At 43.4% G+C, this 144,079-nt stretch overlaps 9 protein-coding genes and 2 pseudogenes across 11 annotated transcripts; 9 read left to right on the forward strand and 2 right to left on the reverse strand.

Annotated features, from left to right (window-relative positions):
- Positions 1–1,035: 1,035 nt before the first annotated feature.
- On the forward strand, positions 1,036–2,028 carry Or2t44 (olfactory receptor family 2 subfamily T member 44). Its single transcript, NM_001000956.1, is given in 1 exon segment — positions 1,036–2,028. A coding segment is annotated over 1 exon segment (993 nt).
- A 5,202-nt stretch (positions 2,029–7,230) lies between these two features.
- Cfap144 (cilia and flagella associated protein 144) lies at positions 7,231–17,169 on the reverse strand. Its single transcript, NM_001398580.1, has 4 exons — positions 16,974–17,169; positions 14,328–14,387; positions 10,900–11,003; positions 7,231–7,427 (listed from the first exon to the last, which is right to left on the reverse strand). The coding sequence occupies exons 1-4, from the start codon at positions 17,110–17,112 to the stop codon at positions 7,317–7,319; spliced, it is 414 nt and encodes a 137-aa protein (NP_001385509.1). The 5' UTR covers positions 17,113–17,169; the 3' UTR covers positions 7,231–7,316.
- A 3,027-nt stretch (positions 17,170–20,196) lies between these two features.
- Positions 20,197–21,123, reverse strand: Or5af1b (olfactory receptor family 5 subfamily AF member 1B). Its single transcript, NM_001000526.1, has one exon. It carries the CDS (start codon positions 21,121–21,123, stop codon positions 20,197–20,199), a length of 927 nt encoding a protein of 308 aa, NP_001000526.1.
- Positions 21,124–44,935: 23,812 nt separating this feature from the next.
- Positions 44,936–45,862, forward strand: Or5af1 (olfactory receptor family 5 subfamily AF member 1). Its single transcript, NM_001000021.1, is given in 1 exon segment — positions 44,936–45,862. A coding segment is annotated over 1 exon segment (927 nt).
- A 13,938-nt stretch (positions 45,863–59,800) lies between these two features.
- On the forward strand, positions 59,801–60,727 carry Or5af1c (olfactory receptor family 5 subfamily AF member 1C). Its single transcript, NM_001000770.1, is given in 1 exon segment — positions 59,801–60,727. A coding segment is annotated over 1 exon segment (927 nt).
- Positions 60,728–75,183: 14,456 nt separating this feature from the next.
- On the forward strand, positions 75,184–76,110 carry Or9e1 (olfactory receptor family 9 subfamily E member 1). The gene is given in 1 exon segment (NM_001000769.1): positions 75,184–76,110. A coding segment is annotated over 1 exon segment (927 nt).
- A 5,546-nt stretch (positions 76,111–81,656) lies between these two features.
- Positions 81,657–82,225, forward strand: Cfl2-ps1 (cofilin-2, pseudogene 1; annotated as a pseudogene).
- Positions 82,226–82,230: 5 nt separating this feature from the next.
- On the forward strand, positions 82,231–83,482 carry LOC148002887 (glyceraldehyde-3-phosphate dehydrogenase pseudogene; annotated as a pseudogene).
- A 2,970-nt stretch (positions 83,483–86,452) lies between these two features.
- Or9e1b (olfactory receptor family 9 subfamily E member 1B) lies at positions 86,453–87,379 on the forward strand. Its single transcript, NM_001000022.1, is given in 1 exon segment — positions 86,453–87,379. A coding segment is annotated over 1 exon segment (927 nt).
- Positions 87,380–96,542: 9,163 nt separating this feature from the next.
- Zfpl (Zinc finger protein like) lies at positions 96,543–112,908 on the forward strand. Of its 2 annotated transcripts, XM_087574545.1 has the most exons (6): positions 96,544–96,640; positions 98,027–98,083; positions 103,293–103,419; positions 106,737–106,829; positions 108,833–110,041; positions 111,018–112,621. In XM_087574545.1, the coding sequence occupies exons 2-6, from the start codon at positions 98,048–98,050 to the stop codon at positions 111,209–111,211; spliced, it is 1,659 nt and encodes a 552-aa protein (XP_087430671.1). In that variant the 5' UTR covers positions 96,544–96,640; positions 98,027–98,047; the 3' UTR covers positions 111,212–112,621.
- An 8,608-nt stretch (positions 112,909–121,516) lies between these two features.
- On the forward strand, positions 121,517–140,699 carry LOC134480797 (zinc finger protein 717-like). Of its 2 annotated transcripts, XM_087574970.1 has the most exons (6): positions 121,517–121,610; positions 123,129–123,344; positions 129,411–129,537; positions 133,022–133,114; positions 134,213–134,280; positions 140,530–140,699. In XM_087574970.1, the coding sequence occupies exons 2-6, from the start codon at positions 123,330–123,332 to the stop codon at positions 140,575–140,577; spliced, it is 351 nt and encodes a 116-aa protein (XP_087431096.1). In that variant the 5' UTR covers positions 121,517–121,610; positions 123,129–123,329; the 3' UTR covers positions 140,578–140,699. The 2 variants fall into 2 exon arrangements, with proteins under 2 accessions (XP_087431096.1, XP_087431095.1); XM_087574969.1 differs by lacking the exon at positions 140,530–140,699 and having other exon boundaries at positions 134,213–138,583.
- The last annotated feature ends 3,380 nt before the right edge of the window (positions 140,700–144,079 follow it).

Here is a 144,079-nt window from a genome sequence, read left to right on the forward strand (position 1 = left end):
AGAAGAGGAAGGGGTGGTCTGGTATGGAAAAAATACTTTGGAACAGATTTTTAAAGTGTTCTTTTAGCATTTCAGCTCCACTCTGATGAAACACCCAAGAGAGGTATTGCCTTTTGAAGTGTCAGCTTCTGTAAACAGAACCTAGGGAGCTCCCACCCAGGGTGAGTTTAGCCTCTGTCCTCAGATTCTGTCTTTTCTGTTTCTAGATCTAAGAGCAAATATCCTTTGGTTTGGCCAGAGCTTTGATATTCAGTGTTAGAGGGAATTATGTGAAATTCTGTTTTCAAGAAACTTTGGCAGGATCAAGAATGTGGTTTGGGTAGAATTTTAGCATGCCATCGACAAAGCAGTGTGTTCAATCCCAGCATTGCATGAACCAGATATGCTATACGTGGTCTCCATGTTATAGATCCCTGCTACCTCAGCTATCAGGAGGAAGAGCCAGTGAGCTCAGAAGTTCCTAGGGCATTTTCTACTATATGGGAAACTTGAGGTCCACCTGCGATACAGGAAACCTTGACTCAATAAACAAAAATTTGGATATATTATAAATGTGTCGGGCTGGAGAGATGGCTCAGCCGTTAAAGGCTAGGCTCACAACCAAAATATAAATGTGTCACCTACATTAGCAAATCCCTGAGTTATATTTTAAAAACATTAATTTATTAAGCACCTAAGATTTGATTATGCCAAATATAATCTAAAAGAGAATATAAATGACAACTTGTTCTCAAACATTTATGTAGATATCAGGCAATGGAAGGTTATGAGTCAGTTGCAACCCATAGATAATTTGATTTGTCATACCAGTTCACTCACTGACCTGGTGAGATGTTTGTCAGGGAAATCTTGCAAAGGAGGAAAATTGATGTTAGTTTTTGGCCATGAGACATTTTGCAAACATGGGTGAAGAATTTGAAGTGGGTTTCAGCGTTTCTCAGAGGCAACCATCTGGGCATGTGTACTTCACACAGCATCACAGGTGATGAGACTCCTCTGTCCCTTCTTTCTCAGTGTTACTAACTGCTTGTAATCATGGACAAGGGTAATGCCACAACAGGCTTCATTCTCTTAGGACTCTTTGACCACACGAGAGCCCACCTGTTCCTCTTTGTGCTGGTTCTGACTGTGGCCTTTAACTCTGTGGTAGGCAATGCCCTCCTGCTTCTCCTGATTAACCAGGACCGCCGGCTTCACACACCCATGTACTTTCTCCTGAGCCAACTCTCCCTCATGGACATGATGCTGGTCTCCATCGTAGTGCCCCAAATGGCAGCTGGTTATTTAATGGGCAAGAATTATATCTCTGCAGCTGGCTGTGGCTTCCAGATCTTCTTCTTCCTCACTCTGGGAGGTGGAGAGTGCTTCCTCTTAGCAGCCATGTCCTATGACCGCTATGTGGCCATATGCCACCCATTGCGCTATCCGGTTCTCATGAGCTGGCAGTTATGTCTGAGACTAACCTTGGGGTCTTGGCTCCTGGGAGCAGCTGATGGAGCCATGCAGGCTGCCGCCACGATGAGCTTCCAGTTTTGCAGCCGGCATGAAATAGATCACTTCTTCTGTGAGGCCCCTGTGTTATTGCACCTGGCTTGTGGAAACACATCAGCATTTGAGTTTGTCATGTACATTTGCTGTGTGTTGATGCTTCTGATCCCCTTCTCCCTCATCCTGGCGTCCTATGGTCTCATCTTGACCGCCGTCCTCCGAATGCGGTCCACAGAAGCCCGCAAGAAGGCCTTCGCCACCTGCTCCTCGCACTTGACAGTGGTTGGCCTCTTTTATGGAGCCGCTGCATTCAGCTACATGAGGCCCGCATCCGCCAGGTCTGCGAACCACGATAAAGTGGTGTCAGCATTCTATACTATCGTCACCCCCATGCTGAACCCCCTCATCTACAGTCTTCGGAACAGCGAGGTCAAGGGCAGCCTGAGGAAGTGCCTGGCCCGTTGTTCTGCCCTAAGGAGTAAGGATACCTTGGTTGGATTGGACCTTGCTGGTGCTACAAAGGAGAAAGGTATACAGTAGCGCCTTCAACACAAAGGTTATGTCGCGGGATGCCCAGTGGATACCTAAAGCCACTAAGAATTTCAAACTCTTGTTCAGTTTCTTCTGTTCTACCTTAACATTTCTATCCTGTGACTGGAACTCAGGGAGCCTGAGGAGCCTCGTCAAAAGAAGTCCTGTGTTTCTTCGTCATTCCTCTCAGTTTCATGGACACGTTTGTTCTTACCGTGGGAATTAGCAAACCCAGCAGAGTAATAGTGGAAAACTTCTGTAGCTTAACTTAGTATTTTACATCTTGTCTTTAACATAACAATTTCAGTATCACGACTTCTGCACTTTGGGGCATTACTGAATGAAATTAAGAACATTAGAACTGAGGTGGCTCCTATGTGACAAGCGGATGGGTAGCACATACTGGGTGGATACGTGGGCCAGGGGCAGGTGCCAGGACTGTGATGAATCTCAACAGGCTGCTCAGAAAGCACCACTGTAGAGGACGAGTTGACTATTTCTGGAACATTTTTTCAGTTGTTAGTTGTCTTCAGGTGAGCATGGAAGGCGACGCCGCAACTAAGGGGTGTGTGTGCACCTGTGCCTGCGTCTCGGTATTTTCTGCTTTACTCTGAGGTTTTGATTAAACTACATGCTGGCAGCTAATTGTGGAGCCACCTTCTCATTTCCAACTGAAATCTCAAAAAACTGAAAAATCACAAATTCTGGGTGAAAAGTTCTCACACCTCCCCATACAAGAATGTTTTGACCAACAGCAAGGAATGAAGCAACCTTGAGGACTAAGTGCCACTTTGTTTCAAGTTGGAGTGACTGAAGCACAGCTTTCAAGCTGGAGGGTACTCACAGCAAGCCTTCTATTCCAGCCAATTCTACAGACCTTTCCCCTTTTACCTGTTACCAAAGATGCAGAATTCAAAACTGGTCAGACCTCCTTTGAGCCCCTTTCTAGTGAAAGTCTGTCCATGGAGTCAAACACCAGACTAATTCCACTCCCATCCTATCCTGTCTCATTGCTAAACAACACTGGCACTCACTTTTTTATGGTGAGAGTGTGTGTGTGTCTGTCTGTCTGTTACCTTTGTGAAGAATTTCTGTATTTTTACACACTCCAGTATCTATTTTTTTTAACTGACAATAATACACTAGTATTTCAAAAACCACCATTTGTTCCCTACTTTGTGAAGGACATGTGGATGACTGTCAACCTTTTTTTTTTTTAATTACATGCTTCTGCTTCGCTTGGTGGATGATGATGACCCTTTTATCAGATCGATTTCGAATTCCCACAAGCAGTTCACACAGGGTGCAGCTGCCCCGTGTTTCACCAACCTTCTCTCCTCAGGAAGTCTCCTGAGTGTGGCCGTACCTTGTTCTGTTGCCTGTGTGGAGTTTCCTGGTGGCTGTTGATGCTCAGTGTTTCTATCGTGACCTACTGCTAGGTGAGATGTCTTCTTTTCTTAACTTTGTATTTCAGTCTTGGAAAATAAAAAATTTAAAAAGTTATTGCTGTTACCACAGCAAACAGCTTGTGGCTCACTCACATGTACATGTATTGGGATTTGAAGATAAAACTGTACGTTAGAGCGTTTGTAGTCAATGTCTGCAGACTTTTTTCTTAGTGTGTACTTGGGTTCCATTTTAAACTCTTCCTCTTTACTTGGAGCAATGGACCTTGGCAGTTGGTTGAGCTGTATTACAACATCCATTTTAATTCCACTGAGGTATTCAGACCCTGAAAAACCTGACACTTGGGAACAACATTTCAGGTGAAGGGTGAAAGTAGTATATAAAACATAAAGCTTTAGGCAGTAGAGCACACATCCCCTCAGCTCCTGAGTAGGAATAAGCCTACGGCAATTTCAGGCCATAAATTTGGAACATTTTAAAGCATCCTACAAGCAATTATTAATATATTAATGCATTCTAAATATTTATAAATACACTCTGTTTCCCACAGACAAGGCAAACACAAAAGCAACTCTGAGCAAATGCTTCAGGATGAGATGATTGATCCTTTTATCCCTTTACTTTTGTTGATTCTCTTCTCATCTGGAGCCCTTCTCCCACACACTCCCTTTTCTCACACCACATTAATGAAGTCCTGCACATCTCACAGAGCGTCCCAAGCAGGGTCCACGCGGGATGAACCAGAAGGCATGATGTGATCCAGCTCAGCAGGTCCTGCAGTGGTTTTGGAAAGTCTTCAAACATGGACATGAATGCAGGACTCTGATGCAGCTCAAGCCATTTGTGCTGTAAACTCGGTGTTTCATGCAACACTGGTGCACCTGCTGAGATGATAACCACCACACTCAGTTGTTACATTATCTTTAGGATACATTCAGTACATGAATGTATCCTTTAGCCGGGATGGAATAGGAACTTTAAACTTGTCATAAAATAACTAATAAGTTTACAGTCATAACAGCCTTTAATTTACTTCTTGCTTCTGTGTTGCATTTGTTGGCTTTGGGATCTTATTTCCCCTTCCACTGATGACTAATGTCCATAGCCAGGTGTGATGTAAATCGTCACTGTGGAAAGGAAGACAGATTATTCGGGCAAAGTGGATTGGGTTTTTTTTCTTCCTTATCCTTTCTCTTTGTTGCTGTTTCTGGTTTTGGTTTGTTGTTGTTTTGAACTTGAACTCCTGATTTGCCTGCCTCTGGCTGCTGAATGTTAAAGGCCAAGTCCTGGGGAGAGATACCAAGTGCTCTGGGATGCCCTGCAGACCCAGTCCTGAGCCAAAGCAGGAAACACACATGAATCAGCGTCTCTTCTATGCAGTGATTTACAGAAGGTCGGCCATCTTGACAACCCCTTTTCTTCCTCGCCTCCCTTTCTTGTTGTACAGCAGAGGTCTTCACGTGGAGCCTCTTTTGACATTTTCTGGTTCCTGTTAGTTCATCAGTATCACTTCCTCTTACACTCTGTCTTCAGATGAGGCAGATGAATCTCTGTTAAGTTCAAGGCCTGCCTGATCCGTATAACAGGTTCCAGGCCACAATAGGACTCAATCTCAAAATAATAATTAGTAAGGAAACCTCACTGTATGTACTCTTAATGTGTGGTATTATGTTATACAAGGACATTTTCACCCAAGTATATGCTGTGCTTTGAGCAAATCCCCCTCCATATTCCTTTCTCTGCCCTTTCTCACTTCTCCTCATATCAGTGAGCCCCTCGTGTTTCCCTGAACAAATTCACTTGTACGTACATAATTATCTCTTTAAAATCTGGAAGTGTCACACAATAAAAATATACATTTGTCTTTCTGAGTATGGTTTAATTCACTAATATGATTATTTCTGATTTTATTCATTTCCATGGAAACATTCTTTTTTCTTTATGACTGACAGACTCTCATGTGTGTCAACCACATTCCTCCTGTCCGTTGCTCTGATGGTGGACACTGAGGTTGGTTCCACAGTTTGTTCATGGTGAAAAGTGCTGCAGTAAGCATTGAGATACTGACTTGGAATCCTTTGGGCTCCAGCTCTGTTCTCGGTTTCTTTAGTTCTGGCTATCTTGATTTTCACAGCAGCCAAGATTAGTGTCCACCCTCACCAGCATTTGCTTTTGTTTCTTGAACGTGACCATTGCACCTGGGGTAAGATGGAATCCCTGTGTGGTTCAGATTTGCTCCTCTCTGGTGGCTAGTGACGCTGAGCATTTTCATGCATTGCTAACCATGTTGGCTCATCTTTTTGAGAACCGCCCACTTCTCCGGGGCTATTTGTCGATTGGATTGTTTGAGATCTTTCTTAACTTTCTGAACTACTGGTGTCTTCTAGATACTAATCATCTGCCAGGTATACAGATGACAGCGATTCTGTGTGGGCCAGCTCTTCAGTTAACTGATTCATTTGCTTTACAAAATTCCACTTGTCAGTTGTTAACAGTTCTCCATGTGTGCAGTATGCAGTTTAACTGTCAGCCTGACACAATCTAGAATCTCCTGAGAGTCTTAATGATAGGTTATGGATCAGGTTGCTGTATTGGCCTGTCTGTGGGGATTGTATTGATTGTTAATGTGGGGTGATCCACCCTGAATTTGGGGATAGCACCATTTCATGGCCAAACTGAGTAGCAAGCAGGAGCAGAAGTGCATGTATACGGTAAAAGGGCTAAGGAAAAATACATTGACTTTTACTTGACCCTGATACCAGGGCCAAGAAAAGAACCCTGACCCTGATCTTCAAGATCAGACCACAGAATCCCTCCAAATCCTAGGCCACCCTGGAGAGCTCCACCACCATCCTCAAGAAACCCTATATAAACCCTGCCTTCTGCTGAGTTACCCAGTGTCTTGCAGGAGCAGAAGCAGTCACCCTTTTGGGTTTTTCCCTCCCAATAAATCTATTGTGTGAGGTTTGTTTGCAGTGTGACTTCATGGTATACCTTGCATCCTGAATGCCAGGATACTTCTCAGAGCAGAGCTGTTACACTTGCACTGAGACCACCTTCCCTGCAGAGCAGAAATGTTGCATTGAAGAGCCCTTCCCTGCCTAGCAGAGCTGTAGCACTTCTAGCAGGTTTCTCTCTGCTCTTGACTGAGGGTCAGATGTGACTAGCTGCTTGGGTTCTTGCCTTGACTTCCCTGAACTGATGAGACTAGTCCAAGTAAACCTGCACTCCACTATGCAGACTTTTGTCAGGTGTTTATCATGACAACAGAAACGAAATTGAAACACAGTAATAAACTTCAGCCTAATTTGGTATGCAACACACTTCTGTCTCAGTCTCTCTATCTCTCTCTGTCTCTCTCTCCTATTTCTCTCTCCATCTTTGTCCCTCTTTGTGTGTTTCTCTCCCCTCCTCTCTCTCTCTCTCTCTCTCTCTCTCTCTCTCTCTCTCTCTCTCTCTCTCTCTCTCTCTCTCTCTCTCTCTCCTGAGTTCTGGGATTAAAGGTGTTTGCCACCACCACCCATATCTTGTTTGTTTGTTCAATTTGTTTTGTTCTGTTTGAGCTCTTCTCTCACAGCAAGTATCTGAGCTTCAGTCCATCACCAGTGGTCAGTCAGCTGTTCAAACCATTACAAATAAGATGGACACAGGTTATAATCAATCAGGTTGTCTCTTTACCTCACTTCCCTTCTCTGTGGGGCCTCCTTTACCCTCTGCCTATGTGATGTTGCAAGGCTCCTGATTCGTTTTTCCCCAGACACTGCCTGGCCTAAATCATGTTAGGATCTATGAAAGAGTCTTCTGTAATGTTTAACAGAAGTGGCATTTATTTCTTTGGGCAACACATGCATTGGGAACTCAGTGTGCAGGTCCATGCCACCAAGAGAACATTACTTCTGGTGATCGTCTTCTCCCAAGCTCCACAGTTTAGCTTTGTACAGAGTGATGTCATGGTAGACTCTGAAGTGGTTCAACCTGCGGTCCTGACGATCTGGGTTGATCTAAAGGAGAGAAGGCAGGATCAGGAAGAAGTCTATCAGAGAGGGAGCAGAGAGGGTTTAAATGGTATAGAGCTGGGTTTGAATCAGGCCCATTCTCTTGTGAAACAGGGATTTTCGTGCTAAACCTGTGGCCTGGAGATTTGAACATTCACATCAAAAACCCTAAAACTGAAGAGCGATATACTATCAAAGCTGAGGCAGCCCCCTCACCACTGCCTGAAGGAGGTCTTGCCTAAGGATTCACCATCACTGGAAAGTAGATCATAGAGGAGATTGTGTGTGTGTGTGTGTGTGTGTGTGTGTGTGTGTGTGTGTCTGTGTGTCTGTGTGTCTGTGTGTCTGTGTGTCTGTGTGTGTCTGTGTGTGTGTATGCGCCAAGCTACTAGGACAGCACCTAGCATGAGCTACATAATGAAAGTTTGAGCTTGCTGAAGGCATCTGGAGCTAAAGTGAGTACTCTGACATGTAAATCTTCTAGGAGCTACACTGCTGAGAGATGCTCACAGAATCATGAGTTCCCAAATGATCCCATTCTGAAGTTGAGGTCACTGCCTGAACAGAAAGAGGTTCTGAGGGGAGATTCAGTGTTCTAAATAGTGGCCAGTCAAGCTTCTTCTGTCCCAAACTGTGTCACTCTGAACACCAGATTAATGCCTTTCATGACACCACAGGCGTGGATCTAATAGGTTTGAAGGGGGTTGCAGTTGGATAGGAAGTGTCCCCTCTGAAATGCTTAGCCCATAGAGTGGCATTATTAGGTGTGGCCTTGTTGGAGGAAGTGTGTCCCTGTGGTTGTGAGCAATAAGACCCTTCTTCTAAGCACATGAGAGACAGTCTTTTCTTACTGGTCTTCAGAGGTAGATGTAGAACTCTCAGCTCCTCCTGAACCACGCCTGCCTGGACACTGCTATGCTCCAGCCTTGATGATAATGAACTGAACCTCTGAACCTCTAAGCCATCCCCAATTAAATGTTGTCCTTATAAGAGTTGCCTTGGTCATAGTGTCTGTTCACAGCAGTGAAACCCTAAGACACCCATCCAAGCATTTGTCAAACAAGAGCCTTTGGGAGAGAGCATGGGGCTCTGACTGCAGTAATCAACTGATGGATACAAACAAGTAAGCCACTGAGAGGTGGTAAACTGAGGCTTGGACGAGGGAGTCAGTCACTGGGGTATGTCCTCGGGGCCTAGAGCTTGCTGTGGTCCCTTCCTGTAATACTGTTTGTACTTCCTGACAGCCATGAGGATCAGAAGAGTCTGTCAGGGAGAGAACAGACCCAGGTTTGCATGATGCAGAGCTGAGTCTGAACCAGGCCTCCTCCTGCCATGGTGTTCTTTCTCCCTTACCCCAGGCCCAGGATCAATGAAAACAAGCCACCATGGATTGAACCTCTGAGACTCAGGGCCAAAATATGTCCTTACTCCATGAAGTTGTCTCATGTGTTGTCATGGTGATGAAGCACATCTTGGGGTGTACTTCCTTTATACATCAACAGTGTCATCTGATGGCATTGTCCCAAGATCATGGTGATGAGCAGAAAGGATTAGTTGCAGATATCTTGCAACAGTGTTTTATCTGCAAGACCTAGAAGGATCTGAGCAGGGTAGGCCTGACTGGCCCAGCCTACCAGGTGGTCAAAGACACGTTTCAACTAGATACTTTGAATACAAAGGATCTAGATTTTACTTTTAAAAAATAAAAAAAAGAGGGTAAGATGCTTCAGACCTGCCAGGGGCCTCTATGGGACCTGCCTTCTGACTCGACTCCAAGAGCCATGAATTTCCTGTTTTCTTCTCCTCTGTCTTTCAGATGCTGGCCAGAGCCTCAGCCTGCTTTCTCTGGTACTTTGACTCTTTTCACTCTTTCTTTAAAAGTCCCTTCCCACCACAGGGCTACTTATACTATGCAAATTGGCTGGCTATTTTCCTCTCTCTCTCTCTCTCTCTCTCTCTCTCTCTCTCTCTCTCTCTCTCTCTCTCTCAAAGAACCATCAAAGAATCTACAATAAACTTCTCTCTAAAACTCACAAAAAGGGGAGTGGGGAGGAATGCTAGGTTAAATAATTGTGCTTTCTAACAATTCTCTGTATTGGTACATTATCTAATTAACCTAATGTCTACCTTTGCCACAATTTTCTTTCCTTCAAACCTTTCTCCTGGTGTGGAGATGATCCAGCAATCAAATGTTTATGCTAGCCTGCTCTCTTTCTAATTAGGTCTGCCTCTTTGAACTCCCATATCCATCCCTGTCTTATCCAGTTCTGGCAAAAGTCTTGCTAAATCCGCTACCACCCACAGTGGCATGTTCCACCAGAGCTCACTGTCTCCACCCTCCCACATGAGAAGTATGATCACCTTTTGTGCCTTCAGCATGGAACCTCTTAGGTTAGATGATCCTAAGTTCCCCTCATCCCCCAGCTTCCATTAGCAATCTCTATCTGTTGACCCCGTGTCTCACCCTTGTCTCAGGCTCTCACTTGTCCACACTGCCTCCACAGTCCAGCCCATTTATGTCCACCGCAAAGCCCAGTCTTGGGCTAGAACCCACAGCAACATTTCCCCTATCCAAATAATATCTTCTCTACATTTTTTTAAACAACCCCTCAAGAGCTGACTCTTTAATCCATTTTCAGCAACGTCATTGATAATACCTTCTTTTTCACCCTTCCCTCATCCAAGAGGTTTGCTCTTCCACTCCTTGCCCTTTTGTTCTGAATGGACTTTGCTTTTCCAGCTCTCTTGTTATCCCCTTCTCTCCACTTTAAGCTCACCCTTCAGTGTGTAAGTTCTAAAGTTCTGCTGATATCTTTCTCCCATTTCCTCAAGGGTTCACTCTCCCAGACAGTTCTGTATATCTGAAGAGGAGCTATGGTAGAAGCTCATATCTGAAGGTGAGCAATGGCAAAGACTGGACTGAGTCTCTTATTGAAATCCCTGTGAGAAGGCTCTGCAGCAGCCCCACCTATTGGAGTTGTTTATTGGATGAGAAGCCTTGCCCCTTGCATAGGATGAAGACACATTAAATGCAGAGGGCTTTTAGGAGAAAGGGATGCTTGAAAATATCTCAGTAGGCAAAGAGAATGGGTATTAAGCCAAGAAACCAGGATCACCACCTGACTTAGGGCTCAGCAGTGCTCTGGGACCTTTCTTCTGATTGTCCCCATCCATGTTATAGTGCCCCACCCCGGGTCTATTGAAAAGGGTCTATGTGCCAGGCACGGCCCTAGGTACCTTACAAATATTGCCTTCTTTCTTGTGTTCAAAAACCCTATGAGATAGATTCTATGGGATTTCCATCTCATAACAATGACTCTCAGTCACAAAGCAACTTAGTGACTTGCCCAAGGCTACACAGCTAGGAAATGTAACCCAGAATTCAAACCCAGGTGAAACTGCCTCCCCTGTCCTCTTGGCTACCATTGTCATTGTTGTTATGCTCCCAGGTACCATTTTGTGAAGGAGCCATGCTCACCAAGGGATGTGGGTCCCATCCAATTTCTTGGGCTTCGGTCTGTGTCTCTGAATATTTCTTTTTTGGACCCTGTGCAGCATGGTGAACGAGGTTCAGGAACTTAGCTAGGAAATAAGAAACAATGAAAAAGGAATCAGAAACTCCTACTGCCCATGATAAACCTAAGGATGTCAGAGGGGCATGCATACCTGAGGTGATAACCAACAGCTCTGCCCTTGATCTTAAGGCCTGTTCAACGAGAAGGAAATCAGATCTGCTACTGGAAACCTAGACAACACCCTGGGCTAGTGAAGTCTTGAATGGTGGAGAAGCTTCTTCAACTACCAATTTACTAAAGCAACACAATTCCTAACCACATTCTAACTTTAGTTTTATGCCCACAGAGAAGTATAGTTCTCAGACCTCATCAAGGAAACTCTTCTTTGAAACAGAAGGAGAGCACTGCAGACAACACAACTGTTCAAGCTACAGAGAACAAGATTGTGTAGTGGTCACTCCCAGTGGATACGTCTACAACACAATTCATGCACCTAAGGCTCAGAAATCATTGAGGAACGGTGGTAGATGTATTTTAAGAGCCAGAGAACCAATAAGGCTGCTGTGAAACTGTGTATCCTAGAAATGCCAGAGAAGCTACACCCATGAAATCCTACGAACACACTTGCCAAAACAAGACATGAAAAAGGACAGCTCTAATGTGTGTGCTGACATGCAAGGAAAGGTAAAAGCTCATGAGACCTTAACCAAACTTGACAAAAAAAAAAAAACTACAGGTAACTAAGGAGTCTGAGATCAGGAGAAATGGTCTAGCCCAGGAGAAGAGCCCTCCAACTGGTCATCCAATACTAAGAGGGCAGCCCTGACATCATATAATACAAGTAACATGATTCAGACTGAGCAGGGGGTGTGTGTACAACAATGTTTAAAGAAAAAGTTTAAGGATTTGAGAAAAAAGTGAGGTGATTCATGGGAGAGACGGTTGAGGGAGCAAAGGAGGAAATGATACAGTTATATGGTAATTTCAAAAAAGTTTTAAAATTATTTTAAAGACATCACAGCCTTGGACCAAAATATGTTCTTATCATTGACCTAGTCATGAGCTCCCCTAAAGAAAATACAATGGCCCCCAAGGCTGGCCCAGGCCCTGAGATGTGGAAATCTGGTTTTCTGTCTTTTAATTACTTTGTCGAGCTGGATACTGGGTCCTGGGCCATAACCTTGGGCAAGACAGACATGAGCCCTGCTTTCCTATGGCTTGGGATCTAGATGGAGAACAAAGGACACAATATTTAGGCATACATATAAACCTTCTGAAGAGTCAGCCATATTTTAGAGAAAAGAGCAGGTACTACAGTGCCTCCATTTCATACAAAGAAACAAGTCACAAAGCATCTCAGTAACTTAATGTCACACACCTAGTGAGAGAAGGGGGACTCTCGATGTTGAGCAGAGAACAGCCCTGGGACAAGAGAGATGGAAAGCCCACTGTAAGCAACAAAGACAAGGGCCACTCTATACAGAGTTTTCAGACCATGCTGCTTTCTGTGCTTTTCACAAACCATGAAATGTCCTTACACAGGCTTCCCCCAGGAGGCTCTGTCTCTGCCTGGAGTCTCTGAGAACTCTTCCCAGAATGCCCCTGCCTGACAGAAGTACCAGTCTGTGACATTAGCTCACTCATCCCATTCCCTGAGGCTTCCCCAGGTATGTACAAGTCTACTTCCTTCTCCTTCATAATGAGGGCCTCCTCCTAGCCCCATTCTCTTAAATGGTAATTATAAAAAGAACCACCAACAATTACTGACCACCACATCCCGCACCCCATCCTGAGTACATGCATTATTTTGCCGACACTTCATAAAAACGCTTTCTTTGTTTCAGAAAGGTTTATAGAAAAGCCCTAGGACAAACTAGTTGTCATAGGTTACATGTCAATTTGACACAGCCTAGAGACATCTGAGAGGAAAGCACAGACTGAAGAATTGCCTAGATCAGGTAGGCCTGTGGGCATGTCAATGAGGTAGCTGTCTTGACTGATAATTGATACAGGTGTGTTCAGCCCACTGTGGGCAGCACCAACACTACACAGGAGGTCCTGAGCTGCACAAGCTGGCTGAGCATAAGCTTGTAGACAAGTGAACCAGAAACTGAACTACCAACCAGTCTTTTTCATGACTTCTGCATCAAGCTTGTATGAGTCCCTTCCCTGACTTGTCTCAGGGGAACAAGACCTGGAAATCTAAGATGAAATAAGCCCAGATTGCTTTTGGTCAGAGTGTTTTACACAGCAACAGAGTAAAACTAAAGCACTTTCCCAAAGTCAACTGCTTGGTGGGTGGTGGGATTGAAATTTAAAACCAGTTAATGTGATTTCAGGGTATTGGATGGGTGGGTGGGTGGATGGATGGATGGATGGGTGGATGGGTAGATGGGTAGATGAGTTAATAAGATGGATGGATGGATGGATGGATGGATGGATGGATGGATGGATGGATGGGTGGATGGATGGATGGATGGATGGATGGGTGGATGGGTGGATGGATGGATGGATGGATGGATGGATGGATGGATGGGTGGATGGATGGATGGGTGGATGGGTAGATGAGTTAATAAGATGGATGGGTGGATGGATGAACAGATGGATAGATGGGTGGATGGGTAGATGGGTTGATAAGGTGGATGGGTGGATGGATGGATGGATGGATGGATGGATGGATGGATGGATGGGTAGATGGGTGGATGGGTGGATGGGTTGATAAGGTGGATGGATGGATGGATGGATGGATGGATGGATGGATGGATGGATGGATGGGTGGATGGATGGGTGGATGGGTGGATGGGTAGATGAGTTGATAAGATGGATGGGTGGATGGATGAACAGATGGATGGATGGGTGGATGGGTGGGTGGATGGGTAGATGGGTTGATAAGATGGATGGGTGGATGGATGAACGGGTGGATGGATGAACGGATGGATGGATGGGTGGATGGGTGGGTGGATGGGTAGATGGGTTGATAAGATGGATGGGTGGATGGGTGGGTGGATGGGTAGATGGGTTGATAAGATGGATGGGTGGATGGGTGGGTGGATGGGTGGATGGGTAGATGAGTTAATAAGATGGATGGGTGGATGGGTGGATGAATGAACGGATGGATGGATGGGTGGATGGGTAGATCGGTTGATAAGATGGATGGGTGGATGGGTGGATGGATGAATGAATGGTTAGAGGATTGGAAACATTATTGTTGGCTTCATGCTTAATAACATGGCATTGTGGCTGAATAAGTCAGTATTCTGTGACTTTGGTTAAATCCAGCTTCAGAGGACCCCCATACTTGTCCCTGAGGTGGCAGAACCATGAGAGGTGTCACCAGCCTGCCTGCCCCTCTGTGCTCTGAACCTTGGGTGTTCTCAAGCCCAGTACCTACCATCTTCTGGCTCCTCCAAGTTATCATGCCAAGACATGGGCTTCCGAGTGATTGTGTGAACTAGAAAAAAAAAAGAAAAACAAGCAGCACAATTCACATTAGCAGATGACACCTGTCCTAAACTCACCCACAGCCAGGTCTCCCCGCTTAGCATTCACCGAGGACACATGCCAATAACTGTGCTAGACACTAAGGAGCAAGGCCTTACAGCAAGCATGTCACTCTGGTAGTCTAGCCAGAAGTGTCTATTGGACCTGAAATGACCAAAATGAGGCACAGCTAACAGTCAGTTTGTGCCCACAGAGACACTCTCCAAGTGTCCCAGGTGGATATTGGCTTCAGGTTTCCAGCATGGAAACCCGTTCTCTGGACCAGTGCTGCCTGGCAGACAAGCAAATATGCCTGAAGGGCAATTCCCATGAACCAGACAGGGATGGACACACAGAAGGCCATCGATAAGAGGAATGGAGTCTATATCTTCCAATTCTTGGTATTGATGGGAACACGGCAGACAGGGCTGTGAGAAAGACGGGAATGCTCTCCCTGCTGTCGAAGCCTTCCTGCTATGTGTGGCGACAGACAGCACACCAACACGGGATAACATATGAGGGAGAGCCCAAGGGCAAGCCACACACTTAGAGGTGATGGCATCCCAAGGAGAAGCTTGTGAGTCCTGAATGAAGGAGTTGTGGTCCATCGTGTGGGGACATGTGGGAAGAAGAGTGACAGCCAGAAGTCAGAAGTGTCAAAGGGGGTGCTTAAGCATAGGCAGCTGGTGAAGAGCAACAGGAATGAGCAAGGGGATGGGAACCAGTTTGTCTCTGACCTTGTTGGCCATTTTCATCCGAGACACACACCCAGACACTTCCGAAATGTATTTGGGTCGGGATATTAGCAAAGCCCTTGTGGTGGAGAGCAAGCACCAACGCACTGTACTGAAGTCTCATTTTATTCCAGTGGACCCAGGGAGTCTGGGCCAGGAGACAGCAGTGTCCAAGAAAGCCTGAATGTGGCCTTCAGGAGTCATTTTAAGTCTTAGAATGAGCAATGCGTAAACAGAACTGTAGAATAATTTCCTCCTGACTTTACTGATCAGGAATCCTGGTGAAAACTCGGTTTCAGAGAGCAAAATGAAGTCTCCACACTTTCTGCAGACAGCCAGGCTGCTGTGCACTTGTGGCTAAGGAGGTGCTGACATCGGGGACAAGGAGAGCATAAGTGTAGGGGACAGTATGACACATTCAGGAAATCTATTTCTACAGAAATGAAGGGAGGAAGGAGTGTGTGTGTGTGTGTGTGTGTGTGTGTGTGTGTGTGTGTGTGTGTCAGTCTACTACAGAGCAAAGTGGGTACTGAGGCTTTATTGGAGGATCTTGGGTAAGGATAGGATGGATGGGGCTACATATGGGGGTTCAGAATGGATGGAGCTGGATAGGTACCAGAGTCAGATCCAGTGGAACCTCAGAGGCTGGTGGGTTGAAATTGTAGCTCAGAAACTGCAGGGAGCAACTAAAATGTTTACAAAGGGATTCGTCCACTCTGGTCTTTTAACATATGTAGCAAAGAAAAGAAAAGAAAAGAAAAGAGAAGAGAAGAGAAGAGAAGAGAAGAGAAGAGAAGAGAGAAAGAAAGAAAGAAAGAAAGAGACAAACAAAGAAACAAAGAAACAAAGAAAGAAACAAAGAGAGAAACAAAGGGAGAAACAAAGAAAGAAACAAAGAAAGAAACAAAGAAAGAAACAAAGAAAAACAAAGAAACAAAGAAACAAAGAAAGAGGGTTGGGGGAGGTTGCTACTTGGAGGAGAGTAGCTTGGAGTCTCTCAGACTACCTCAAACCCTCCTGGGGTTTCAGGCACCATAGCTGCCTACTCAGACTCTCTATTAGAGAGTGAATGGCCTAATTCGTAGAGGGGCTGTGTATACATTCTGACCTTTCACTGAGCTTCGCAGATGTTAATTGGGAGAACTGGGGCGGGGGTGAGGGGGTGACCAGTGTGTTCAGTGAGGCGGAGCAGTGTGAGGGTAACTGCTTAACTAGTGGAGCAGGATACTTGAACCAGGCCAGCAGAGCAGCAGAGCAGCAGAGGATGGGAAAGATTCACCCAGAAGGCACCCATAAGCTGCTTCCGGAGGGCTGTTGGGAGGTGGTGGGACACATGGGTCTGTTTCAGGCCCAGAAGCGTTTTCAAAGAACCTCATGAAGTCACAGAGGGGGGAGAATATGGGAGGCCAGGAGGAGGGGTGGGTTTACTGGGGTCGGGGTGATGGTAGAGTATCAAGCTCTACCCCTGGTAGCCTACCATGTCTAAGTCTTAAGGAGGTCTGTTACAAAAAGTCAAAGCAATAGCAAACCATATAAGGACAAAACCCCTTGGCTGTATTAAAAAGAGACAAAACTATTAACAAAAGCAAACATAAAAACCCTGTACAGTTAATTATTTGAGAAGTAAAACTACCCCATAAGTCATTTATCTTTATTCTACATCTAAAATGTTTAGTTCTGGATGCATTTTAATGCTTCTATTGTGCCTGGGGTGACCTGGGGAGAGATCCCCTCAAAGCTCAACTGTCTGAACTCTAAAGAGATGATTAGAGACAGAGAATGCTTGCTCTCCCACCCCTCCCAACCCTCTTGGGCCTGCTCACCCTTGCGCAGGGGATTCACGTGATACTGCGTGTACAGCTTCTGTGTCCGGAACTCTTTGAGAAATAGTTCCCGCATGATCTGATTCTGGTGAACTTCATCCTGATTCATCTTCTGCCCCAAACGTCCTGCCATGGTCATTCTCTTGCTCGGAGAAGTCAAGCTACCTGACCCTTTCCTTGCCAAGAGAAAGGTCGCTGTCTACTGTTTCCAGGCAACGGGTGTTCCTCGAGTTCAGGCCGCAGCGTCCTTTCTGTCTCTAGGCAACAGCGCCTAGCCTCTGCAGCACCACCCTCTCTGGCAGCCTTTCCCTGGCTTCTGTCCACTCCACCCCTCCCAGTTCTCAGGCTCCTGGTGTCTGATTAGGCCTCCACCAATGTCCTCGGACCCAAATTCAGTCTCTGGATCTAGAGTTGCCCCTGTGCCCTGCTAGGAAAGGACTGCTGTTCTTTGTACCACCCAGGAAGAAGAGACTGAAAAGTGCGGGGCTAGTCACTTCCTAAAGATGATTTGGGGGGAGGGGGAGGAGCCAGAGCCGATAGTTTTGAAAGTAGGTGCGCAGAATTAAAATAAACAAAAACCACCTCTAACATATGCGCGCACGTGCACGCACGCACACACGCACACACGCACACACGCACACACGCACACACGCACACACGCACGCACGCACTGTTCGAGGAGGGGGTACAGGGAAACAGTAAACCAATCTGGCTGGTGCAAAGAAACAAACAGGACCACTGTCCTTTCTAATCTACAGCAGGGAAAGAAAATACCCTGGCTCTGGTGAGCAGCTAAACAAAGATACTACATCTTGTGATCGTTTACTCGTTCACTCATCCATACATTCATGACCCAGAATGTTCGATGTGTGATAGAGAATATTGCACAAGTTAGGTGTGTGGCCACTGCTGCCCAAACCTCGACATCTACTGAGGACTTCATCATTTTTTCCTCTTGGCTTTTCTCCTCAGCCTGAAGGGTTCTTTGCCTCTTGTCTGCAGAGCCTTTCTACCCCACATTTTTGTGAGCTCACATGCAATCACCATTCAAAAGCCTTACCAAGTTGTAGAGTCTCTGTTGACGCTCTACTGCAAACCTAGTTACTTCAGGAAAGGTACTTGTTTATGCCTAAGCTACCTAGGGTGTAATACATTCCCCCCACCCCCACCCCTTGCATTCCCAGTTTCTGATACCCCCACCCCCACCCCCTGCATTCCCAGTTCCCAGCACAGTAGAGGCAGGTATGTGTTTTGTGGCTGGTTGGTTATCTGTAGTTTTGTTTCCTTACATCATTATATGGTCCTTTAAAAACATTCACATGACTGTATCACACTGAATTAAGTAGACAATACAGTCTGGTCAATGTGACCCATGCCTGGCCCCTGTGTCCCAAGCAAGACTAGAAACAGCCTCTTGGAGTCTTTACTGACTTCCTGAAAGTAAGAAGAAATAAGCCAAGCCTTCAAAGCCACATGGTTTGTTTGAGAATAATTTATAGAATTTTGCTTGTACTCCATCCATAAAGTGTCGTTTAGCCTAAGCTATTAGTCTAACATCTGGGGCCCTCCATACAGGGCTGGAGGAAGGAATGAATCCTGGACTAAGGAGAGATGGCAGTTAAAGCACAATGAGATGTCTAGAGCATGGGGGGTGAAGACTGCTATTTAGATCTAAGTAGAGGAAGTGAATGTTTAAACTTCATCAGCATGGGGCAAAATCCGAGGATGGTTCAAGTGTCTGGAGGAGTAGAAAAACAATTTGACATCAAAGGGACAGTTTGAGTAATAAACTATGTTGCTTATACGATAACCAGTGCCAGGGGACCTTCCCCACTGAGATTCCAAGCTAACAGGGCAGTCAACCTGCAGAGGTGACAAGGAGTCAGAAAGAGGAGAGAGAAGAGAGGCCATGGTATTCAGGGGAGTCGCTCAGCTCCAACTGACTAGCAACCAGGTGCTTTATTTCTACAGGTTTTACAGATCAAAGACTAACGATTATCCAGGTGCTACAGATTTTTCAATTGATTCTTTTCATTACAAGTCCAGGGTTACAAGTTCAGTTATAATTAGAAAATACAAACAGAACAGATTTTGTTTTTATTATTAGCCCTATAACTCCAATTTAAAGAATCTAAAGAATGCTACCCCCCCCCAGAGCAAACACAAACACTACATGACAACCTGCTTTTAGGCTGGCAACCTTTGTAGTTTTAAAGCACTCCAGACAAACAGAAAATACCTGAACTGGTCTCCTTATGAATAGCTAATACTAACACTTCAATTCTTTTAGTACAAATTCCATCATCTACACTATAAAGTAGGAAAAGTTTGTTTCAGTCAACCTATCTTATTTATTGAATTCTATTCTTCCAGGGGTATATACCCTGTATGACCCCCCCCCATCTTCACATTTTCAGAGAGCTCCAAGCCTATACTGAAAAGAGACCTTGAATCTGTAACCTATTCCCTGGGCCAGAGTTTGTCAGTTGTGTCTGTTTACCCTGCACCAATTATGCTGCTAGAGTTTGCTCAGGGACAGCTACCCCAAGCAGATTCCTGGAATAATGGCCTCATCTAGTTATGTGCTGATCTGTGCTTAACAAACTCCAGAGCATAAGGTGGACTTCGAAATAGTGGCCAGATGAGTTAATTTTAGGATTTTCCTAAAGAGACGAGGACGCAGTTTTTCTCGGGAAAAGACATAAACTGAATCATAATGCAGAAACTCCCCAGGAACACAACACCCAGAGACCAAAACCCAAAAGTTGGAGATAAAAGGACAGTGTAGCAATCCACTCTGCATTGCTGGAACCGTATCAGGTTGCTGTGCTGGCTTCAAGACTCTTGACTTTTCCAGGGAATGTGGCTGTGCCAGTCCAGGAAAAATGAAGTTTTTAAAAGTAATGGAAATTCATATTCGTGGCCTTTACACCAGGCTGATGACAAAGACCTGAGATTCCTGTCTCCTGTGATGAGTATAGCTCCAGAAACAATTCCACAATGATATTAGGGGGAGGATTTGTTTGCTTGGTTCTTATTTTTTATATGAACAAGTGTTTTGCCTACATGTATGTAGTGTGGGGGCTGGGGAGGCTCCTACTGGTCCTTTAGTTTGATCAACAATGCTAAGTGACATAGAGAGAGAAAGTTTGAAGGGATAAATTATCTGGTTACATTCTTAGCCATCAGACCCTAAGAGCTACACACTATAGTCTTCAAGGACTCAGTACTTCCTCCCACAATAAAGTTTCTGTAGAGCAAACTTCATATCTTTGTTCCTCAGACAATAGACAACTGGATTCAAAGATGGTGTGACTACAGAGTAGAAAATGGATGCCAGGCGACCCAGGGTTGGGGAGTAGTGAGAGGCAGGCCTCAGGTACACAAAGCTTCCAGTTCCATAAAACAAGATGACCGTGGTCAGGTGAGAGGAGCAAGTAGAAAAGGCTTTCCACCTGCCATCCACTGAGGGGATGCGAAGAACTGTGGCCACAATGCCAATATAGGAGACCACTGTGAGGGCCAAGGAACTCATGACAACACAGCTGCTAACAGCAAAGCCCACGTCCTCCGTGAGATGGTAATCAGTACAGGAGAGTCTCATGATTGCAGGCATGTCACAGAAGAAGTGTTCAACAACATTGGGTCCACAGTAGGGGAGGGAGAAAGTGTTGGAAGTATGGAAGGCTGAGTAGATGGCCCCACTCACCCAGGCAGTGACCACTAACGCATGACAATATTTCTGGCTCATGATGGTTCCATAGAGCAGTGGTCTGAGGATGGCCAGGCACCGGTCATAAGCCATGGCTGTGAGCAGGAAGCATTCAGTACATGCAAATGTAAAAATTATGTAAAGTTGTGCTACACACTCGAGATAGGAGACGACCCCTGAGCCTGTGAAGGATATAGCCACTGCCTTGGGGATGGTGGCTGAGGTGTAGCACATGTCCAGGAAAGACAAGTTCTTCAGGAAGAAGTACATGGGAGAGTGGAGCCTACTGTCTCTCCTCACAGCCATGATGATGGAGAAGTTCCCCAGGAGGCCAAATGTGTAAACAAGCAAGAAAAATGGGATGACCACCAATCTCAGCTGTGGGACATCGGAGAAGCCCCTGAGGATGAAGTGGGTCACTGTTGTGTGGTTGGACATGGCTGCTCAGATTGTGTTTAGATGCAGTGCCACACGGCTGAGGGAGGGGACAGGAATAACAGACAGGGTCAGAACATGTGTGTGCTGATCCATGTTGACTACAGGGGCATGGCTTTTATCAGACAACTAAGACAATGAGGCAGCCTATCTAAATGGCAGTTCAAAGAGTGGAGGAACAGGAAAGGGAGAGGAAGAAGAAAAGGAAGAGAGGAAATAGAGAGGGGAGAAAGAAGACACACCTGCCAAAGTTGTCTTGCTTTTAAATTCCCCATGGAGTCAAGCGAGAAGCAGTTCCGTGTGCGTACTTCCTATGTACCGAAGCAAATCAACTCTTATGGGCATTTCAACATTTAGAGGGTTTTTAATTGTAATCACTAACACATGTCCTACAGATTTCTGAGTCTCCTCTTTTTTAGTCTGCTGTTAATTTACCTCGCACACACCTTCTCAGTATAGATTCCATTCATTTTTCTTGAGAGTCTTTTTTAAGTTTAAAAATAATTCTACCAACACCGGACCATTGTCCTCTACTAGGGAACACATTTAATGTTAAGCACTTGAGTTTCAGGTTTGTCTAAATCCCTGTTCCTAGAGACCGTGACTTCATTTATTTACTTTCCTGCTGTTTTCTCCTCTGCAAATGCATTCCCGGAAGCAGGTCCTCTTTCCCTGTGTGCAGAGATGGTCAGTGTGTGATGGTGAGCCCTCGCTGGATAATTAGTGATTAGACAAACCAAAGCAGTTATCTGTGGTCTCCCTCAGACATCAGCCTGGAAACCTAGCTCTGAGCCAGAGCTCTCTATGGAGTCAACTAAGAAAGAGAGCTGAAGTGTATGGACAAACATAAACCCCCAACCCTCACTGGATGCCAAACAAGCAGCCTGCTGACTAGGATTGGTAGAATATGTTGCATCCACGGAGTGTCTTCTGCTCTGCCCTTCCCTGGTTCACCAGCAGCTCCATCAGTCACAGGCAGCTTAGCAGGAGGACCAAGGTTCCCACTCTTGCCATGTATTGCCAACTCTTGACTTCACTCCTATTTGGTTGAAACCGTCCTGATCACTCCCACGTCCGCTGGGAGCAGGCAATGCAGTCATGGGGGCTGATGGAGGCACTGGCTGTGGTCTGGGTGTGTATCAGCGCCTGGGCAGCTGGGGGAGCCATGTGGGGAGTTTCTCTTAGAAGTGACAAATGTGCACAGTGCTTGGAAAAGGGAAAGTTTGGAGAAAGTACGGTGGCTGGTGTGTTCTGGGTGGGAGAGAAGGTCTTACCTGGAATTCCTGGTACAGCTTGGCAGATGTCCCTTATCACATGTAAGGAGAACACGTGAAGGAGCTGGGTGATGGAGTGGGTACGAATGACCTGGTGAAAACTCCAAGTCCCCTGAAGTTTTGAAAACATCACAAAAATAAAACACAGCTATATTCACCTGGCACAGAATTGAGAAAGTTCCGTGTGTCTGGTGGGCATGGACACACAGTGCTGGCCTTTACGACTCCCATGATCCCTCAGTCTTGCACGTTTGCCTTCAGAGCCAGTGCATAAGGAAGTGACTTACAGCAGTGCAAGGTTCTGCCGCCAGATAAAAATGCAGCTCGGCCCTTGATCCACACTACAACAGCTTCTGGGCACTAACCCTGGGGAAGCACTTTCACCAGTGAATTTGCTTTGAGGAGCAGGGAACCCCTTGGCTTGAGCTTTGGTCTCATTATATTGCTTGGATTTGCCCAAGGTGATGCCTCCAGTGAGTCAGGATTTCCCTGAGGATGCTTTTCCCATTCCTCCAGTGCTGGAGGCTTCTCTGTGGTGATGCTGATCACTCTTACAGCCTGAACGCCAACCTGCCTTAAAGTGAACTCTGTCAAACTAGTCCATTATCTCTCAGTTCAACCTCCTTCAGGTTCTCGAGACGAGAGCCAAGTAAAGCCAGATTCTTTATCACTGGAACGGTCCTATCCCAGTTCCTGATAGCCATTGTCCCCTATGAAATCCCACGACCTGAGCCTCCACTGTCATTTCCCAGGCTTCTTTTGTTGCAAAATCTGGCTATAACCCTCAGTGGCTTTTTCAGCCCAAACTTCCAAATTCTACATTCCAAGAAACAGTTCTTCCAAAGGCTCAGAAGCTAGATCTACATAGTCTGAGTTATCCCAACAGTGGCCACGCTTTTCCAAACCAACTTGCCCTCATTGTGTTCCCTGCTGCTGTGACAAACACAGGAGAAAGGGTTTCTTTTAAGACCAACGTTCCAGGGTAGAGTTCACCGCCATGGAGGAATCACAGGGGTTAGCCTATGCCAATCAGACATTAAAACCAACTATCACAAACACCAAGGAAAATATGGGGGCATTTAACTCAGGACAGGTTGTGAAGATGGCTGTAAGAGCATTGGAAGAGACAGCAAACAAAATAGCTTGAACAGATAAAACTTCACTATAACCATAGACGTGATTCAAAAGTAGTTGACAAGAAAATGGCTTCCTATGTACAATTAAAAAGTACAAGGTTTTCCTTTGCTTTGGCTGCCATGGACTAAGCAGGACCCTAGCACACTGAGGGGAGCTCAAGCAAGAGCCATGAAAGCCTCTGCTGCACTCTAAGATCTCACCAAACTGAGGACCAGGACGGCCTGAGAAACAAAGGGCAAGGGCTGGGCGTTGGTACTGGAATCGCCCACAGCCTTGTGTGCTACACCAGAGCTCTGAGCACCATGTGCTACCACCACTTAGTGCTTTGAATAGGAAGTGGTTGCTGTGTCTCTGCTTATTCCTGAAGTTCGCTTCCTGGTGGAAAAGGGGCTCATCTTAAGCAGATACTTAATGTCTTCAAGCTCAGCTAATGTTTGTTTATTAATGTTAAAACAGCAAATTTTATAGCATCAAAATGTATGAGGTACAAACAAAATAGTTTGATCTTTTTCTGTTTTATCACGACATAGCTATGCACTAAAAAGATAAAGGCAAGTTGTACTTAGTGAGTACAGAATCGTTGCAATTCCAGTACTCAGCACCATTTTATTAAGTATGAGTGCGAGTAAAAATAACTAGTAAGAAAGGCTATCAGCAGCTTCGGTAACTGCAAATGGCCCTTGAATTTGCTAATACAAAGTTGACCCTGACTCCAGACCAAAATGTTTAAAAAATAATAAATTGATTTTACTGTTTCCTTTTTGATGAAGGTTTTAAACATCCTCGAGCCAGGTTACAGTGAGGACTTTTTATGCAAACCCACATGTCACACAGAGATAAAGACACTGGATCAGTATAACTGACTCTAGCCCCCTAAGCAGGAGAGATAAAGGCCAGGCACTTCCCTCAGTCCAGGGCACAGAACCACAACACCCTGAAGGCTGAGTGATATTCTTAGCTCAGGAAGTGGAGCCTCCTGTAGTACTTTCTGTGGCAGCCTGGGTGCCTGGCTCACCCGGGCACACATTTCCAGAATCAACTTCCTTATTCAGATGTCTGCTGTTGAGCCTTGGTTCCCCCTGGCTCATTGTCTGGATTCCTAATGGGTAGTTTTTAAAGGCAGATTTCGATACATAGTTTACTTTCATCTTCCAAGAGTTTGAATCTTAGTTCCTGAAAGCTAGGAGGTAGCTTAGACTCTAACCAAGAAAGAAGAGACAATGAAATACGGTGTTGAACCCGAGGGTCAATCATCCCTAACTCAAGTACTGCTGATCCTCAACAGCAATCTCTCGAGAACTGGAAGCCACCATCCCCTACTCCAGTAATTTGACTGGCTTCTCTGAATTCCACAGATATTACATGACTTCGCTGATTACAATTCTATTATCAAACATTTTCAAGTTGTGTGCTCAGAGAAAGTGGAATTCTGGACATAGAGGCACTGACAGCCTGAGAGGGATGGTAGGATTCATGATGGGGTGAGTGAAGATGTACATGAGGCTGAAGTTATCTGGGAAATGTGTGTGCTCAGGAGCAATAACGGACAGCCCAAGACACTCGTGAAATTCGAGAGTTTGATCTACATAACCTTGTACTTGTCCCATTCTACTGTAAACTTTTCTTGATAGTTAATGTTTTATTAGGAAGCTGTTTTCATTACTGTATTATGTCTGTCACCAAAACAATTGACTCTTGGGAAGAAGTTTTAGAGGCTGGAGCCTACCAGCAGGGCAGGGCAGGGTAGGGCAGTTCACACCATTGCAGACATCTACCAAGACAGAGACAAACAGGACACATAAATATTTTATACTATTTTGTAGAAATATAATTCTAATTATGTTATAATGTTTTAGAAAAATTGACTTTGGGTTTAAATGTCAGATTTTCTTCTCTGCGTAAGTCCTAGAGCTTGAAGTAAAGTGTTTTTTAGTATATTGCTAGAAGATTATGTTTGAAATAAAAACGAAATAGACGCGATAATGAAATTACTTCCAATAGAAATCAAATTGTGAACGTTTCTTTCAAACGTTCTGTGCTATTTAAGCAACCTGTGTGTCTTAAAGACACAGCATTCAAAGACAAACGATTTGCTTCTGTCTTTAAAAACTGTAAATTACGGAATTTCCTACTCTTACAATGGGGCTGTGTTGAGATGAACATGTCATACTATGGAAGCTCTTAAAGATGTTTATGTGTGCGTGTGTATTGTGTGAATGTGTGTGCCACTTCTTGCTCCTCAGGCTAGGTGCCTGAAAAGGACAGAAGACGGTATTTCTTTTTTTTCCTATCCCCCTTCCTATGGATAAGCATTTATATATAAAATGATTGATAGATAGATAGATAGATAGATAGATAGATAGATAGATAGATAGATAGATAGATCAGAGAAGGCTTTTGAAAGTTGCTGCAGCTCTAGTTTGAAAAACAGTAATGTGGGAGCCATCTCTTGCTGACTTTAAATCTGCATTGGTCTCAACCCACTCTCCTTATCTCTCTGGAGAGATCTCTCAGCAGTTAAGAGTTCTTGCTGCTTTCTGGGAAACCTGAGTTGAATTCCCAGCACCCATATCAGTCAGTTCACAATGGTTGCCACGCCAGCTCCAGGGTAACCACTGCCCTCTTCTGGCCCCTGCAGGACACCTACACAGAGGTGCCATGCATACATTTACACTCCGACAGACACACATTTGTACAGATAAACAAAAATCTTAAAGTTCACAGCTTATGACGTGTTCGTGTCAATGCAACCATATTTTAAGTTAAAACACTAGTAATTTATAGTTTTTAAAGATGGGAACAAAAATGTGTGTCCTCGAATGCAGAAGGTTTTAAGACACAGCTTGCTCAAGACAAAGAATGTTTGAAAGAGATTTTTGCAATCCAGTTTCCATCCAAAGTGATTTCATTTTCACTTTTATTTAGCTTCTCTTTCCAGTAAAATTTTAGAGCGTTATACCCAAAGTATTTTACTTTATGACTTCTGAAGAGAAAGAATTTGATTTTAAACTGACAAGTTCATCTTCTGAAAACATAGGAGTGTTCTCTGTATCTCAGACTTGGTAGACATCCTGATGGAACAAGAAAGGTGGTAGGAGCCAGGGTGGGTAGTTAGCTGAGGGTCTTAAAGCCCACTCCCACAGTGACACACCTACTCCAATAGGGTCACACCTTCTAATAGTGCTACTCCAAGGCGAGCATATACAAGCCATAATATCCACTCCCTGGCCCCCATAGGCTTGTTCAAACATACGCGTCTATGGGGGCCATATCTAAACATAACATAATTCAAAATACATTTAATCCAACTTCAAAAGTCCCCATCGTCTCAACAACGTTAAAAGTTCAAAGTTCAAAGTCTCTTCTGAGATTCACCCAATCACTTAACTGTATTTCCAAAGCAAGACAGGAAAGCAGCTGGGCAAACTCCAAACTCTGCGTCTCCATGTCTGACGTCAAAGTGGCCTTCAGATCTCCAGCTCCTTTTTCATCTTTGCTGACTGCAACTACATTCTTTTCCTGGACTGGGTCCATTTCCTGTGAGCAGCATTGACTTTGGTATCTCGAACATCTTGGGGTCTCCAAGGCAGCTTCAATGTTACAGCTTCTTGTTCCAATGTCTGGGATCCACACATGATCTTCTGGGCTCCTCATAAGGGTTGGCATCACTTCTCCAGCTCTGTCCTCTGTAGCACTCTAGGCTCTGGCTCACTCCACTCCACTGCTGTTGCTGTTCTTGGTGGTCATCCCATGGTATTGCCATCTCCCATATACTGGGGTCTTCTACTGCAACCAAGCTTCACCAATAGCCTCATAGGCTCTCTTCATGGTGCCAAGCCTCAAATGCTTTGCATGACCCCTTCAGACCTGGGCCATCAACTACAACTGAGGCTGCACCTTCACCAATGGCCTTCCATGGCCTCCCACAGTGCCAAGTCTCAGCTGTTCTTCATGACCCTTTGATACCATCAAAAGCAGCACCACCTGGGTGACTCTTACACATTACCAAGTACAGCTGCAGCACAAGATACAACCTTGGCTATCTCTGGAACACAGCTTCTTTGTGCTCTCAGAAAACACTTCCTAGAAGATTTCACCTCAGAGATGCTGGTCTCTTCTTAATCACTGCTAATTTCTTAGCTCCAGCTGACCAGTACCAATAGTCCCATTAGTCCCTTCTATTTTTTCCCTCTAAAGCTAGAGCTACATGACTGAAGCTACCATGTTCTGCTGCTTTCTGCAGTTGAAACATAGGCTCCCCTTAGTTTATTACTAGCTTTCTGTTTTCTGACTCCCTCTCTGCCTAAGCTTGGCTTTCCTGGAACTTGCTTTGTAAATGGACCTTGAACTCAGAGCTCTACATAGCCCTGTCTCCTGTAATGCTGGGATGAAAGGCATGTGGCACCATGCCTGGGTTTAAGCTTTTCTTCACCTAAAACCTGCTTTTTCCCACTCTGGCTTGAACTCGGAGATCTGCTTGGCTTTATCTCCTGGGATTAAAGGTGGGTACCACCATATCTGGACCTAAATTTAGTTGGGTAGGATCTTGTCCCCAGATCCCTTCATCTGTTCTCTCCTAGAACGTAGGATTCAGTTCCATTTCACTTCCTGGTGCCTCTTAAATACTCAAACCATATGTTTTATATGCTTACTACGCTTATTCAAAATGCTGTTCATGAGACTTAACAAGAGAACAAAGTCTCTGCTGGGCTTTTCTGAGGCTTCCTTTGTCAATGCAATTAATGTAAATCTCTTCATCAGCCTCAGGGAGACTCTTTAGACAAAGGCAAAAAGCAGCCATATTCTTTGCCAAAATTCCACCAAAACAGTCTCTATGCCACATAATGAAATTCTCCTCTGAAACCTCTTGAGCCAGGTCTGCACAGTTTAAATCACTCTCAGCAACAAAGTCTTCCATATTCCTACTAGGATGGCCCATTCAGCCCCATTTGAAGCATTCCACTGCTTTCCAAATCCAAAATCCCCAAATCCACATTGTTCTGAGCAAAAGCATGATCAGGCCTATCACAGCAATACCCTACCTACTCCCAGTACCAACTTCTGTCTTAGTTAAGGTTTTACTGCTGTGAGCTGACACCATGACCAAGGCGACTCTTATAAGGGACAGCATTTAACTGGGGCTGGCTTACAGGTTCAGAGGTTCCAGTCCATTATCATCAAGGTGGGAGCATCCAGGCAGGCATGGTGCAGGAGGAGCTGAGAGTTCTACATCTTCATCTGAAGGCTGCTAGCAGAGTACTCACTTCCAGGCAGCTAGGATGAGGGTCTTAAAAGTCCACACTCACAGTAACACACCTACTCCAACAAGGCCACACCTACTCCCACAAGGCCACACCTTCTAATAGTGCCACTCCCTGGGCCAAGCATATACAAACCATAACTTCATGCCTGCCTAAATGTTGACATGCTTCCTGCCATGATGATAATGGACTGAACCTCTGAACCTGTAAGTCAGCCCCAATTAAATATTGTTTTTTATGAGTTGCCATGGTTATGATGTCTTCTTCAAAGCAAGAAAATCCTAAGACAAATAACTTTTGTGGAAGATACATCATGCTAATTGTCCTATTTTGCAGGTCAAACAAAGTGCCTCAGAAGTTCCCAGAGTTCACTTGAGTGAAATGAACCAGACACCTCAAGACAAACACCACACATTCTCACATACTTGTGGAAACGGATAAGGCAGACTTACAAAAGTACAAGTGGAGTACAGGTCACTAGAAGGAGAAGTATGAAAAGAGGAGAACAGAAGTAAGTTCAGAGTATCTTCTGTGGTCTAGGAAGGATGCTAAGAGGCGATGGCAGAGGCGTCAAGGAGCGTATATAGACTTGACCAATTCATGACAGATACACATGAAGATGTCAGTAAATCCCATTAATTTATACAATATTATAATAAAGGTTAATTCAAAAACTCAAAAACTGCCTAGGTTTTCTTCTCCTTATAAACAAACCCATTTTAAAAATCATTGAAAACCATTCTGAGAACAACTGAAAGAACAGGTCAGATCATCTGACCCAAAACAGCCTCTCTGTTTGTGGCTTGAATAAAAATGGCTCCCATAGACTCGTAGCCAGTGGCGCTCTAAGGAAGTGTGGCTTTGTTGGAGGAAGTGTGTTACAGGCTTTGAGGTCGCAGATGCTCAAGCCAGCCCCAGTGTCTCAATGCCTTCCTGCTGCCTGCTGATCCAGATGTAGAGCTCTCAGGACAAGACTGCCTTGGTGCTGCCACGCTGCCCACCATGGCAACAATGGACTAAACCTCTGAACTGTAAGGCAGCCCCAAAGGAATGTTTCCTTGTAAGAGTTGCCATGGTCACGATGTCTGCTCACAGCAAGAGAAACCCTAACTAAGACAGCTTCCCTAGAAGTGATCAGGTTTACAGGGAGTGACTAGTGGCTGTACATTTAAAAATGGGCAAAGCTGATCAGTGCCAACGTTTAAAAAGTCTTAGGATGAACAAGACATATTAAGATTCCTTAGGCTCGTATAGGAATATGTCCATCAAAGACCACTGAGAAGTTGTTGCTCAGAGGCCCTGGTTTCATCCAAATACAATCTTTCTAAGACATAATATATTGACATGCCAAACCAACACCTGAGAAACTGCAGTTTATCTCTTGATTTTAGTATAATTTCTGGATATATATATATATATCTTAAAAATACTTTTACCTCCCTTAAATGATCAGCTCTCTTCTCTATAAACTAGTCTTTTTGTTTCTTGAGTCTCTTGCAAGCTTGTGTCTTACCCTGTAATTTCTTACGTCTAAGTACCTTTGTTTTACCCGTTCTGTTCATTGTTGTATCTGTAGATGTGCTTACTACAAAAGCCTTAAGTCGCCCGTGAGGCTTGCTTATTTTACTTCATTGGTTTTTGTGGGAGGTAGATGGGAAGTTGTGTTTTGAGTTCTGATGTGTGTGTGTAACTGTCAGAGTTAACTGTATATGGAAAGCTTCCTGCCTGCTGGGCACTTTCAGCACTGAGCAGCCCTGGCTGTGAGTTAAGGATGAGGGCAGAGGGTGTGCTGACAGCAGGCAGGAGGAAGCTTGTACCCCCAGAAGCACAGGATTTTGAAATCTGATTAATGACCAATGTCCACAGCAAAGCCTGTACATGAAAATCATGCTGTGGAAATGGTTCCTATAGTGATCTTTTAAAGGAGAGCCTTTTCCAATTCAATTCATTCTTCTAAAGCAGAGTCACCTTGCTGAGGAAGCAGGGTTCTGCCAGCTTATTCAGCTCTAGTTTTACAAAATGCGTCAAATCTGCTGGGGCCTCCCTTTCTTGGTGCGTCCCTCCCAAAGACGTTCTGGGACACTGGTTTCAACCCCAGGGTGACACTCACTCTTTAGTCTCTTAATTTCCCTGGAGTTCCCAACTTTCATCAGAAGTCTGCCTACGGCTGTAACTCACAAGACTCACCAAGGAACTCGGGAAACTCGTCCCAGGAGGTTGTCATCTTGTTAGCTTAATGAGTCCCATGACTACTGTCCAGATAATGCATTTACAAAAAGTTTTCCTACATCCCAAAGCTCACCTCATTATTGCAGCCATTAAAGCCTCTGTCTGTTCCCTCATTCTTATGTGGTGCTTTGACTCTGCAGGGAGAGTGGGGACCGCAAGCTGGCTGTCTATAGGAAAGTCCTCTACGCGATTCCAGCGCTTGAATAACACAGCAATATCAAACATATTCCTAAATCTTCCCAAAGGGACTGTGGGCATCAGTCAGTGACTTTGCTGATTTTACTTAGAATTTTCAGATTGACCTTTACCTGCTCAACGTCAGTGTCTACTAAGACAGACAAAGAAGGATGGCTATAATAAAGACAATTCAAAAGTTTACATTTTTTCATAAAGTACCTGATGGTATCAAGGCACATCTAAGGTAACAGAGGTCACACCCCAAACAACCCATAGGAAAGTCACTATGACAAAGATACAAGGCAGCTCTAAGAAGAAGGATTAAAAATGGAAGTCTCAGCTGTCACATTGGTGGAGCCAAATTCACTCATGATGTCATGTTCATGAATCTTGTTCTCAAGGCTGGCCAGGACTATACAGTGAGACCTGGTCTTGCAAAAGCATAAATAGATAGATAAATAGATACATATAAATACATACACACAAACATACATAAGTACATACATACATATATACATAGATAGATTACATACAAAGATACATATCTAGATACGTACATACATACAAAGATAGATACATACATACATACGAATATACATACATACATACGTACATACATACATACATACATACAAAGATACATAGATAGATAGATAGTGAGGTAGATAGATTACATACATACAAAGACACATAGATAGATACATACATACATACAAAGATAGATAGATACATACATACATACGAAGATACATACATAATACACACATACATACAAAGATACAATACATATATACATACATACAAAGATACATATATACATACATACTCTTCTCATGACACTTTCATATATATAACCTTTGTCAGATGAATAGGCTAATATTATCTAAAATATTTGGATATTAATTTTATTCTGTCCCTTAAGTATTTGATTGTTTGTTAGTTGGTTAAAAAAAAACTATATGAGGCTGGAGAAACAGCTCAGAGATTCACTTGTTGCGCTTGCCTTCCCCCGGTAGTTCACGCCAGTTCCAGAGGATCTGATGCCCTCTTCTGGCCTTTTAGGGTACTACATGTACATGGTGCACAGGCAAAACATATATACATAAATGTAAAATCAATGTGACTTTTTAAAAACTATGCATTCTAGATACATACATATACGTTTATATGGCATACAATTTGTGGCTCCAAAACACTCACATTGTGGAATAGCTAGAACAAACTTTGGGCATTTTTACTTCCATTTTCATTTCTCTGGGGGAAAAAATGTGCTCAACCACTTTAGAATATAGACTCTAACTATAGTTGTCTTGTTATACGTATGTGTGTGTCTGTGCGGGGTATATGCACACAAGTACAGTACCCTTGGAGGCCAGAAGGTGTCTGATGCCCTAGAACTGAGTTACAGTCAGTTATGGGTCCCTTCATCAATTTTGGCACCCAAAATCTGGTCCGCTGTAACATCAGTACATCTTAACTGAGGCCGAGTCATCTCTCCAGCCCTAACTAAAGCTGCATACTTTTGACAGACATTTCCCTTTCTCCTCTAGTCCTTGGGTTTTGTTTTGTTTTGTTTTTTCCTTATTTTATGCATTCAACATCCAACTTTTTATTGGGTATTTTTTAATTTGCATTTCAAATGTTATCCCCTTTCCCAGTTTCCCATCCATAAACCCCCGTCCCATTCCCCCTCTCCCTGCTTCTATGGGAATGTTCCCCCTCCCACTTATCCACCTACCGCTTCCCACCTTCCCTTACATTTCCTTACAAAGGACCCTTGGCAGGACCAAGGGCTTCTCCTCCCATTGGTGCCTGACAAGGCCATCTTCTGCTACATACACAGCTGGAGCCTTGGGTCTGTCCATGTGTACTCTTTGGAGGGTGGTTTAGTCCCTGGGAGCTCTGGTTGGTTGGTATTGTTGTTCTTCTGGGGTTGCAAGCCCCTTCAGCTCCTTCATTCCTTTCTCTAACTCCCCCAATGGGGACCCGTTCTCAGTTCAATGATTGCCTGCGAGCATCTGCCTCTGTATTTGTCAGGCTCTGGCAGAGCCTCTCAGGAGACAGCTGTATCAGGCTCCTGTCAGCATGCACTTCTTGGCATAAACAATATTGTCTGGATTGGTGGCTGTATGTGTATGGGCTGGATCCCCAAGTGGGGCAGTCTCTGGATGGCCTTTCCTTCAGTCTCTGCTCCAAACTTTGTCTCCATATTTTCTTTTTTTTTTTTCTTTCTTTCTTTTTTTGGAGCTGAGACTGAACCCAGGGCCTTGCACTTTCTAGGCAAGCGCTCTACCACTGAGCTAAATCCCCAACCCCTCCATATTTTCTTCTATTAGTATTTTTGTTCCTCCTTCTAAGAATGACTGAAGCATCCATGCTTTGGTCGTCCTTCTTCTTAAGTTTCATGTGGTCTGTGGATTGTATCTTGGGTAATCTGAGCTTTGGGGCTAATATCCACTTATCAGTGTGTGCATACCATGTGTGGTTTTCTTTTCTTTTCTTTTTTTTTTTGTGATTGGGTTACCTCACTCAACATCCAACTTCTTTAGATGCCCAATAAAGTAAGAAAATGTGGCATCTTTCTGTTGCTTGAAATAATAATGTCCTTTAGTTTCATTTATGCTATTCCTAATGATAAATCGGGATGTAAAGAATACCATAGAAGTTATTGTTTATTATACTTTTTACCCGTTCATGCATTGGGGGAACTCAGCTTGGTCCTATGTTTCAGCTATTGTGAATAATTTTGCAATGGATGCAAGGTATAGGTATTTCTCTTTGGTGTGCTGATGTCACTTCTCTACAGGAACATAACCTGTCATAGCTTTCAGTCCTGTGGAATAAGAGACCACATGCTAACTTTCCTTTTAACCTTGCAAGCAGCCCCCAGTCTGTTTTCTTAAGGTCTGTTCTAATTTGCAGTCAATTATCATGTACTCTTTTTCTCCAGATAGTCATTTTTCTCAGGGATTAAATTAATGAGTATTTGAATCTAAGGAATATTTGTCACTGAGGAAATAATATCCTCGTGTCAAAGGAGGAGGAGGAGGCGGAGGAGGAGGAGGAGGAGGAGGAGGAGGAGGCAGAGGAGGAGGAGGAGGAGGAGGAGAAAGTGCTGGTGGTGGTGGTGATGGCAATGGTAGTGTCGGATCATTCTGTCCTTGAACTCCTGATTCTCCAGCATCTATGTGGTGGAAGCAGGAGATTCAGGAGTTCAAGGTCATCCTCAGGTACACAGTTTGAGTCTAGCCTGAGCTACATGAGATTGAAAAAAGAAAAAGAGAATTTAGTGGGCATATATCTCTGTGCTGAAAACCATCAATATTAATTTTCAAGAGAAAAGGTTTTGGCTGCTTACAGCTGTGATTAACATTGAAAATACCTATTAACATAATAATTAAACCATATAAAATTGTATGTTAATACAAGAAATATAAAAAGTGTCCTTGTAAAATTTTTATTCAAAATTGTCTTATTTTTAAAATAGATTACATTGAAATGTAAGTTTTGATTTTTTATTTGTTTTTATGGGATTTTTTTAATTGTTGTTTTTTGTTTTGTTTTTGTTTTTCAAGACAGGGTTTCTTTGCTTATCCCTGGAACTCACTCCATAGACCAGGCTAACCTCATACCCATAAAGATCTACCTGCTTCTGCCTCCTGAGTGCTGGGATCAAAGGTGTCATCACTACCTGGCTTAATTGTACCCTTTTTTTTATTTAAGATTTTGTTGTTGTTTGAGAATTTTCTACATGAACGCTCACCATGTTTTCATATCTGCACCCCCTCCCCCTCTCCAGTTCCTTCCGAGGCTTCCCTTATTTAGGCAACCATATTACTGAAGCCATGGCCTGGGTCTCCATCCCAGAAGCTGACCCCGCCCCTCCCCCGTGCTTTCCCTTGACTCTTGTGTGCAGGGCCATGTTGTGGATGGTTCAGTTGGAGCTGGCACCACGTGGTCAGTTATCCTCTGCATTTTAGTCAGTTGTGGCTTTCTGTAGTGGTCTTCATACACAGTAAGGAGCTTCTTTGATGAAAAGTGAGAGCTACACTCATCTAAGGGTTTAGGAAGTGTCAGTACTGGGGTCTCTCTAGCATGTGAGATCTGTCCAGTCATGGGGCTTGGCTAGGTGTACCGCACCATACAGGAACCCACTCCCACTAAGCAGGCTTGAAGTCCAGCTAGACAGATGTTGGCTACTGAATTGAACTGTAATCCTAGATGTTTATACTTTTCTGAAAATGAGCTTGCTTAAATTGTCTTCAAGCGTTCCTCAAATCCCCCACACATCTTCAATTATCAACTACCAAATATTCGCTCACAGTTCAGTGTAATCTAGATCCAAATAATGAACTCTGTATGATAGTGCAGTCTAGTAGTTTCCATAATTGTATTGAATTATATTAAGAAAAATAAAATGGTATTTATTTACAGAGTATTATATTCTTGAGTTTCATTCCCTCTTCGACTAAGGAGAAAGTTAATGTGTTTTGAGTTTTTCTGGTTGATACTGGCCCAGTGCAAGCTAAAAGTTCAAGATTTTAAAAACAAAACAGCAACAAAAACTGCCTACCTACTCAGTATTCATGAATGTCTCTTCTTGGCTGACTCGGTTGCTCCATACCTTTCTGACCTTTGCAGACGGTCCTGTCATTGTGGACTATGGGATTTCTGGTGCTTCCTGCTGACTGATTAACTCATGATAGGCATTCTCTGTTGGCCTTTACTCTGGTGAATCTCAGAGATTTCAGATAGTACTATTTTGACTCACACCATCTCTCTGCCAAATGTCTTGTTTTCATTTTGCTAAAGTGAAGCAGAACTCATTTTATTATGCTTTGAAGATACGGTGTCTTTTAAATATTGAAGGTTTGTGGCAGGCCTGCATTGGGCAAGCCCATTGATGCCCTGTCCCCAGATCCAATGAGAACACACATTTTAGCAGTGAAATGGCTTGATTAAAATGTATCTTTATATCACATGCCAAATAGATTATGGTAGCATTTAAGTACAACTTCCATATGTACTGGGAAGGCAGAAAATGCTGGAGCTGGCTGCGTTGTATTCTGTGCTTTGCTGAAGGGGTCTAGAACTCAGCTTGCATTCCGAAGCATGTGTATACATTCTTGAAACTCACAAGCATGCTTTATGAGTATGAGCCAAAATACTTTCTCACTCTTAAGATGTCGCAGGCCTCCACTTGGGGTCATTATTCAAGCCTTCTTGGTATTGTCTTTCATTGGAAGCCCTGGTCTATCATGTTCCATTAGTTTGAGATGCCATTATCCTTTGGATCTTCATATCCCCTTGTGTCTTAGTTTCTGGGTGCTCTTGGAGACACGCAGACCCTATGGCTTTTAGAGGTGTTCTTTGGGGAAAGACACTTATAGTTTAGTCTAGTCTATGACTCTGGAAGGTCCATGTGGAGATGATATGAGACAACCAAAGGTGCCATGACCTCTCTGGCTCACTGTACTGATGCCTTTGCTCTGGTTTTAGATGAGAGAACCTGCTGGACCCCATTATTTAGTGAGACCCCAGGCTGAACTAGGTACACATCAGGTAGAACTATTGACTGAGACTGAGGTCCACTGGACAGGAGTACTGGCTAGTTTTGTGTGTCAACTTGACACAAGCTGGAGTTATCACAGAAAAGGAGTCTCAGTTGAGGAAATGCCTTCATGAGACCCAGCTGTAAGGCATTTTCTCAACTAGTGATCAAGGGGGAAGACCCAACCCATTGTGGGTGATGCCGTCCCTGGGCTGGTCAGTCTTGGCTTCAATAAGAAAGCAAGCTGAGCAAGCCAGGGGAAGTAAGCCAGTAAGAAACATCTCTCCATGGCCTCTGCATCAGCTCCTGCTTCCTGACCTGCTTGAGTTCCAGTCCTGACTTCCTTTGGTGATGAACAGCAATGTGGAAGTGTAAGCTGAATAAACCCTTTTCTCCCCAGCTTGCTTCTTGGTCATGATGTTTGTGCAGGAATAGAAACCCTAAGACAACATCCACTCCGGTCAGGCAGCTTTCATATTGGCATGTAAATTGGGCACAGATGTTAGGTGTGGAGTCAGTCACTGATGAAGCAATTCTCATTAGACCCCGTTAAAATTTGCTCATATCCATCAAGTCCAGGTCCTGCCTTCTCTGAGTGAAGGTGGTACTCCTGCCTGGATGTGGCTTTTAGACACTGAATCAAGCAGAGCCGCTGCCCAAGTTCCCAGGTCAAAGTCAGGTCACAGGGCTTCTCTGAAGTGCTCAGACAGGGAACGACCTGTGAGTATCGGCATACACTAGCAAACCTTCATTTAAACCATGCCATCTGTGCATCTATAAGGCAAGACAAGGCTTTGGTTGAACAAATGTTTGGGGTCACAGACCACAGTAGCAGATACAAGGGTGTACTGGGCTTGGTTGTTGTTTCTAAGAACCCTAAGAACCTGGACAAAGAAAATGAGGAGTTCAGGGCATTTAATTTAATGTTTGTGGTCTGCATAGCATACAGATATTTGTGTCCTAAAATAAATGTCTGTCTCACAAACCCAAGCCTGAAGATTTTGAAAGTCAAACCATACTTTTAATGTACCAACTATTATTTTCATGTGGCCTCAGGAAACCTTTTGTTTTAAGTCTCTGAAGTAACCCATAGGGACCCTGAGAAATGTTAGTCCATGGGACCTGGAAGGAAACAAACATATTCCCAGAGCCAGCTCCCTAGACAGCTCAAAGCACGCTCTCTCCTTTCCCAGACAGACTGGCAAATGAATCGTTTCACAATATTTAAGATGTGCAAAGGCAATCAGACAGCTTCATCCATCCAACCTCCAAGTCCTCGCTAATGCAGCTGACTTACAGCCTGAGAGACGGTCCTGCTGTCCATCTCCCCACTTGATGACCTCTGGACAGAGAAAGTGAGCATCATTCCACCAGGTGAGAGCCGAGTGAGATTAAACAGGACAAAAATCTCCTCTGCCTAATTGGTAGATGTGAATTAAACAATCTGTATTTCTTTAAGGAGATGTGAAAAGTCTACAAGTGAGGGGGAAATTATTAAAAAGTTGAGCATTTTTTTCTATCACAACCCCCCTGAGTATAATTTTACCACTGCCTCTTAGTATATACCATCAAATGGGCACAAGACAAGACACATGCGTGATGCTTAGCCGTCTTGGTTATAAATTGGAATAACAATTTCCGTGAAGTTCTGTTTGTAAAGTTCTCCAAGTGTTTTCCATCTGCCACAGAATGCTGACAATCGCCTGAGGGTACAAGGCTGTCAGCATAGCTGCTTCTGAGGAAGAGGCAGGAACATTGCAAGTTTAAGGCCTTCTTGACCAGAAAGTAGACTCAGAGACACTTAACTAATGACTAACTCAGTAAGACTTTATCTTAAGGCATCGTCTCAAGAGTACTGCTAGATGTCACTGGTTTGCCCCCAGAGTTGGCAGGAATCATGAGTTGTGTTCTATAGTGCAGGGCAGCAGAAGAAGGACACGGCCTCCTGTGCATCTCACAGACCAAGTAGGGCTGGGACTGATTCTGCTGCCATAGGGGAAACTTGTCTCCAAAAAACCAATTGACAGAGGAAAGATTAGACAAATGTATTAAGCAGGTACAACACAACAGGCACTTTTGGAAACTGTCAGGTTCTCACAGGATTCTGCTAAGGGAGGAAGCTTCACATTCAAGTTAGACATGGATTCCTGAGGACTGGGTCACTGGGTAGCTGATGTTGCGCTGTATGGACAGTGTCTCACTAGACTGGGTCGACATTCAGTCTCTGTGGAGATGACTGGAAGCATGAAGGAGAAAGCAGTTTGTCTTTCCTTGGAAGGCTGAGGTGGCAACAGCATGAGAACCAGGCCTTTGTGTGTGAAGAGCAGGAGTCGGGGCATCACAGGAGACAAGATAAGGAAGAACTCAGACAAGGCGATCATAGACGACTCCAGTGGGGCCCAATCATGAGAGGAACAAAACCTCTACTCTGCTTGAGCTCAGGCAGCCCACTTGAGCCTCTCAAGCACCCAGAAATACTCTAAACAAAAAGCCCAAAAATATTTGGTACCAGGATTTGAGCTCTTCTCCTCTGACTTAACTTTGTTCTTTTTTGAAATGTAAGTTCAAGAGAAAGGAAAACCTAGAGGTAGAGAGAATGAGTATGTGTGTGTGCTTGTGTCTATACATGCACACACACACACACACACACACACACACACACACACACAGCATGTATATATTGCTGGGGGTATTCAACAGAATGCTTCTCTGTTCAATCCTGGCTGTCCTGGAACTCACTCTGTAGATCAGGATGGCCTCAAACTCAGAAGTCTGCCTGCCGCTGCCTCCCAAGTAATGGGATGAAATGTGTGCACCACCCCAGGCTTTAAGTTATATTTTGATGAATGTTTTTCATGAATCTTTAACTACAGAAGCAACACACACCCTTTTGAAATTATATCAACATCGAAACGCTAATGCAAATGAGTCTGCTATTGAGGTTTGATACATACACTCATGGACCAGTGCAAACGGCATAGCTCTAGGAAGACATTAGAGAAAGCGTGAGGAAACTGGGTTGAGGCCAATGAAGACTTAGACTCTGCAAGAAAAGACTTTGATTTTCAAAGTTGAGCTGCAAGATATGACTCCTTTGATTTATATATGTGTACGGGTGCCTCACCCTATTCTGGGAGCACCTTTTGCTACTTGCCTATATGTTTTCAAAATGACATGGGCTCTGTATGAGCAATGTCTGGCAAGCTGCACAGTAACCTGCAGAAGGCACGGTCACTTAGGAAATGTGATCCTTATCACAACACCAAGTACTGAGCAGATTCTCACGCTTGATGGTGTGATAACTGGTTGTCAGCTCATCTGGATTTAGAGTCTCCTAGGAGACTGGGAGCAAAGAGCCCGGCAGTCCACTTTTCTCTGCCTCTGGGTCTGCCCTTGATGTTAGCTGCTCCATCCTACCACGCCTTGACCATGTTGATGGACTGACTGTATCTTCTAAATTTTAAAACTCTCAGGCATTTTGGTGAGAGATGTGATTCAGCACACAACAGACTTTTCCAATAAACCATTCAGCATAAATACCCTTGTTTACACTCTCAATAAAGAACTAGTTGGAGGAAAAGCACAAGGTTGTATAGAGTGAGTTCTCCAACTTCACGAGTGTCTGGGGACCATCCTTCATTGTTCCAGAGCACACAGCCTCCAGACAGCCTCATCCTCCTGCACGTGTCTTCTGTCAGTATCTCCATGAGGTCTGTCATCACTCTCAGCCAGTTGGTACAGCCAAAGGCCAGAATTCCTTTCTCTAAAGTCTAACTATCTAAGGGCTGATAATAAAGTTGCAGTAAATTAAGCCATGTAATATCCATGGACTTCAAAAACACCAGTTCCATCCCTAGAGTGGAAGAGAGTGGCTTCCACTCTAGAGAGAAGGCCTGTTGAAGACAGAGTGCAGACCACCACTTGAGCAAGCCAGGACTGGCTCTGTGAGCTAACGCTGTCTTTTGTTGTCTCCTAACCTTGGCCCTGAGTCTAAGCTTCTCTCATAGCTTCCAGGATCTAAAACCACAAACTCATCGAAATTGAAAATGATATACACAATCAAACAGACCTGCTCTTTGAAATGTATCTTTTAGGAATGAAGATAATGAGCCAACCTTGGGGAAATTAAGACCCAAACACACCAGAGCTCTGAGTAATAAAGCTGAGGTGATCAGAGCCTCAGGCTGCCACAGAAAACATAACAGGGAAATATTCCTCAGTTTATATCAGCTGTCAATGGCCTGATGCCATTGGTTGAGAGAAAAGGCAGGTCCCCACTACTCCTGCATACAGGACGTGATATTTAATCTCACTTGTTCAGATCCAGAATTACCTAGAAGATAAATGACTAGGCATACTCATGAGGGATTACACAGACTAAGGCTAGCCTCTGAGGATGTCTAGGGGGGGAACTGTCTTGCTTGAGTTAACTGATGTGTGAAGCAGAACCACTCTGGGCAGGGGCTCTGAACTGTATAAAAAGGAGAAAGTAGGCTGAGAATAGGCATTAATTTCTCTCTTCCTCACTGCAGATATGACCAACTGCATTATTGACTTTGAACTCAATTATGTAGTTAATACTTTTTGAAAACAGGCCCTCATGTATCCCAAGTATAATCAAACTCTCTAGATGGCCAAACGATCTTAAAACTCTGGCTTCCTGCTTCCACCTCCTGAACAGGAGGATCACAGACCTATCTTAGCTTTAATTTTTGATCAGTCATAACTGAATGGGTTTATGTGATAGCCCCGTGCCTGAGCACACTGTAAAACGATCATTTAAGCTAATAATCATTGGCCACCTTGCCTACTTACCATTTCAATTACAAAACAGATGAATGCAGAATCCTTAGGAAGCTAGGAATAGAACAATCCCAGGATCCAGTAACCCCAACCCTGAGTTCATACCCAAAGGGATTTAAATCCATAATTGAAGGGACATTTGCATTATCATGTCCCCTGAAGCACTACTAGAAATAGCTGAGACACAGAAATGAACAAAGCATCCATCAATGCAGGATGTGGTGGCATGCACACAGGGGATGCTGAGGAGTACAGGGAGTCTGTTCTCTGGCAACAAGGAGGGTGAGTCTGGATGTCATACTACAATGAGATGGGACCAAAAGATAATTCTACTACGGCTTTCAGTGAGACATCACTCTATTCACTTAGAGATTAATAATGGAAAGGCTTTTAATAATAGTGAGCTGCCACTCGGGTTTGTGTGACCACTCTAGCTAGTGTGACCCTTCTCCCTAGAGTGACCCCTCTGCCTACCGTGACTACTCTGGATAGTGTGAACACTATGCCTAGAGTGACCACTCTGGCTAGTGCCAATAAGGCAAACAGTCCAGAACAGAAACCTTCCATAGTTTATACAGGTTAATAGTATTACATTATACTTACACTACATTATAGTCTTACATACACTTTTATCACTCAGTTGCTTTAGGGTCCCACCCAGTTACACTTTGAGTATTAAACATGTTTTACAGAAAGAGAAACTACACTTTTGGTCATTTGTGGAAAACTGTGGAGATTTACCATTAAAGATACAATGTAAAGATGTTGTCATAGTTATCTTGGTATTTAATTTTGCTGCACTGACAAAGACATTCTTAGAAGAACAGAGTTTCAAAGCATAGAAAGTATAAGTCCCATAAGCCCAGATGTAACGTATTGTAATTGTTCCCTCTTTTTCACAAATAACATTAGTAAATATCTTCAACATTAATTCCACCTTCTAACAAAATCCACATTCTAGTCATACCAGATTCTGACAGCCATGCAGACAAACCAGCCAAGATCTGGCCTTGGTCTCTTCCAAAGTCAAAGGTGGTATCTGGTGCCAGGGATTATGATGTCATCTTAGGAAGAGGAGCCTGGGAATATGGAGGAGGGAGTAAAGGGGAGGTGGTATGTGACACACAGCCACCATGGGCTTGCCTCAGTCAAAGTGACAAGCATATTCACCTAACCCTTGACGGAAGAGTCTTTCAGGTTGTAGCCTCATGGCTCCTCAGGCAGTGTCCTCCTGGTGCTAATTCTCTTCCACATGAACACCCACTTTCTCAGCTCTGCCTTCTGGAAGTATAATTATGTTGTTTTTATTTCTGAGGTTTTTATACAACTGTATAAAATGTGGAGTTTTTACCAGGACCTCTGCACCCACTTCTTCTCAAAACACCTTCAGGTGTTCTCCTTACATTTGATGAGACGTATCTGCTAAGCTGTGTCAGGAATCCCAGGCACTGCCAAACTCACTTCTCTTCCACCCAGAACACACCAGCCATTGTACTTTCTGCAAATTTTGCCTTTTCCAAGAACTGTGCACATTTGCCTTTTCTAAGGGGAATCCCCACAGGCTCCCCCAGCTGCCCAGATGCTGATACAGCACCCAGGTTGCAGCCAGTGCCTATATCAGCCGCCATGACTGCATTGCCTGCTCCCAGTTGACTTGGAGGTCAGTCATCAGGACAGCCTTGGCCAAACAGAAGTACAGTCAAGGGTTGGCAATATATGACAGGAATGGGAGCCTTGGTTCTCTGTTAGGCTGCCTGTGGCTGATGTCTTCTGCTGATGAACCAAGAAAAGGGCAGAGCAGAAGACAGACACTCCACAGATGTAACATAATCAAAACTTAACCAAACTTAATCAGCAGGCTGAATGGTTGACATCTACTGAGGGTTATGTTTGTCCATACACTTGAGCTTTAGCTCTCTCTTTTTCCTGTCTCTCTCTTTGTCCCTCTCTGTGTCTCTGTCTCTGTCTGTCTCTGTCTGTCTCTCTGTCTCTGTCTCTCTCTCTGTGTCTCTGTGTCTTTGTCTCTCTTTCTGTCTCTCTGTGTCTCTGTCTATCTCTGTTTCTCTCTGTCTCTCTATGCCTCTATATGTATCTCTCTCTCAATTGACTCCACAGAGACCTCTGTCTCAGAGCTAGGCTGATGTCTGAGGGAGACCACAGGTATTTGGTTTGTCTAATGATTAATTGTCCAGCGAGGACTCAACATTTGATACTGACCATCTCTACAGGCAAAGAACGCAGATAGCTTGTCCCTGCTTCTATGAACGCATTTGCAGAGGGAAAAACACCAGGAGAATAAATAAATAAAGTCAAGGTCTCTAGAAACAAAGATTTATAAAAACCTAGAACTATAGTGTTTGCCATTAAATGTGTTCATTCAATAGAAGACATTTTCACTTGGGTGCGGATGTTGTGTTTTCTGTTAAGATTTAAAGAAAAGTTCTCAAAAAAGCAGTAGTCTACAGAAGGACAGAAGAATCTGGGTGGAAATTAGCAATACAAAGAAAATTAAAAGACTCGTAAAATATAAATCAAAACCTTAAAATGGGGTATATTAAAAATTAAAAACAAAATTTAGAAACTGATTTAAAGAAAGTTCAAGTAATGTTGAAAATATCCACAAGAATTGAACTGCTTCAATGTGTAGAGAATCAAATATCAAAGGGCAGGCCAGTTGCACAGCAAGTAAAAATGTCGGCTAGGAAAAGTGTCAATCTGAGTGTGGACCCCAGAATCGACATGGGTGAAAAAGAAAACTACTATTGCAAGTTGTTTCTTGGACTCCATACCTATATTGTGGCTAGTGCACACATGAACACACACACACACACACACACACACACACACACAGAGAGAGAGGGGGGGGGGGAGACAGAGAGAGAGAGAGAGAAAGACAGAGACAGACAGAGAGATAGACAGACAGAAAAAGAGAGAGAGAGAAAGAGAGAGAGAGAGAGAGACTCAACTACATACATATATACACATAAAGGTAAAAAAAATTTAAATGAATACAGGAGACTGCTTCTCACCCAGAATCCATGCAAAACGTAAGAGCAAAAGAACTTTGACGGATGCCTCCTCTCCCCCTTCCTGCTCCCCATTCGTCTTTCTCATGCGATCCTTTCTCCTTTGTCCCTCTTGTTTTATCCTCTCTCCCTGCCTATATTCATTCACCCCACCTGCTCCTTCCTCATTGATTACCCCTCCTCTCCACTAAATCATCAATATGCCATGTAGATTGTCTGCTTCATTGTCTTAGCTGTCTGATAAAAGCCAGGCCTCCATAGTCAACAAGGACATGCACACATGAGCTGAGCCTGTCTGTTATTCCTGTCCCCTCCCTCAGCCGTGTGGCACTGCATCTGAACACAATCTGAGCAGCCATGTCCAACCACACAACAGTGACCCACTTCATCCTCAGGGGCTTCTCCGATGTCCCACAGCTGAGATTGGTGGTCATCCCATTTTTCTTGCTTGTTTACACATTTGGCCTCCTGGGGAACCTCTCCATCATCATGGCTGTGAGGAGAGACAGTAGGCTCCACTCTCCCATGTACTTCTTCCTGAAGAACTTGTCTTTCCTGGACATGTGCTACACCTCAGCCACCATCCCCAAGGCAGTGGCTATATCCTTCACAGGCTCAGGGGTCGTCTCCTATCTCGAGTGTGTAGCACAGCTTTACATAATTTTTACATTCTCTTCTGCTGAGTGCTTCCTGCTCACAGCCATGGCTTATGACCGGTGCCTGGCCATCCTCAGACCACTGCTCTATGGAACCATCATGAGTCAGAAATATTGTTATGCATTGGTCGTCACTGCCTGGGTGAGTGGAGCCATCTACTCAGCCTTCCATACTTTCAACACTTTCTCCCTCCCCTACTGTGGACCCAATGTTGTTGAACACTTCTTCTGTGACATGCCCCCAGTCATGAGACTCTCCTGCACTGATTACCATGTCACTGAGGAGGTGGGCTTTGCTGTTAGCAGCTGTGTTGTCATGAGCTCCTTCGCCCTCACAGTGGTCTCCTATATTGGCATTGTGGCCACAGTTCTTCGTATCCCCTCAGTGGATGGCAGGTGGAAAGCCTTTTCTACTTGCTCCTCTCACCTGACCACGGTCATCTTGTTTTATGGAACTGGAAGCTTTGTGTACCTGAGGCCTGCCTCTCAATACTCCCCATTGCTGGGTCGCCTGGCATCCATTTTCTACTCTGTAGTCACACCATCTTTGAATCCAGTTGTCTATTGTCTGAAGAACAAAGATATGAAGTTTGCGCTACAGAAACTTTACTGTGGAAGGAAGTACTGAGTCCTTGACGAGTACAGTGTGTGGCTTGGATGGTTGTTGGAGCCAAGGGTTTCACCTTTCCCTTCCTGTGACACTGGACATTGCTGATGTAACCAGTTCCAGAACACAATGGAAGCCATCACAGCCTTTGCAGTGACCTTTTAGTTCCAGGGCATTCTATACCTTCTTCTGGCCTCCACCAGCACCCAGACCCATGTGCATTTACCTACATGTAGATACCCACATAAATTGTAACATTTAAAAAAATAAAGTGTCTAAGGATGTTCTTAAAAAGAACAAAACTGGGATTGGGGATTTAGCTCAGTGGTAGAGCACTTGCCTAGCAAGCGCAAGGCCCTGGGTTCAGTCCCCAGCTCCGAAAGAAAGAAAAGAGAAAAAAGAAAAAAGAAAAAAGAAAAACAAAGAACAAAACTTAGTAACTTAAATCAAGTGAAAAACTTATACCTAGGTAAATTTTTGAGATAAAAGGACCAGCAGTAAAAACTTGTCTGCCACCAGAGACCTCTGATCTGTCTGTATTCAGCTGATGAAGCTGCTTGCTGGTTGCTGTTCAACTGACCCTGCTTACTAATTATCCAGTCTTATACCACAGGGGAGCCTACACAGTCATTCACTCTCCTTCTCATCTCTGTTTGCAGAACACAGACTTATACACAAGGAGATGGCCAGCCAGCTGGGGCTGTTTGAGTCCCTCTTCCCAGCCTCTGGAGCTATGGCAGAACTGCCAGGAGCACTGTGTGGACTGACAGGAGCACTGTGTGGACTGACAGGAGCACTGTGTGAACTGTCAGGAGCACTGTGTGGACTGTCAGGAGCACTGTGTGTGTTGAGTGACTGGGAAGTACCCGTGGGGAACAGACTTGCTCTCCTTAATCACATCCTGTATCTCTGCTTCTCTTTTGCTGTGAATACTGTTTTCCTGTTGGATTTCCGCTGGATGTCTTCCATGGTCCATAAGAGGGAGTTTCCCATGTCAGGGCTAAGCCTCATCACCACAATTCTCAGATGTGCCGTATGGGTTTTGCATGCCTCAGGAACAACCATTCTCACTGCCAATGTCACTGTCTCCCTACAGGCTCCGCAATGTGATGTTTTTCTCTACAGATCATTGTCTCCTGACTCAGGGCTTAGCCTTTATGTGTATGTATTTATAAATGGAGTCTGTCCCTCTGTTTTCAGTGAAATTCTTAAGTTCCTGTCTAATTAAAAATTCAGTCAAATCAGTTCATGGGAAATGTGGCCTCAGCGCAATCTGGCCAGGATTGTTGTTTTTCTGCTGTTCTCTGTTTGATTCTCTTTAACTTATGTATATTTTGTGTGTATGGGTGTTTTGCCTCTGTATGTGTCCATGCACCATTTTCTGCCTCGGGTCCGTGGAGCATCAGGTCCTGGAGCTGCAGTTACAGTGGTTGTGAGGCACTAAGAGCTGCAAATCAATCAATCTCCTTTGGGAGAGCAGCTGATGCTCTCACCCATCTCCCTGGGCTCCTGTTTCTCATTATAAGACAGGCCCTCGAGTAGCCCAGTAGCCTCAAACTCAGAATGTCATCAAGAATCAACTTGAACTCAGTTTTTCTGCCTCAGATTCCAAAGTGTGGGTTTATTAGGAGAACTCACAAGAGTTTCCTGTTCAGTTAGAAGTCTGGGTCCTGATCCTTAATTAGTTACAATCATGGCACCCCAGCTAAATGTCTGGGGATATGTATTAAATTTTGTTTCTCAAAATTGACATTAATGTTGGATATTTTACTATGAATCTCAGGTCAAACATCTAAAATATAACATTTAAAATAAATGAAAATTAACTTTCTTCTCATAAGAGATGTGACCATGATTTGTGCTTTTAAACATTCATACTGTTTAGACATCTCCCTCTCTGGAATTATCATCAAGTTATTGAGAAATAAATATGTTTTCCCATGTTGTCAATGTGACAGAATCAAATATACATGGAGAATGTGAAGGAACACAATGTATTATTAGTACTTCCTGGTCGATAAAGTTTTCTCTAATGCTGGAGGAAGTAGGGTGGGTATTCTCTTCTGTGTCTGCATTACATGAAAAGTGGTGCTACAGTGTCATTTTTACATTGGCATATGTTTTTTATAAAGAAGCTTTTGGAAAACTGAAGAACATATGCTGGAGCTCTTAAAATAAGAATAACTGATATGCTAAAAGAAAAAAATGAAAGCAAAAATGTAAGTCAGAAAAAGAAGTTAAAAATCATCATGAAACATTTACAAATGTGATAGTTAAATCTAATTCTGTCAATAATTATTTTGAGTATAAAATATCAAAATAGACTACTGAAAGACAGTGTAGCCATGCCTATTGTCTCATGCCCTTAATCCCAGCATTTTGTTGGCAAGAACAGGGAGACATCTATGAATTTGAGATTAGCTTGTTCTCCATAGTAAGTTCTAGGCCACACATGGCTATACAGTAAGACCCTACCTTAAAAAACTATAGATTAGTTTTTTTCAAAGATGCAACTATATTCTATCTGTCCGTTTAAATAAATATATAGACACACACACACAAACTAAAAGTTCAGAAATTGAAGAATGTGGAGGCTAGCCAGATGACTGAGATGGTAAAGGCCTGTATCCACACATACACACTCACAGAGGTATGAACACACATGCACTTATAATTTCACACCACACACACACACACACACACACACACACACACACACACCACACACACAGAACAGAAACACATTGAGACACTATCAGCTTTACTTTTCCAGAAAAAAAATAGAAGGCTACAGCTGTCCCTGTGCTCATTCCTGATGTCACCTGTTGTCTTTTTTTTTGTTTGTGTGGTATGGATGAACGCATTAATTTAGACTCCTTGTTTATTAATTCACTGCCCCAGAAGCAAATATTGTCTGACCTTATCCTTTGCTACTCAACACTTAAAGAACTGTATCTCAGGTAGACATACAAACTTTCTACCTCAGATAAGTGACAAAAATCATGTTTTTACTAGCCTAATACTGTGCTCTTCCCTTGGAGAAATGCCCCCCATTCAAGGATACATGTGGTATCACAATTTCATGAATGGATAAGGTGGTTGGGATTCATGCAGGTTGGTTAGTTTGTGAACCCATGTGACATGACCCTGAAACAAAGATGTATTTTGAGCCTTCTTTCTGTACCGCCCATCCTACCCTTACCAGGCTTGAGTACAGCTCCTTGCATTCCCACTGAACCCTGTCGCACGGGGTTCTAGGTGATTTGAGAATCTAAGGATGGTGCTCAGAGCCTGGAGTGCATTACAGAACCACACAGGAACTGTGCCTGGCCCGGCACCAAGGCTCGAACAGTAGAAATAATCTGTTCCATGGGGAAACATCTGTCACTCTGAGAGAAAGTTCTGTACAGCCACATCTTCGCTCACTAGTGGTTTAGTTAATTAGTACTGCTATGAAGGACACCATGCCCATGGCAACTCTTTTAGAGGAACATTTAATCAAGGCCCCTTACAGCTTTCAGAAGCTTAGCCCATTATCATCGTGGTGAGAAGCATGGCGGCACGCAGGCAGACACGGTGCTTGAGAAGGAGCTGAGTGTGTTCTACATTTGATCCACAGGCAGGAAAAGGAGACTGCCACACGAGACCTAGCTTGGGCAGAGGAAACCTCCAAGCCCTCCTCCACAGTGACGCACTTCCTCCAACAAGGCCACACCTACTCCAGTAAGGCCTCAACTGTGCCACTCCCTATGGCCAAAAAGTCACACACATGAGTCTATGGAGGCCATTCTTGTTCATCCCACTCCAACTAGAAGCACTGTCTTCAAACAGGACAGGGTTCAGCAGCAGGTAAGCTCCCTCTAATGTCCTGATCTTGAGACGTTGCTGATAAAGGGGTGACCAACAAGCGCCTGTGAGTGTGGGCTGAATGAATGTTTAACTTTATTTATTTGGAACTGAATCTAAATCTACCCTTTCTCCTATCTTACTCTTTTGGTCTCATACATACTTATTTCACTTTATAAAAATGAACAGGATCCCAGCTCCCACACGGCAGACCACAACCATCTAATAAGACTGATGTATCTTCTCACCTCCACAGGCTTATGCACATACATGGGGTGCATACACATACAATGAAATACTTTTTGAACAATTTTTATAATGAGGAAAGACATGTTGCCTACATGTAAGCTGAAAATGGTTGCAGAACATAGACATGTCTTATGAAAACACTAGGAGTTTTCTTTATCCAGTGTTGGTTATTCTCCTCACGTGTGGGGCCTGTTTACTCACTACACTTCTCTGAAATGTGAGATGTCTCTCCATTCAGACCTGACAACTTACAGGATAGGTTATGTATTGATTGACATATGACAAGGCTGGGCACTATCCTCATTCCAAGCATCTTGGGACAGTTTCGGAAATCTTTCAGCTATAAATACAGACAATGTTAATGAATCTCACATGCAAAATGTCAGTCAAAGAAACCATGTCAAAAAGTCAATCAGAGCAGATGGGTAACTGGCTGCCTGCTTGGAAGACTCCATCCAGCCCTCCATGGAGGTTTGTGGATTGGGAGGAGGATGAAAGACACCTGAGCTGATGCTCATGCTTTGTTTGGCCACAGCTTTGTTTACATGAGCTTTACGCAACAAAACTTCACAAAGCTTTAGACTTCAGGTTTGCACGTGTTTCCTTTTGTGTTTATGTTTCCACAGTGGCCTCGGCATATGGGCATTAACACACATACAGACACACAAATACATACAAACACACACAAATACACACATACACACACATTCATATACATATATACAAACAAACAAACACACACACACACACACACACACACACACACACACCTACCACTTATTTAGGTTGATTTATTTACCTTTAGACAGGAACCTGCTGCAGACCACAGGCTGGCCTCACAGTTATAATTCCCCTCCCAGCCTCATCAATTCTGGGCTAGATTTTCTGTTCCAAAATCTAGATGTATTGTGAGGTATGATAGATTTCGTTGTAAGTGAAAAAGAATGAGCTGCAGGCCTCAGGTGAGCATTTACGGCATACACTAGCAAACCCATCATTTAAACCATGCCATCTGTGCATATCTGTAAGGTAAGACAAGGCTTTGGTTGAACAAATGTTTGGGGTCACAGATCACAGTAGCAGATACAAGGTTGTACTGGACTCGGTTGTTGTTTCTAAGAACCGTAAGAACCTAGACAAAGAAAATGAGGAGTTCAGGGCATTTAATTTAATGTTTGTGGTCTGCATAGTATACAGATATTTGTGTCCTAAAATAAATGTCAGCCTGTGCCCAGAGCTGACCTGGTCCAACAGCTCTCTGTACTTAGATTCTGGGGGTAGAGAGAGTGTGACTCTTAGAAGTGCAGACAATTCTGAGAGCTCAGGAGAGACCACGATTTCTGCTCTCATACCTGGCCCAAGCGGAACCAACCTGGGGTGCTCTAGACACAGGAATCCAGGAGCAGTCAAAGACAGCATCATTCCATTCTCTGCCTGCACCCAAAGCTGAAAGCCAATTGCCAAAGGCACTGACACACCTGAGAGCAGAAGTAAGACCACCACTTCTGCTCCAAGGGACCTGCCTGCAGCCCTCATTACACAGAAACCCAGGAGTAGTCTAGGACAGGATCCTTCTGGTTTCTGCCTGCGCCCAGAGCTGACTCTGTGACACAGCTCTCTGTACCTAGATCCTGCTGGGAGAAAGCCAGACTCCAGGAGTGCTGACACACAGGCTTACAGGAGGGTCAAACCACTGTCAGAGGCAGCCAGACAAGCTACATCAGAGATAACCAGATGGCAAGAGGAAAGCACAGGAACCTAAGCAACAGAAACCAGGACTACATGGTATCCTCAGAACCCAGTCTCCCACCACAGCAAATACTGGAACACACCTGTAAAGCAAGATTTGGATTTAAATTCACGTCTCATGATGATGACAGAGGACTTTAGGAAGGACACAAATAACTCCCTTAAAGAAATACAGGATGGGGGTTGGGGATTTAGCTCAGTGGTAGAGCGTTTGCTTAGCAAGCGCAAGGCCCTGGGTTCAATCCCCAGCTCCAGAAAAAAAAAAGAAAAAATATATTAAAAAAAGAAATACAGGACGACACAGGTAAACAAGTAGAAGCCCTTAAAGAGGAAACACAAAAATCCCTTAATAAATTACAGGAAAACACAACGAAACAGGTAAAGGAATTGAACAAAGCCATCTAGGATCTAAAAAGAAAATAGAAACACAAAAGAAATCACAAGAGACAACCCTGGAGATAGAAAACCTAGGAAAGAGATCAGGAGTCATAGATGTAAGCATCACCAACATACTACAAGAGATAGAAGAGAGAATCTAAGGGGCAGAAGATAAAATAGAAAACATTGGCACAAGCATCAAAGAAAATATAAAATGCAAAAAGCTCCTAACCCAAACATCCAGGAAATACAGGACACAATGAAAAGATCAACCGTAAGGATAATAGATATTGAAGAGAGCAAGGATTCCCAACATAAAGGCCAGTAAATATCTTCAAAAAATTATAGAAGAAAACATCCCTAACCTAAAGAAAAAGATGCCCATGAACATAAATAAGTCTGAAGAACTCCAAATAGACTGGACCAGAAAAGAAATTGGTCCCATCACATAATAGTCAACACACAAAATGAACAAAACAAAGAAAGAATATTAAAAGCAGTAAGAGAAAAATGTCAAGTAACATATAAAGGGAGACCTACCAGAATTATACCAGACTTCTCATGAGAGACTATGAATGCCGGAAGATCCTCTACAGATGTCATACAGACCCTAAGAGAACACAAATGTCAGCCCAGGCTACTACATCCAGCAAAACTAAATTAATATAGATGGAGAGACCAAAATATTCCATGACAAAACCAAATTTACATATTTTGAAAAATCTAGCCCTACAAAGTATAATAGATGGACAACTCCAACAAAAGGAAGGAAACTACATCATAGAAAAAGCAAGAAATTAATCTGAATGCAACAAGTCCAAAGGAAGAGAGCCACACAAACATAATTCTACCTCTAACAACAAAAATAACAGGAAAAAATCAATCAATGTTCCTTAATATCTCTTAACATCAATGGACTCAATTCCCCAATAAAAAGACATAGACTAACTGACTGGATACTTAAGGAGGACCCAGCATTTTCCTGCATACAGGAAACACACCTCAGTGACAAAGACAGATACTACCTCAGAGTAAAAGGCTGGAAAACCAATTCCCAAGCAAATGATCCCAAGACACAATGTGGAGTAGCAATTCTAATATCAAATAAAATTGACTTTCAACCAAAAGTCATTAAAAAAGATAAGGAAGGACACTGCATACCTATAAAAGGAAAACTCATCAAGATGAACTCTCAATCCTGAATATCTATGCTTCAAATGCAAATGCACCTACATCCATAAAAGAAACCTTACTAAAGCTCAAGGCACATATTGCACCTCACACAATAATAGTGGGAGACTTCAACACCCACTCTCATCAATGAACAGATCATGGAAACAGAAACTAAACAGAGACACAGAAAAAGCAGCAGAAGTTTTGAGCAAAGTGGATTTAACAGTTATCTATAGAACACTTCATCCTAAAACAAAAGAAACACCTTCTTCTCTACACCTCATGGTACCGTCTCCAAAACTGACCACGTAATCCATCACAAAATGAGCCTCAACAGATAAAAGAATATTGAAATAATCCTATGCATCCTATCAGATCACCACAGACTAAGGCTGGTCTTCAATAACAAAAGCAACAGAAAGCCCTCGTACACATGGAAGTTGAACAACACTCTACTCAATGATAATGGGTCAAGGAAGAAATAAAGAATTTGAAAACTGTTTTAGAATCTAATGAAAATGAAGGCACAACACACCCAAATGTATGAGATGCAATGAAAGCAGTGCTAAGCAGAAAACTGATAGCTCTGAGTGCCTCCAAAAAGAAACTGAAGAGAACATACACTAGCAACTTGACAGCACACTTAAAAACTCTAGAAAAAATGAAATAAATACACCCAAAAGGAATAGACAGAAGAAAATTATCAAACTCAGAGCTGAAATCAACCAAGTAGAAACAAAAAGAACTATACAAAGAATCAATAAAACCAGGAGCTGGTTCTTTGAGAAAATTGAAAAGACAGATAAAACCTTAGCCAGACTAACCGGAGGGCAGAGAGACAGTATCCAAATTAACAAAATCAAAAATGAAAAGAGAGACATAACAACAGAATCAGAGGAAATTCAAAAGTCATCAGATCCTACTACAAAAGCCCATGTTCAACAAAACTGGAAAATCTGGATGAAATGAATAATTTTCTAGACAAATACCAGGTACCAAATTTAAATCAGGATCACATAAACCATTTAAACAGTCCCATAACTCGTAAAGAATAGGAGTCATTAAAAGTCTCCCAACCAGGAATTAGAGAAAGGATTGAAAGAACGAAAGGGGCTCGCAAACCCATAAGAACAACAATACCAACCAATGAGAGTTTCCAGGGACTAAACCACTACCCAAAGACTATACATGGACTGACCCATGGCTCCAACTGCATATGTAGCAAAGGATGGCCTTTCTGGGCACCAGTGGAAGGAAAAACCCTTGGTCCTGCCAAGGTTGGGTCCCCAGAGTAGGGGGTTGGGGGGCATTAAGGGAGGGTGAATGGGAAGGGGAACATCCTTATCAAAGGGGAGGGAAGAGGTTAGGGGGTTTATGGACAGGAAACAGGGAAAGAGAATAACATGTGATATGTAAATAAGAAATGCCCAATAAGGAAGGAAGGAAGGAAGGAAGGAAGGAAGGAAGGAAGGAAGGAAGGAAGGAAGAAAAGAACCAGAAAAAAAGTCTCCCAACCAAAAAAGCCCAACACCAAATGGGTTTAGTGGAAAATTCCATCAGACCTTCATAGAAGAAATAGTACCAATACTGTCCAAACTATTCCACAAAATAGACACAGAAGGGACATTACCCAATTCCTTCTGTAAAGGCAAAATTACACTGATACCTAAACCCCACAAAGATAAAGCAAAGAAAGAAAACTTCAGTTCAATTCCCGTTATGAATATCCACACAAAGACACTCAATAAAATTCTTCCAAACTGAATCCAAGAACACATCAAAATGACCATCCATCATGATCAAGTAGGCTTCACACAGGGATGCAGGGATGGTACAACATACAAAAATCCATCAATATAATCCACTATATAAACAAACTAAAAAAAAGTACATGATCATCTCATTAGATGCTGAGAAAGCATTTGACAAAATTCAACACCTCTTCGTGTTGAAAGTCTAAGAAAGATCAGAAATTCAAGGCCCAGACCTAAACATAGAAAAAGCACTATACAGCAAATCAGTAGTCAACATCAAAATAAATGGAGAAAAACTTTAAGCAATTTCTCTAAAATCGAGGACTTGAAAAAGTTGTCCACTCCCTCACTACTTATTCAGTATAGCTCTGGAAGCCCTAGCCAGAGCAATCAGACAACAAAAGGAGGTCAAAGGGATACAAATTGGAAAGGAAGAAGTCAAAATATCACTATTTGCAGATGATATGATAGTATATATAAGTGACTCCAAAATTTCCACTAGAGAACTCCTAAACCTGATAAACAACTTCAGCAAAGTGGCTGGATATAAAATTAACTCAAACAAATCAGTAGCCTTCTACTCAAAGGATAAACAGTTGAGAAAGAAATTAGGTAAACAATACTATAGTCACAAATAACATGAAATACCTCAGTGTGACTTTGACCAAACAAGTGAAAGATCTATATGACAAGAACTTCAAGTCTCTGAAGAAAGAAATCAAAGATCTCAGAAGATGGAAAGATCTCCCCTGCTCATGGTTTGGCAGGATTAATATTGTAAAATGGCCATCTTGCCAAAAGCAATCAACAGATTCAATGTGATCCCCATCAAAATTCCAACTGATAGAGTTAGGAAGACCAATCTGCAAATTCATTTGGAATAACAAAAAATCCAGGATAGCGAAAACTGTTCTCAACAATAAAAGAAATTCAGGGGCAATTGCCATCTCTGACCTCAAGCTTTATTACAGACCAATAGTGAGTAAAAAGAAATCCTGTATGGTATTAGTACAGAGACAGGCAGATAGTTCAATGGAATTTTTTTGAAAATTCAGAAATAACCACACACGCCTATGTTACTTGATCTTTGACAATGAAGCTAAAACCAACCAGTGGAAAAAAGATAGCATTTTCAACAAATGTCACAGGTTCAACTGGAGGTCAGCATGTAGAAGAATACAAATAGATCCATTCTTATCTCCCTGTACAAAGCTCAAGTCCAAGTGGATCAAGAACCTCCACATAAAACCAGATACACTCAAACTAATAGAAGAAAAAGTGGTGAAGAACCTCAAACACGTGGGCACTGGGGAAAATTTCCTGAACAGAACAGCAATGACTTATGCTCTAAGAATAAGAATTGACAAATGGGACCTCAAAAAATTGCAAAGCTTCTATAAGGCAAAGGACACTGTCATTAGGACAAAACAGCAACCAACAGATTGGAAAAAGATCTTTACCAATGCTACATCCGATAGAGGGCTAATAAACAAAATATACAAAGAACACAAGTTAGACTCCAGAGAATCAAATAACCCTATTAAAAACGGGGTACACAATTAAATAAAAAAATTCTCAGCTGAGGAATGTCGAATTGCAGAGAAGTACCTAAAGAAATGTTCAACATACTTAGTCATCAGGGAAATGGAAATTAAAATAACCCTGAGATTCTACCTCACACCAGTCAGAATGGCTAAGATAAAAAACACAGGTGATAACAGATGCTGGTGTGGATGTGGAAAAAGAGGAACACTCTTCCATTGTGGGTAAGATTGCAACCTGGTACAACCACTCTGAAAATCAGTCTGAAGGTTCCTCAGGATATTGGACATAGTACTATCTGAAGACCCAGCTATATCACTCCTGGGCATATACCCAAAAGTTGTTCTAACATATAACAAGGACATGGGCTCCACTATGTTCATAGCAGCCTTGTTTATAATAGCCAGAAGCTGGAAAGAACACATATATTCTTCAAAAGAGGATGGATACAGAAAATGTGGTACATCTACACAATAGAGTACTAGTCAGATTTTAAAAACAATTATTTCATGAAAGTCATAGGCAAATGGATGGAACTAGGAAATATCATCCTGAGTGACATAACCCAATCACAAAAAAAATCCACACATGGTATGCACTCACTGATAAGTGGATATTAATGCAAAAGCTTGGATTAACCAAGATACAATCCACAGACCACATGAAGCTCAAGAAGAAGGATGACCAAAATGCGAATGCTTAAGTCCTTCTTAGAATAGGGAACAAAATTATTCATAGGAGGAAATATGGAGACAAAGTTTGGAGCAGAGACTAAAGAAATAGCCATTCAGAGCCTTCCCCACATGGGCATCTAGCCCATATACATACAGTCACCAAACCCAGACAATATTGCTGATGCCAAGAAGTATATGCTGACAGGAAACAGATATAGCTGTCTCCTGAGAGGCTCTGCATGACTAATACAGAGGTGAATGCTCACAGCCAAACATTGAACTAAGAATGGGGTCCCAATTGGAGGAATGAGCGAAAGGATTGAAGTAGCTGAAGGGCTTTGCAATCCCATAACAATAATAATACCAACCAACCAGAGCTCCCAAGGTCTAAACCACCATCCAAAGAATACACATAGACAGACCCATGGCTCCTGCTGCATATGTAGAAGACGATGGCCTTGTTAAGCACCAAAGGGAGGAGAAGCCCTTGCTCCTGCCAAGGCTGGACCCCTCAGTGTAGGGAAATGTCAGGGCAGGTGGGGGGCAAGAAGAGTTGGGTGGTTTGGTGTGGAAAAGGAGATAATATTTGAAAGGTAAATAAAAAATATCCAATAAAAATGTAAACAATTAAAGCCTTTGAAAACATCAAATAAATAAATAAATAAACGTCGCACAGATTCAACCTGAGATTTTGGAAATCAAACAATAGTTTTAATGTACCAATTATTATTATCATGGGGCCTCAGTACACATGCTGTTTTGAGTTCTCTGATATAACCCATAGGGACCCTGAAAAGTGTTAGTCCAAGGGACCTGACAGGAACCAAACATATTCCCAGATCCAGCTCCCCAGATAGATCAAAGCACACTCACTCCTTTCCCAGACGGACTGGCAGTGAATCATTTCACAATATTTAAGACATGCAAAGGGAATCAGACAGCTGCATACATCCTACTTTCAGCAAGTCCATGCCTGGGCAGCTGAATTACTGCCTGAGAGACAATCCTGCTGTCCGTCTTGCCACTTGATGACGTCTGGACAGAGAAAGTGTGCATCATTCTACCAGGTGAGAGCTGAGTGAGATAAAACAGGACAAAAATCTCCTCTGCCTAATTGTTAGACGTGAATCAGACAGCCTGTATTTCTTACAGGAGAGGAGAAAGTCTACAAGTGAGGAGGGAAATTACAAAAAAAAAAACAGAGCATTTTTTTCTATCACATCTCCTCCAAGTAGAATTTCACCACTGCCTCTTAGTATATACCATCAAATGGACACAAAAAAGACACATGTGTGATGATTAGCCATCTCGGTTATAGATTGGAATAACAATTCCTGTAAAGTTCTGTTTGTAAAGTTGTCCGAGTGTCTTCCGGCTAGCTCAAAATGCTGACAGTGACCTGAAGGTACAAGACTGTCAGTCTAGCTGCTTCTTAGGCAGATGCAGGGCCATGGCAGGTTTAAGGCCTTTTTGAGCAGAGAGTAGACTCAGAGATTCTTAACTAATGACTAACTCAGTAAGACTTTATCTTAAGCCATCTGCTCATCTTTACTCCTAGATGTCAGTGGTTGGCCCCTGGAGGTTGCAGGAATCATGAGCTGCTTCCTCTGGTGCAGGGCAGCAGAAGAAGGACACAGCCTCCTGTGCATCTCATAGACCAAGTAGGGCTGGGACTGATTCTGCTGCCATAGGGGAAACTTGTCTCCAAAAACCCATTGGCAGAGAAAAGAATAGACAAATGTATTAAGCAGGTACAACACAACAGGCACTTTTGGAAACTGTCAGGATCTCACAGGATTCTGCTAAGGGAGGAAGCTTCACATTCAAGTTAGACATGGATTCCTGAGGACTGGGTCACTGGGTAGCTGGTGCTGCGCTGTATGGACAGTGTCTCACTAGATTGGGTCGACATTCAGTCTCTGTGGAGATGACTGGAAGCATGAAGGAGAAAGCAGTTTGTCTTTCCTTGGAAGGCTGAGGTGGTAACAGCATGAGAACCAGGCCTTTGTGTGTGAAGAGCAGGAGTCAGGGCACCACAGAGACAAGATGATGAGTAAGAACTCAGACAAGGCGTCATGGACGACTCCAGTGAGGCCACCCATGGAGGAAAAGAACTCTACTCCACTTGAGCTCAGGCAACACCCTCAACCCTGTCGAGCACCCAGAAATACCCTAAACAAAAAGCACAAAAACACTTGGTGCCATGATATGACCTCTTCCCCTCTTGATTAATTATGTTATATTTTGAAACCTAAAATCAAGATAGAGAAAGACAGAGAGAGAGAGAGAGAGAGAGAGAGAGAGAAACAGATAGATATTGATAAACCCAGACAGAGTCTCAACAACATACATATCTGTATGTTTGCACTTACACATTTACTTTCACACCTCCTGCTCCTCCCTCACCCAATCTCTTTCTTAACCATTTAATCATAATACCACTACAATAGGCTGATGCATTACCTTGCTTGTCTAATAAAAGCCATGCAGTCATAGTCAACATGGACCTGCACATACAGGTGCTGAGCCTGTCTGTTATTCCTGTCCCCTCCCTCAGCTGTGTGGCACTGCATCTGAACACAATCTGAGCAGCCATGTCCAACCACACAACAGTGACCCACTTCATCCTCAGGGGCTTCTCCGATGTTCCACAGCTGAGATTGGTGGTCATCCCATTTTTCTTGATCACCTACACATTTGGCCTGCTGGGGAACTTCTCCATCATCATGGCTGTGAGGAGAGACAGTAGGCTCCACTCTCCCATGTACTTCTTCCTGAAGAACTTGTCTTTCCTGGACATGTGCTACACCTCAGCCACCATCCCCAAGGCAGTAGCTATATCCTTCACAGGCTCAGGGGTCATCTCCTATCTCGAGTGTGTAGCTCAACTTTACATGTTTATCACACTCTGTGCTACTGAATGCTTTCTGCTCACAACCATGGCTTATGACCGGTGCCTGGCCATCTTCAGACCACTGCTCTATGGAACCATCATGAGTCAGAAATATTGTCATGCGTTAGTGGTCACTGCCTGGGTGAGTGGGTCCATCTACTCAGCCTATCATACATTCAACACTTTCTCCCTCCCCTACTGTGGACCCAATGTTGTTGAACACTTCTTCTGTGACATCCCCCAAGTTATGAGACTCTCCTGTACTGATTAACATCTCACTGAGGAGGTGGGCTTTGCTGTCAGTAGTTCTGTTGTCATGAGTTCCTTCGCCCTCACAGTGGTCTCCTATATTGGCATTGTGGCCACAGTACTTCGCATCCCCTCAGTGGACGGCAGGTGGAAAGCCTTTTCTACTTGCTCCTCTCACCTGACCACGGTCATCTTGTTTTATGGAACTGGAAGCTTTGTGTACCTGAGGCCTGCCTCTCACTACTCCCCAACCCTGGGTCGCCTGGCATCCATTTTCTACTCTGTAGTCACACCATCTTTGAATCCAGTTGTCTATTGTCTGAGGAACAAAGATATGAAGTTTGCTCTACAGAAACTTTATTGTGGGAGGAAGTACTGAGTCCTTGAAGACTACAGTGTGTGGCTCTGATGGTTGCTGTTAGAGTCAACCACACACACACACACACCTTTTCCTTCCTATGACACTTGACATTTCTGATGAAACCAGTTCCAGAACATGCCAGAAGCCACCATAGTCCCGGCAGTGACCTTTTATCTCCAGAGCATTCAATACCCTTTACTGACCTCCATGGGCACCCAGACCCATGTGCATTTACCTACATGAAGATACCACAGAAATAGTAACATTCAAAATACAATGTGTCTCAGGATTATCTAAAAGACACAAAACTGAATGACTTACATCAAGTGAAAATGTTATGCCTAGGTAAATTCTTTAGATAGAGAGACCAGCAAACAAAAAACAATTGTCTGCCACCAGAGACCTCTGGTCTGTCTGTATTCCGCTGATGAAGCTGCTTGCTGGTTGGTGTTCAACTGATCCTGCTTTCTAATTATCCAGTCTTATACCACAGGGGGGCCTACACAGTCATTCACTCTCCTTCTCACTCTGTTTGCAGAACATGGATTTATGCACAAGGAGATGGCCAGCCAGCTGGAACTGTTTGAGTCCCTCTTCCCAGCCTCTGGAGCTATGGCAGAACTGCCAGGAGCACTGTGTGGACTGACAGGAGCACTGTGTGGACTGACAGGAGCACTGTGTGAACTGTCAGGAGCACTGTGTGGACTGTCAGGAGCACTGTGTGTGTTGAGTGACTGGAAAGTACCCGTGGGGAACAGACTTGCTCTCCTTAATCACATCCTGTATCTCTGCCTCTCTTTTGCTGTGAATACCGTTTTCCTGTTGGATTTCCGCTGGATGTCTTCCACAGTCCATAAGAGGGAGTTTCCCATGTCAGGGCTAAGCCTCGTCACCACAATTCTCAGATGTGCCGTATGGGTTTTGCATGCCTCAGGAACAACCGTTCTCACTGCCAATGTCACTGTCTCCCTACAGGCTCTGCAATGTGATGTTTTTCCCCACAGATCTTTGTCTCCTGACTCAGGGCTTTGCCTTTATGTGTATGTATTTACAGTTGGAGTCTGTCCCTCTGTTTTCAGTGAAATTCTTAAGTTCCTTTCTAATTAAAAATTCTCTCAAATCAGTTCATGGGAAAAGTGGCCTCATCACAAATATTGCCAGGATTGTTATTTTCCTGCTGTGCTCTGTTTGATTCTCTTTAACTTATGTATATTTTATGTGTATGGGTGATTTGCCTCTGTATGTGTCCATGCACCATTTTCTGCCTCGGGTCCATGGAGCATCAGGTCCTGGAGCTGCAGTTACAGTGGTTGTGAGGCACTAAGAGCTGCAAATCAATCAATCTCCTTTGGGAGAGCAGCTGATGCTCTCACCCATCTCCCTGGGCTCCTGTTTCTCATTATAAGACAGGCCCTCGAGTAGCCCAGTAGCCTCAAACTCAGAATGTAGTCAAGAATCAACTTGAACTCTTTTCTGCCTCAGCTTTCCAAGTGAGGGGATTATTGGGAGGAGTGACAAGAGTTTCCTGTTCAGTTAGAAGTCTGGGTCCTGATTCTTAATTCGTAACAATCATGGCACCCCAGCTCAGTGTCTATGAGTAGGTGTTAAATTTTGTGTCTCAAAACTGGCATTACTGTTGGACACTATAAATTCAAGTCAAACATCTAAAATATAACATTTAAAATAAATGAAAATTAACTTTCTTCTCATAAGAGATGTGACCATGATTTGTGCTTTTAAACATTCATACTGTTTGGACCTTTCCCTCTCTTAGATTACCATCAGGTTATACAGAAATAAATGTTTATCCATGTAGTCAATATGACAGAATCAAATATACAAGTAGAATATAAAGGCACACAATATATTTTTAGTGCTTCCTGGTGGATAAAGTTTACTCTAATGCTGGAGGAAGTAGGATGGGTATTCTCTGATGTGTCTGCATTACATGAAAAGTGGTGCTACAGTGTCATTTTTAAATTGGCATAAGCTTTTTTTTAAAGAAGCATTTGGAAAACTCAAGAACATATGCTGGAGCTTTTAAAATAAGTATAACTGATATGGTAAAAGAGAAATATGAAAGCAAAAATGGAAGACAGAAAGAGAAGTGGAAAATCATCATGAAACATTTACATATGTGATATTTAAATCTAATTCTGTCAATAATGATTTTGAACATAAATTATCAAAATAGACTATTAAAAGACAGTGTAGCCATGCCTATTGTCTCATGCCTTTAATTCCAGCATAATGTTGGCAAGAACAGGGAGACATCTATGAATTTGAGATTAGCTTGTTCTTCATAGTAAGTTCTAGGCCATCCATTGGTATACAGTAAGACCCTGCCTTAAAAAAATGATAGATTAGTTTTTTCTATCTATCCATTTAAAAATATATAGATACATGCAAACTAAAAGTTCAGAAATTGAGGAATGTGGGGAATAGCAAGATGACTGAGATGGTAAAGGCCTCTATCCACAGATACACAGTCACACAGATGCAAACACGCATACACTCATATGTGCACACAACACACAAACACACACACACACACACACACACACGAAACAAAACCAGAACAGTGACACATTGAGACACTATTAGCATTGCTTTTCAAAAAAAAAAAAAACATAGAAGGCTATAAATGTCCCCATGCTAGTTTCTGATGTCACCTGTTATCCTTCCTTTTCTTCCTGTGTGGTATGGGTGCGCACATTAATTTAGACTCCTTGCTTATTAATTCACTGCCCCAGAAGCAAACATTGTCTGACTTTAACTTTTGCTACTCAACACTTAAAGAACTGTATCTAAGGTAGACACAAACTATTTACCTCAAATAAGTCACAAGAAACATTGTTTTCACTAACATACTCACTGTGCTCTTCCCTTGGAGAAATATTCCCCACCATTCAAGGATACATTTTGTATCACAGTTTCATGAATGGATAAGATGGTTGGGATTCATGCGGGTTGTTTGGTTCATAGACCCATGTGACACGACACAGAAACAAAGATGTATTTTGAGTATTCTTTCTCTTCCTTCCCTCTTACTCTTCCCAGGCTTGGGTATAGCTCCTCATCTTCCCATTGAACCTTGTGACACAGGGCTCTAGGTGCTCTGATAATCTAAGAATGGTGCTCAGAACCTGAAGTGCATCGCAGAAGCCCACAACGACTGTGTCTGGTTTTGCCCCAAACACAAGAAATAGTCTGTTCCACGTGGAAACATCTGTCGCTCTGAGAGAAAGTTCTGCAGAGCTACATCTTCACCCACCAGTGTTTTAGTTAGGGTTTCTATTGCTATGAAGAGACACCATGACCATGGCCACTCTTTTAGAGGAATACATTTAATTGTGGCTCACCTACAGCTTTCAGAACCTTAGTCCATTATCATCGTGGTGAGAAGCATGGCGGCACGCAGGCAGACATGGTGCTTGAGAAGGAGCTGAGTGTACTCTACATTTGATCCACAGGCAGGAAAAGGAGACTGCCACACGAGACCTAGCTTGAGCAGAGGAGACCTTAAAGCCCTCCTCCACAGTGACACACTTCCTCCAACAAGGCTACACCTACTCCAATAAGGCCCCAATAATGCCACTCCTGATGGCCAAGCATTCACACACATGAGTCTATGGACGCCATTCTTGTTGGTCCCACTCCAACTAGAAATGCTGTCTTCAAACAGTACAGGGGTCAGCAAAAGGTAGGCTCCTTCCAATGTCCTAATCTTGGTATGTCACTGATGAGGTTGTGACCAAAAAGCACCTGTGAGTGAGGTCTGAATGAATGTTTAACTTTATTCATGTAGAACTAAAACTAAATTTACCCTTTCTCCTATCTTACTCTTTTGGTCACATATATAATTATTTCACTTTATAAAAATGAAGAGGTCCCCAGCTCCCACATGGCAGACCACAAGCATCTAATAAGGCTGATGCATCTTCTCACCTCCACAGGCTTATGCTCATACATGGTGTACATACACATACAATTAAATAATTTTTAAACAACTTTCAAAATTAGGCAAGACATGTTGCCTACATGTAAGATGAACATGGTTGCATGCCTTATGAAAACACTGGGCCTGAACATCTTTATCCAGTGTTGGCTGTTCTCTTCAGACGTGAGGCATATTTACTCCCTACACTTCTCAGAAATGTTACAAATCTCCCCCCATCCAGACATGAAAACTGAAAGGATTTGTTTTGTTTGATTGACATATGGCAAACCCTGGGTATCATCTTCATTCCAAGCATCTTGGGACTGTGTTGGAAATCTGTTGGCTGAAAATTCCTACATTTCATGCCTGGGCTCTTTCTTTAAAGTACTGTGTGGTTTTAGTTAAAAAAGTACCATATCATATTTTCTCATGATATAAAACCACTATAACTAAAACCAATTGATGGGGTAGGAATGCTAAGGAAAGGGTTTTTACATGGAGAAAATAAAATTGGACACTTGACCTAACCTGCATTCAAAAAATCATCCTGAAAGAATTGTAGTGTTATAGGCCTCCAAACCGTAAACATATTGGACAAAAATATACAGAAAACCTCAGGGGTTTGGGGCTAGGACTGATCAATCCAGGCCAAATCACAGAAACCTAAGCAAACAAGGTGAAGTAGGATTATAGCAAAACAAGAATACCCCACACAGTGAAGGAGGGAATCAAGCCAATGATCAAAAGGGGGAAAATATTTGCAAGTTTTAATTTGAAAAGAAACACTGTTAAAGTCTGTCCCTAGCGCTGATTCAAGGGTGTTTCCTTATTTATTTGGTATGTGTATGTCTTTTGACAAATATCAGTTCAGGTACTTACGCCATACTTGTAAATTTTTTATCTCATTGCTATAGATTGAGTCCCTTATGTATCTGCATATTTATGAATATGCACTTCAAAAAATGGACATACATAAAGATATATATGAGAAACATAAACACTGTGAATGAATCTCTCATGCAAAATGCCAGTCAAAGAAGCCATGTCAAAAAGTCAATCAGAGCAGATGGGTAACTATGGCTGCCTGCTTGGAAGACTCCATCCAGCCCTCCATGGAGGTTTGTGGATGGGGAGGAGGATGAAAGACACCTGAGCTGATGCTTATGCTTTGCTTGGTCACAGCTTTGTTTACATGAACTTCACATGGCAAAACTTCACAAAGCTTTAGACTTCAGTTTTGCACATTTCCTTTTGTGCTTATGTTTGCACAGTGGCCTTGGGAAAACTTGGGAAACAAACTGAAGCAGTGTAGATACTAAAGAGTAGTAGGCACCAGTAACATAGGGGCATCAACACACACATACATACATACATACAAACACACACATACACACACATCCATACACATATATACAAACACACACATACACACACACACACACACACACACACACACACACACACACACACCACTTATTTATTTTGATTTATTTGCCTTTAGACGGGACCTGGCTACAGATCCCAGGCTAGCCACACATTTATAATTCTCCCAGGCTCATAAATTCTGGGTTCTGTTTTCTGTTCAGAAATATAGATGTATTGTGAAGTGTGATAGACTTTGTTGTAAGTTAAAAAGAATGAGCTGTAGGCTTCAGGTGACCATTTAGGGCATACACCAGCAAACCTGTCATTTAAACCATGCCATCTATGCATATCTGTAAGGTAAGACAAAGCTTTGGATGAGCAAATGTTTGCTGTTACATGTCACAGTAGCACATAAGGGGTACACTGGACTTTGTCAATGGTTCAAGTACCCTAAGAACCTGAACAAAGAAAATGAGGAATTCAGGGCACTTGATTTAATGTTTGTGGTCTGCATAGTATAGAGATAATTGTGTCTTAAAATAAATGTTGGCCTGTGCCTGGAGCTGACCTGGTCCAACAGCTCTCTGTACTTAGATTCTGGGGGTAGAGAGAGTGTGACTCTTAGAAGTGCAGACAATTCTGAGAGCTCAGGAGAAACCACCACTTCTGCTCTCATACCTGGCCCAAGTGGAACCAACCTGAGGTGCTCTAGACACAAGAATCCAGGAGCAGTCAAGGACAGAATCGTTCCATTCTCTGCCTGCACCCAGAGCTGAAAGCCAATTGCCAGAGGCACTGACACACCTGAAACCACCACTTCTGCTCTGAGGGACCTGCCTGCAGCCCTCATTACACAGAAACCCAGGAGTAGTCTAGTACAGGATCCTTCTGGTTTCTGCCTGTACCCAGAGCTGACCCTGTGACACAGCTCTCTGTACCCAGCTCCTGCTGGGAGAAAGTCAGACTCCAGGAGTGCTGAAACACAGGCTTACAGGAGGGTCAAGCCACTGTCAGAGACAGCAAGACCAGCTAACATCCGAGATAACCAGATGGCAAGAGGAAAGCACAGGAACCTTAGCAACAGAAACCAGGACTACATGGTATCCTCAGAACCCAGTCTCCCACCACAGCAAATACTGGAACACACCTGAAAAGCAAGATTTGGATTTAAAGTCACATCTCATGATAATGATGGAGGACTTTAGGAAGGACATAAATAACTCCCATAAAGAAATACAAGACGGGGTTGGGGATTTAGCTCAGTGGTAGAGCGCTGGCCTAGCAAGCGCAAGGCCCTGGGTTCAATCCCCAGCTCTGAAAAAAAAAGAGAAAAAAGAAAAAAAAAGAAATACAGGACAACACAGGTAAACAAGTAGAAGCCATTAAAGAAGAAACACAAAAACCCCTTAAAGAATTACAGGAAAGCACAATGAAACAGGTAAAGGAATTGAACAAAACCATCCATAATCTATAAAGGAAATAGAGACAATAAAGAAATCACAATGAGAGACAACTCCAGAGATAGTAAACCTAGGAAAGAGATCAGGAGTCATGTAAGCATGACTAACATACTACAAGAGATAGAAGAGAGAATCTCAAGGGCAGAAAATACCATAGAAAACATTGGCAGAAGCATCAAACAAAATGTAAAATGCAAAAAACTCTTAACCCAAACATCCAGAAAATTCTGGACATAATGAAGAGATCAAATATAAGGATAATATATGTGGAAGAGAGCAAAGATTCCCAATATAAAGGGCCAGTACTTATCATCAACAAAATTATAAAAGAAAATGTCCCTAACCTAAAGAAAGAGATGCCCATGAACATAAATAAATCTAAAGAACCCCAAATAGACTGGACTAGAAAAGAAATTGGTCCCATCACATAATAGTCAAGACACAAAATGTACAAAACAAAGAAAGAATATTAAAAGCAGTAAGAGGAAAAAGTCAAGTACCACATAAAGGGAGACCTACCAGAATTATACCAGACTTCTCATGAGAGACTATGAATGCCAGAAGATCCTCTACAGATGTCATACAGACCCTAAGAGAACACAAATGCCAGCCCAGGTTACTGTATCCAGCAAAACTCTAGATTAACATAGATGGAAAAACCAAAATAGTCCATTACAAAACCAAATTTACATAATATGTTTCCACAAATCCAGCCTTACAAAGGATAATAGACAACTCCAACACATGGAGGGAAACTACACCATAGAAAAAGCAAGAAATTAATCTGAATGCAACAAATCCAAAGGAAGAGAGCCACGCAAACATAATTCTACCTCAAACAACAAAAAATAACAGGAAAAATCAATCAATATTCCTTAATATCTCTTAGCATCAATGGACTCAATTCCCCAATAAAAAGACATACACAAACTTACTAGATACTTAAAGAGGACCTAGCATTTTCCTGCATACAGGAAACACACCTCAATGACAAAGACAGATACTATCTCAGAGTAAAAGGCTGGAAATTTTCCAAGCAAATGGTCCCAAGACACAATGTAAAGTAGCCATTCTAATATCGAATAAAATTGACTTTCAAACAAAAGTTATCGAAAAAAAAAGATAAGGAAGGACACTTCATACCAATAAAAAGAAAAATCCATCAAAATGAATTTTTCAGTTCTGAATATCTGAATATCTCAGTCTTGAATATGTATGCTCCAAATGCAAGTGCACTTACATTTATAAAAGAAACCTTACTAAAGCTCAAAGCACACATTGAACCTCACACAATAATAGTAGGAGACTTCAACACCCCACTCTCATCAATGGACAGATCATGGAAACAGAAACTAAACAGAGACACAGAGAAAGCAACAGAAGTTATGAACCAAGTAGATTTAGCAGATATCTATAGAACATTTCATCCTATAACAAAAGAATATACCTTCCTCTCAGCACCTCATGGTACCTTCTCCAAAACTAACCATAGAATCTATCACTAAACAGGCCTCAACAGATAAAACAAGATTGAAATAATCTCACGCATCCTATCAGATCACCACAGACGAAGTCTGGTCTTCAATAACAACAGAAACAACAGAAAGCCCACATACACATGGATGTTGAACAACATACTCCATGATAATTGCACAAGGAAGAAATAAAGAATTTTAAAACATTTTAGAATTTGATGAAAATGAAGGCACAATATACCCAAACGTATGGGATTCAATGAAAGTAGTGCTAAGCAGAAAACCAAGAGCTATGAGTGCCTCCAAAAAGAAACTGGAGGGAACATACACTAGCAATTTGACAGCACACTTAAAAGCTCTAGAAAAAAATGAAGCAAATACACCCAAAAGGAGTAGACAGAAAAAAAATTATAAAACTCAGAGCTGAAATCAACCAAGTAGAAACAAAAAGAACTATACAAAGAATCAACAAAACCAGGAGCTGGCTCGCTGAGAAAATCAAAAAGATAGATAAAACCTTAGCAAGACTAACCACAGAGCACAGAGACAGTATCCAAATTAACAAAATCAAAAAAGAAAAGGGAGACACAACAATAGAATCTGAGGAAATTCAAAAAATCATCAGATCCTGCTACAAAAAGCCTATATTCAACAAAACTGGAAAATCTGGATGAAATGGATAATTTTCTAGACAGATACCAGGTACTAAGTTTAAATCAGGATCAGATAAACAGCCCCATAACTCCTAAATAAATAGAAACAGTCATTAAAAGTCTACCAACTAAGAAAGCCCAACACCAAATGGGTTTAGTGGAGAATTCCATCAGACCTTCAAAGAAGGTCCAAAACTATTCTGTCCAAACTATTCCACAAAATAGACACAGAAGGAGCATTACCCAATTCCTTCTCTGAAGGCAAAATTATGCTTATACCTAAACCCCACAGAGACTCAACAAAGAAAGAAAACTTCAGTCCAAGTCCTATTATGAATATCCACGCAAAAACACTAAATAAAATTCTTACAAACTGAATCCAAGAATACATCAACACAATCATCCATCATGATCAAGTAATCTTCATCCCAGGAATGCAGGGATGGTTCAACATACAAAAATCCATCAATGTAATCCACTATATAAACAAACTAAAAAAAAAAAAAAAGCACATGATCATCTCATTAGATGCTGAGAAAGCATTTGACAAAATTCAACACCTCTTCATGTTAAAAGTCTTGGAAAGATCAGGAATTCAAGGCCCATACCTAAATATAGTAAAAGCACTATACAGCAACCAGTAGCCAACATCAAAATAAATGGAGAGAAACTTGAAGCAATTTCTCTAAAATCAGGGACTAGAAAAGACTGCCAACTCTCTCACTACTTATTCAGTATAGTACTGGAAGTCCTGGTCACAGCAATCAGACAACAAAAGGAGGTCAAAGGGATACAAATTGGAAAGGAAGAAGTCAAAATATCACTATTTGCAGATGATTTGATAGTATACGTAAGTGACCCCAAAAGTTCCACCAGAGAATTCCTAAACCTGATAAACAACTTCAGCAAAGTGGCTGGATATAAAATTAACTCAAACAAATCAGTTGCCTTCCTCTACTCAAAGAATAAACAGGTGAGACAGAAATTAGGGAAAGGACACAATAGTCAGAAATAACAAAAAATACCTCAGTGTGACTCTAATCAAGCAAGTGAAAGATCTGTACGACAAGAACTTCAAGTCTCTGATGAAAGAAACTGAAGCTCTCAGAAGATGGAAAGATCTCACCTGTTCACAGATTAGCAGGATTAATATTGTAAAAATGGCCATCTTGCCAAAATCAATCTGCAGATTCAATGCAATCCCCATCAACTTCCAACTCAATTATTCAGAGAGTTAGGAAGAGCAATTTGCAAATTCATTTGGAATAACAAAAACCCAGGAAATCAAAAACTATTCTCAACAATAAAAGAACTTCTGGGGGAAATCACCATCTCTGACCTCAAGCTTTATTACAGACCAATAGTGAGTTAAAAAAAAAATCCTGTATGGTATTAGTACAGAGACAGGCAGTTAGATCAATGTAAAATTATTGAACATACAGAAATGACCCCACACACCTATCTATGGTCATTTGATCTTTGACAAAGAAGCTAAAACCATGCAGTAGAAAAAGATAGCATTTTCAACAAATGCCGCTGGTTTAACTGAAGGTCAACATGTAGAAGAATGCAAATTGATCCTTTTTTATCACCCTATACAAAGCTCAAGTCAAAGTGGATCAAGAACCTTCACATAAAACCAGATACACTCAAACTAATAAAAGAAAAAGTGGTGAAGAGCCTCAAACACATGGGCACTGGAGAAAATTTCCTGGACAAAACAACAATGTCTTATGCTCTAAGATCAAGAATTAACAAATGGGACCTCATGAAATTGCAAAGCTTCTATAAGGCAAAGGACACTGTCATTAGGACAAAACAGCAACCAACAGATTTGGAAAAGATCTTTACCAATGCTACATCCGATAGAGGACTAATATCCAAAATATACAAAGAACACAAGAAGTTAGACTCCAGAGAATCAAATAACCCTATTAAAAATTGGGGCACAGAGCTTATCAAAAAATTCACAGCTGAGGAATATCAAATGGCAGAAAAGTACCTAAGGAAATGTTCAACATCCTTCATCATCAGGGAAATGCGAATCAAAACAACCCTGAGATTCTACCTATCACCAGGCAGAATGGTTAACATAAAAGATTCAGGTGACAACAGTTGCTGGTGTGGATGTGGAAAAAGAGAAATATTCCTCTATTGTGGGTAGGATTTCGACCTGGTACAACCACTCTGGAAATCAGTCTGGAGGTTCCTCAGAAAACTGGACATAGTACTACCTGAGGACCCAGCTATATCACTCCTGGCATATACCCAAAAGATGTTCCAACATATAACAAGGACACGTGCTCCACTATGTTTAGAATAACCTTATTTATAATGGCCAGAAGCTGGAAAGAACACAGATGTCCTTCAACAAAGGGATGGATACAGAAAATGTGGTACATCTACACAATAGAGTACTACTCAGCTATTAAAAACAATGACTTCATGAAAATCATAGGCAAATGGATGGAACTAGAAAATATCCTGGTGAGGTAACTCGATCAGAAAAAAAAAAAAACACATGGTATGCACTCACTGATAAGTGACTATTAGCGCAAAAGCTTGGATTACCCAAGATACAATCCACAGACCACATGAAGCTCAAGAAGAAGGATGACCAAAGTGTGGATGTTTAAGTCCTTCTTAGAATGGGGAACAAAAATATTCACAGAAGGAGATATGGAGACAAAGTTCGGATCAGAGACTGAAGAAATAGCCATCCAGAGCCTGCCCAACTTGGGGATCTAGCCCATATTCATACAGCAACCAAACCTAGACAATATTGCTGATGCCAAGAAGTGTATGCTGACAGGAACCAGATATAGCTGTCTCTTGAGAGGCTCTGCCAGAGCAAGACTAATACAGAGGTGAATGCTCGCAGCCAACCATTCAACTGAGAATGGGGTCCCCGTTGAAGAATTTGAGAAAGGATTGAAGTAGCTGAAGGGTTTTGCAATCCCATAAGAACAACATCGACCAACGAGAGCTCCCCAGGTCTAAGCCACCATCCAAAGAGTACACATGGACAGACCCATGGCTCCAACTGCTTATGTAGCAGAGGATGGTCTTGTTGGGCACCAAAGGGAAGAGAAGCCATTGATCCTGCCAAGAATGTAGGGGAATGTCAGGGCAAGTGGTCAGGAAGGTGTGGGTGGTTTGGTGGGGAAAAGGAGATAATATTTTAAATGTAAATGAAAAATATCCAATAAAAAATGTAAATAGGTAAAGCCTTTGAAAACATCAAATAAATAAGTAAATAAATAAATGTCTCACAGACTCAACCTGAGATTTTGGAAATCAAACAATAGTTTTAAAGTACCAATTATTATTATCATGAGGCCTCAGCAAACAGTCTGTTTTAAGTTCTCTGAGATAACCCATAGGGACCCTGAAAAGTGTAAGTCCAAGGGACCTAACAGGAACCAAATATATTCCCAGAGCCAGCTCCCCAGACAGATCAAAGTACGCTCTCTCCTTTCCCAGATGTACTGGCAGGTGAATCATTTCTCAATACTTAAGACATGCAAAGGGAATCAAACAGATTCATCCATCCATACATTCAGCGATTCCATGCCAGAGCTGCTGACTTACTGCCTGAGAGACGGTCCTGCTGTCCATCTCCTCACTTGATGACGTCTGGACACAGAAAGTGAGCGTCATTCCACCAGGTGAGAGCTGAGTGAGATAAAACAGGACAAAAAATTCTCCCTAAGTGTTAGATGTGAATCAAACAACCTGTATTTCTTTTAGGAGACGTGAAAGTCTGCAAGTGAGAGGGAAAAATTATACAAAAACCTGAGGATTTTTTTCTATCACAACCTCTCTGAGTAGAATTTCACCAGTCACTCTTAGTATATACCATCACCGGGGCACAAGGCAGGACACATGCTTGATGCTTAGCAGTCTTGAGTGCAGATAGGAGTAACAAATGCTGTGAAGTCCTGTTTCTAATGTTGTCCAAGTGTGTTCTGTCTAGCTCAGAATACTGACAATGACCTGAGGGTACAAGGCTGTCGGCGTAGCTGCTTCTGAGGCAGAGGCAGGAGCATTGCAAGTTTAAGGCCTTCTTGACCAGAGAGTGGACTCAGAGGCACTTAACTAATGACTGACTCAGTAAGACTGTAGCTTAACTAATGACTGACTCAGTAAGACTTTATCTTAAGGCATCGTCTCAAGAGTACTGCTAGATGTCACTGGTTTGCCCCCGGAGTTGGCAGGAATCATGAGTTGTGTTCTGTGGTGCAGGGCAGCAGAAGAAGGACACGGCCTCCTGTGCATCTCACAGACCAAGTAGGGTTGGGACCTGACTCTGCTGCCATAGGGGAAACTTGTCGCCAAAAAACCAATTGACAGAGAAAAGATTAAGCAAATTTATTAAGCGGGTACAACACAACAGGCACTTTTGGAAACTGTCAGGTCCTCACAGGATTCCCCTGAGGAAAGAAATTTCACGTTAGACATGGATTCCTGAGGACTGGGTCACTGGGTAGCTGATGTTGCGCTGTATGGACAGTGTCTCACTAGACTGGGTCGACATTCAGTCTCTGTGGAGATGACTGGAAGCATGAAGGAGAAAGCAGTTTGTCTTTCCTTGGAAGGCTGAGGTGGCAACAGCATGAGAACCAGGCCTTTGTGTGTGAAGAGCAGGAGTCAGGGCACCACAGAGACAAGGTGATGAGGAAGAGTTCAGACAAGGCATCATGGACAACTCCAGTGAGGCCACCCATGGAGGAAAAGAACTCTACTCCACTTGAGCTCAGGCAGCCCACTCGACCCTCTCAACCACCCAGAAATACCCTAAACAAAAAGCACAAAAACACATGGTGATACTTGATTTGAGCTCTTCTCCTCTGGATTAACTCTGTTATATTTTGAAACCTAAGATCAAGATAGAGATAGACATAGATATAGAGAGAATGCAGATAGATAGATAGATAGATAGATAGATAGATAGATAGATAGATAGATAGATAGATAGACAGACAGACAGATACATACATACATACATACATACATACACACACACACAGATAGATAGATAGATAGATAGATAGATAGATAGATAGATAGATAGATAGATAGATAGATAGATGATACATACATAGATACATAGATAGAAACATAGATAGATATAGATACGCCCAGACAGAGTTTCAACAACATATATATATATATATATATATATATGTCTGTTTACATTGTTAAAGTGAATACAGGAGACTGTTTCTTAACCTTAAGCAAAGCAAAACTTAAGAGCAAGAGAACTTAGCTCCCCCTTCCTGCTCCCCATCCCTCTCTCCTCTTTACCTTTCTCCTTCTTGTACTGTCCTCTCCCTCCCTCCCTCTATTCACTTTCACACCTCCTACTCCTCCCTCATCCAAACTCCTTCCTCTTAACTACTTCATCATAATGCCACAGAGATGGGCTGATTCATTGTCTTAGTTTACTAATGAAAGCCAGGCCACCATAGTCAAGTAGGACCTGCACACATGTGCTGAGCCTGTCCCCTTATTCCTGTCTGTTATTCCTGTCCCCTCCCTCAGCTGTGTGGCACTGCATCTGAACACAATCTGAGCAGCCATGTCCAACCACACATCAGTGACACACTTCATCCTCAGGGGCTTCTCCGATGTCCCACAGCTGAGATTGGTGGTCATCCCATTTTTCTTGCTCACTTACACATTTGGCCTCCTGGGGAACTTCTCCATCATCATGGCTGTGAGGAGAGACAGTAGGCTCCACTCTCCCATGTACTTCTTCCTGAAGAATTTGTCTTTCCTGGACATGTGCTACACCTCAGCCACCATCCCCAAGGCAGTGGCTATATCCTTCACAGACTCAGGGGTCGTCTCCTATCTCGAGTGTGTGGCACAACTTTACATATTTATCACACTCTGTGCTACTGAATGCTTTCTGCTCACAACCATGGCTTATGACCGGTACCTGGCCATCCTCAGACCACTGCTCTATGGAACCATTATGAGCCAGAAATATTGTCTTGCATTGGTGGTCACTGCCTGGGTGAGTGGGGCCATCTACTCAGCCTTCCATACATTCAACACCTTCTCCCTCCCCTACTGTGGACCCAATATTGTTGAACACTTCTTCTGTGACATCCCCCAAGTCATGAGACTCTCCTGTACTGATTACCATCTCAGTGAGGAGGTGAGCTTTGCTGTCATCAGCTGCATTATCATGAGTTCCTTCGCCCTCACAGTGGTCTCCTATATTGGCATTGTGGCCACAGTACTTCGCATCCCCTCAGTGGATGGCAGGTGGAAAGCCTTTTCTACTTGCTCCTCTCACCTGACTACGGTCATCTTGTTTTATGGAACTGGAAGCTTTGTGTACCTGAGGCCTGCCTCTCACTACTCCCCAACCCTGGGTCGCCTGGCATCCATTTTCTACTCTGTAGTCACACCATCTTTGAATCCAGTTGTCTATTGTCTGAGGAACAAAGATATGAAGTTTGCTCTACAGAAACTTTATTGTGGGAGGAAGTACTGAGTCCTTGAAGACTACAGTGTGTGGCTCTGATGGTTGCTGTTAGAGTCAACCACACACACACACACACCTTTTCCTTCCTATGACACTTGACATTTCTGATGAAACCAGTTCCAGAACATGCCAGAAGCCACCACAGTCCCGGCAGTGACCTTTTATCTCCAGAGCATTCAATACCCTCTACTGACCTCCATGGGCACCCAGACCCATGTGCATTGACCTACATGTAGATACCCACACAAATAGTAACATTCAAAATACAATGTGTCTCAGGATTATCTAAAAGACACAAAACTGAATGACTTACATCAAGTGAAAAATTTATGCCTAGGTAAATTCTTTAGATAGAGAGACCAGCAAACAAAAAACAATTGTCTGCCACCAGAGACCTCTGATCTGTCTGTATTCAGCTGATGAAGCTGCTTGCTGGTTGGTGTTCAACTGACCCTGCTTTCTAATTGTCCAGTCTTATACCACAGGGGGGCCTACACAGTAATTCACTCTCCTTCTCATCTCTGCTTGCAGAACACAGACTTATACACAAGGAGATGGCCAGCCAGCTGGGGCTGTTTGAGTCCCTCTTCCCAGCCTCTGGAGCTATGGCAGAACTGCCAGGAGCACTGTGTGGACTGACAGGAGCACTGTGTGGACTGACAGGAGCACTGTGTGAACTGCCAGGAGCACTGTGTGGACTGTCAGGAGCACTGTGTGGACTGTCAGGAGCACTGTGTGTGTTGAGTGACTGGGAAGTACCCGTGGGGAACAGACTTGCTCTCCTTAATCACATCCTGTATCTCTGCCTCTCTTTTGCTGTGAATACCGTTTTCCTGTTGGATTTCCGCTGGATGTCTTCCACAGTCCATAAGAGGGAGTTTCCCATGTCAGTGCTAAGCCTCATCACCACAATTCTCAGATGTGCCTTATGGGTTTTGCATGCCTCAGGAACAACCGTTCTCACTGCCAATGTCACTGTCTCCCAACAGGCTCTGCAACGTGATTTTTCCCTCACAGATCATTGTCTCCTGACTCAGGGCTTAGCCTTTATGTGTACGTATTTATAGTTGGAGTCTGTCCCTCTGTTTTCAGTGAAATTCTTAAGTTCCTGTCTAATTAAAAATTCAGTCAAATCAGTTTATGGGAAATGTGGCCTCATCACAAATATTGCCAGGATTGTTGTTTTTCTGCTGTTCTCTGTTTGATTCTCTTTAACTTATGTATATTTTATGTGTATGTGTGTTTTGCCTCCATTTGTGTCGATGCACCATTTTCTGCCTCGGGTCCGTGGAGCATCAGGTCCTGGAGCTGCAGTTACAGTGGTTATGAGGCACTAAGAGCTGCAAATCAATCAATCTCCTTTGGGAGAGCAGCTGATGCTCTCAGCCCTCTCCCTGGGCTCTTGTTTCTCATTATAAGACAGGCCCTCGAGTAGCCCAGTAGCCTCAAACTCAGAATGTAGTCAAGAATCAACTTGAACTCTTTTTTCTGCATCAACTTCCCAAGTGTGGGGGTTATTGGGAGGAGTGACAAGAGTTTCCTGTTTAGTAAAATGTCTGGGTCCTCCTATTGGAGTAATTAGAGAAAGGATTGAAAGAGCTGAAGGGGCTTGCAACCCCATAGGAACAACAATGCCAACCAACCAGAGCTTCTAGGGACTAAACCACTACCTAAAGACTATACATGGAATGACCCATGGCTCCAACTGCTATGTATCAGAGGATGGCTTTGTTGGGTACCAATAGAAGGAGAAGCCCTTGGTCCAGCTGAGGTTGGACCCCCAGTGTAAGGGAATGTTGATGGGGGGAGGTAAGGGGGTAGATGGAGAGGGGAACACCCTTATAGAAGAAGGGGAGGAGGAAGGGATAGAGGCCTTATGGAAAGGAAACCGGGAAAGGGAATAACATTTGAAATGTAAATAAAGAGATACCCAATAAAAAAAAAGAAGTCTAGTTCCTGACTTAATTTTTAACAATCATGGCACCCCAGCTAAGTGTCTTTGGGTAGGTATTAAATTTTGATTCTCAAAACTGAAAATAGTGTTTGGCACTGTAAATCTCAAGTCAAACATCTAAAATATAACATTTAAAATAAATGAAAATTAAGTTTCTTCTCATAAAAGATGTGACCACGATTTGTACTTTTAAACATTCATACTGTTTGGACATTTCCCTCTCTTAGATTATCATCAAATAATACAGAAATAAATGTGTTTTCCCATGTAGTCAATATGACAGAATCAAATATGCAGGTAGGATGTGAAGGCACACAATGTATTATCAGTACTTCCTGGTGGGTGTTTTCTCTAATGCTGGAGGAAGTGGGGTGGGTTTTCTCTGATGTGCCTGCTTTACATGAAAAGTGGTGCTACAGTGTCAGTTTTAAAGTGGTCTCAGTTTTTTTTTTTTTAAGAAGCATTTTGAAAACTTGGAAACATATGCTGGAGCTTTTAAAACAAGTATAACTGATGTGCTAAAAAATAAGAGCGAAAGTGGAAAATGGAAAGAGAAATAGAAAATTATTTTGAAACATGTTTAAATGGGATAGTTAAATCTAATTCTGTCAATAATGATTTTAAGTATAAAGAATCAAAATAGACTGTTAAAGACAGAGTAGCAGTGCATACTGCCTCATGGCCTTAATCCCAGCATTTTGTTGGCAAGGACAGGTAAACATCTATGAATTTGAGATTAGCTTGTTCTACACAGCAATTTCTAGGCCACCCATGGCTATACAACAAGATCCTGCCTTAAAATATTGATAGATTAATTTTTTCAAAGATGCAACTATAATGTATATATCCATTTAAAGAAATATATAGACACACACAAACTAAAAGTTCAGAAATTGATGACTGAGATAGTAAAGGCCTCCATCCACAGATATACACACTCACACAGAGATTAACAGGCATCCATTCACATGTGCACACCACACACACACACACACACCGCGCGCGTGCAAAACAAAAAAACAGAGCAGTGACATATTGAGACACTATCAGCCTTACTTTTCCAGAAAAAAAAAAGAAGGCTACAGATGTCCCTATGCTCATTTCTGATGTCACCTGTTGTCTTTTTTTTTGTTTGTGTGGTATGGATGAACACATTAATTTAGACTCCTTGCTCATCAATTCACTGCCCCAGAACAAATATTGTCTGACCTTAACCTTTGCTACTCAACACTTAAAGAACTGTATCTAAGGTAGACACACAAACTTTCTACCTCAGATAAATCACAAAAAAACATTGTTTTAACTAGCCTACTCACTGTGCTCTTCCCTTGGAGAAATGGCCCCCACCATTCAAGGACACATGTGGTATCACAATTTCACGAATGGATAAGGTGGTTGGGATTCATGCAGGCTGTTTAGTTCCTAGACCCATGTGACATGACCCTGAAATAAAGACGTATTTTGAGCCTTCTTTCTCTACCTCTCCTTCCACCCTTCCCAGGCTATAGCTCCTCACCTTCCCATTGAACCTTGCCGCACAAGGGCTCTCGGTGCCCTGATAATAAGGATGGCACTCAGAACCTGTAAGGCATCAGAGAAGCCCACAAGGACTGTGCCTGGCCCCGCGCCAAGGCTCAAACAGTAGAAATAGTCTGTTCCACGTGGAAACATCTGTCACTCTGAGAGAAAGTTCTACAGTTCCACATCTTCATTTTCCAGTGTTTTAGTTATGATTTCTATTGCTATGAAGAGACACCATAACTATGGCAACTCTTTTAGAGGAATACATTTAATCAAGTCTTCCTTACAGCTTTCAGAAGCTTAGCCCATTATCATCATGGTGGAAATCATGGCGGCACGCAGGCAGACACGGTGCTTGAGAAGGAGCTGAGTGTATTCTACATTTGATCCACAGGCAGGAAAAGGAGACTGCCACACGAGACCTAACTTGGGCAGAGGAGACCTCAAAGCCCTCCTCCACAGTGACGCACTTCCTCCAACAAGGCCACACCTACTCCAGTAAGGCCCCAACAGTGCCACTCCCTATGGCCAAGCAGTCACACATATGAGTCTATGGAGGCCATTCTTATTCATCCCACTCCAACTAGAAGCACTGTCTTCAAACAGGACAGGGTTTAGAAGCAGGTGGGCTCCCTCCAATGTCCTTATCTCAAGATGTTGCTGATAAAGGGGTGACCAACAAGCGCCTGTGAGTGAGAGCTGAACGAATGTTTAACTATTTATTTGGAACTGAATCTAAATCTACCTTTTCTCCTATCTTACTCTTTTGATCACATACATAATTATTTCACTTTATAAAAATGAACAGGATCCCAGCTCCCACACGACAGACCACAACCATCTGCTAGGCCAAATGCCTCTTCTCACCTCCACAGGCTTATGCACATACATGGTGTGCATAGGCATGCAATTAAATACTTTTAAAATAATTTTCAAAATTAGGCAAGACATGTTGCCTACATGTAAGCTGAAAATGGTTGCAGGACCTAGACATGTCTTATGAAAACTCTGGGAGTGGACATCTTTATCCAGTGTTGGCTATTCTCCTCATGTGTGGAGCCTGCTTACTCACTACACTTCTCTGAAATGTGAGATGTCTCTCCATTCAGACATGACAACTTACAGGTTTGGTTATGTTTTGGTTGACATACAACAAGGCTGGGTAACTATCCTCACTCCAAGCATCTTGGGACTGTGTTGGAAATCCGTTCGGTGAAAATGCATACAATCATTCCTGGGCTCTTTCCTTAAAGTTCTATGTGGTTTTCATTGCAACAGTGTCATATCATATTTTCTCATGCTATAAACCACTGTAACTAAAACAATTTCATGGTATAGGAATGGTCTCTTCCAAAACAATGCTGGAGTCAGAGGGTATCCAAATGGAGAAAAATAAAATTAGACACTTAAACTCATCTGCATCCAAAAAAATGAATTGTAGTGTTAAATATAAGCCTCCAAATTGTAAACATGTACAGAAAAGAAAGAAAATACATAGAAATAGTCCACGTTTTGAGGCTAGACCTGATCAATCACAGGCCACATCACAGGCAGCTAAGCAAACATGGTCAAGTAGGATTATAGCAAACCAGAAATGACCCACACAGTGAAGAAGGGCATCAATTCAATGACCGAAGGGGAGAAAATAATTCCAAATTTTAATTTGAAAAGAAACAATGTTAAATCTATCCCTAGTGTTGATTTGAGGGTGTTTCCTTTATTGGGCATGTGTATGTGTTTTGATAAATATCAGGTACTTGCCTATACTTAAATGTTTTTATTTTCTTACTATAGATTGAATTCCTTATATGTCTGAATATTTGTGAATATGCTCTTCTCAAAAATGAAAATACTTGGAAATATATAAACATAGATATATTGGAAATGTAGACAACAACGTGCATGACTCTCACATGGAAAACGCCAGTCAAAGAAACCGAATGCAAAGCCCGCCGCCCGCCTGGCGGCAGCTCCCAAGATACCCTGCCTCCTCAGCGCCCGCCACCGGCCCCTCCTCCTCGTCCCAGTGCCACCAAGCCAGAGCCAGAGCCACCACTGCCGCAACAACCTCAGCCGCGGTCACTACGGCATCTGGAGTTACAGTGAATGATGAAGTCATCAAAGTTCTTAATGATATGAAAGTAAAATCTTCTACATAGGAGGAGATTGAAAAAGAAAGAAAGCAGTTCTCTTCTGTCTAAGCAATGACAAAAGACGAGAAAGCAAAGCAGATCTTGGTGGGTGACATCGGTGATACTGTAGAGGACCCCTACACATCTTTTGTGAAATTGCTACCTCTGAATGGTTGCCGATATGCTTTGTACGATGCCACATACGAAACAAAAGAATCTAAGAAAGAAGACCTAGTGTTTATATTCTGGGCTCCTAAAAGTGCACGGTTAAAAAGCAAGATGATTTATGCTAACTCTAAAAATGCCATTAAAAAATTTATAGGTATTAAACATAAGTGGCAAGTAAATGGCTTGGACGATATTAAGGACTGCATGACACTGGGAGAGAAACTGGGAGGCAGTGTTGTAGTTTCCCTGGAAGGAAAGCCACTGTAAAATAATAGCCAAGTGCCATTTGATCTTGAGGGGTTTACATTTATTTCTGCAGCTTAGTCCACTGGAATTGTATTGGTTTTTGTTTATTCCCTTCCCATTGGTCCTATTCAACACAATGAATGAATGAATGAATGAATGAATGAATGAATGAATGAATGAATGAATATAAGAAGCCTGTTGGCTCCTCCCTGTTTCAGAGATGGTCTCATCTTCTCAGGCAGTGCCAGTCTCGTCCCGTAGACAAGATAGTGAAGGTCAATGTGAACGGATTTGGCCATATTGGATGCCTGGTTACCAGGACTGCCTTCTCTGCATATGGCAAAGTGGAGATTGTTGCCATCCACGACTGCTTCATTGACCTCAACTACATGGTCTACATGTTCCAGTATGAGTCTACTCACGGCAAATTCAAAGGCACAGTCAAGGCTGAGAACGGGAAGCTCGTCATCAACAGGAAGCCCATCACCATCTTCCAAGAGCGAGATCCCACTAACAGCAAATGGGATGATGCTGGTGTTGAGTATATCATGGAGTCTACTGGCGTCTTCACCACCATGGAGTAGGCTGGGGCTCACTTGAAGGGTGGGGCCACAAAGGCCATCATCACTGCCCCTTCGGCCGATGCCCCCATGTTTGTGATGTGTGTGAACCATGAGAAATATGACAACTCCCACAAGATTGTCAGCAATGCATCCTGCACCACCAACTGCTTAGACCCCCTGACCAAGGTCATCCATGACAACTTTGACATCCTGGAAGGGTTCATGACCCTAGTCCATGCCATCACTGCCACTCAGAAGACTGTGGATGGCCCCTCTGGAAAGCTGTGGCGTGATGGCTGTGGGGCAGCCTAGAACATCATCTCAGCATCCACTGGTGCTGCCAAGGCTACGGGCAAGGTCATTCCAGAGCTAAACAGGAATCTTATTGTCATGGCCTTTCATATTCCTACCCCCAATGTATCCTTTGTAGATCTGACCTGCTGTCTGGAGAAACGTGCCAAATATGATGAAATCAAGAAGGTGAAATCAAGCAGGCATCTGAGGGCCCACTAAAGGGCATCCTGGGCCACACAGTACCAGATTGTCTCCTGCTACTTCAACAGCAATCACCTCCACTCTTCCACCTTTGAGGAACCGCTGAGGCTGGTGCTGCTCTCAATGACAACTCTGTAAAGCTCATTTCCTGGTATGACAATAAGTATGGCTACAGCAACAGGGTGGTGGACCTCATGGCCTACACGGCCTCAAAGGAGTAAGAGACCCTGGACCACCTGCCCCAGCAAGAATACTGAGAGCAAGAGAGAGGCCCTCAGTTGCTGAGGAATCCCCATCCCAACTTGGACCCCAACACTGAGCATCTCCCTCACAATTTTCATCCCAGACCCCCATAATAACAGGAGGGGCCTAGGGAGCCTCCCTACTCTCTTGAATACCATCAGTAAAGTTCACAGCAACTCACCTCCCAAAAAGAAGACTGTCAGTGATCGCCATTAGACTGTTTCATATGGTTGTTTTTTGTTGTTGTTGGTTTTTTGTTTGTTTGTTTGTTTGTTTGTTTGTTTTTGTAGACCCCAAGGAATGCCTTCCCATCCTATTTTAGCCAAAACAACTGGTTCCATGCCTTCCTTGCGTGAGCGTTATAACGGATGTCATTGTCAGCATGAATAGCTTAGAGTACTACAGAGGGCGAGCTAATTGAATGCGTTGAAAGTACTCTCCACTGGTCATATGGGAAACGTTTCAGTGTTATTAATAGTTGAGCTACACTTGATCACAGTTCTCTGTGGCACTGGAGCAGTCCCACACCTCACCCGCCTTGGCTAGCCTATTATGACGTGGCAGCACAGGTTTAATACTATTGGTTAAAAAGCACTTTTATTTTGTAATGCCTTTAATCCCTTATAAAGAATGCCAATTAAGTTTCATTGCCTGTCCTCAATTTATCCTAGTATCGCAGTGTTCATTCTTCTTACCTGCATATTTTTTCAAAGGAATATCTGTGTTGATGTCTTTGGATTCCCAGTGAGTGTACACTCCTGTATAATTATAGGAGTTTTATGTTTACCGTGTGAGTCATGAAACACTACAGATATTTTGAATATCAATCATAATGGCAATTTCTGCATAAAAGAGCTGTAAACGGAACATCGTTTTGAGATCCAGCTCCCTGCCCTCATAAAAGTGGCCATGTTGCAAGAAAAATTGTGGCAGATTAAAAGAAGAAAGAAAGGAAGAAAGAAAGAAAGAAAGAAAGAAAGAAAGAAAGAAAGAAAGAAAGAAAGAAAGAAGGAAGGAAGGAAAGAAAGAAAGAAACTGCAGAAGTCAATCAGAGCAGATGGGTAACTATGGCTGCCTGCTTGGAAGACTCCATCCAGCCCTCCATGGAGGTTTGTGGATTGGGAGGAGGATGAAAGACACCTGAGCTGATGTTCATGCTTTGCTTGGTCACAGCTTTGTTTACATGAGCTTCACACGGCAAAACTTCACAAAGCTTTAGACTTCAGGCTTGCACGTGTTTCCTTTTGTGTTTATGTTTCCACTGTGGCCTTTATAGATACTCCAGAGAAAGCACCAATAATATAGACGCATTAACACACACATACACACATTCTCTCTCTCTCTCTCTCTCTCTCTCTCTCTCTCTCTCTCTCTCTCTCTCTCTCTCTCACACACACACACACACACACACACACACACACACGCGCGCGCGACTTATTTATGTTGTTTCTCTACCTTTAGACAGGATCCTGCTGCATACCCTAGGCTGTCCTCACATTGATAGTCGCCCTTCCCAGCCCCATCAGAGCCGAGCTCGGTTTTCTGCTCCCCCCAATCTAGATGTATTGTGAAGTGTGAGAGATTTTGTTGTAAGTGAAAAAAGAATGAGTAGCAGGCTTCAGGTGAGCATTTATGGCATACACCAGCAAACCTGTCATTTAAACCATGCCATCTGTGCATATCTGTGAGGTAAGGCAAGACTTTAGGTGACCAAATGTTTGGGGACACAGGTCACAGTAGTATATACAAGGATGTACTGGGCTTTGTTGATCCTTCTAAGAACCCTAAGAACCTGGACAAAGAAAATGATGAATTCAGGGCATTCGATTACACGTTTGTGAACTGCATAGTATACAGATATTTATGTCTTAAAATAAATGTCTGTCTCACAGGCTCAAGCCTGAGGTTTTTGAAAATCAAACAATAGTTTTAATGTACCAATTATTTTTTTCACGTGGCCTCAGGAAACCTTCTGTTTTAAGTCTCTGAGGTAACCCATAGGGACCCTGAGAAGTGTTAGTCCATGGGACCTGGAAGGAACCAAACATATTCCCAGAGCCAGCTCCCTAGACAGCTCAAAGCACGCTCACTCCTCTACAAGATGGACTTGCAGGAGAATCGTTTCACAATGTTTAAGACATGCAAAGGGAATCAGGCAGCTTCATCCGTCTATACCTCCAAGTCCTTGCCAGGGCAGCTGAGTTACAGCCTGAGAGACAGTTCTGCCGTCCGTCTCCCCACTTGATGACCTCTGGACAGAGAAAGTGAGCATCATTCCACCAGGTGAGAGCTGAGTGAGATAAAACAGGACAAAAATCTCTGCCTAGCTGTGAGATGATGAGGAAGAATTCAGACAAGGCAATCATAGACAACTCCAGTGGGGTCTTTCCCCTGCTTGAGCTAAGGCAGCTTTCCAGCACCCAGAAATACTCTAAACAAAAGGCACAAAGATACTTGGTGCCATGATTTGAGCTCTTCTCCTCTCGTTAACTCCATTATATTTTGAAACCTAAGATGTAGATAGAGATTGACATAGACATAGAGATTGAGAGAATGTATTTATATACATATATAGATACTGACACATACACACACCCAGAGAGAGACGAAACTGCATACATATATACACACATGAATGTAAAAATTTTAAAGTGAAAACATGGGACTGCTTCTCACTCTGAAGTCACGCAAACTTCAAGAAGACAACTTCGACTGATGTCTCTTCTTCCCTACCCTGCTCCCCATCCCTCTCTCTCTCTCTCTCTCCTCTTCTTCTTCTTCTTTCTCCTTCCTGTCTCTACCTCCCTCTATTCACTTTCACACCTCCTACTCCTCCCTCATCCAATCTCCCTCTTCTTAATTAATTCACTATAATGCCTTTAGATAGACTGCTCCATTGTCTTAGCTGTCTGATAAAAGTCAGGCCTCCATAGTCAACAAGGACATGCACACATGAGCTGAGCCTGTCTGTTATTCCTGTCCCCTCCCTCAGCCGTGTGGCACTGCATCTGAACTCAATCTGAGCAGCCATGTCCAACCACACAACAGTGACCCACTTCATCCTCAGGGGCTTCTCTGATGTTCCACAGCTGAGATTGGTGGTCATCCCATTTTTCTTGATCACTTACACATTTGGCCTCCTGGGGAACTTCTCCATCATCATGGCTGTGAGGAGAGACAGTAGGCTCCACTCTCCCATGTACTTCTTCCTGAAGAACTTGTCTTTCCTGGACATGTGCTACACCTCAGCCACCATCCCCAAGGCAGTGGCTATATCCTTCACAGGCTCAGGGGTCGTCTCCTATCTCGAGTGTGTAGCACAACTTTACATGTTTATCACACTCTGTGGAACTGAATGCTTTCTGCTCACAACCATGGCTTATGACCGGTGCCTGGCCATCCTCAGACCACTGCTCTATGGAACCATCATGAGCCAGAAATATTGTTATGCATTAGTGGTCACTGCCTGGGTGAGTGGGGCCATTTACTCAGCCTATCATACATTCAACACTTTCTCCCTCCCCTACTGTGGACCCAATATTGTTGAACACTTCTTCTGTGACATGCCTCCAATCATGAGACTCTCCTGCACTGATTACCATGTCACTGAGGAGGTGAGCTTTGCTGTCATCAGCTGCATTATCATGAGTTCCTTCGCCCTCACAGTGGTCTCCTATATTGGCATTGTGGCCACAGTTCTTCGCATCCCCTCAGTGGATGGCAGGTGGAAAGCCTTTTCTACTTGCTCCTCTCACCTGACCACGGTCATCTTGTTTTATGGAACTGGAAGCTTTGTGTACCTGAGGCCGGCCTCTCACTACTCCCCATTGCTTGGTCGCCTGGCATCCATTTTCTACTCCGTAGTCACACCATCTTTAAATCCAGTTATCTATTGTCTGAGGAACAAAGATATGAAGTTTGCTCTACTGAAACTTTATTGTGGGAGAAAGTACTGAGTCCTTGAAGACTACAATGTGTGGCTCTGATGGTTGTTGTTAGAGCCAAGTGTTTCACTCACACACCCCTTTACTCCCCGATGACACTTGACATTGCTGATGAAACCAGTTCCAGAACATGTCAGAAGCCACCACAGTCCCTGCAGTGCCTTTTTAGCTCAAACGGATGCTATAGCCTCTTCTGGCCCTCATGAGCATGCAGACCCATGTGCACTTACCTACATATAGATACCCACAAAGTAGTAACATTAAAAAATAAACACTGTGTCTCAAGGTGTTCTTAAAACTATCTAAACTGAATGATATAAATCAAGTGAAAAATTTAACCGAGGTAGATTCTTGAGATAGAAAGACCAGCAAACAAAAAACAATTGTCTGCCACCAGAGACCTCTGATCTGTCTGTATTCAGCTGATGAAGCTGCTTGCTGGTTGCTGTTCAACTGATCCTGCTTTCTAATTGTCCAATCTTATACGACAGGGGGGCCTACACAGTTGTTCACTCTCCTCATCTCTGTTTGCAGAACACGGACTTATACACAAGGAGATGGCCAGCCAGCTGGGGCTGTTTGAGTCCCTCTTCCCAGCCTCTGGAGCTATGGCAGAACTGCCAGGAGCACTGTGTGGACTGTCAGGAGCACTGTGTGTGTGGAGTGACTGGGAAGTACCCGTGGGGAACAAACTTGCTCTCCTTAATCACATCCTGTATCTCTGCCTCTTTTTTGCTGTGAATACTGTTTTCCTGTTGGATTTCCGCTGGATGTCTTCCACAGTCCATAAGAGGGAGTTCCCCATGTCAGGGCTAAGCCTCATCACCACAATTCTCAGATGTGCCTTATGGGTTTTGCATGCCTCAGGAACAACCATTCTCAGTGCCAATGTCATTGTCTCCCAACAGGCTCTGCAATGTGATGTTTTTCCCCACAGATCATTGTCTCCTGACTCAGGGCTTAGCCTTTATGTGTATGTATTTACAGTTGGAGTCTGTCCCTCTGTTTTCAGTGAAATTCTTAAGTTCCTTTCTAATTAAAAATTCTCTCAAATCAGTTTATGGGAAAAGTGGCCTCATCACAAATATTGCCAGGATTGTTGTTTTTCTGCTGTTCTCTGTTTGATTCTCTTTAACTTATGTATATTTTATGTATATGTGTGTTTTGCCTCCGTATGTGTCGATGCACCATTTTCTGCCTCGGGTCCGTGGAGCATCAGGTCCTGGAGCTGCAGTTACAGTGGTTGTGAGGCACTAAGAGCTGCAAATCAATCAATCTCCTTTGGGAGAGCAGCTGATGCTCTCACCCATCTCCCTGGGCTCTTGTTTCTCATTATAAGACAGGCCCTCGAGTAGCCCAGTAGCCTCAAACTCAGAACGTAGTCAAGAATCAACTTGAACTCTTTTTCTGCATCAACTTCCCAAGTGTAGGGGTTATTGTGAGGACTGGCAAGGGTTCCCTGATTAGTAAGAAGTCTGGGTCCTGATCCTTAATTTTTTTAAAAATAATGGCACTCCAGCTCAGTATCTTGGAGTATGTATTGAATTTTGTTTCCTAATACTAACATCGGTGTTGGACATCTCAAATCAAACATCTAAAATATAACATTTATATTAAATAAATATTAACTTTCCTCTCATAAGAGATATAACCATAATTTGCAATTTTAAACATTCATACCGTTTGGACATCTCCCTCTCTTGGATTATCATCAAATTATACAGAAAAAAATATGTTTTCCCATGTAGTCAATATGACAGAATCAAATATACAGGTAGAATGTGAAGGAACACAATATATTGTTTGTGCTTTCTTTTTAATATTTAATATTGTTTTTTTTTCTTTTTTCCTTTTTTTCGAAGCTGGGGACCAAACCCAGGGCCTTGCACTTGCTAGGCGAGCACTCTACCACTGAGCTAAATCCCCAATCCCAATATTTAATATTGTTATTGAATAGTTTATGTATTTACATTTCAAATGTTAACCCCTTTTCCCGTGTCCCCTCTCCCGTGTCCCCTCTCCCTTCTTCTATGACTATACTCCTCTTCCTTCTCACCCACTCCCACCGCAAGCCCCTGGCATTCCCCTACACTGAGGAAAGGAGCCTTCACAGGACCAAGGGTTTAGCCTCCTATTGATGCCAGACAATGCCATCCTCTGCTACACATGCAGCTGGAGTCATGGATTGCCCCACCATGTGTACTCTTTGGTTGGCAATTTAGTTCCTAGAAGCCTTGGGGGGTCTGCTTGGTGGATATTGTTCTTTCCATGGGGTTGCAAACCCCTTCTTTCAATCCTTTCTCTAACTCCTCTATTGAGGTCCCCATGCTCAATCCAATGTTTAGCTGCAAGCTTACTAATCTATATCAGTTAGGCTCTGACAGAGCCTCTCAGGTGACATCCATATCAGATTCCTGTTAGCAAGCACTTCCTGGAATCAGAAATAGTGACTGTTTTGGATCCCCAGGTGGGGCAGTCTCTGGATAGCCTTTCCTTCAGTCTCTGCTCCACTCATTGTCCCTGTATTTCCTCCCATGAGTATTTTGTTCCCTCTTCTAAGAAGTGCTGATGCATCGACATTTTGGTTGTCCTCCTTCTTAAGCTTCATGTGGTCTATGAATTGTATGTTGGGTATTCAAAGCTTTTGGCCTAATAACCAATTATCACTGAGTGCATACCATGTCTGTTATTTTGTGACTTGGTTACCTCACTCAAGATAACATTTTCTAATTAAATCCATTTGCCTATGAATTTCATGACGTTATTGTTTTTAATAGCTGGGCAAGTACTCCATTATATAGATGTACCACATTTTCTGCGTCCATTCCTCTGTTGAAGGACATCTAACTTCATTCCAGCTTCTGGCTATTATAAATAAGGCTTCTATGAACATAGTGGAGCACGTGTCCTGTTATATGTTGGAGCATCTTCTGGGTATATGCCCAGGAGGTTATAGCTGGGTCCTCAGATAACACTATGTTCAATTATCTGAGGAACCACCAGACTGATTTCCAGAATGGTTGTACCAATTTGCAACCCCACCAACAATGGAAAAGTGTTCCTCTTTCTCCACATCCTCGCCAGCATCTGCTGTCACCTGGGTTTTTATCTTAGCCATTCTGACTGGTGTGAGGTGGAATCTCAGGATGGTTTTAATTTGCATTTCCCTTATGATTAAGGATGCTGAACATTTCTTTAGGCACTGCTCAGCCATTCGATAATCCTCAGCTGAGAATTCTTTGTTCAGTTCTGTACCCCATTTTTAATGGGGTTATTTGATTCTCTGGAGACTAACTTCTTGAGTTTGCTGTATATATTGGATATTAGTCCTCCATCAGACATAGGAATGGTAAAGATGTGTTCCCAATCTGTTGGTTGTCATTTTGGCCTAATGTTCTTCACCTTACAGAAGCTTTGGAACTTTCTGAGATCCCACTTGTCAATTCTTGATCTTAGAGCATAAGCCATTGGTCTTCTGTTCAGGAAATTTTCTCCTGTGCCCATGTGTTCAGGCTTTTTTCCCACTTTCTCTGCTATTACATTCATTGTATCTGGTTTTATGTGGAGGTCCTTGATGCTTTGTAAAGGGAGATAAGAATGGATAGATTTGCATTCTTCTACATGCTGACCTCCAGTTGAACCAGAACCATTTGTTGAAAATGCTGTTTTTTTTTCCTTGGATGGTTTTACCTTCTTTATCGAAGACCGTGTGACCATAGGTGTGTGGGTTCATTTCTGAGTCTTCAATTCTATTCCACTGATCTATCAGACTGTCTCTGTACCAATACCATACAGTTTTTATCACTATTGCTCTGTAACACAGCTTGAGATGGAGAATGGTGATTTCTCCCAGAAGTTCTTTTATTGTTAAGGATAGTTTTCACTATTCTGGTTTTTTTTTTTTTGTTATTCCAAATGAATTTGCAAATTGCTCTTTCTAACTCTATGAAGAATTGAATTGGAATTTTGATGGGGATTACATTGAATCTGTAGATTGCTTTTGGTAAGATGGCCATTTTTACAATATTAATCCTGCCAATCCATGAGCAGGGGAGATCTTCCCATCTTCTGAGATCTTCTTCAATTTCTTTCTACAAAGTCATGAATTTCTTGTCATACAGATCTTTCACTTGTTTGGTTAGAGTCACACCATGGTGCTTTGTATTATTTGTGACTATTGTGAAGGTAGTAGTTTTCCTAGTTTCTTCCTCAGCCTGTTTATCCTTTGAGTAGAGGAAAGCTACTGATTTCTTTGAGTTAATTTTATATGCAGCCACTTTGATGAAGTTGTTTATCAAGTTAACTAGTTCTCTGGTGGAACTTTTGGGGTCACTTAAGTACACTACCATATCATCTGCAAGTAGTGATATTTTGACTTCTTCCTTTCCAATTCATATCCTTTTGGCCTCCTTTTGTAATCCAATTGCTCTGGCTAGGACTTCGAGAACTATATTGAATAAGTAGGGAGAGAGTGGGCAGCCTTGTCTAGTCCCTGATTTTAGTGGGATTGCTTGAAGTTCCTCTCCATTTAGTTTGATGTTGGCTATTGGTTTGCTGTACATTGCTTTTACTATGTTTAGGTATGGGCCTTGAATTCCTGATCTTTCCAAGAGTTTTATCACAAAGAGGTGTTGAATTATTTTGTCAAATGCTTCCTCAGCATTTAATGAGATGTTCATGTGTTTTTTATCTTCAAGTTTGTGTATATTGTGGATCACATTGATGGATTTTTATATATTGATCCATCTCTGGATCCCTGGGATGAAGCTTGCTTGGTTGTGAAGGATGGTCATTTTGATGTGCTCTTGGATTCGGTTTGTGAGAATTTTATTGAGTGTTTTTGCATCAATAGTCATAAGGGAAATTGGTCTGAAGTTCTCTTTCTTTGCTGTGTATTTGTGTGGTTTAGGTATGAGTGTAATTATGGCTTCAAAGAAGGATTTGGCAGTGGTCCTTCTGTTTCTATTTTGTGGAATAGTTTGGGCAGTATTGGTATGAGGTCTTCTATGAAGGTCTGATAGAATTCTGCACTAAACCAATCTGGACCTGGGCTCTTTTTGGTTGAGAGACTTTTAATAAATGCTTCTATTTCTTTAGGAGTTATAGGACTGTTTAGATGGTTTATCTGATCCTGATTTAACTTTGGTACCTGGTATCTGTCTAGAAAATTGTCCATTTCCTCCAGATTTTCGAGTTTTGTTGAATATGGGCTTTTGTGGTAGGATCTGATGATTTTTTGAATTTCCTCAGATCCTGTTGTTATGTCTCCCATTCCATTTCTCATTTTGTTAATTTGGATACTCTCTTTGTGCCCTCTGGTTAGTCTGGCTAAGGGTTTATCTATCTTGTTGATTTTCTCAAAGAACCAGCTCCTGGTTTTGTCGGCTCTTTGGATAGTTCTTTTTGTTTCTACTTGGTTGATTTCTGCTCTGAGTTTGATTATTTCCTTCTGTCTACTCCTCTTGGGTGTATTTGCTTCTTTTCATTCTAGACTTTTAAGTATGCTGTGAAGCTGCTAATGTACGCTCTCTCCAGTTTCTTTTGGGAAGCACTCAGAGCTATGAGTTTTCTGCTTAGCACTGCTTTCATTGCATCCCATAAGTTTGGACATGTTGTGCCTTCATTTTCATTAAATTCTAAAAAGTTTTCAAATTCTTCATTTCTTCCTTGTCCAATTATCATTGAGTAGAGTGTTGTTCAACATCCATGTGTATGTGGGCTTTCTGTTATTTTTGTTTTTATTGGAGACCAGCTTTAATCTGTGGTGATCTGATAGGGTGCATGGACTTGTTCCAATCTTCTTTTATCTGTTAAGCCTGTTTTGTGACTTATTAAATGATCAGTTTTGGAGAAGGTACCATGAGGTGCTGAGAAGAACGTATACTCTTGTGTTTTAGAATGACATGTTCTATAGGTGCTAAATCCATTTAGATCATAACTTCTGTTAGTTTCTCTGTGTCTCGGTTTATTTTCTGTTTCCATGGTCTGTCCATTGATGAGAATGGGGTGATGAATTCTCCCGCTATTATTGTCTGAGGTGCAGTTTGTGCTTTGAGCTATAGTAAGGTTTCTTTCATGGATGTAGGTGCCCTTGCATTTGGAGCATACCACAGATATTCAGGATTGAGAATTCATCTTGGTGGATTTTTCCTTTCATGTGTGCAAAGTGTCCTTCCTTATCTTTTTTAATAACTTTTGGTTGAAAGTTGATTTTATTTGATATTAGAATGACTATTCCACCTTGTGTCTTGGGACCATTTGCTTGGAAAATTGTTTTCCAGTTTTTTACTCTGAGGTAGTATCTGTCTTTGTCACTGAGGTGTGTCTCCTGTATGCCAGAAAATGCTGGGTCCTCTTTACGTATCCAACCTATTAGTCTATGTCTTTTTATTGGGAACTGAGTCCATTGATGTTGAGAGGTATTAAGGAATAGTGATTTTTGTTTCCTCTTATTTTTGTTCTTAGAGGTGAAATTATGTTTGTGTGGCTCTCTTCTTTTGGGTTTGTTGAAAGAAGATTACTTTCTTGCTTTTTCTATGATGTAGTTTCCCTCCTTGTGTTGGAGTTTTCCATCTATTATACTTTGTAGGACTGGATTTGTGGAAAGATATTGTGTACATTTAGTTTTGTCATAGAATATCTTGGTTTCTCCATCTATGTTAATTGAGAGTTTTGCTGGATATTGTAGCCTGGGCTGGCATTTGTTTTCTCTTTGCATCTGTATGACATCTACCCAGCATCTTCTGGCTTTCATAGTCTCTGGTGAGAAGTCTGGTGTAATTCTGATAGGTCTGCCTTTATATTTACTTGACCTTTTCCTCTTACTGCTTTTAATATTCTTTTTTGTGCATTTGGTGTTTTGACTATTATGTGACGGGAGGAATTTCTTTCCTGGCCCAATCTATTTGGAGTTCTGTAGGCTTCTTGTATGTTTATGGTCATCTCTTCCTTTAGGTTATATATGTGTGTGCATGTGTGTGTGTGTGTGTGTGTGTGTGTGTGTGAGTGAGTGAGTGTGTGCGTAATATATATAGATATAGATAGAGATATAGATATAGTTATAGATATAGATATATAATCATTAGGTTTGATCTTCTCATTGTGTCCTGTATTTTCTCAATGTTTTGGGTTAGGAGGGCTTTTTTGCATTTTTTAATTTTCTTTAACTATTGTGTCGATGTTTTCTATGGTATGTTCTGCTCCTGAGATTCTCTCTTCTATGTCTTGTATTCTGTTGGTGATGCTTGCATCTATGACTCCTGATCTCTTTCCTAGGTTTCCTATCTCCAGGGTTGTCTCTCTTTGTGATTTTTTTTTATTGTTTCTATTTTCATTTTTAGATCCTGGATGGTTTTGTTCAATTCCATCACCTGTTTGTTTGTGTTTTCCTGTAACTCTTTAAGGCATTTTTTTTTGTGTGTTTCCTCTTTAAAGGCTTCTACTTGTTTACCTGTGTTGTACTGTATTTCTTCAAGGGAGTTATTTATATCATTCTTAAAGTCCTCCATCATCATCATGAGATATGATTTTAAATTCAAATCTTGGTTTCCAGTGAGTTAAGGTATGCAGAACTTGCTGTGGTGGAAGAACTGGGTTCTGATGATGCCAGATAGTCTTGGTTTCTGTTGCATAGGTTCTCAAGCTTGCCTCTCACCATCTGGTTATCTCTGATGTTACTTGGTCTTGCTGTCTCTGACTGGAGCTTGTCCCTCCTGTTGGTCTGTGAGCCTGTGAGCCTGTGAGCCTGTGAGCCTGTGAGCCTGTGGTCTTAGGAGTGAGAGCACTCCTGAAAGACCAGCTCTCTCTGGGCAGATTTTGGATCCGGAGCTGAAAGGTAGTAGTTTTCCTAGTTTCTTCCTCAGCCTGTTTATCCTTTGAGTAGAGGAAAGCTACTGATTTCTTTGAGTTAATTTTATATGCAGCCACTTTGATGAAGTTGTTTATCAAGTTAACTAGTTCTCTGGTGGAACTTTTGGGGTCACTTAAGTACACTACCATATCATCTGCAAGTAGTGATATTTTGACTTCTTCCTTTCCAATTCATATCCCTTTGGCCTCCTTTTGTAATCCAATTGCTCTGGCTAGGACTTCGAGAACTATATTGAATAAGTAGGGAGAGAGTGGGCAGCCTTGTCTGGTCCCTGATTTTAGTGGGATTGCTTGAAGTTCCTCTCCATTTAGTTTGATGTTGGCTATTGGTTTGCTGTGCATTGCTTTTACTATGTTTAGGTATGGGCCTTGAATTCCTATTCTTTTACTCTTAAAAGGCAAATTGTTGAGGTAGGTTTGTTTGTTTGTTTGTTTGTTTGTTTGTTTGTTTTATACCATAGACATAAGACCATATAAACCTTTTCCTCAGAATGGTAATGCCCACTGCATTGTTTCATATAATATATACCTTTATGGTATAAAACATAAACTGGCCAAATTGGTGGGGGGAAGGGTGTATGCAAATGCTAAACCTTTAACATCAGCAAATCCCAAGAAAATGCAAATCCAAACCCCAATAAGATGCCACTTGTACGAGTGAGCTTATCAGAACAGTCCGAAAAGTTGACGAGTGCTGTTGAGAGTGTGTAAATGAGCAACATGTTTACAAAGGAAGCGTGGATGGGTAGATGTCCGTTGTGGAAAATGTGACGGTTCCTCAAAAAGATTAAAATGCAACTACTGTAACAACCAACACTTCCTATTCTGAACATTGTAACAACCAACACTTCCTATTCTGAACATATAAATAAAGGATTTCAGGTCAATGTGCTATTGATTTCTGCATACAATAGTTATTGCAGGACTATCCATAGGATTCAAGGTATGGAAATTATTCATCCATAGATGTAGGGGGGAAACGTGAATATTCACAATGAAATACATATCGAAAATAGAAAACCTTGTCACTTTGGACACCACAGATTAAACTGAAGGACCTCATGCTAAATGTAATAGCCAGATAAAGAAACCTACTTGGTGATGTCACAGAATGAAATAAAGTCGAAGTTACAGAATAAAGTGGTAATTAGAACCCGCCAGTCAGCTTTGTTCTACCAACGATTGGTCGCCTTTACTGTCAATCAAAAGATTCTAACCAATCATGGAGGAGAATCTGGGTCTGCCCAATCAGGCTCACGCTCTGCGGTGGGCTGTGCTTTCCCGATTTGTCTCGGGCTCCTCAATCCAGGTTGTTTCCGGTTTCCACCGGGGTCAGACCCTGGCTATTTGGTCTTTTGCTCTTTTTCGGTGAAAGGCAACGGGAGGCTGACGTCCGGCACCGAGGTGAGTGCAGCCTCTGGGGAACCGGCAGGAGCAGGCTGGGGTCGGCCCTCATCCCCTCGGCTGTGTGCAGATGATGCTAGGCTGGGAACCTGTGCGGGTCTGAGCTCAGCCTGGTCCTGGCCCAAGGACCCCTTGTGGGCCCTGATTCCTGCATCCGTCTCCTGCGGCTCCTCAGCTTACCTCTCCATACACCAGGTGATCAAGTGTGTGTCCCCACGCTGCAGTTGAAAAGGACTTTGCACACTGTCACTGTAATGTTTTATTGTGAGGACTTCACCGAAAAGGAAGGCATTAGAGAAGTCAATCCTTTGATCAGTTGAAGGGGTTGGGGGTGGCGAGGAAGTGTGGTAGCAGTAACTGGAACCATACCAGGTGAGGGGCTTCTGACTTACTTTGGAGTGTTAGCTAGACCACAGTTAACGCAGACATAGCCATCGCTGCGTTCTTGCTTCATCACCAAGAGCATCTCTACACCTCGGTGGCAGTGGAGACCTGTTGTGTCTGGGGGGAAAAGCTATGACACAGCAGTAGCTCATGGAGGAGCACAGCTGCCTTACTGTGGTTTCAGCTCCTTTGGATCCACACCGAGAACCGTAGCTTCCTGGAGCCTATGGTAGTTTTACCTCGAGTGTTCAGAAAAACCTGAATACTCTTTAAAAAAAAACGGTGTAGAAGCAAACCGTAGGAAGCTGATTGAAAGTTGTCATCTCAGTCAGATCCCCTAGGAAAACTCATTTGAAAAACTGTCCAGGTCACGTATATTGTAGCTACCCTGACTAGAGCAAGGGGATTCATGGGAGGGAGCTACAGAAAGGCCTGACAGCTGGGAGACCAGCCGTTCTGAGGCATCTCTCCTAAAGTACTGCAGTAAATGCACACTCGGTGTTCAGTTTTGCCCATGTAAAACCGTCTTGATTGGACGAGACATTTTTCTGTAAAATGTAAATATGTCAAACTGATTTTCTGAGTGTTACTCAGTGTCCTAATAGTCATAGCTGTGTAGCAAGTACCGTGTCCTGTGTTTGTATTGAACTGCACTGCACTGACAGGAAGCTAAGTAATGTTGCTTGAGTATTTTTCCACAGTTTAATTTCTGTGACTCAGTAATGTTCGTTAAAGTGCATCCTTAAAACATTGCATAATTTGTTATCAAGCAGCAAATATTTCCACTACCCCATGCATAACTGATGAATCTCTACCATTTAATAAAATGCTTGGTGCTCCTTCAGCAATGTTGTGGCACTTTTCAAGGGTAGCACACTGTTTCCACACAAGGAGACATTTTTGTTGTCTTGTAGCTTTCTCCCTCCACAACCATCACTGCACACTGGAATCCAAAAGCAAGGGGCATCTAGTGAGTTAATCTCTGTTGGCCTTCTCTTCCAGTTATGGTTTGATGGTCCTCTCATGTCTAAAGGCGTTAAGACAATGGATATGTCTGAGGTAAGTTGCACGGTTATGTCTTGGTTTACATTGTATCTTAGGACTTTCGGAAGGGAAGAATAAAGTTAATGTAGGATAGATTCATGCAGAGGATGCATTGGATATGTTGACAGAGCCACATTTCGGAGAATGATTTAGTCACTTGCAGATTGGTCTCTGTTTCTCCTGACACGGTAGCACAAAGGTATGTGGGGTTTGGGTTGATTACAAGAGAAGGTGCCAACTTCTCATGCCCTGTGCCACCTAACTAGGCTTCATGGACGTGCATGACATGACTGGAGCTTCATCCCCAGCCTGGAGATAAACACAGCATTCCACAGTGTCATTTCACTAGTGCTGGAACTCAGTGGTACAGCAGCGTTTTCTTTGCTGGCTAAAGTTGCATAGTTCCAGACAGTTTCTGGGAGATCCCGCCTAGGTCGGATGAGACCCGGAATATATGAAGACAGTGTCCTGCCCGTCCTTCATTTCTCCCCCTGCATTTTTCTCTGCTTGTGTGTATATGCAGATCATAACAATGTCTAAACATGTCTTAGTAGTAATTTGTCTTTACCGTTTACATTTTTTTCCTACTTCACTGGGCTCTTGATTCAGATTCTCAAAATCTCATCACAGTTGAATGAAAACATTTTTCCTCCAGCTGCCTTCCTTAAGTCTTCCGCCATGTTGCAAAGTTCTGCCAGCCACCTTCACCCGGGAAGTCTTCCTCCTGGTTTCTGCCCTGATGTTACTGCTGCTTTCCTCAGCACTTTTCTGAGTTCTTTGTCTCCTTATCGTAGCTTATGCTTTTGCTCTGCTCAGTTCCCCCACTCATTTCACCTCAGAGCACTTCTGAGGCCTGGCACATTTGCTTGGAGCTTGGTAACCATTTCTCTGTAGCGTGGACCCTTCTCTCAGCTTTCAGATCCTAAGTTCGACTCCTACATTGATATGCAAAGTCAAGCTCCCCTTGTCAGAACAGAAATCACATCCTCCAGTGTTTCCCTGGATGTGGTATGAATACCAACCTACCTTGTGTCCTTGATGATTACACTGAAAGGAGGGATTCTTTTTTTTTTCCTGGACTCCTCTCTTCTGCTCACTGAGGTCTGACATTATGAGCTGCCATCCTGCCAGCTTTGCCTGTCATTCATTCTCGTGTCAGTGGCAGCGACTGATACCACGGATGGGGAAGCGTGGTTGCATAAAGACAAGTGGATACTTCCTTACTCACATTGGAAGGGTCCATCTGTGCCAGACGGGAAGGGTCTGTTTCCTCGGTGGTGATGCCGAGTGCTGATGAACCACGCTGCTAACAGGAAGGTGTGGTGGAGGCCTTGAGATGAGAGAACAAAAGGCAGTGGGACGCCATTTGCGTAAGAGTCATGAGAAAGGTCCCCAGAGCATGAGTGAAAACAGAAGCACAGATGTGGACAGTGTGCATGCCTTCCTTATGAATTCCACATCACTGCTTCCCTTGAGTTTGTAGATCATGCAAAATCTATTCCTTGCTCGAAAGTGTCCGGACGTAATTTTAAACACAGGAAACAGAACCAACTAAATTACAGTCCCTACATGGTCAGGACAGGATTCTCTACAAGTTCAACAGATTGCCTAATGTTTCCCATAGACAGAAGCCAGAGTGCAGGAATCAGCAGGCAGAGGCGAGAAGAATACCATGCACTCTTGCCTCTACTGACCCGACCTACACCGTGGTTCAGGTTCATAGCCCGTAGCTTAGAAGGAACACTGGACTCAAAAATCGAGACTAAACATTCTTGAGAACGGGAGTGTTGTCATGCTCTCTGGATGGTAGAAAGAGATAAAGGTATTTATATCTCCTATTAACCTCATCAGAGGACTTTATAGGTCAAGTATTTAGCAGTATGGCCTTTTTAAAGGCATAGCCTCACTATGTAACTTTGGTTGGCCTGGACCTTGCACTGTAAACCATGCTGGTCTTGAACTCACAAACTGCCTGCCTCTGCTTCCCAGATGCTGGGCATACATGCGTGCACACCACGCCCAGCTGCTAGGACTGTTGTTCGTTTTCCTTCCCCATGACCATCCACATGCTCCACTGACCTAGCCGACTTGTACTAAGGAGGAGCCACAACCATGAGTCTGCTCAGCTGGAGGGACTGATTCTACCCTGAGCCCTTTGCTCCTTGTGACTCCAAGACAGTAGATGGAAAGGAGCTACCGTGCTGAATTGACTGAGAGTCATCGAGATTACCAAGAGGAGAATGGACTAGTCTTCAGTGGGGGTAAGGGAGAAGCTGTAATGACCTTTGTCTTGCTGTGACCAAATCCCAGAAAGAAACCACGTAGGGGAGGAAAGATTTATTTTGGCTCGTTGTTTCAGAGATGTCAGTCCTTCATGGCCGTCATGGCAGTGATGGCAGGTTAGAGTGGTTCCGTCAGTGGAGGTGAGAGTGTGAAGAGAAGCCACTGTTCACACCGTGGCAGACCTGGAACCTGAGAGAAAAGTGGGAGCCAGGGCAGGTATAACCTTCGAAGACACCCCCTTTCTCGTCTACTCCCACCAGCCAGACCCTGCCATCCAAATCTTCCACAGCCTTCAAAGGAGCGCCACACACTTTGGATCGCATGCTCAAAAGAGTGAGCCTGTAGGGAACATTCCATATTCAAACCATAAGAGGAGGAGGAGCTCATCTAGAGTACAGGAGGTCCCTGAGGGCATCTCTTAGTATAAGGATGCCCTATGGTAGCCAAGCCAACCCTGTCAGGCAGGACTACAATACTCCAGGTAGTTCAAGTTATGAATGTGAGCGCCAGCTCTCCTCGTAAAGAAACAAGGTCTGCCGAGACATTTGCTGAAGGCTGGGGAAATACAGTTAGTACGAGAACTAACACGTACGTACATACATACATACATATATACATACATACATACGCCACCCACACACCACCATATACAACCAGTTATAGAAATGAAGACTGTAGTTATGTAGATTATTTCTGTTTTATAACAAGCGTGCTTATGGCTGAGGATACAACTGTGGTCAATCTCTTCCCAGGAATGGTCTTGTGTATGGTCACACGTATCAAGTAAATATTTTGGGTGCTAATTTTTTTTAATGATTTTTCTAAGGTATATAATTAGGAAGTAAACATTTTTAAAAGTGACAGAGCTGTTTCTTTGTCTTGGGACCTAATTTTGATACATCTGAATTCAGTTTCTCGACTCGTATTATAGTTGTGTGTTTATTGACTCGACTTCCTTTTAGAAAGGTCTCCCCTCAGCGAAAATGAGAAGCAGAACAGTTCCTTCTTATTTGTATCCAGCCAGTGGAAGCCAGAAACTCAGTTCAGTGCGTATGTGTCGATATCTGTGGCAGCGCCCCCTGGGCCAGCCTTAGGTCCAAGCCTTTGGCTGATGCAGTCTTCTGCTTCATGGGTATCAGAAGCCGCCATGTAGGTTTTGTTTTGGTAAAGCAACAGCTCCAGCTTTGGGGAGGTTACATAAGCAAGGCGTCTATCCCATCTGTGGCCACAATGGCTTCACGGAGCAGCCTTCTTGGAGTTTGCTGCTCAGTGAGGAAAAAACAGAAAACCAAGTGGCAGCTGCAGAAGGTAGTCAGAGGTGGCACGCCACTTCTGCAGATGTCTCCTTAGGTACCGCGGCCACTGTAATCTAGAATCCTCTTCCACATGTATGACAGCACGTCCAAGGTACTGTCTTTTTAGCACATTGTGCTTACTACTTTGTGTCTCAAAATAATGGCAAGAATTCATTAAATATCCACTATGACTGCTCTCACTTCAGATATCTGGCACTTACAAGTTTCAGCCTACCCTGGACTGTACATAGTATAACAGTGGTAATAAGCTGAAAGGGCAAACCTTGAGGTCTTCTTTCAGTCTTGGGGTCTTGGGCAGGTTGGGTGAATGGCCTTAACCCTGAACATTAGACACTTCCCTAAATGAGGCTCTGATTCTGTACCTGGATAGCTCCTGGGCCATCATTCTCCAAGCTCGTGTCTCTTCTTTGAGGGGAACTTCTCATTCTGTTTCCCAGGAAGCTTGGTCTTTGGCAATAATGAATTAAAGCTTTTCTTACGTATCATGCTCAGAGAATAAGCAGCCCTCTTCCGCTTTCCCATTCACAGCTCTCAAATGCTGCCTTTTGTCTAAAGCAGCCACTAGGCACCAGCTCAGAAAGGCAATCAGCGGTGGCACAATCACATATCTCCTCAGGCAGTGTCAACCAGTGGTGACTCAGGGGAAGTGAGGGAGGGAATGGAAGTATACATTCTGTCCTGGGTCTGCGTTCCAAAAGAAACTAGGGAGCAAATTGTGATGGGAAAACAGTTGTTTACAGGTTAGCAAAACCACAGGAGAAAAGGATCTGTTGCTTCCTTCCCGCAGGGACCCCCTTCTCTCACAAGCACCCCCTTCTCTCACGTCACAGAGTTAAAGCATCAGTTCCTATACAGGTGCCTATGTACACAGCTTGGAACCAAACTGACATTTTAACAAAAGACTGAAGAAGTTAATGAAAGCCCTCTTCTTTTTATTTTCTGGTCTTTTCTTTTCCTTCTGGAATGAGTTCCCAATTCCTTACCTGAACCTCTTCTGTCTGCCTGCATATCACTGGCTGGCCTCTAACTCTCGGCCCCCAGGCCTCAGTCTTCCGGAGGTGGGATCTGTGGAACTTTAACACATTGCATGGCTTCCGTTCTGTATTCTTAGAGCAGTAGTATATTTCCCAGTCTGGAAACCGCGGAGCGATTCCTCCCCTCACTCTGCCTTAGGAGCCTCTTCTTTCTCCTTTCATGGGGAGACTTTCAAAATGCCAAGCTGTCGAGCAGACCATCTTTTACTTCCTTCTGCTTGTTAATGTATTGCCTTATAGGATGCCACTGATACTTATTTCTGTTGGACCCAGCAGTTCTTCTAAATTTTGGGTGGGCATTGTAGGTGCTTATTGACTGAACAGCACTGACCCCTTGGTGTTGGAGTCAGGTGCATTTACGTGGGAAACCAAACATTATCCATTGCTTGCAGTTGTCCTCTGCCTTTTGTATCTCATCATTACTAACTTACTATGTCTATAAGGCATTCTGCAGATGATTTTCCTTCCATGATAAGAAAACTTTTACGTCCATCGTATGTAAATGATGCTTGCAAAGAAGAGCGGCCTCCTGTATTTCTGTCTCGGACCCGAGGCTGAGGGCTTGGGTTGAGGAAAGTCTTCTCATTACAGGGCTTGGTGTCATTTGAAGATGTGTCTGTGGACTTCACCTGGGACGAGTGGCAGGACCTGGATGAAGCTCAGAGGAAGCTCTACAGGGACGTGATGCTGGAGACCTACAGCAGCCTGATGTCCTTGAGTGAGTGAAAGTCTCAGTCATGCTATTAGAAGCTTGTTTCATTTTGGTAAATACAGGAGCCACTTCTAAGGATAGTTTCTCTGTGCTAGTGACCGTACTGGGTCTCATGAGTAAGCACCCAACACTGAGCTCAGTCTCACGTTGGTTTACAGTTTCCTAAGATTTATTTTATTTTTATTTTTATATGTATGGCTATTTTGCTTCCATATATGTGTGTGCACCATGTGCATGTAGTGTCCAAGGAGATCAGAAAGAGGACATTGGATCCTCTGGAACTGGAATTACAGACAATTATTAGCAATCATGTTGCTGACAATTGAACCTAGGTCCTCTGCAAACAGAAGCAGATATTCTCGATTCCTGAGCCATTTCTCCGGACCCCGATTTGGTGTTTGTTTGTCTATTGAGGTGGGATCTCTCCATATCCCTGGGCTGTCCTGGAACTTACTGTGTTGACTTGAACTCACAGAAATCCAACTGCCTCTTCCTCCCAAGGGCTGGGATTAAAGGTGTGTGCCACCACATCCAGTCCCCGTTTGTGTTTTTAACAGTTCATCATAGTTCTGCATTTGACGAAGATCTTCTGCCTACTGAGTCTTAGAGCATTAGGCTCAGTGAGCGGCTTTCCTTTCCTCTGCCTCACTGCAGTGGGGTAGCCTGAGCTGCTCACTCGGCGAGAAGCAGCAGAGGACAGAGAGAGCATCACACGGTCACACTGAACAATGGAAGCTAAAGTTTTGTGTTTGTCTTTTAAAAAACCCTTCCTATATACACGGCATGGTTATACACACCTTTGATAGGCATAGGCAGGTAGATTTCTGTGAGTTGGAGGCCAGCCTGGTCTACATGATGAGTCCAGGCCAGCCAAAGCTGCATAGAGACTCTGTCTCTAAATAATTAAAACAGAACACACACGCACGCACGCGCACACACACGCACGCACACACACACACAGCCTTTTCCTGTTACAGCCTTTTGTGCTTGGTGAGGTTTGTTTGTTTGTTTATTTGTTTGTTTTTTAAACTTACTGCTTCTGTTCTATTACTCTTACCTCATCGCATCTTATCAGACGTGTGTGGCAAAAGGTTCACCATCCTTTGGCCACACGCTCGCCAGTGTGCAGATTATAGTGAGCCACCATGTCCAGCCAGCCCTTACTGTTGGTTTCTAGTTTCGTCCTTGTGGTCTTGTTCACCCAGGGGATGTTTTGGTTTGTTGTTTTGTTTTGTCGTACATGGAGGTTTCTTTTGTTTCCTAATATTTGATCTGTTCTGGAGAGTGCTTTGTTGACGAGGGCAACAAGTGTTCCTTGGCTATTGGGCAGAATGATTCTGTAATGTCTTTTAAGCACCTTTGGTCTCTAAGTAAAGTTTAGCTGCACTGTTAATTTACTTCTCATGAGTTTGCATTGTGTAATAGTGTCCTCCAGCATGTGTGTGTGTGTGTGTGTGTGTGTGTGTGTGTGTGTGTGTGTGTGTGTGTGCAATATAAAAGTATATACTAAATATGTGACTATGTAATATGCATATATTATTATAATGACCCTTGTGAGTTCTTTTTAATACTGGTTTTAAAGTTTCTTTGTCTGACTTAAGTATGGTTAGCTGTTCAGTGTGAGGTCTGTGTGTGTGAGCCGTCATTTTCTGTCCCTTCACTAGCCATCTAGGTGTATCTTCACTGGCACAATGACTTTTGCTTAAATAGTGCCTCATTAGGTCTCGTTTCTGTTAACCGTTCAGCCAGCCTGTATCTTTTGAGTCACAGATCACATTCTTGGGAAATGCTATTCTGGGGTTTAGTCGTTGCTCTTTGTCTCTGTAGCCTCTATTCCTTTTCGATAAATCTTGGCCATTTTGTGATTTCCGATATAGACAGGAATTAACCTTCAAATTCCTTTGCGTGCGTCTGCTCTGCACTTGAGTTTTTAGCCTCTCATGTGTTCCTATGACGGTGTTCTGTGGAACATCTAATGTGGGCCATAACCATTGCTTATCAAGTCACCTGAAGCAATGGAAGTTCTCACTTGTTCACATTTGAAAGCTTGCATTTCTCTTTTTAAACGTTGTTCTGGCTGTGGGATCGGTGCTTAGAGATACTCCTTGGTGCTTCCTATACGTCATCCCATTAGTTCTTGGCCTACACACTTTCTACATTTGGAGATGTTTACTGTGCGTCTGCGTGACGTACTGTTTTGCCTGTGGCACTTTATTGTGTTTATATGTGTGCTGCGGGGTGTATGTGCTTCTGTTCTATTACTCTTACCTCATCGCATCTTATCAGACGTGTGTGGCAAAAGGCCATCGTTTTGCCACACGCTTCTTGCAGGAGTTGGTTCGTGTGGTTCCTGGGGATTTCTCAGGCCCTCAGTCTTAGAGGCAAATGCCTTCACATGCTGAGCTGACTCATCTGCCTTCTTCCCAGTTTTTTTTTTTAATTTGCAAAATTTTACTCTTTAAAGATATAATCTCTCAGCCAGGTGTGGAGGCGCTCACACCTTTAGTTCTACCACTCCAAAGGCAGAGGCAGGTGGATCTCTGCATTCAAGGACAGCCAGGGCTACACAGAGAAACCTTATCTTGAGAAACCGAAAGAGAAGAGATCTCTCTCCACAGGCTTTCCCTCAAACTTCCGTGCTACAATTATTAGAGCGTCCCACGTGCTGGCTCTCATATTGTCCTAGAGTTCTGTCTTTGTCTTGTAGGGTTTTTTTTAAATCATGTTTAATCATGCGTATCTGTGTGTGTGTGGTTTGTGGGTGCAAGCAGAGTGCTTACGTAGGGTACAAGAGGAAGGCAGATTCTCTAGAGCTGGAGTTTACAGTGTTCCTGAGCGGCCTGATGTTAGGGTTTAGAACTGCACTCTGGTCCTCTGCAACAGAAGCACCCGCTCTTGACCGCCCAGCCATCTCTCTAGTCGTATTTTGTATGTTTCATAGTTGACTGTAATACACCATCGGGATTGATCTCTTTGAGTTAAATCTGTGCATACTCTTAAAGCTCCTATAAAATGTTCTTACTGGCCAAGGCCCATAATAATATATATGTTAATTTTACGTATATGGATGTTTTGCCTGCATGTACATGTCTGTGAACATGAGCACAGTGCCTTTGGAGGCACAAGAGGGCATTGGGTCCCATGCTGAACTTGGAAACCCTTGGAAACCTCCATTTAGGTGCTGGGAATTAAACCTGAGTCTTCTGCAAGAGCAACGAGTGTCCTAACCTCCAAGCCATCTCTCTAACCCAATGTCTCGTCGTCATTTAGTGTGCGTGACTTAGCAGTTGGCCAAAACTTATGCAGTATTTCCTATTAAATAGATCAGTGTGATCCCAAACCTGAGTTGATCCTGAAGTTGGAAAAAGAAGCTGGGCCGTGGAAGGAAGACAATTCTCCAAACCAGAGCGTCCCAGGTCAGTGAATGCACCCTGAACAAAGATACCGTATTGAGGAAGCTCATCCAATGGTGGCTGTGTTAAGCTCAGTCATCAACAGTCAGTGTATGCAGTCTGCAGTGAGGGCTCCTTCATGTAAATGCATGCCACTTATATTAGGATTGCCTAAAGGAACAGGACACACACACATACACACACACACACACACACACACACACACACACACACTATGGGATTTATTAGAGTGGGTTATAGGTTGTGGTCCAGATAGTCCAACAAAGCCTATCTCAACAGAAAGGCCAAGAATCTGGTAGTTATTCAGTCAGGAAACCAGTGTCTCAGCAGCACCAATCTGGTCCTGGAATCCTGGAGGACCCTAGAAAGCTGTCGTCTTCCATATCTGTTGGACTCCTGTAGAAGTAGAGTCTAAAACCAGTGACGTAACAGGACAGATGCACTCGCCAGTGAGAGTAAGGGCACACGGGCATGGCCTTTGATTTCGGCCACTGAAAGTTTGGCTGAGATTCAGGGTAAACCTTCCCACCTCTAATGATCTGATCCCTCAAGGATATGTGCAGGTGCTTGGGTGTTAGTTGATTCAGGATATAGTCAAGTTGACACCCCATCGGCCATCATACCGCTCTGGCTGGTTTTGACATATACTATGTTAAGCTTAGCAAATGCAGTTCAGACTTTCACGTGTCAATTCATTCCCATGTCTAATTTTGGCTGTATGTTACCTCAGGCTACACAAACTCTGTTCCGTCTGTGGTTGTTCTTAAGCGTGTTCGTTGGTCTCTTCCATCCCCATGGGAAGGATTGCACTTTCTTAACGGTTGGGGCTGCCTGAGTGAAGTGCCTATTTGTCCTTTCCTCGTCTTTATAGCTTGTTCTGTGCATTTCCCCGCTCACACGTTTGTTTGATTCTCTGGAAGAAACAGTGGTGAATCAACAGGCCAAAGAGCTCTGGCGTGTTGAGAAGAAATGTTGGTGTTAAAGGGATCATCACCCCTTCCCCAAAGTCTTCCCTGAATGAAAGAAGGGGGGGAAAAAACTAGTTAGAGTCTAAAGAACATGCAGTCTCTTTTTTTTTTTTTTTTTTGTCTTTTTCTTTTTTTCGGAGCTGGGGACCGAACCCAGGGCCTTGGGCTTCCTAAGCAAGCGCTCTACCACTGAGCTAAATCCCCAACCCAAGAACATGCAGTCTTAAGATTTTCACTTTCTTTTGATTTAATTTAATTTTGGATCGCTGATTTCTAAATCTAATATACAATGTGTAGGTGGACACGAACTCTCAGGAGGGCTTATTATCTCATGAAGAACCCAATTTTGATATTACTAGTTTGAAACTAATGCTGCAAACTTAGTTCTCTAGGCAGCCCACTGAGGGACTGATAAGAATGTAGGGAAATGAAGTCGTGTATATGAAGATAGAATTTGTGAACCTGAGGAGCACCTAGCAAACCTCAAAGACAGGGTGAACCTGGAGCTTGGTGTGGCAACCAGGAGACCTTAGACTTGGAGGTCAGTTGAACCACGGATTGCTTGTTTCTGGGCTCATAGCCCATGTACTTAGGATGTGTACTTAGAGATTGAACTAAGTCAGTAGCCGTCTACTTTTCTCTGTGGAAATCATTCGAATACAGAATGTTTAGTAACATTCCAAAGCACAATAAAGACATGGAGAAGCATGATTTCATGAGTCACATGGATGGGAAAATGTCAGCCATTAATGTCCCACCTATGCAGAAATATCACATCTCCAGTATTATGGGTACACCTTAGCTTATAGAACCAAATGTTTGCAGTTTTCATATGTGTTATATTTAATTCAGATTAGATTAATATTAAGAATCCATATTACTGTATATAGAGCAAGATCATTAGTATTTGAGAAACACTGGAGGTGTCTGTGTCATTTTATCAAGAAATTCTTTCTTCGATAACAGACGAGAATACTATACTTGATGTATGTGGGTACTCACCAGAAAGCCTTCCATTTCTTTATTTCCTCCTTCTAGATGTGAAGAATGTGAATGGCCGGAATGAGGTCAGCCATGACAGCCAAAAGATACGCAGATGCAACCTGGTAATTGCCAAGAGCAGCGCATCAGCTAAGAGGGCTCCAGCAGGAAAAGCCTTGAATAGCTCGTACTGCATTTCAGATCTGGCCATAAAGAATGGCACATCTTCTGGAATGAGCCCTGGGGTCCTTAATGTGTGGGAGAGTATGCTTCTCCCTAGCAAGCCCAGTAAGATGCAGGCTAGAGAGGGACTTGATCTTCCTGATGTAACCAGGGGGTTCCCCAGACTTCCTGAGGCTCTTAGTCTACATCCCAATACTGAATTTGAACAACAGCGTTTTCAGTACTGTAGGCCCAGTGAAGCTTCCCATGTGAAGCCAGTGTGGTTACAGAAAACATTCCCTATGAGAAATCCCTCCAGTAAGTTGAGGGACAACAGCCAAGAGTTAGAGAAGTTAGCTCTTCCTGCCAAAGAGGGAACTCGGGCACAGCTGCCAGCTTTTGAATGCCAAGTATGTGGGAAGTTATTCTGTAAAAATTCCCATCTCACACAGCATTTAAAAATGCACAAAGAAAAATGTTATAGAGGTAATAACTGTGGGCCAATACTCAATATACAATCAAAGCTCCCAACATATCAGAGCTTGGGTGTGGGAGAAGAGCTTTACACACGTGATGAGGCTGGGAAGTACATCTGTCAGAAATCAGCAAAAAGCATTCAGCAGAAAATCACAGGCGATGGAAGGATTGTGTGTGGGAAGACCGTGTGCTCAAAATTAAATTTCAGCGTTCAGCAGAACCCTCGAAAGGATGAGAAATCCCATGATTTCTCTGGAAAACCAATCAGTAAGTCAAACCTCCATGAGCTGACGACACCTCACAGATACGAGAGAGTGCATGAGTGTAGTGCATGTGGCAAAGCCTTTAATCCCACACCACATGTCTACTCACACTCGGGAGCTCACCCGGCTGAGAAACCCTATGAGTGTGAAGACTGCCAGCAATCGAAGCTCGTGGGGAACCCGCCAGCTCACGCGCAGGAGAAACGCTATGTGTGTCATGTGTGTGGAAAAGCCTTTTACAAGCGAGCCCACTTACACGCACACCAGAGGACCCACACAGGTGAGAAGCCATATGACTGTAAAGAATGTGGGAAATCCTTCAGACTGAAGTCGTTTCTTGTCGTACATCAGAGGATTCACACAGGTGAGAAACCCTTTGCGTGTGATACGTGTGGGAAAAGCTTCAAGCAGAGGACGAGTCTCTACACACACATAAGAATCCACACGGGTGAGAAGCCCTATGAGTGTAAAGAGTGTAGGAAGTCATTCATTCTCAAGTCATACCTCACTGTGCACCAGAGAACTCACTCGGGCGAGAAGCCCTATGGGTGTGACATATGTGGAAAATCCTTTAAGCAAAATTCCCACCTTCATGCACATAAGAGAACTCACACAAGCGAGAAACCCTACGAGTGTATTGTATGTGGCAAAAGTTACAAGCAGAGTCCGAGCCTCTACACACATAAGAAAGTCCATACCAGTGAGAAACCCTATGAGTGTAAACAATGTAGAAAGTCATTTAGTCTGAAATTCCACCTCACTAGACACCAGAGAACTCACTCTGGTGAGAAACACTATCAGTGAAGTGTGTGCGTGGATGAGCCTTGAAGCGAGTTCACACCTGTGTCCATCGGAGAACTCATCCGGGTGGGAAACCCCACAACAACTCTCTACCACCAGTCATCTGCCCGCCAGGGCTTCGGTAGTGAGAAACCGTCAGTGCCGTGTGTGTGGGAAAGCCTGGCAGATGTCAAGCTGGTGCACACGTCAAGAGAATTCGTACAGGTGACAGACCTTTATGATTAAAAACTAAGAAAATATCTCAGCCAAAGATACATCAGAGAACTCACAAGCGCGTGAGAAACCCTAAGGGCATATAAATGTAAAGCGTATCTCAACCCTAAGATACAACTCATTCATCCAAACAAACAGTTGGGTGTGATATAAAACTATACAGTTGGGGGTGATGTAAAAACACACAGTTGGGGTTAATGTAAAAATACACAGTTGGGTGTAATGTATGTAGAAAAGCCTTTCTCCACATGTCCTATATCTGCAGTCATTAGACAGTTCACACCCTATAAGAAACCCTGTGAATGGAGAAAATCCTTCAACCGTAGGTCATTCTTTGTGTCATACCAAAGAAGACACATGGGGACAGCTCCATGAATGTTGTTTATGTTCAGAAAACACTCGAGACAAACCTCCTCGTCCACCTGAAAACTCAAAAGTGAGAGACCCTGTGACTGTAAATACAGTAGGAAATATTTCATCCATAAGCCATCTGTTGCTGTACATGAAAGAAGTCACATAGGTGAGTAGCCATATGCACATCGGTGAGTATAATGTAAGCAGAGAACCTTGGAGGGGTGTCAAGTCTCTACATTTAAGAACTTGGCACTTCTGAGGAACCCTGAGAGTAGTCTACACGGAAATGCCTTTTTCAATGGGCAGGCCTCCCTGAACATCTGTCAGAAACACATAATGTGTATGGGAAACTTATCTTCACTCGTGAAATCACTGTGTATCTGGAAGAGCCACATAAATACGCACTCAGGATACATTTGAATTAGCACAGAGGAGACACTGTAAAACAGGTAACGATGTGGGAAATGTTTCTGAGTAACAAATTGTGCAGCACAAATTCCCACAAAGGCCAGAAGTCTAGGAGGCAGAGTGCCATGTGCCTACTAAGATGTGCTTCCTTCCCTGCACTCCGGCCTGTGTTTGCAGTCCATTTCTGTTAGATCTGTGCTAACCTCCTTAGTGGAATACAAATGTGTGTGCTGTATTCATTTCTATCCCACTCTCCCCAAATCTCACAACAGACTATACCTAGACGCCATCCATAGTTGGCCTGAGTGCAGATAACGTCTAGCATATTTGGGAGCCGTGTATAGAAGGTCACTATGGGTTAGGAATGTATTTTGTTCAAAGCTGTGGTCCTGCATTTCTGCCATCTCGGAGGTGTATAAAAGAGAGATCTGCACCATCTGTTTGTAATACTTAGACCCACAGCCATCAGTTCACTGTAAAAGGTGGTTGGGACAAATAGATGATTGTCTTGTTGGAAAATTCTCAGGAGAGAGAACCTTGTTACCACCCAGCATTCTCACGATGCTTTGTGTGGAAGAATAAATCTTGAAAGACTTTCATAAATCCTGAGTGTGTTGCCAATGGGGATTCTCCATTAAACAAAATGGAGTGCCCCTTCCATTTGTGTGTGAAACCTTTCAACAAAATTTCCAGTTGGGTTTCAAAAAAAAATAGATCCTTGATCTGAGGAAGTTATCAGTATGGAATCTGTATATTAATATTTTGGAGAGAAATGTTTAATCTCATCATTTTTCAAAATGTGCACTCCAGGAGAGGTGGGACTGCCTATCAGTGGGCGTTGGTCTCTGGGGACATTTGTGGTGTAAGAGTTCCGGAGAGGCCGATGGCACATACAGGGATATAGCGGAACAGTCCACAGTATGTCGGATAATATACTCATGTATGTATGGTTCATGTCATATCAATCATGTTCCATGATGAAACTCAGCAGAAGGGAATCTCCATGGTTTCAAGTTCTGCGTGTTGCAGTGTACATCGGTATTTCCTGCATTTGGTGCCATCCTGGCCTGTTTACTTCCTCCTGGCCTCACATTGTGTTAGATACTTCCTTAGCACATCTAGATGTGTGCTGGCTCAAGTAAATAAAGATACCGTTTCTCTAACATGACATCTCAGAGTGGGCCTCTGCATCTGACAGGGGAAGTCTTACAGTGAAGAGCTCACACATCGAAAGGACCTTTGTTCACAGCCAGCTTGTGAGATGATTTTAGACTGTTGTGAACTGTGCTGCTCATTCCCTTCTACTCTCAGGGGAAATTTCCCCTTCCTCACACCTTGAAACGGCATCAGCATAGGTGTGAGAATTTGCACCAAATGCTCTGTACCTGAGACTTATTTAATTGCCATTAAAAAAAATAGATCTGTCTCAGTATGATGTGCTGAGATTAGATAAAATACTTGCGTGTAATGTGGACTGTAAGAAAGCTAGGTCCTATAAGCATTACAGTGAATTAATTTACAAGTGTCTTACAGGTTGATAGGAGGCTACAACAGAATGCTGAGAGTCCCATGGCCTATCTTAGAATGTACTAGAAAGACAAGTGGAGGCCTTCAGTTGTACACTGACCTGTAGAGGCAGAGATTCAGCTTCCAAATAATCCTTTATTAGCAGATCCCATAAGTGGTCAGTAGACAAAACTATCAAAACCCACTTCAATAGTGTTGTGTAGAGCCACTGGAATAGCTGATATGAGATCTGGCGGGGAGGGGGGATTGTGGGGATGGGGCAGTCACTTACAGAATTGCGTTTCTCTTGGGCCATAAGAAATCATCGCCAAGTTACAAAGCAACATAGGAATTCTTGGAACTGTGATGCTTGCACAAAATTCTAGCACTTGGGAGGGAATGCAGCGTTGAGTTTGATAACTATGTAAGGTGTCACTCCTAACCCGTACTCTGTGTGTGTGTGTGTGTGTGTGTGTGTGTGTGTGTGTGTGTGTGTGTGTGTGTGTGTGTGTGTGTGTGTGTGAAGGATGTGGGAGGTACCTGGAAGAGAATAGGGAACAAGGGACTCGAAGAAGGACGCCAAGACAAGAGTCTGATCAAGGCGACAATTTTATTTTTCCCCAAGGCTGAATTTATACCACAACATGGGTAACGGAGGGGAGAAGTAAGAAACATTTACGCAGGCCAAGAGCACAATATTCATGTGGTCAGAGAGTAGGCTGATGTTGACAGGATGTCAGAAAAGTCACAGGTTTGTCATATCTATTAGTCAGCAGGATGTTGGTTTTTCAGAAAGGTTACAGGTCATCACATTGGGTATCTTAATGTATATATTATTATTATTATTATTATTATTATTATTATTATTTATTATTAATTTTGACCACCAGATTTGTATTAGTCTTCTGCAGCTGGCTGGGGATTTTCCATGAACCCAGTCATACTTAATTCTAATCATAATAATAACATCAACAATGGAGGGCTTCAAGGGCATCGCTCCCAACGTGTGTGTGTGTGTGTGTGTGTGTGTGTGTGTGTGTGTGTGTACACGTGCACACACTCACAGACTTGTACCTATGACTCATCGGTTTGACTGAGCACCACTGCCACCACACCTGCCAGCCTCCCCAGTAGTAGACCTACTGGACAGTCACATAAATACTATTGTATGTGCAGATTTAAAAGGGAAATGGCGAGGCACATAGGGGAAACAACATTGTCAAATAAATTATTGTTCCAGAGAACAGTGAATTACAGTTCACAATGGTATTTTAGATTGAAAACAGAATAAGTACTTACAGAATATTTAAACCGTCACTAATACAACATCTCTAAATATGTATTTAACATTTCTTAGTATAGAAAGGAAAATGCTAAGGGGCAAGCTCGGAACTAGCGTTCTGTATTTAGAAGAGTAGAACTAGAGGAGACATTGAGAAGAGAGTGCACAGTTGAGACTGTTTCTTAGGTAGAATGCAATTCTTAAATAGAAGCATTGAGCAGATATTGAATATGTGGAATCCCAATCCTGGGCAACCAGAGCAAACTCCAATACTGCCTCATAATGGCTGCCTTAAGAGGTTCCCATCAGATGCCGCCAGCTGGAAGCAGGGACAGGGAAACCCTGCAGAGGAAATCAGAGACACCAGGCGGGGCAAGTTCAAATCCCAACTGTGCAGGCTCGCTTTGCTTTGCTTTGCTTTGCTTTGCTTTGCTTTGCTTTGCTTTGCTTTGCTTTGCTTTGCTTTTTTTTTTTTTTCTTCCATTCTCATCCCTTTTCTTTTTCTGTTTTTCTGGTTTTTTCTTTTTTTTTTCTTTTTAAATCTTTTCTTTCATTTTTCTATTTCTCTTTTCACATGTCTGTCTTATCTGCTTACTTATTGTTTATTTACCTTTGTATTTGGGGTTTTTTTGAGACAGGGTAGCCTTGGCTGTCCTGGAACTCAGTCTGTCGACCAATCTGACCTCGAATTTACCAAGGTCCACCTGCCTTAATCCCAAGTGCTGGGATTAAAGGTGCACACCACCATGCCCAGCTTCTTTTTGAAGACATTTTCCAACTTTCTGTGCAGTTTCACACTAACAAAACATAGACAAAAGTCTATGACCTACAATCCAAGCTCTTGGGAAGCTAAGGCAAGGGATTGTGACTCAAAGCCCACTTGAGCTACAGAGTGCAATCATTTCTAACAACAAAAACAAAAAAACAAAAACACAAAATGGGCTAGAGAGATGGCTCAGTAGCTAAGACTAGTGCTCTTTTAGAGAACCTGGATTCAATTTCCAGCCCTGGCACTCTACCCATGGCCCACAACCATCTCTAACTGAATTCCCAGGGTTCCAATGCCCTCTTCTGACCTCGGCATGCATCAATTAAATATGTGGTGCATAAACATACATTCAAGTAAAATACTTATACACATTTTTCTTAAAAGCCTTGTAAACGAAAAATAGCCAAGTGTGGTCACCCACATCATTGGTCCCAGTCAGTAGGCAGAGGCAGGGATCTCTGGGCTAGAGAGCAAGTTTCAAGCTAACCAGGGCTATATGAGAAGACCCTGCTATAAATAAGTTAATTGATTATTAAATCATCAGTCAGATTGGACCCTGTAGCTCGGAGGCTCACAATTAAGAGTGCAAAACAAAGTTACTCTCTGACCTTCCCAGAACTCTACAGAGAGCTAGGAGCCAAATTGATTTCCTTCTCAGGCCATTCCAATCTTTCTCATACCAAAGGTCCCTCCCTGCAAGACCTTTAGGTGAGGCAAGCTGCTTTGGATGGCTGCTTTCCTCCTCCTGCATTATGTGGGAGTGAATCTAGGAGAGATGCTTCACACCCCTCATTCTAGCACTTGCCAGCCCAAAAAGAAAGGATCAGGAGTGAGAAGCCAGGCTGAGCTACCAAGTAAATTCCAGGCCAGCCTGGGCAACTCAGTGAGCCCTCGTTCTAAAACTAAATGGTGTGTTAGAAGACTGTGGTTGGTGTGATGTAAGCACGTCAAGAAACAGCACTTACCAGGCTTGGTGACACGCACATGTTACACGGAGCTCTTGAGGCAGAGGCAGGTGGATAGCCTGCGCCTGAGCCGAGGTTATCCTTTCCAGAAGTCTGTACTGACTCTTCCTGGATTTCTCTATTGTTGGCTTCTAGGTTTGATTTTGTTATCTTTTATACCTTTTATTATTATTTTGAGAGGAGCTCACTGTGTAGCCCTGAAAGTTGGCCTTAAACTCTCGGAGATCCGCTCTGCCTCCTGAGTGCTGGGATAAAAGCGTGCACCCCCACCATGTCCCTTCTGCTTTGGTTTGTTATGGTTGTTGAGATACTCTTCTGTAGGCCAGAATGACCTTGCACTCCCTTTCTTTATTTCCTGCTCGGCTATGAAAATGAACTCGAGCAAATACTCTCCGCTAAACTACAGCCTAAGACCCAACCCTTGAACAGCAGCCCCCTAGCCTGCTGCTGCGATGACGATGATGGAGTGCCAAGTGTGACCCTTCTTTATCTCCGACCTATTTCCTCACGCCCTTCAGACGGCGGTCCAGTCCTGTTAGTGTTCTTATTGGACTTGATGTCCGATAAGAACACTAGGGAATTTCTACACAGGGCCCTCCTCCGTGCGTCATGGTTACCACTTTCTACCTTTGTCCAGAGTGAGGCTCATCTTTCCCTACAAGACAGTGTCCCATCACCGTGATTCCTAAGCCAACTTCAGTGATAACTGGAGAGAATTTCCCAGTTCCCTCGTGCTTTCATTGCCAGAGCTAAGGGTGTAAGCTGACCACTCCTGGAAGCTAGGACCGTACTTCAACACCAAACACGCCCCCAGTCCCTCTCTAAGGATTCTAGGCGAGGCTCCAACCCTGACCATGCCCCTAGCCTCCCTGAGAAGGCCGGGCTCAACCCTAGCGCCCGGACCCCTCATTGGAGGATTCTAGGTAGGGTTCCACCCCTATCCACACTCCCAGCCCCTCACTGGGAGATTCTCACGGAATCCCCACTCGTGCCCAGATATCCTTTTACTTTTTGTTGCCAAACTCAACTTATCACCTGAAAAAAGGAAGAGAAAAGCTGGGTCCAGAAGAGACAAGTCTCGTTCCCTCGCCTTCCCCTCTCCCCCCCCCCCCCCCGCTCCACTGTGGGTCCAGAGGGAAGTCCCCCCTCATCCTCCGCCCCTGTCTTTGAAGTTCCTCTGAAGCTTCGTGCACTTTCTTTATTTCAAGAGTGCTGGCAGGTTCTGCTAATTTTGGGCTGAGAGCCCACAGGATCCTGTGGGGGGTCAGGTCTTAAAATAAACCTCCGTATCTACATGTGTGCGCACTCCGCTCTATTTCTGGAAGCCTGAGTGATAGCCAGGGAAGCCGGCGGTTTGTGCCATCGGCCACTCCCTCCCAGCCAACACTGTGCCTGGACTCCCAAGTACTCTCAATGCTGGGGTGGGGGGTAAAAATTCCAGACCAACACCAGACACGGGGATAAGTGGGTAGAGGGCTGACCTGGAACGTGGGAAGCCCTGAGCTGCATCACCCGCAACTCATAAACTGGGTGTGGTGAACTAGCCTATCGGCTGCCACAGCACTGGGAGGTGGAGGCGGAACGGTTAGTAGTCCAAGGTTACCTCAGTTACACAGTGATCTTGAGATCATCCTGGTCTACACGCTGCTTTTTAAAAAGAGGGGGAGATTGGGCTGGAGAGATGGCTCAGCGGTTAAGAGCACCCGACTGCTCTTCCAGAGGTCATGAGTTCAATTCCCAGCAACCACATGGTGGCTCACAACCATCTGTAAAGAGATCTGATGCCCTCTTCTGGTGTATCTGAAGACAGCTACAGTGTACTTATATATAATAAATAAATAAATCTTTAAAAAAAAAAAAAAAGAGGGGGAGATAGGACTGGAGAAATGGCTGATAAAATCAGTTAAGAGCAGTTGCTGCTCTTCCAGAGTTCCTGAGTTCAACTCCCAGCAACCACATAGTGGCTCGCAATCATCTACAAGGGAATCTGCTGCCCTCTTCTGTCGTGCAGGAGCCAGAGCACTCATATATATTAAATAAATCTTAAAAAAAAAGGGGGGGGGTTGGGGATTTAGCTCAGTGGTAGAGCGCTTGCCTAGGAAGCGCAAGGCCCTGGGTTCGATCCCCAGCTCCGAAAAAAAGAACAAAAAAAAAAAAAAAAAAAAAAAAAGGTTCCCATCTTGCCTGTCCAGCACCTGTCAATCTTCCCTTTACCCCTGGTCCCTGGTCCTCTTCCCCAAGAGGTCTGCGGGGGAAACAGAACTAAATAATAGAGAAGTTCAATCTCAAAACAAAACAAAACCAAAAAAAAAAAGATTTGTAGCTTTGAGACTAGAGAAATGGCTCAGTGGCTAAGTGCTCTTTCAGAGGACTCGGGTTTGGTTCCCAGCACCTGTATTTAATGGCTCAAAATTGCCTGTAAGTCAAGTTCTAAGGGATCTAATGCCTTTGCGGGTACTGGACGCAAGTGGTGCGCATAGAGACGAGCAGGCATACATACACATGAATTTAAAGGAAAGAAAAAGAAAGTAAGTTTGAGGCTGGAGAGGTGGCTCATCAGTTGAGAGCACTGCTGCTCTTCCAACGAGGATCTGAGTTCAATTCCCAGTACCCACATTGAGTTGCTGACAACCTATAACTTCAGCTCTGAGGGCAGGGGAAGACTCAAATAGACTCCTCCAGCCTCTTTGGGTACCACTGTGCATATGCACATACCCTAGCACTCAGTGTATGCATATCTGACTAAACAAACAGGGGAATTAAAAACAAACATGGATGGGTAGAGAGGGTAGGGAGTGGACTAGAGCAATAAAGTTTAAAGATGCTTAGTAAGAACTTGTTGAAGCTGTGAAATCTATTGCTTAGTTTTGTTTTTATACTTTTCTATAATGAAATATACATGCCTGTGTAAAATACACATACATTTTATACAAAGCAAAGTAAAGCCAAGTGTGGCAGTAAATGCCTATAATCCCAGAACATGGCACAAGTCTATTAGCCCTGTGGAGGCTGGAAGACCAGTTCGATGTTACCTTCAATGTTATCTTCAGTTACATACTGAGTTTGAGACCATTCTGGGCTGTGTGAAATGTCTCAGACAGACGAGGTTGACAGTGTTAGCTCCTAAGAACCTCATTACTGGGCCAGGTGAGTAGCCAAACGTTAGAGCGCTGTTCAAGGATTTGAGAAGCTCTGGATTTCCTATCTACCTGTTGACAGTGTTTTCTATTAACAATGGGGACTGGAGGGGTGGCTCAGTGGTTCAGAACGCTTGTTGCTTTTGAAGAGGACTGGGGTTCAGTTCCCAGCACCCACGTGACTATTTCTATAAGTGTGTTTTACTACAGTTCTAGGGCATTTGTCACCTTCTTCTGACCTCCTCTGGCACCAGGCTTGCATATGGTACAATTACAGACAGACAGGCAAAACACTCGTGCACATAAAATATGTCTTAAAAACAAGAACAACAAAAGGTCTTGGATACCTTTTAGAATAGGTAAGGCCATAGTTACTGAGAGCATGAGAGAGGCTATTTTGTTCTTCACTATTACACAAATGTGTTCAGTATGCAATAATTCACTGAGCTTTTCATGGATGGAAAGCACAGTTATTTTGTTTGCATGCTACATGTTAATGAAAACTTCAATGTCATATCTTGTCTCAAAATAAAATCCTATGACAGTTTCTCAGAATAGTGAAAGAATTTAGTATTTTCTTGCTGCTTACCTGTCCTGTCATCAGAAGGATGGTAATCGTCGTCTCCAAATCCTAAGCCTTGGGCAACCTATAGACTCGCCAGTAGTTAGCACAGTTTTGTAAAGTGGTAAGCTCCCATTTAATTTTTAAAACGTATGTGTGTGTTGGGGGGGTGTATAAGTGTGACTGAAGGTGTCCACAGAGTCCAGAAGAGGGTGTTGGGTCCACTGGGACGTGAGTTGCAGGGGTGGTGAGCTCCCTGGTGTGGGTGCTAGGATCAGAATTTGGGGTCTCTGCTGTCAGCTGTGTGCCTTTACCAATGGCACATAACTCCACCCCCAACCCTACATTTTTCTAATGGCAGAACGTTTCCTTGCACTGTCCCAATATCATGATGCTCACCAGGCCCACAGTTAGAACAGCGTCCCTCACATGGCAGGGCACTTGTGGAACTGGATTCAGTCAGGACAGGTTTTGACCCAGAACGTATTCCTAGGCAGTCACTCTGGTTCTCCCTCAGCTCCCCCAGGCATTGTTCTCCTCTAGTGAGATCAAATAAAGCACTGTGTGGAGATAACTTGCAGAATAAGGAGGAGAATTGCTGAGGGTGAGAGTGAGCGAGATCCCATTAAAAAGATCATACTGAGGTTTCTGGGGCAACCCCACAAGAGTTTTCTATTAAGGAAGTCGACAAGCTCGTTTGGATTAACTTGTAAGAATGGGGTAATTGTATGACTTTGGTGTTTTATTTATTTACTATTGAGACTTGGTTGTCCTGATTTTTTTTTTTTTTAATGTAGACCCGGCTGGCCTGGAACTCACAGATCTGCTTGCCTCTACCTCCTCGGTTCTGGAACTAAAGATGTGAACCATCACCCAGCCTATGTCTTTGCTTTTGTAATCTTTGAGGCCGTTTAAAATATTATACTTCTACCCAGAGCCAAAGGTATGGCTCGGGTCCTCTTCTTCTGAATTAAAAAAAAAAAAAGGTGAGAAAACTTGAAGAAAGTTATGATATAGGAAACAGCCTTCCCTTAACGAACCTCAGCAAGCGACCATTCCCTCCATTTTTTCTTCCTTTCACATGGAATTTTAGATTCTGAAGAGGGGCGATTGCGTCTGTGCTATTTTCATGTGGTGGTTGCAATTCTAAGGGTAGTTGTGGTACTTGGTTTTCTTTAACTTAGCGTGTGCAAATCCACAAAAGACCTGATAACGCCCATCTAGCTAACTAGCTACCTAATAAGTAGGTATGAGTGAGTGTTTATGTGTGAGTGTTTTGCCTGCCTGTAGGTCGTGCACATATGTGTAATGCCCATAGAGTCCCAAGGGGATGCTGGTTGTGAGCTGCCATGTAAGTGCTGGAAATCAAACCCTGGATGTTCTACAAGAATAGTGCCCTTAATCACTGAGCCATGTCTCCAGCCATACAAGAATTTATTATTTATTTATTTACTTACTTACTTACTTACTTACTTACTTACTTTTATTCTCCGACACCCCCCGTCCCCCGTCCCTTTCTCTCCTCTCTTTCTCCTCCCCCCGCCCCACCCCTTGAAACAGGGTCTCTGCCTGGAACTCCATCTCAGTGCTGGGATTAAAAGGTGTGCGCCGACACGCCCACCCAGCTAAAAACTTTTTTTTTCTTTTGGCATACAGAAGTTGTTTCTGGGTTTAACTTCACAAAGCATTCACTTTAGAGCTTTGATGTATTCCATTGCAACGATGTCACTACCTAGTGACTGGGATGCCCTAAATCACGTAAGACCCCAAGACGGTTTCACTGGCTCTGAGATCCAGATCGGGACGGCTCCCAGGAACTTCCTGTCTATTTCCGGCGTCGCCATCTTGCTTCCGGTTTCCGAGGGGGTTGGATTGTGTTCTCAGCCCTACGCCAGCCTGTCGGGACATCTATGTGTAGTCAGACAGCTGCCTTCTGGTGAGTACAGCCGGTTTCTGCCTGCAGGGGCGGTCGCTGTGCGGTGTGCAGATGGTGCGATCCAGGGCGCTCTGTGCGGGGCTGAGTTCACAGCCTCTGTCGCCCTCGGTCCCGATGTGGCTGAGCCGATCCTCCTTGATGCAGCAAGGAGACTTGTCTTCAGTCGTATCTTGTCTCCTCCTAGTCCTGACCCTGGTACCACAACTACTGTGTCTAGTGTCCCGTTGTCTGGCAGTGACAGTCCTAGATCCTAGAGCAGCCTGACGTGTGGGGTGAACCTGTGCTGGGGCATCTCCTGGCCTCTCTCCCTTATCTGGAAGGCTCTTATGTGTCTTGGCTTCTGTGGAGAGTGCTCGGTAATAGCACAGACTTTTTACTGCAGGAAGAACAAATGTCCGTTCGCCTCAGGTGGGCACTTAGGAATTACCAAAGTAAGGACTCCGCCACGGTCCAGCCTGGCGAACCAGAGAGGATGGATGACACCCCCCATCCCCCAGACCACCAAGTCCCATCCCAGTATAGACGGTGACCTCATGGAGCCCCACATTCAGTAAACTTTTAATTTCCTGCATGCATATTCTAGCTCACAAGCTATGGGCGGTAATGGTTGGAATCCCAGATAGGGTCTCCTCAACTCCCCTCCTCTCCTACTTTAGGATGTAACAGCTCCACTGCGGCTAGGGTAGAACTGTTTTACTTCATCGTTACGGATTTCTGGTCAGGCTCTGCCCCGAGATGGAGATGGGCAATGATGTTGTGCCCAGAGTTAAAACCATAGTACAATGGCGAGCTATGGAGCGTGCTTTTTTGCACAATGTGATTTCATTACTTGTGGCAACATGCAAACTTCCTGTGATTCCTGGATCCTGTAGTAAATTTAGATGTATGGCCAGGGTCTGGTGACACAGAACTGGTAGCACATAGCCCGCTAGCATGGGAAACCTCATTTGAAAAGGCAGAGCGTGGGGGTTGGGGATTTAGCTCAGTGGTAGAACTCTTGCCTAGGAAGCACAAGGCCCTGGGTTCGGTCCCCAGCTCCGAAAAAAAGAACCAAAAAAAAAAAAAAAAAAAGAAAAGAAAGAAAAGAAAAGGCAGAGCGGAGGGGCATTGTGGGAGGGAGCTCCACCGTCTGTGGACACCACAGGCAGGCTCTCGTTAAACAGTACTTCCAAGGCACTGCTATAAATAGGGGTCACATTCACTTACAGGTACACCCCTGGGCCAAAGGCTTAGGTTGCACTAGGCATTTTGTCCGTGAAACTTACATATGTGAACCAAGTGATGAGGGTGGAGTCCTGTGCAGTACCCCTGCACTGACGGGAAAATAGGAACTCCTGTTCTCTGAAATTTCTGTGGCTGCATACTGTTCATGAGTAACATCTTGTTCATTAAAATCCATTCCTAAAACACCGCAGTGTGTCTTCATGGTAACAGTTACTAAGCAAGCAGCAACTACTTTGACTAACCTCTGGGTAAACTGGAGGTTTAATTTCTAATTAATTGCGTTCTTCCCATTAGATCCGCGGTGGTGGCTCTCACCTGTAAGACACTGCTCCCTCACCGGAGGCGTCTTTGTCGTGTTCTGGCTTTTGGCTCAGCAACTATGTAGAGATACTGGAATCCACCAACAAGGCCCAGCAAGGGCCTGTTCACTTCTGTTGCCCGTCTTTCCCTGCCGGCTGCGATTGCAAGGCACTCCGTGTGCCTTAGAGAGCGAGGATGGACACAGTCATGGTAAGTAGTGTCTTTGCTCTTGGCTTTGTTTTGCATTGCGGTTTAAGAGCTTGGCGAGATCACTGAAATCGGAATGGAAAATGAACAGAAGAGAAACACACACAGGCATAGTAAGGTTATAATGTTGATATACCTACCATGTGGGCTTTAGAGTCATTTGAACTGACCCCGGGAAGGGAATATGCCCGGTTCTCGTGGGCTGCGGCACCTAAGCAGGCTTCATGAACACATGCATGCATGTTGAGGTATGCAGTGCTTCACTCCCAACCCACGGTGAGCACAGCGTTCACACTTGTCACGATTCGCTGGTACTCAGACACGTGTGTTTTCACAGAATGTTAAATTATAGTTAAATGGTAACACAATTCTCTAGCTGCCTTACTTGAAACTCCTTCCACATTTGAAACTACTATCTGGGGAAATTTTGCCATTTCATTTTTTTTTTCCTAAGTACTTCTGTGTGCATGTGCATGTACATGTCCGTGTGTGTGTGCCTGTGTGTGTCTGTGTCTGTGTCTGTATGGTGTGTGTTTGTGTGTGTGCATGTGTGTGGTGTGTGTCTGTGTGTGTGCCGTGTGTGTAGTGTGTGTATGTGTGTGTGTGTGTGTGTGTGTGTGTGTGAGAGAGAGAGTATTTATAGACGTGGGCAAATGTGCATGTAGAAGCCTAATAGGATGCTAGCTGTCCTCCTTGATTACTTTCTGTATGTGGCAGGGTCTCACAGTTCTGGCTGGTCTAGCCTGCCGGCTTACCCTGAGGATCCTTAGTCTCTGCCTCCCAGGTATTGGGGTTATAGGCTGCCACTATACCTGCCTGGCTTTAATGTGGGTTCTGGGGGTCAGGACTCTGGTCTTACAAAGCATGCATTTTATCCTCAAGGGCCCTTTCAGTTTCTGTCATGACCCCGCTAATACTCAACATATGACCATCCTTGGGTTCTGCTTTCTGTCCCTTCAGACTTTTGTGCTTCAGGCCTCTGTGGTTTGATGTCCTTAACTATCTCCATGACGCTTGTCTCTTTTGTCCGGCTTTCAGAGCATAAGTTGGACTCCCATGTTGATATGCAAAAGCATCCCAAGCTCCCCTTGCCAAATGAAATCTCATCCTCCATTCTTTCCCTGTACCTGGTATTCATAACAGCAAACCAGATGGCTTTTACCCTACACAAGAAGGATTTATTTTTTCTGGGCTTTCTTCTTCCCTCGCTGTCCTTTGCTCCCTGAGGTCTAACGTTATGAGCTGCAATCCTTCTGGCTTTGTTTGATATTCATCCTTGAGCCAGCGACAGTGGAACTCTATCCCCGCCAGCCTGGAAGGGTCTCACTCAGTGGTGATGCCTGAGTGCTGGTCAGCCACACTGCTAACAGACAGCAAGCATGGCTTGGGCCCAGACTCTTGAATTCACAGGTTTTGCCCTGGTCTCTACCTTCCTGAAGCTTCTACCCTGATATAGAATATGGGTGTTGGCCCGGTAAAGACACAAGATGCAGAGCCGGCTAGATTGCTATCCCCACAGGGTAGGAGCAGAGCTCTCCACACAGCTGTATGTGCATGGAATTGGGGTCAGTACAGTGACGGATATTTTCCTCAGAGGCAGAAGCCAGCGTGTGGGAATCAGCAGGTAAAAATGAGGAGCATTCCACACACTCGTCCCCATACCAACCTACACAGTGGTTTGGGTTCGTGGCCGGCAGCCTGGAAGGAGCATGGTTGGAAGATTGAGGCCCGAGGTGTCTAAGGAACAGGAATGTTGGCATACCACTGTAAATCCTGGACCGAGTAAAGATGTACATGGAGCCCTGGGATTGGGGACACTTTGGTTTCTTTCCAAGTGACCTCGCGGTCTCCTGGCCTGGATGTCTTAGCTGCAGAAGGGCAGTCTTGTTCCAACAGCCACAGTTCAGGTTCTGTTGAGCCTGTGGGTCTGACTTCAGCCTAGACAGTGTTGTTCCTTTTGACCTGAGGTAAGTTCAGGAGAGAGAGGGAGAGAGAGAGAGAGAGAGAGAGAGAGAGAGAGAGAGAGAGAGAGAGAGAGAGAGAGAGAGAGAGAATGAGAATATGTATAGATCAGAAAGCAGCTTGCGAGAGTCAATTTTTCCACCTGACAGGCTTGGCTTGACAGACCGTTCATATGTCCACGGAGCCATCTCCCTCACACCACTTTTGAGACATTTTCAGGAAAAGTTGCTAAATAAACAAAACAAAGACACAGAACCAAATGAGTCGCAGCCTCGGTGGCTGCAGCGACTGTGAGCGAGTGAACATGTTGTTTGTTTCCTTTCGCCCACTAATGGCCGTGCCGTAGGCCTCCACTGTTGCTTCCTGGTTTAAAATGCTCAGCTTTCACCCAAGAAAAGTGTTGGTCATTACCTACAAGTTTTGAGATTCCTCAACTCATCTGCAGGTGTTATAGTGCCTAGAAAAAAATTAGAGAATTCAGAAATGTGCTCATGGTTAGAATTTATGCCTAGGGAAGGTTTCACTGTAATCAGTGAGGTCCAAGTGTCAGCTTGCAGAAACTCCCGCTGTCTCCTGTCAGTGGCCTGTGTTTTGAGCTCTTTGTCAGACAACGGTACCCAACAATGGCCACAACAAGTTAGCAAGCAATGATTCTCCTACCCAATACTCTTTTAGTCTTTCTTGAGGTTCAATCACATAGATGTTATTGACCAGCCTTGACTGCTCTTCATCTCCTCTTAGCAAGTATCAGTTCGAGCTGGTAGTGCCTGGTCCTAGCCTGTCCCCACAAGTGCCTGCCACCATAAGAAACTATCCACAAGGCCCAAAGGAGAGGAAAGATTCATGCTCCCAGAGAGAGCTCCTTACTGCGTACATTTCTAAATTCTCTTCAGTGCTCAATGCATTGTAAATGCTGTGTAAATCATTCTTACCCAACAGAGGAAGAGGTTGTCTGCCTCTGCCCTGGCCAGACAACCACTTTCAGTGAGAATTTCAGTTTGTGGTGTTTGAGTGCATGGTTGTAAAGGGCAGTGACTGTGAAGAGCGAGGGCTGTGTGTCATCCTTTGCTTCCCGGATGCTGAGTCCAGCCATTTTATAAGAAACACCTTTTAAAGGCCTTTTTTCTTACAAAAAAAAAAATAATTCTAGCTTGTAACTCCTCAATGCTTACCCACTCTGTATATGGATTTAATATCACTCCATACGTGTATGGAGTTACCACTTACCGTGTGTCGTTGATGCTCACCGGTCCAGCCTCGGGATTTGTGGTACCTTCTGTAGAGCAGAACCATCCTTTGACTGGAGTCTGCTTTCTGCATTTCTTAGGATGTAAGATGTGGTGCTGTTTTGGTAAGCAACAGCCCCAGCTTTGGAGTTACGTGGTCACGAGTATGTGACCCCTGTGCCCATGACATTATATTTCCTTCTTGTTTTACCATGTGACCGCCTTTGTCTCCCTAGCCCCACCTCCTCCTGGTCTCCCTAGCCCCACCTCCTCCTGGTCTCCTTCCCCCTCCAGTGGCTCTCTTCTCTAGTGTCACCTGTGTTCATTACCCACCCCCGTCTGTCTCCCTCCACTCCCCCTCAGTCCCCAGTATACTTTCCTGTCCCCATACAGATGTATGTGTGGTATGTATCTAGGTCCAGATTCCACATATGACAGAAAATGTGACGATTGTCTTTCTGATTCTGGCTTATTTCAATTTACTAACTACTTCCAGTTCCGCCCGTTTTCCTAACAGATGTTTCATTCTTGGTGACTGAATAAAATGCCATCGTGTATATCTATCATATTTTCTTCATCTGTTGTGGGACGCTCCGGCTGCTTCCATTTTTGACTAGAGTGAATATCACCACAATAGTCACAGATGATGGGGCATGCGTCCCTGTAAGAGGCTGGCTCAGACTCCTCTGAGAACATTCCCAGGAGTAGAATATCTGAATCATATGGTATTTATATTTTGAGGAACTTTCATATTGGTTCTACGGTGGCTGCATTCATTTAGATGTGTAAGTGATGTATAAGAATTTCTGGAATCCTCAACAACAATTAACTTTTAATTGGTAACTGCTTTAATGGGTGAAACTGCGATGCCACTGTAGCATCTGTTTGCATTTTCTTGGGAGCTGGTGACACAGAACGTTTTTTCGTGGACCTGTTGGGCATACCTACATCGTCGTTCGAGGACTATCTGCTCATTTGGCTTGCCCGTTTAGTAGTTGCGTTGCTTACTGTTGGTGAGTTCTGTAGGCATTGTTCCTGGTAAATACGTCACTGGCAATGACTTTGTCCCATTCTGTAGGCTCACTGATTTTCTCTTTGCTGTGCAAAATATTTTTAATTCCATGCTCTCTGATTTGTCAACTCTTGTAACAGATTCCAGCGCTTTTAAAGTCCTTTCCAAACAATTCTGCCTATGCTTCCTATGCCTATGCTTTTGACAAACTCCCAGCCACTGTTGTACTAAATGGGAAATGCTGAAACGTTCCCTTTAAACTCATTGACACGACAAGGCTATTCACACTGGGTAGTGGTTGAAGTCTCTGCCCATGCAATAGGACAAGAGAAAGAAATACAAGGGATACTGATAGAAGAGGCAGGAATGAATCCTCTTCGTTTGCAGGAGGTGTGGTCATAGACCTGTCACCCTCAACACCCCACCAGGAAATTCTCACATCTGATAGCACTTTGAACAGAACGTCAAGAATAGAAAACCAGCACCAAAAACTCACAGGATGTCCCATAAACTAGTAACAGTTGTACAGAAAAAGGAATCAGTCATGTTTATAATATAAATTCAATAGTCCTAATAATGTAATAACTGAATTGTGAGGCTAAAGTCTATCCTCAATATTAAAGACACTGAGTAAGAACATGTAAGATTGAAAGAATTCCTATGCTCAAGGATTGGCTATGTAGTTTTTCCACAGATATATGCTTATTCTGAAATATATTTGTACACACATCTATATGTAAGTTCTGTGTGTATGTACATGTGTTCATGTTCCTGTTTGAGACAAAGTCTCTCATGGATCATGTGTGTGTGTGTGTGTGTGTGTGTGTGTGTGTGTGTGTGTTCGTTCGTGTGTGTTCATTTGTGTTCATGTTTCCGTTTTGAAACAAAGTCTCTCATGTGTCCTGGGATGATCTTGAACTGGAAATCATCCTGCCTCCACTTTCCAAGTGCTAGGGTCACAGATAAGAGCTGCCATGCCTGAATTCACCTTGAAGGATACTAATAAATTATCTAATATTGAACTTTCTTGTTTCCCCAGAATATATTTTAAAATCTTGTGCAGTTTTCAACCTCTGCATCTTTCCCTCAGTCACCGAATACGAGTATATTCTCCGTCCTTTGTTGTTTTGTTTGTTCATTCGTTTGTTTTGTTTTAGTGTCCTAAGTTGCTTTAAAGCCGTTTAAACTCAGTTTGATGACGTTAGCTGCTTCTGAAATTTCTCATTCTTTATGTTCTCTGTAACTAGCAGCTTGTTGTAAGCTCCTGTTTGTCCAGTTGCCCCTTAGGCATCTGCACATTTGATGCCAGAAACAAGCATGCCGAAGATCATCGTAACTCCTGCCCACCGCAGCGATTGTCATTCTACCTGGTTTCAGTTTACTCCCTACATAGACCAAGCTTGCCTCAGACTCAGAGATCCCCACCTCCGCCTCTCACATGCGTGGATTAAAGGTGTACATCAGCACACTCGGCCAACTTACCCTCCATTATAGGACACCGTGACGCGTATTTCCTTTCGGATACTAGCAACCCTTCCGGTTTTAGGAAGGATGTATAAGGCTACCTATGAACGTGAATTTGGAAGTAGATCGTGAATAACAGTTTTGGAGTTGAGGCCTGTGTTTAAATAGAAAACCAAAGGAATAATAATAATGTGTATTTACTACCTGAGTCCCTCGTCACCAAGCTAGGGAGTATACAGAGCATCTTGTAGTTTTGGGGGTTTGGTTTGGTGTTTTTTTGGGGGGTGGGTCCTTCCTGAATAGAGAATTTCATGTAAGAAGAGCCTGTGAAAGGGAGGGCCTCACATATTCCTGTCTCAGACCTGAGGCTGAGGGCTTGGGTTGAGGAAAGTCTTCTCATTACAGGGCTTGGTGTCATTTGAGGATGTGTCTGTGGACTTCACCTGGGACGAGTGGCAGGACCTGGATGACGCTCAGAGGAAGCTCTACAGGGAGGTGATGCTGGAGACCTACAGCAGCCTGCTGTCCTTGAGTGAGTGACAGTCCCAGTCGTGCTATTCGAAGCTTGTCCCTTTTTGGTGAATACAGGAGCCCCTTCCATCAGTGGGCGGTGGTTGTTGGTTTTGTTTTCTCTCTGTGCTAGCACCCAAACCCAGAACCTTGCGCATTCTAAGCAAGCACTCTACCTCCAAGCTTTCACTGACGCCTAGTAACTCCATATTTATAATGAAAGTCGTCGTGTCAATGTTTGTGCAATATACATGATGATGTGTGTCTTAGAAGTCTATGAACTTAGATAGGCCATTTCCATCTGTTGGGAACATTTAAAACCTTCCCTCTTACTCTCTTTGAACTTACTTATTTAACGTACATGAGTATTTTGCCTTATCGTATGCGTGTGTTCTGTGCCTGGTTCCCAAAGAGATCAGAAGATGGCGTCAGATCCTCTGGAACTGGAGTTAAGGACAGTTGTAGCCTGCCATTTATGTACTGGGAACCAGATCCAAGTTCTTTGCAAGAAGAACAAGTGCTCTTACCCCACTGAGCTACCTCTCAAGCCCCTAAAACTCTCCCTCTTACTTTCAAGTAGTTGTCGTCAACTGTAGTTAGATTTGTGTGCTGTGAGGCAGTGGGACTTGTGTTTCCATCCAGCCGAGCCCCTGCATCTGTCAGCCATGCTCCCTCCTTCCCTCACACCGTGCCTAGGCTCCCAGAGCTGGATGTTCTTTCTTTATGTTTCGAGCTAACATCAGCTTCTAACCACCGACTGTGACCACGTGGTGTTTGCTGCTTCTGTTTTGATCTCCCTCACTCAATGCGTGTCTTTCAGTGGTCCTCTGGGAGAAAATTCGGGGCCTTTTCCATAACTGGACGAGGTCACCCTCTCCGTGTTTAGCACATTTTCTTATCGGGTCTTCTGAGGGTAGACGACTCTAAGGTAGATCGGTGTCACGCCCTCTGTTCGCGATGCTGCAGTAACTGCACGGGGTTCTCTCCAGAGCGCTTGGGGGTCTCCAGGGTTGTATTCCAACACCATGTGTTCCAAGGTTTCTGCTGTGCTGCGTGCAGTTCACTTTCCAGGACTTTAGGAAGCACCATGCTGCTTTTCAGTACCTGTTAATGGCATTTCCAACAACAGACCTTTCCTTCTCGGTGTCTTCTCTAGCGTCAGTGATGTTAAAGTGTGTTCGATAGTCATTGTAGTCATGGTACCGTGAGAGCCCGATGAGAGACTTGAAATTCTGCGATGGTTAGGGACGTTCACATCCTTGTGTCTTCAGAGACGTATCAGTTGTGGTCGTTTGCCCAGAATCCATCAGCTTGTCCCCTTTGATGCCAGCACATTATATACACTGGAAGGCAGTCCGTCATCAGGGCGGAATTTGTAAACACTTCCTCCTTTTGTGTGCTTTCCTTTTAACTCTCTGAGCTGCTAGCTTTTCTGAACTAAAGTTCAAAATTTTTATATTAAATAATCCTGGTTTCAGTGCTTGCTTGTGTTAAGTGTGCTTCTGGTGTCAGGCTTTAAAAGTTGACCTTTACCTACATGCATATCCTTTTGTGTTCCCCCTGTGTTTTCTAGTGTTGCTTTTATAATTTCAAAGTCTACCCTGGGATTTTTACTTGGCTTCTATATATGGTAAGGGGCCGGCTTACCACCTCTCTCCATCACTCCATAGATGGTAAGGGGCAGGCTACCACCTCTCTCCATCACAAGGCTACCCAGTTTCCGCCTAGCTTCACAGATGTTGACATCTTCCTTCTAAACGTTTGTTCTTCTTGCCTCCTGTGAGGTTCGGCTGGCTGGAACCCGTGCATTTGCTGTTGGTCCCTCTGTTATGCTGTGGTGATCTCTGCATTCTCTTTCTGCCTGTGCAAGCTGCACTTCCTGTGCAAGCTGCACTTCCTGTGCAAAGTGCTTTGGTACCTGTCTCTTCCAAGTATATTTTGAAGTTAGGTTTTGCTTGTCTGTTCTTTTTTGTTGGTTGGTTAGTTGTTTGGTTAGTTTTTGGTTTTGTTTTCAAGACAGGGTTTCTCTATGTAGTTCCAGCTGTCTTAGAATTTGCTCTGTAGAACAGGCTGGTCTTAAACCCAGAAATCCACCTTCCTCTGCGTCCAATGTGCTAGGATTAAAGGCATGTACCACCACACCCAGCCCTTTATTCTTTTAATTAAAATTTGCAGCTATTCCAGATATCACTGGAATTGATTACTTTGAACAGTCCCTTTCTGTAGTGTTGACACAGATGTGGGGAACCAGACTTTCCTTGTTAAACTGGGCAGATATTAGGTTGTTAAGTGTTACAAAGGCGGAAAAATCTCTGTTAAGGACTATTATGTTAATGGTAACCTCCTTCCAACATCGTGTGTGTGTGTGTGTGTGTGTGTGTGTGTGTGTGTGTGTGTGTGTGTCCCCTATAAGAAGCAAAGACCGTGGGTTGGGGATTTAGCTCAGTGGTAGAGCGCTTGCCTAGCAAGCGAAAGGCCCTGGGTTCAGTCCCCAGCTCCGAAAAAAAGAAAAAAGAAAAAAAAAAAAAGCAAAGACCATGAATTACATAGTCTGACTTGCTGCCCTGGTTGCCTTGAGTAAAAGGACCCCCAGTTGACAGCAGCTCTAACTCCTCTTAAGGCACTACCAGCTGCTCTAAACATTCCCAGGGCACTTGGAGGACACTCCAGCTGTTGGCTGTCTCCCCTGATGGTGCAGTCCCTGCCAGCACAGTTGCAAAGCTTCTGACTTTTGCTCTCATGGGCTTCAGTGACTTCTAGGTGACTCTGCAGTCATGCTCTCCTAGGGAACAGAAGGGGAGCACTTCCTTGTGGCCTGACAGGTGCTTTGACTGTCACAGACATTACTTCATTCTCAACATGGCTTCCTGCTTATATACCAAGCCGCCAGGTCTGCTCACTTGGAGAGCTGGCTAAGAGATTCCCTTCTGTGCTGTGTCCCTGGTGTTGTTCCAAGAGAAGGCTTCTCTCCAGTCATCTCTTCTTACCTAGTTTTAGTGGCATAAGGTGATCTGGTAATACCAAGAATAGAGTAGCTGAGACTGGAACTGAATCCAAGAAACCAAAAGAGTTTCAGCACAAAAGAAAAAGAACTCTTATTATTGCTCTCTTGCTATCTTGTTTGTAATAAATCGTTATCCATTGTTTACTCCTTAGCTCTCACTTTCTTCTGCTTCCTGGTATAAGGTTCTTTTGGGGGGCGTTGGGAGGAGGGGTGGTTCAGAGCGCACTGCTTCCCTTCTGCTGATCTTGCCAACTCCTACGGCTGAGGAAGTTTAGATTTTTGTTAATTCAATGTATTTTTAAATTTTTCACTTGCTTTTTTTTTTCTTGATCCAGGTGGCCAGTCAGAATAATGCTTTTATCCTCTGTGTATTTCTTTTATTTTAATGTCTGCATTGATTATAAACACCATGTTCTCATGTAGTAATCATGTTGGCCCTTTCTTTGCTGAGAGTCTGAAACTCAGTATTTTGTAACTGAGACAGAATATTTCCTATTAATAGATCAATGTGATGCCAAACCTGAGCTGATCCTGAAGTTGGAGCAAGGAGCTGAACCATGGAAGGAAGACGGTGCCGCAGACCCGAGCCTCGAAGGTCAGTGAGTGCACCCTGGGCTACGGCCCATCGTGAGTTCTCATCAGACGGTGGGTGGGTGAAGTTCTTCGTATTCAGTTCTGACATCTCCAGTCTTGACACCAACTTCGTAACCAGATGCTCATTGTGTCATGGCCAAGGGAAGCTCTCAGGGGCAAATGGACCCTCCTTTCCTGTGTTCCTGTGTTCGCTGTGTATCCCACAGACTCAGAAAATTCTGCTCACTCTCCCTAGGCATTTCCTTAAGCAGTTATTCTAAATCCCGTCGTCCTTTTCCCCTCGGTTTTTACGTAATCCTTCACTTCAAGCACTTGCTCATGGGGTCATTAATGCATTCGTCACTTTTAGTTGAGTCCTCAGAGACTTTGGTGTGCTATGTGGGACCAATAGTGGTGATCTGACAAATTTGCGTTGTGTAAAAAGCTTAATAACCACAAAAATAGGTTTCCTTAGCCGGACAAATGAATGGAAAAATATAGGGCGGTTCTAAGGCCAAAGAGTTTTGAAGAAATTGTTTTAAAGTTAATTTCAGATTAATTTTGAGACTTACAAACTTGGTACATAATTCATAGGCCGATGGGAGTTCTAACCTTCAGAGTGGTTGGGGTTTCATTAGCAATTCCAAGTTAACAGTATTTCTAAGTCATTATTGAAAAGATAGGTTTCAGACACTCACCTGCAGAATTCCAACATAATCAAGATACCAGAATCCATGAAATTCAAGGAACACCTGCAAAGACTCTTGAATAGGGTAGACCAAGGTTTGGCAAGACGTCCAGGTGTTCTCAAGCATGGAAGCCAAATGAACAGGGCTCTGTTGAAAGGCTCCTGTTTGATGAGGAAATTGTAATATCCATTAGCCTTCAACCTTTTTCGTTGTAGAACTTACTTTAAGTCAGCTGGTTTGTGCAGCATTTGCTATGAAAGTTTACCCCAATAGAAGCTCTGCAAGAGCAAGATGAGCTCTTAGCCTCCGAGCCATCTGTCCAGCCCCTATTTTGTAACGTTACATCACTAGCGGGGTTCTGCTTCACTTTCGCATTAGGACTCTGTCAGAATGGCTTCTGTATTGTTCACGTGGGGCCACTTTTATTTCAGCTCTGCAACCTGTGAAGAGCCTGAAGGAGACCAGATGGGACAATCGAAAGAGACATCTGAGCCACCTGGTAATCACCGGCAGCGCGTCAGCTGAGGAGAGGGGCCGGTTTGGGGAAATATTTAATCTGAGTTCAAACCATGTTTTGCACCTGGCTATTAAGAATAGGGACTCTTCTAGAAGGAGAGCTGAGGCGCTTGATACATGGGAAAACATGTGTCTCCCTGGTGAGATGCAGGCTACAAAGGAACTTGACCATCCTAATTCAGCTAAGGTGCCGTGCAGGCCTCCTGCGCCCCTTAGTCTGGATCTCAGTGTTGAAAGTGGGCAACAACGCGTCCAGCGTGCTCAGCGTGGTGAAGCCTTCGATGTGAACACTGTATGGACACGTACAGTGTTTCCTTTGGGAGACAGCTCGAGAAATGCCTTTGATAAGTTGGCTCTTAGTGCCCAGGAGGGCACTCGCCTAAGGGAAGAAACTTTTGGTTGTAACATGTGTAAGGAGTCATTCTCTGACACTAAGCATCTAAAACCACACCTAAAAACCCAACGTGGCATGAGTACCGACGGTGAGCCAGCATCCCGTGCAAAAGCAGGCCTTCAGCGCACTCTGCGTGCCTGGGGAAAACCCCGGGGGTGTAATGGCGACGAGAAATGTGTGCATCAGATGCCGAAACTGAGGGCTGATCGGAGTGTCTTCTCAGGTAAAGAGAGTAATTGTGTGAAAACATTTTGCCCAGACTCCACTTTGAGTGTACAGCGGAGACCACACCCAGGTAAAAAGCCCCGTGAATCACCTGTAAAAGCCAACGACCAGCCTCGTCGACGTCACAGAGGTGGGAGAACCTACCAGTGTAAAGTATGTGGGAAAGCCTTTAAACACACACAAAATCTCTACTTACACCACAGAACTCACACTGGGGAGAAGCCCTATGAGTGTAAAGAATGTAAGAAACTATTCAGCGTAAAGTCAAATCTCAGTGTACATCAGAAAACCCACACCGGTGAAAAGCCCTACGAGTGTAACATATGCAGAAATGCCTTTAAAAGAAGGTGTGACCTAACTATACACCAGAGAGTCCACACAGGCGAGAAGCCCTACGAATGTAAAGAGTGCAGGAAAACGTTCAGTATAAAGTCAGGGCTCATTGTACATCAGAGGATTCACACAGGCGAGAAACCATATGAGTGCAATGTCTGTGGGAAACGTTTCAACCAGAAGTCAAATCTCTCCACGCATGAGAAAATTCACACGGGTGAGAAACCCTTTGAGTGCAAAGACTGCAGCAAAGCATTTAGCGTCAAGTCCTATCTCACTATACATCAAAAAACTCACTTGGGTGAGAAACCCCACTCATGAGCTCTGGGGAAGCCTTCTGTGAGAAGACAACCCTCCACAGACATCCTAGCGCAAGCCCAGGTCAGAATCCCTGTGAACAGAGAATGTAGAAAAAGTGTGAGCTGTTCATCCTCTCCAGGTACCGCAGAGAGGTGAGAGGTGTGGGTCGTCGTGCATGTAAAGATTGCAGAGACTCCGTCAGTCCTAAGTCAGATCTCCTCATTAATTAGTGAACTCAAAACACGAGAAACCTACCCGTGTGGGACATGTTCAGAAGGCTTCTGCCAGATGTCAGGCGTTAGCTATTGGAGAAGCTCTGCAGGCGAGAGACCCCCTCTGACTGAGCCCTGGAACAGTCGGTCTTCAGTAAGACTGGAGAATCCGTACTGACAGAAACCCTGAGTGTAGCTCTGTGGAAGCCCTTCAGTCAGAAGTCTGAAGAGTCCCCATAGGGGAGAAGCCCTGTGAATGTAACAAATGCAGCAAGGCATTTGTCTCCTTTCCCTGTGTGTCACAGAGTCTTGTCAGTGTAGTCTACAGAGCATTCACCTGCCACATGTCAAACCTAGTACACACCAGAGAAGGCTCGCTGCTGAGAGGCCTTAGGAAAGTAAGGACGAGGAAACATTTCCAGCAAATGTGTGGCGGGGTCCTCAAGTAGAAAAGCTCTGTGGGTGGGAGTGGGGGAGTCCCAACAGCAGGTAACTCACTGTGCGGCACTCGCACAGCTGAGAAGTGTGAGGTGAGTGCAGTGTGTGTGTGGAGAAACCTTTTCCTAGATGTCAGATCTCAGCAGTCATTAGGTGAGGAACGCTTCAGCTGAAAGGCACCCTTTACTGCATACCAAAGAAGGCAGGTAGGATAAGCCATAGCACTTTAATGTGTGTACAAAAACTTGATTCTGTAAGGCGAAGACATCTGTCTCCACTAGAGAACCACGCAAACACAGAACCCCATGAATATAAAAACTGAACCAAAAAACAAAAAGACAATCAAAACAAAACTCACAAAAGCCCTGAGATTTTAAAGAATGTAGAAAATATTTCATAGTTTCGGGTTATGTGCAAGAACTCAAATAGGTAATCATACACTCACATAAGTATGTATAACAAACAGACATAATGTGCATCAGAAATCCCTACCCCTGAGAAACCAGAGTGATATATACACACACACACGCACACGCACACACATACACACGCATGACTTACCCAGTGCAAACACTGGAGGGCTCGCAGGCTGGAAGTACCTAAATGTCATGTACATGGACAACCCTTTTACAGGAAGGTGACCTCCACATTGAAGAATCCATAAGAGAGGGGATGCTGTTAACATGTGGGAAAGCCTATCTAGAGTGTTACAGATACGGAAAAATGTCACTGTGAGAGGTCCTATATGCACAAGTCTCCTGTGCTAAGATTCACTTTTCTTCCTTTACCGGGGCCTGGCAGCCTATATGTGTGTGTAGTGCTTTGGGGAGAACATGCCCTAAGTTTTATCGGAGTTTTAACATTTGTAATGAGTCCTTTCTTTCTGGCCTCAACCACGAATGCTTGCAATACATTATCTCTGAATTTGTCCTCACGGCCTGAAAGGCAGGGAGGTTTACCTTTGATAAGAAATGTAGCAAACGGCACTGATTTAAGGACATGCCTTATTGGAGAGAGTGAAGGCTTCGTATGTTTATAAATCTCCTGTTTGTATGGTGATATAACATTCTACACAAGCTTTTTGCAACGTAAAGCAAATTCATTGTAACTCATTTTAAAAGCATCTCAGACAGAACCTTTCATGTGTTTTCAAGCCATTTGGTGGATAAAAAGAACCATGAAATTTCAATAAACTCTAAATGCCTTACCTGGCACCAGCATCACATTAAAAAGATCGTAAAGCTTTTTTCATGTGTGGAATATATGTGTATCCATAAAACATTGACATCCGTATATGGGAAATTATTCATTAAGATGATATTGTCACTCTCTAAAAAGTGTTAGAGTTCTAAGATTATTTCTGAGCGGGGTGTAGCGGGGTGTGTCTTTAATTCCAACACCCAGAAGGCAGAGGCACTCAGATATCTGAGTTTGAGTCCAGCCTGGTCTTCAGAGAGAGAGTTCTAGGCCAGCAGAGCTACACGATGAGACCCCAACTTAAAAATATAAAAAGTAACAATTGTTGAATGCGCCATAGAATGAGGAACATTGATGTTTGTCACAACCAAAGTTTGAGAACTGCAGCTAACACTAGTGGCTACCAGGACTGCAGCTGAGGTCCCTGGAGGACACGATTGTCCTTGTCCTGAGGCATGAACAGGTGTCTACTTAGTCCGATGGGGCACTAACAACAGACCAAAGAAACAATTCTCTCACGCTCCCGTCTGGTGAGTCCAGTGAGTTTACTGAGCTTGCAGGAGTGTGATGGCAGCAGCTGCATCACTGAAAAGCCCTCATCGGTGTGGAGGTGACCTGGGAAAAGTGGGACGCTTACAGGAAGCTCAGCAGGCATATAGCTTGTCAGAGAGCCTCCCCTTCCCAGCAGCCTTTCCTGTTTCATAGGCTTAGGAAGGGATGGGCGCTGTGCATCTTATATGGGGGGCTTTGGGAGACTTAGGGGTTTATTTTTGAGTCTTCATGGGCATTCCCCCAGGACGGAATGTTTTCATTCAGGGGGTACAGCTACACACCAGGCACAACAGACTGCTACAGGTAAGGTTTGCACATACGATTTTATCACACTAGCAGACGTTCTCTGGATGCAGGGGCATGCCGGAAATGCACTTTTTGTAATGTTCTTTAATGATTTTCATTAAGGTTTTCCTCATTAAATTTTATCCTAGCCTGTTTACATCTTGTAAGGCTCCTATTTGTATTTTCTTAATCTTTTAAAATTTAACTGTATATGACGTTTGCAACCAACTATCTGCCAATTATAGATGTTAGTGCTTTTCTAACATGGTGATTTCTTAATGTGAACCAATATTTCTAAAAGAGTAAATATTAAGGTAGGAAAACATGAATAAAGATATTTTTCACAGCCATCTTGTGACTTGATTTAGACTTTTGTGAAGAAATGATATTTTTATCCTCTGGGAGAAATAGTCTAGGAATAAGTTCCTTTTCATTATTCTTTCTCATGCTTTCAAATTGGGCACCAACCTAGCTGTGAGTATATGCTGTGTAACCAAAGTGTGTGTGTGTGTGTGTGTGTGTGTGTGTGTGTGTGTGTGTGTGTGAGAGAGAGGGAGAGAGAGAGGGAGAGAGAGAGAGAGAGTGTTTGCATATGAGCATAGAGCCTGCTTCAGCCAACAACATGGCATGCCTATGGTAGATACAGTCATTACTCCCTGGAACTAGTAGACAGTATAACATCAACACAGTAGTGAGAGTTACAGTTTACAAGTACACATCAATAATTTAGTAGAGGTTGCAACAGAATGTTCTTTAACCACACAACATCATCTTATGCTTTGCCAAAGATTTGGTGTTGGTCTCTCTTCTGGATACTTTTTCAATGAGATTTCTCTCAGTTGTACTTATTATAATTAGATGAGATCAAACTTCCACTTTTCTTAAAGGTAGGCATGTGACCTAGCAGTGTCTGTTAGCATACTGGGACAGGGTGGAGCCGGAATTCCAAAGCACCTTGGCTAATCCAGAAGACAGGTGGAAACATGGAGAAAGTCTTTTGTCAGCTGCACATAGGTCTTGTAGTCATGATTTCTGGTTGAGAATTGTGTCCCTCAAGTTCGGTTTCTGTCTTTGTCATGTTAAAAAGCTTTCCAGCCAGTGTGAGTATTGCCATGGAGGGGAATACATAGCCAGTGAGGAACCTGCTTTTTTGAAGGACTTGGGACACTTGTGGAAAGCATTAGGTTTCTATTGGTAAATAAGCCACAGGCATGCACTTGCCCAAAACAAGCTTTCTGAGCACAGTCCCAGGATTTGGGAGGCTGACTCAAGATTGTACGTCTGAGGACAACATATGGTGTACAGGATTCAGTCTATCCAAACACATGCTCTTGAATGCTTTCCCCTACCCACGTTATTACAGAGAAGTCAGCCCACCTCTGCATCCTCCCTAGAAGTAGCCCTATTATCCCTGGTGACACCTTGCTTTTGACTCCCAGATGACAACTGAAGACATCTTAAATACATGCACAAATTTAAAAGAAAGAATAGTTGTGTGCAATAGGAAATATAAAATGTGGTCACATTATAAATTGTCCAGAGAATAGTTTCTTATAAGGACAAAAAGATCTTATTTCAGAATTTAAAATATTTGAAGGGAATTTTTCCAGATGCTTGAAAAATTCCTTGGAGCATGAGTCTAGGAAGCTACTGAAAATGGGATAACAAGGATGTCTGCTGTTGACATGGCTTAGCAGATGGAGGCACTTATGGTCAAGCCTGAGGACCTGAGTTCAATCCCCAGGACCCACATAGTGGAAGGGAAAAAAAGGAGTTGCCTGCAGACTATCCTTTGACTTCCACAGGAACCATACAAGCATTCATATGCACACACAGTCAAAGAATAATAAATGAATACAATACAGAATGTGAAGTAACACAGGGAAGAATGTGGCTGCAGAAGCCTTCATTGTTAGCTATAGTAGGGTTATTTTGTTGTTTTGAGATGTAGACTCTGTTGCCTGGGATGCTTTGGAACACCCTTTGTAGACCAAACTGGCATAGGACTCATAGAGATCTGCCTGCCTCCATGAGTACTAGGAATAAAGGCAAGTGCCACCAGGCCTGGCTCATTACTTGGAGCAGGTTAATAATGGCACCAAACGATGCATGTATGTTAATTGGACAAAGAAGGAAATAGATTTAAAAGACCATTATTGTAGTTCCATTACTCTTTGCGAGTCATAAGTGTGGTGGTTTGTGTATGCTTGACCCAGGGAATGGCACTGTTGGAAGGTTTGGCCTTGTTGGAGTAGGTGTGGCCTTGTGACTGTGGCCTTTAATACCCTTGTCCTAGCTGCCTGGGAGCCAGTATTCTGCCAGCAGCCTTCAGATGAAGATGTAGAACTCTCAGCTCTGCCTGCACCACGCCTGCCGGAACATTGCCGTGCTCCTGCCTTGATGATAATGGACTCAACCTCTGAACCTGTAAGGCAGCCCCAATTAAATGTTGTCCCATAAGAGTTACCTTGGTCATGGTGTCTGTTCATATAGCAGTAAAACCCTAACTGAGACAGGTTGGTAGCAGGGGTATTGCTATGAGAGGCCTGACCATGCTTTTGTCTGGAAGAATGTGGATTTGGGGACTTTGCATTTGGAAAGCAGTGGAATGCTTTAAATAGGGCTTAATGGGCTGTCCAAGTAAGAATGTGAAAAATTTTGTTGCTGAGATCGATTTGAACGGTGAAGACCTGGCTCAAGAGGGTTCAATGGAAAAGAATTTCAGTATGTGTCCTAGAGACTGTTTCTGTGGTATTTTGGTGTGAAGAATGTGGCTGCTTTTTGCTCTTGTCTGAAGAGTCTACCTGAGTCTAAGGTAAAGAGATTTATATTAATTGAATTGACAAAAGAAATCTCAAAAAAGCCCAACAGAAACTTTGTTCCCATGAAGAACATTTTGAACAAGTATAGCAAGCTTAGAAAGGAAAAATATAAAATATATGGTTCAAGTATTAAAGGGGCACCAGGAAGTGAAATGGGGAACTGAATCCTATGTTCTAGGAGATAACAGATTAAGGGATTTTGGGGGCAAGATCCTACCCAGCTAGATCAAAGCATGGTGGTATACACCTTTAATCCCAGAAGACAGAAGCATGCAGATCTCTTAGTTCAAGGTCAATCTACAGACCAAGTTCCAGGACAGCCTATCTTTGGCAATGAGGTAGTTGGGAAACAGAAAGCTGGTAATAGAATAAGAGGGGCCATGTTCCAGCCCCAGCAAGCAGCAGAACACAGCGGCTTCGGCCATGTGGCTCTGGCTTTAGAATAAAAGGGACGACTGGGACAACTGATGCTGGTTACCTGGAGCTAAGAAATTAATGGTAATTAAGAAGAGACCAACATCACTGAGGTGAAATCCTCTGGCAAGTGTTTTCTGAGAGCACAAAGAAGCTGTGTTCCAGAAATAACCAAGGTTGTACCTTGTGCTGTGGTTGTACTTTGTAATATGTGGAGTCACTCAGGTGGTACTGGTTTTGAAGGCATGAAAGGGTCATGAAGAACAACTGAGGCTGGGCACTGTGAGAGGCCATGGAAGGCCATTGGTAAAGGTGCAGCCTTAGTTGTAGTTGATGGCCCAGGATTGAAGGAGCCATGCAAAGGAGTTGAGGCTTGGCACCATGAAGAGAACTTTTGAGAGGCTACTGGTGAAGCCTAGTTGCATCAGAACCCCAGAGTATTGGAGATGCCATTACCATGGGATGACCACCAAGAACAGCAACAGCAGTGGAGTGGAGTGAGCCAGAGCCTAGAGTGCTACAGAGGACAGAGCTAGAGAAGTGACCCAAGCCCTTTGGAGGAGTCCAGATCATGTGTGGATTCCAGACATTGGAACAAGAAGTCGTAATATCGAAGCTGCCTTGGAGACCCCAAGATGTTTGAGTTGCCAGAGCCACGGGCTATCTGCTGGGGAAAGCTGCTAACGGGGAGTGGAACCAGCTCAGGAGAAAGAACTTTGTTGCAGTCAACAAAGGTGAAAAGGGAGTTGAAGATCTGAAGACTGCTTTGCCATCAGACACGGAGATGCAGAGATTGGAGTTTGCCCAACTGGTTCCTGTCTTGCCTTGGGGACTACAGTGAAGTGATTGGGTGAATCTCAGAAGAGACCTTGAACTTTGGGCTTTTAACACTGTTGAGACTGCTATAGACTATAGGGCTTTTGAAGTTGGACTGAATGTATTTTTCATTATGCTATGTTTAGGTATGGAACCCCTAGACTCATGTTTGAACAAGCCTATGGATGCCAGTGAGTGGAATGTGATGGTTTGTATATGCTTGGCCAAGGGGCTCTGTTGGGAAGTGTGGCCCTGTTGGAGCAGGTGTGGCCTTGTGGCTGTGGACTGATACCCTTGTCCTAGCTGCCTGGGAGCCAGTATTCTGCTAGCAGCCTTAAGATGAATACTCTTAAGCTAGAGCTCTCAGCTCTGCCTGCACCCTGCCTGCCTGAACATTGCCATGCTCCTGCCTTGATGATAATGGACTCAATCTCTGAACCTGTAAGGCAACCCCAATTAAATGTTGTCCTATAAGAGTTGCCTTGATCTCCAGGGACTAAACCACTACCGTAAGACTATACATGGATTAACCCTAGGCTCCAACTGCATATGTAGCAGTGAATAGCCTTGTTGGGGCACCAATGGAAGGGAAAGCCCTTGGTCCTACCCAGAGTAGGGGAGTTGTGGGGGCGGTAATGGGGGTGGGTGGGGAGGGGAACACCCATATAGAAGGGAAGGGGGAGGGGTTGGGGGCTGATGGACAAGAAACCAGGAAAGGGAATAACATTTGAAATGTAAATAAGAAATACCCAATTTAATAAAAATGGGGGCAAAAAAAGAGTTGCCTTGATCATGGTCTCTGTTCACACCAGTAAAACTGTAACTAAGACAGTAAGTCATTCAGATTTTTATGTGCAACAGATTTAATCTGTAAAGCATTAAAGTCTATTCTCCAGATTATTAAAATACATCAACAAACATTTTCCTGTCTTCCTGTTCTCCAAAATTAAAATGTATCCATGGTCTGCAGTATTAAGGTCCATGAGTAAGGAAGCACAGACACAGGAAACTCCTGGGGTGGGATGGAGAAGTGACTCATTCGGGGAAGTGCTTTCACTGTGTGGACCTTCATGGGATGTAAAAAAAAAATCCCAGCAACAGTCGTGGTGCATGCCTGCAGTCCTACTGCTGAGGGGTAAGGGGGTTAGCAGAGGTTGTTAGGCAGTCGTTTGATCCCATCAGTGAAGCCAAGACTTGGTGAAAGATCACATCGCATGTGTGTTGGTTATGTGTGTAGCTATGACAAAATAGGATACTGCAGCCAAAAGGGACTTACAGAAGAAAGAATTTATTTTGACTTAAAATTCCGAAGGGAGAAGCATCCATCAGAGCAGGGTGTCATGGCTGGGGGAGCAGGAAGAGGAGGGATACATCTCAACAAGTACTAAGCAGAGAGTGAACAGGAAGTAGGATGAGGCCTGCCCCTAGTGACATCACCCAGCAAGGACACACCTCCTAAACCTCCCCAAACAGTGCTATGAGTTGGAAACCAAGTGTTCAAATGCCTGAACATATTGGGGGGAGGGCATCTTATTCAAACTCTCACATTCCACTCCCCAGCCCCCATAGGCTCACTGCCATATTATAATGTGAAATGTGTTTAGTCTAACTCCAAAAGTCCCACTCAGCCACCCATAGACTGTTTTAACACTGTCTCGAAGTCTCTTCAGAGACTTCCTCCTTGCACTTTTCAAAACTGTAACTCCTTCTAAAATCAAAAAGCAAATTACATACAGAGTGATGGGGCCACAGCAAGGAAATACTGGACCAGAGGAAGACTGAAAGCCAGCAAGG

Source organism: Rattus norvegicus, chromosome 10 (genome assembly GCF_021556685.1).
Source record: "Rattus norvegicus strain SHRSP/BbbUtx chromosome 10, alternate assembly SHRSP_T2T, whole genome shotgun sequence".
Classification (NCBI taxonomy): domain Eukaryota; kingdom Metazoa; phylum Chordata; class Mammalia; order Rodentia; family Muridae; genus Rattus; species Rattus norvegicus.

Bases quoted from the DNA above. Each gene is read 5' to 3' on its own strand.
- Or5af1b (NM_001000526.1), bottom strand. From the start codon at position 21,123: ATGTCCAACCACACAACAGTGACCCACTTCATCCTCAGGGGCTTCTCC.
- Zfpl (XM_087574545.1), top strand. From the start codon at position 98,048: ATGTCTAAAGGCGTTAAGACAATGGATATGTCTGAG. The intron at 106,830-108,832 runs GTCAGTGAATGC...TCCTCCTTCTAG, and splicing joins TCCAAACCAGAGCGTCCCAG to ATGTGAAGAATGTGAATGGC. The intron at 110,042-111,017 runs GTGAGAAACCCT...CTTCAACCGTAG, and splicing joins ACATCAGAGGATTCACACAG to GTCATTCTTTGTGTCATACC.
- Cfap144 (NM_001398580.1), bottom strand. From the start codon at position 17,112: ATGACCATGGCAGGACGTTTGGGGCAGAAGATGAATCAGGATGAAGTT. The intron at 14,388-16,973 runs GTGAGCAGGCCC...TTTTTTTTCTAG, and splicing joins CGTGAATCCCCTGCGCAAGG to TTCACACAATCACTCGGAAG. The intron at 11,004-14,327 runs GTAGGTACTGGG...CTTATTTCCTAG, and splicing joins CTTGGAGGAGCCAGAAGATG to CTAAGTTCCTGAACCTCGTT.
- LOC134480797 (XM_087574969.1), top strand. The intron at 129,538-133,021 runs GTGAGTGACAGT...TCCTATTAATAG, and splicing joins CAGCAGCCTGCTGTCCTTGA to ATCAATGTGATGCCAAACCT. The intron at 133,115-134,212 runs GTCAGTGAGTGC...CTTTTATTTCAG, and splicing joins CGCAGACCCGAGCCTCGAAG to CTCTGCAACCTGTGAAGAGC.